At 40.5% G+C, this 144179-nt stretch overlaps 2 protein-coding genes across 2 annotated transcripts; both read left to right on the top strand.

Moving 5' to 3' along the window:
• Window positions 1-27383: 27383 nt before the first annotated feature.
• On the top strand, window positions 27384-60296 carry LOC126271906 (cytochrome P450 6k1-like). Its single transcript, XM_049974295.1, has 5 exons — window positions 27384-27411; window positions 35748-36647; window positions 38824-39060; window positions 40524-40775; window positions 59785-60296. Exons 2-5 carry the CDS (start codon window positions 35756-35758, stop codon window positions 59961-59963), a joined length of 1560 nt encoding a protein of 519 aa, XP_049830252.1. The 5' UTR covers window positions 27384-27411; window positions 35748-35755; the 3' UTR covers window positions 59964-60296.
• Window positions 60297-77630: 17334 nt separating this feature from the next.
• LOC126271905 (cytochrome P450 6k1-like) lies at window positions 77631-132863 on the top strand. The gene is made up of 5 exons (XM_049974294.1): window positions 77631-77656; window positions 87526-88425; window positions 90565-90801; window positions 92225-92476; window positions 130935-132863. Exons 2-5 carry the CDS (start codon window positions 87534-87536, stop codon window positions 131111-131113), a joined length of 1560 nt encoding a protein of 519 aa, XP_049830251.1. The 5' UTR covers window positions 77631-77656; window positions 87526-87533; the 3' UTR covers window positions 131114-132863.
• The last annotated feature ends 11316 nt before the right edge of the window (window positions 132864-144179 follow it).

Below are 144179 nucleotides of genomic sequence, written 5' to 3'. Positions count from 1 at the left end.
AGCTTTAAAAATGAAACTTTTGTTAGCAGGATTCAGGTATGGTAGATGTTATCGAAGCCCGTAATGTAGAGCTGACAAGCTTTAAAAATGAAACCTTTGTTAGTAGGATTCAGGTATGGTAAATGTTATCGAAGGTAGTTTTGAGTTTTTATAAAAGCTTAAAACATGATCCAGATCCTGCTGCAATGTTTAGCGATGTTTTCATTCAAAAGGTGGATCAGAGAGAGAATTCTGTTTCAGAATTCTATACCTCATCGTGTGTTGCAGAATAAGTGTATGATGCTACGGACACCTTTTACCTGTATCGAAGTGTTCACCTCATCGTGTGGGGTTTGCTTGTTTCCAAGAGATGACAAAATTTATCTTGTTTAACTCTGTGGCCGGAGGCCTTTCCATGGGAAAGTCGTCAGTTAGCCCTCCGAAAAACAATTTTTTTCACAAAATTGACCATTATCGTCATAGTAAGCAGCAATTACAAGACGAAAGTGCCAAAAATTAACGACTCATTTATTTGAAGGAGGTGGTTTCAGTTTGGAATACAATTTTTAAATGTTTCACAAAATTAACTTTTAGTATCACAGAAAGCAACGAATACAGGAAAAAATAGACAAAGTAGAGAATCCCTTTTTTCGAACTGTGTTTTCTCTTTGGAACCAGTGGAACATCCAGTTTTGAACCACCCATTTCACGAGATGTGTTTGAAAGCCATTCTGCATTTTTCCTAGAGACAGTCCCGTATCTCAAAAGTTCAATGAACTCAAAATGCCTAAAACACATTATAGCTCTAAATAATAAGCAAATATTTCTCTAACATTTAATACATTTACATAAAAAATACATGCGGCTCCATTGGATAAATTCGAAACCACTCACAACAACGCTATGAGAAACTCAAATTTACGTTACAATAACTTGAGGTGTACCTACTTTCAGTGTCAACGATCTGATCGCAAGAAGAAACCACACCATCCCCAACAATCACGTGGCACAATCTCGGCGTTGACTGTTGCTTTGGCTGCTACAATGCACTACATTCGTAGAAATACCCAAGTTTACCGCTAAATGTCTGTCTTGCACTAGCATGAGTGAGTTATACGAAAGTCAATGGTGCTTTTTTTAAAAAAATGAAAATAAACAAAATCTTTAAATGCGATGATGCAACAGGCAGTCAGAGCTTGGGTTTCATGGCCGCTGTATGACAGCAGCAAGTCGGCGAACGGTTTCTATAGAGGGCGCCGTACAGAGGTAGTTATGTATGTAGATAGTTCACCCATCCCGGGAATCGAGAAACACGACGATTTTTGCCTGTTGTCGATGTCGGCAAAATATACGTCTACCCATTCCTGAGAAAGAGGGGTCTTAGTAGAAGGACAGACAAACAGTACGATAATAAATGAAAAAAAATCGAGTGATATAGTTACATATTTACAGTGTTTTGATTATTCCACTTGCTGTTCTGTGAAACCTTGCTTCTTGTCAAAATTCATGATTCTAGTCCAACGGGAAGTAGCCTATAGATTTTATGAGGGGGTTTGCGAGTATCAAAATATGTGTCATAAAAGGCCGTATCTTTTGACTGCATTGACTTCGAAGCTTCAAATTTTTATACCGCTAAGCAACGATAGACTTTAGTATGTGATGTAAATCTGATCGTGATACGTCAACCCCTTCCTGATAGTCGGGGATCTTAAGAAATTAACATACAGTCACCGTCAGATAAGAGATGACAAACTTTTCTTTGTTGTGTGATAATATTACAAATTTACAGGTTTTCGATTTTTTACTTTGGTTGTATTGTGAAACCTTGCTTTTTACCGAATTCTGTGATTCTAGTTCAACGGTAGGTAACCTATAGGTTTTGATGAGTAACCTATAGGTTTTGATGAGTGAGTTTGCGAGTATCAAAATATATTATGTAAATGGCCATATCTTTTGATTGCATCAACACAGAAGCTTCAATTTTTACAGCACCAAGGGACTGTAGACCTTAATATGTGAGATAAGTTTCAATCTGACAAGTCTACCACTTCCTAACGAAAAGGTTTTTTAATAGTTCAAGAGACAGACGAACGACAGAGTAATTCAATATAGATTGAGTTTTATCGATTGTCAAACTGAACCTTAAAAATTAATGAAATGCCATTGGTACTCATAATGTTAAACTAAGGGAGAGTATTCGTATGTACCTTCTGTCTTTGAATTATGTAAATTTTGAGGTATGGGTCATACAGTGCGATCTAAAAGTCGAGCACAAGATAAAAAAAAAGTGTCTACAATTAGGAGCTGCATTGCAGTCGTTCGATGAGTCACCGCAAGATAGTACCACAGATATTACCAACAAAGCACGACTATACTAACGTAAGGGGGTAGAAGACCCATTATGTCTATAGAATTTTTAAGCAATTTGCCTGTTAATATGTCGTTTTCCCAGGAGCAGCTACACGTAGTTGCATTGATGAATAGTTATTCGTATGCGCTTGCTGTAGGGGTATTTCGTAGGTAATGTCCAGATGCCACAGTGCCCAAAAAATCAACAATATTGGGATTAATCACATTTTTCGGGAAAGCGTATCAGAAACAAGGGAACATGGAGAAAGCCTACTCTGACGGATACTAGAGAAGCTGAGGGCCGGCCGGTGTGACCGAGCGGTTCTAGCCGCTTCAATATGGAACCGCGAGACCGCTACGGTCGCAGGTTCGAATCCTGCCTCGGGCATGGATGTGTGTGACGTCCTTAAGTTAGTTAGGTTTAAGTAGTTCTAAGTTCTAGGGGACTGATGACCTGAACTGTTCAGGTGATCAGAGCGATTTGAACCTTGTATTTAGATGCTTAGGTGAGGAATGTGAGGCTGCGTTCGCCTTCAAAAAATTTGAGGTTATCTGTCCAGTCTTAGGTTTCGTATGGTAGGTTCTCAGAATCCGATAAAGATGTTAAAGTTTCGTCCATATCATGTTCACAGTGTGCACGAACTGAAGGCGCCGGATAAAGAAAAGCATCTTTTGCCATTTGCTGACAGCCATGAATTCGCAGTAGTGGGCCTTGTCTTCTTCGCTGACAAGGCCTGGTTTCACTTTAGTAGATACGTAAATAGACACCGAAAATCTACATATGTTTCACGCCGTCGCCCACGAGAGGACAGAACAACATGGTAATTAATCAAAGATTGGGGTGAGGTAAACAGAATGATCCAGTTGATATGTAAGAATGAGAAATTGCTAGACGAATGGACATATGCCCGATATACAATAAGAGAAGCAAAATGCAGTGTGGTAACTATTGAAGTATCGGCTTGTTGGATGCAATGATAAAAATATATACACAGTCTGTCCGTCGATTTTCAACGTGCATACGAAAGTAATCACAGGAGTAGCCTATACAAGGCACTGCGTGATTTCAGAATTCCTGAGAAAGTAGTGAGGATGCTACAAACTTGTATGGATGGGTCAAGGGAAGCAGTGCGTTTCAGACGGGTCACGTCAGGAACGTTCGAGACTCGTACAGATCTCACACAAGAGGACGCTCTCTGGTGTGTTCTGTTCTGTGTAAAGTTATGGAAAGTAATGAGGCAGTATAAGCAACAGGAATGGCCTGGAGTAGAGATTAATGGTAATTTCGATTGTCTCGCATAAGCAGATGATGTAGTACTGCTAAGTGAATCAGAACATGAGTTTAAAGAAACGTACCAGTAAATGGACAACTACGCACAGGAGATTGGCTAGAGATGTATCAAGACAAAATGGAGGTCATGTAACTAGGAAGAAGACAAAACTAGGAAGAATTTTTGAGATAGATGGGATGATATTTAAAAGAGTTTATGAATTCAAATACTTGGGATCTTGGTTTACCAGCAACAACAGGATAGAAAGGGACATCAAACAAAGAACAGCAGTGGAAATGAAATTCTTGTATTCCGTCCGGGAGACGCTGAGCTCAAAGTCAATATCAGCGAACACTAAAACGGTAATATATAACACAGTGATATGGCCAGCAGTCATTTACGATTCAGAAACCTTGGGCATGACCAAACAAAAAAAGGAAAAATTACTGCTGTTTCAAACAAGACTAATGAGGAAGATATAGGGACTATTATTCGAAAAAGCAGAACGGAGAAGAAAGAAAAAATGAGGAAATATTCCTTTTGATGCAACAACCAACTTACTACAGAAGCTGAAGAGCAAAAGAATCCAGTGGGCAGACTATGTAGCCCGTATGCCAGCCGAAAGATGGGTGACGAAAGCACTTGGAAAACTAAACTCTAGACGCCCCATACGACGACCAAGGCGGCGTATCCCTGACGACTGAAGACCCCAAGAAGAATCGAGCACAAGACAGAAACGATCGAAGGCAGTTAGTGAAAGCAGTACATGCTTCATGAAAACACCGTGAACTGTCAGGGGTATTGGAGTTTGGAGTTTCGCATCGCGTCGTTGAATAGCGCCGCCCCCCTCCCCCCCCCCCCTTTCCCGTCCCCTACCACCACCACCACCACACACACACACACACACACACACACACACACACACACTGAAGGAACTAAAGAGTAACATAACAAGAGAGCTTAACAATCAGTGTCAGTGTGCTACTGAAAGGTGTAATAAACATAGTAAAATAATGTTTGTGAATACGTTACTGAACAGAGAAATGATTCTGAGCATATTTTATAAACAATGTGTGTGAAGTTATGAAATCAAATACATATTTTAAGCATACATATACATTTAATTAACTGTTGATGTGCGCTGTATTTCGATCATCCTGCGGTATTTTCACTGTTTTGTGTCGTATTTTCTAAGGCAGAGACTGAGGACCGGCCCACCATTTACCAAAGCTAGCGTGAGGCTGACGTGTGAAACAGGCCAGTGATCGTAATTCTGCCGGACTTCTTGAAGCGGTATTGTTCGTACACTGCATTTAAGCGCTTCCGACTGGTAATACAAGAGATCGTTGTACGTGAAATAATTCGCTCACACAATGCTCATTTGGATTAAAGTATGCATTCGAACAGTGTTTTATGTCACTAGTCACACTTCCTTATTCCTCTCTATACCTTCTCAAGAAAATTGACTAATGACAGCGTGGCTGCTTGGACTGTAGAAAAGATAGAACCAACCAAGGATGAGTAGAGGTTGGTGGAAGGTAAATCTATGGACAAGGTTGAGCAAAGAGATTTGCAGAGTTTTCACAACGTATCGATAATTTAGAGGGAGTCAGGTAGTTCCGCATGTGGAAGACGTTGTTTCCGGGGTGCAACATTTTACGCACTGTGCAGTTGGAGCGCACAGCGTGGTATGGTAAGAGAACTACGTGAAAAATGAGCTATATTATCTTGGATCACATTAGAAACATATTAGTTAAAGTTAACATATAGAAGGAAATGTTCTAACACTTGGTGATTTGCGTGTTTTTGACAATTTAAATGATTGTAATTGTGTAGCTACGACAGAGTGTGGTGCTGTTTCTCAGCGTGGCACTTTTGTGTTTGGAAATCAGTAGTTAAAATTTCTTCAGTTAACAGAGCAGATAAAATGATTCGTTTCTGTGTGTGGCTTCATAAATTTTATTTGGATTCGATGATCTTTTGTTTGCATGATAGTGTTGAGTGCATTTCGAGATGAACGCATAAAGGAACCTTAAGCTATAAAATTTCAAAGTAAAATTTCAAAGTATTATGAGGTATTACCAACTGATAATAATTGTTAAAAATGTTAGAAGATTAATCAGAGTAGTCTGCGGAGAGCTATTTTAACATTTGTGGTTTTTCTTTGTGACTCCGAGGTGTATAACGGTTGGCACCCCTAATGGTATTTGAGACTGACTGTGAGAAATCCCTGTATTTCGGTAAGAGTATTTGCTGTAACACTTATAGGCTCTGATATAAATAGACTTCTGATAATTTTACGGTATCGTTTTGTTAATTTGGGATCTTTCTCTTTGCATTTGCTTCGCAACTACAGCTTTCGCGCAAACTTACAGAGCCACTTCTCAGCAGTCTGTAGTCATTAGTGTGTGTTCTTTATTGATGTTCAGTCAGTGACAAGGAAAATAGCAGCCAAATGTATTTTTATTGATTAATGATGATTATTTTCATCTTTTCTTTGTAATGGGTGGTGGTACCATATGGTCTGCAACGTGTGGCTATGTATGCTTTGTGCACTGTACAGAGGTTCAGGATGCAATACTATTTCAGTGGCAATCGCAATCAATAGAGATTGGCTATTCAGTCATTATTGTATGGTGAATTGTGTCAATTACATTCGGTAGGTCGTTACAGTAAATTCTGTAAGAGCATCACGCAACTTTAACCGTAATTTTGACCATTTTAGTTAGCTATATTTAGCATAAATCAGGAGTGTGATTTTATAGCCAATTCGTGTTTGAATAATTTCTCTGAAGTGATTACTAAAGTTATATTTCGTTCAGTTCCTCGCTGATGTAATCAAGAGTAATTTTCCACTGACTAACGCCTTCCTTAATCCTTCAACTAGAAAGATAGCTTTCAAGTGCAGTTACGTTGTTATGAGACCTGATAGTCAGAACCGTAGTCTGCTGATCTCCAATGCTTAGTCTTCCCACTGCCAGTGATATTCAGGTCGTAGTAGTTAATAGAGAGAGTATGTAGCACGTCAGTGAGATCTGTATGTCGTGAGACGAGATAGTTTCCATTATATGAAGCCTTCCGCTACCTAACAGTGTTACGACCTTCTAATGGCCCTAGAGACAAAGATTAATCCCAACTGAGAATTAATGCATGCAGCTTTGCTGATGTAAAAGTCTCGATCTGGATAGGAGATGAAACAATTATATGGTGGTCAATTTGAGAAATAAATTATGTACAGCAACATCCCTGTGTTGCTCTTGATATGAAGGAAGCCTTCGTACATTCCGAGTCAAAGTAAATACCCAATAACTGATTGTATCTGATTCCAGAGGGTAATTAAGCACCTGAAGGAAATTAAGTTCAGAATGCCAAAGAATCGTAAGTCGAGGGAAAACAGTTTATGGACAAAACAAATTTCTGTCCCTCTATATTGATTGTGCTGTCTTATGACAGTGTCAAGGGATGGTATCCACTGTCCATTATTTCAATTAATCTGGGTGATGAAAGTTAATTAATATTATTTAGTTAATTAATTGGGACATAGCTGAAGAGACACCCTGTTATCACTGTTCATAGCAAGCAGAGGCAGGTAGCTTGAAGCTATAACCTTCAAAACTATTAAGAAATGGGACAGCCAAGCTACCATAGTATTTAAGAATAAAGCTGACTCGATAACAACAATTGATAAAACCAAACAACTAATGGTGAGTTTGAACCCATATAGCGATTAAAACACTCTTGCTACAGGACTTCTTCGCGTCCTGATACCTCTCTGGGGACGGGACGAAATAACGCTGGTTCTGCGGACAGAATTATTTCCAAATTAATTACAGTTCATCTGAAAAGTTGAATGAAATGAATTTTTTGACACAGTGCGAGATTTCAAGCATTATCATTCCCAGCTACAACAAAGTGATAACCTCTTTGTTTTGTTGCAGGCATGCGTTTCGGGTTGGTGTAGGTGAAGACGGCAATAGTACATCTGCTGTCAAAATTTGACATTCTGCCCGTCGGAGACAAGCAGTCTAAGCTACGCATAGCTCACAACACTGTGGTGCTGACACCGATCGAAGGGACCCACCTGAGGTTGGAGCCGCGAAAAGTGCCTGCCTGCTGAAGATCTCCAGCTGCTGTGAACAGCTCTGCAGAAACCTCACAAACACTGTGTTCACATGAAAAGACTCATGGAACATGGACTCCACTACATCAATTTCACTGTGATGCTACAGACTGTGGATAGTGACAAATTTCCTACTGTTACAGTTGGTCTCACGCCAGATGTCACCCTTTTTCCTGTATTGTGCACAGTGTTCATCAAGACTGATATCGTTGTCAAGTTGGATACTTATTTGTCTATAGAAACGCTTGTATAGCAATTCCTATCGCTTCCTTACCTTGTTGTTTCTGTATGTCAGCAAGAAGAGTTCAAGTCGAAACATTTCATGTTGTGTGCTGCTGTGGACATTAATATTGCCTATGTTATAGCTCTGACCATGTTGTGCTTATACAACTGATTAAAATGAACCTCAAGAGAAAATCGAATCGACAACTTTCTGTTTTAGGCGGATGTAATAAACCAAGGCCCATTTCAATGTATACGAAGATACCTAAGGGATCCGTCGTTCAAAATAACAAGGATTTGGTTAAAATGTACTAAAAATTAAACACACAGTTTGACAGTTACATGTAATGCATTATATGAAATGCATTACATGTAACTGTCAAGCTGTCACAGCAAAATATTCACCTGCCTATCACTTCGTTAATCGTCATAGGTATTGTGATATTTACACTCAGCTGAGACACTGAGCGAAATTAGAAAAAAGTTTGTAATAAAAAATAGGGACCCTATGATTTTGAATTTGGGGCAAAGTATTGCATAACGTGTTGCTGCATATTAAATTTAGCTAACATGCAAACGGGAGAGTATGTTGCCATATGGTTACTATGCAGACTTCATTAGGTACATGTGATTCCATTACCTGGAGACTTTTTCTATGAAAGAATGTAATTTTGAAGGGTCATAGATAGCTGGTGAAAAGAGGAATGCCGTGGGTTTTTGTGCAGCATAAGTGAAGCGAATACACGTTTATTTTTGTACCGATGACGTGTTTTTCATAACCTTTCGACCTTGCTTTCCCTCTGTTCACCACTTGACAAACTTAATAAACTACGGTTTCAGAATTTTTTCTCATTTGCGCCTGCACAGCGTGTTAGTGAGGTGACATTGTGTAAGCTCTGCCGTGTTTTGGCAAAAGAAGCAAACTTCAACATACAAGAGAAAAGTAGGTTTCATTCAAAATTCACCATTCATGACAGTTGTCTGAAACTTGCAGAGGTTAAATAAGCCAAGAGAAAATAAATCAATGCTTTTTTTGTGTTTTCAGCGGAATTACTTGTAGGCAATTAACCAAGTCAGAGGTGACAGGAAAGCTTTTTGAATGGTCACGAGGGAAGTGTGGGCTGGAAGGGGCTACACTTAATATTTACGAAAACATGAGAACACAGGCTTCGCTTCAGAACGGCTCCTCTCCTCCAGCGCTCAGCATTTCCCCTACAGTGCCTCCCTGCAACGGCCACCACTGTCGCTCTCCACACTAGTAATCTGCCGATTGTGCATCTTCCAGCCACATTATTCTGGGCGCATTCTACGTGCTCGGTGTGGTGTAGAATACTACGTAGCGCTATATCAGGCTGGCCAGAAAGGACATTTCAAAGGAAGATGTTACTGCAGCGGTACCAATACGACAGAGGTAGCCGATTCTTTCAAAACCAATTATCCTTCGCAACCAAACGAAAAGAAGTGCTAGTAGCACCCTGCGTATTCCCTCCTCTGTATCACTGCAGATAACTCGCGTCTGTCAACATATTTTGTACCGGGAGTATAGACCATGCGAGGGGCCCTGGTTTTGTTCTTCTGCATCACCGCAGAACACTCAGATCCTAACGTTGTCCACGTCCTGGTGTCTTCTGCAGTTGTACCTGCACAAATGCAGCATACGTAGGCCATTTACCTGTGTTTCTTTATGTGAGGCTGAGAGAAACCTACTATCGAGTGTATTAATGCTCTCAATGCTACTAAATTAGAAGTCAGATTTAAATAAGGGTGGTAGTACCTTTCAATGAACGCACTAATCACGTAGCAGAGAAAGCCACAAACTGTTAAATGTTCTTCTACAGTGAGACACATTACACAGCTCAGATACTTAACAGTGATGACCTTTGTTCACAGAAAACTTCATACAACTAACCATAATATACGAAAGTAAACTTCTTATGTACACTCTCTGCTCGCCATAGACCACAGAGATGAGATGACTGAATTGCATAGACGGCGCAGAAAGAACACGTTAAATGTGGGGTACCGTTGTCGCACGGTGTTGTGCAACCGTTCAAACAGGACAAGCTCACTTAATTCTGCCAAAAACTCGTCTGCTACAGTCCGCCCGAAGCACTTCGCTCAGCGCGCATTGTTGGCATGTCGAAGGTGTAAGAACTGCTTCCTTCGTCTGTATTACACACATTGAAGTTAATGTAGTGATAATGAGAAGAAGAGATGGATCGAGATGCAGACAAACTTTCATTTATTAATATTTCTTTGGAAAAAGAATCACGCACCAAGAAGGAATTATATACGACCGGCCAATAAAATTGCTACACCACGAAGATGACGTGCTACAGACGCGAAATTTAACCGACAGGAAGAAGATGGTGTGATATGCAAATGATTAGCTTTTCAGAGCACTCGCACAAGGTTGGCGCCGGTGGCGACATCTACAACGTGCTGACAAGAGGAAAGTTTCCAACCGATTTCTCATACACAAACAGCAGTTGACCGGCGTCGCCTGGTGAAACGTTGTTGTGATGCCTCGTGTAAGGAGGGGAATGCGTACCATCACGTTTCCGACGTTGATAAAGGTCGGATTATAGCCTATCGCGATTGTGGTTTATCGTATCCTGTCATTGCTGCTCGCGTTGACCGAGATCCAATGACTGTTATCAGAATATGGAATCGGTGGGTTCAGGAGGGTAATACGGAACCCCGTGCTGGATCACAACGGCCTCGTATCACTAGCAGTCGAGATGACAAGCATCTTATCCGCAAGACTGTAACGGATCATGCAGCCACATCTCGATTACTGAGTCAACAGATGGGGACGTTCGCAAGACAACAACCATCTGCACGAACAGTTCGACTACGTTTGCAGCAGCATGGACTATCAGCTCGGAGACCATGGCTGCGGTTACCCTTGACGCTGCATCACAGACAGGAGTGCCTGCGATGGTGTACTCAATAACGAACCTGGGTGCACGAATGTCAAAACGTAATTTTTTCGGATGAATCCGGGTTCTTTTAACAGCATCATCATGGTCCCGTCCGTGTTTGGGGACATCTCGGTGAGCGTACATTGAAAACGTGTTTCGTCATCGCCATACTGGCCCATCACTCGGCGTGATGGTATGGGGTGCCGTTGGTTACACGTCTGGGTCTCCTCTTGCTCGCATTGACGGCACTTTGCACCGTGGACGTTACATTTCAGATTTGTTACGACCCGTGGCCCCACCTTTCATTCGATCCCTGCGAAACCCTACATTTCAGCAGGATGGTGCACGATTGCATGTTACAGGTCCTGTACGGGCCTTTCTGGATACATAAAATGTTCGACTGCTGTCCTGGCCAGCACATTCTCCACATCTCTCAGCAATTGAAAACGTTTGGTACAATGGTGGCCGAGCAACTGGCTCGTCACAATACGCCAGGCGCTTCTCTTATGAACTGTGGTATCGTGTTGAAGCTGCACAGGCAGTTATACCTGTACATGACATCCAAGCTCTGTTTGACTCAATGCCCAGGCGTATCAAGCCCGTTATTGCGGCCAGAGGTGGTTGTTTTGGGTACTGTTTTCTCAGGATCTATGCACCCGAATTTCGTAAAAATGTAATCACATGTCAGTTCTAGTATTACATATTTGTCCAATGAATACCCGTTTATCATCTGCATTTCTTCTTACCATTACGATTTCAGAAGAATTGGATGATTTGTTCAAGAGAAAGAGCTTCACTAACTGAGCAAGTCAATAACGCTTTGGTCCACCGCTTGCCTTTATGGACGCAGTTATTTAGCTTGGCGTTAATTGAAGGAGATTTTGGAAGTCCTGAGAGATATCGTGCCTAATTCTGTCCAAATTCCGAAACATATCGTCAAAATTCCGAGCTGGTTGGAGGATCCAGCCCATAATGGTCCAATGAATACCCGTTTATCATCTGCATTTCTTCTTACCATTACGATTTCAGAAAAAATGGATGATTTGTTCAAGAGAAAGAGCTTCACTAACTGAGCAAGTCAATAACGCTTTGGTCCACCTCTTGCCCTTATGCACGCAGTTATTTAGCTTGGCGTTAATTGAAGGAGATTTTGGAAGTCCTGAGAGATATCGTGCCTAATTCTGTCCAAATTCCGCATTATATCGTCAAAATTCCAAGCTGGTTGGAGGATCCAGCCCATAATGGTCGAAACGTTCTCAATTGGAAAGAGATCCGCCGACCTTTCTGACTATCAGAGTGGTTCAAATGGCTCTGAGCACTATGGGACTTAACATCTGAGGTCATCAGTCGCCTAGAACGTAGAACTACTTAAACCTAACTAACCTGAGGACATCACATACGTCCATGCCCGAGGCAGGATTCGAATCTGCGACCGTAGCAGCCGCGCGGTTACGGACTGAAGTGCCTAGAACCGCCCGGCCACAGATCCTAGGATCTGACAAGCATGAAGACAAGCAGTAGAAACTCCCGCAATGTGCGGGCGGCCATTATCTTACTGAAATGTAAATCCAGGATAGCTTCACATGAAGGGCAACAAAAAAAAATCGTCATCGTACCGCTGGTCTTTAAGGGTGTTGTGGATGACAGCCAAAAGGGTTGTACTTTGAAAATAAATGGCAAGTTAGTCCTTCACTGCCAGTTGTCAGGCAGTATGACGGCGACATACATATGAGTATCCAACCGCTGACTGGGGCGTCTCCAGACCCGTCTTAGCTGGTAATTGGCTGTTCGAATAAGAACGCATCGAATGAGATTCCAGACCGAGGACATGTCTGGAGACGCCTCGGACAGCGTTGGGATACCAACCTAACTGTCATCCTCCATACGGGCCGACAACCATGAGCGCTGATCTGAGGTGTCATTCGTTTTCATAGCTGCAACACAGCGTTATATCGATGACACTCTATGGCCTCTTTCCTAGCATTATATACAGGGTTCCCAAACTAGGTCGGGATTCTGGTGACCTAATGGGGCAGTTGGGCAGAATTTACCACAATATTCCTCAAGAGAACAGCCAAAAACTCTGTAAATCTACGCCAAGGCGAATAACTGCTTGAATAACAGATGTGGACCAACGCATTATTGACTTGTTAAATTGGTGGAAATCTTTCTCTTGACTAAATAATCCATTTTTTTTGCAAATCGCAATCATCTGCTTGTCTGTACATGTACATAACATTAAGTGATATCTGTTTCATTCGGATAATTACTTCGTGGTGCGTGGTTTTTCTTTTGTCTTAGAGTGTATGTATCAAAGAACTGTTAATAAATGAAAGTTTGTCTGCAACTCATTCCATCTCTTACGTCATATCTGAACTAACACATGTACTTTCTCAATTATTAAATAAGGCTTGAGAGTGAGTAGAATGTCTCAATGACCCAGAATTGTCGCATTATGTAAACATACTGCTTCTCATCATCAATTGCTAAATGTCTATTACAAAGGCACTCATACCATAGTTCGTAGGAAGGTAGGGGGAGCTTAGACCTGGGAGTGTGAATAGTTTCAGTTTTTAGGAAAACGAATGCCAAATTATAAGAAATCATAGAAAAGTTGTAGTACCGACCCCATCAAAAATTTTGACTTTTAAATCATTTTGTTGAAAGGAAAACACCTCACGGCTTTATTAGCCATTGATCGCTCGTAAGAGGTCACAATCATTGCAAGTAAAGGCAATGAAGTTCGAGAGTGTAATCTAATAAATAAACACATCTATAAGTTTAGATTAAAAGTAAAATTAAAAATTACTTTATTTTTTTGTTTTTGGCCTGAAAGTCATACATCCATCTCTCAGTGTTTTAGTAAGCTCTAGGAATTTACGTGGTAAGATTAAATTTGTTTAATATTTTCATAATTAATTTTAAAATTAATATATTAATTTAATGAAGGAGAGATGCTACATTATTTGGTAATGGCTGATGACACCTGATTATCTGTTTATGAAATCAATTAGCTGCTTTGCACGCCGTTTCATTTTCGAAAATTTTTTTATCGATATCTTCTAATATTACTCAGTCATATTTACAATAGGGGTTATCTTGAATGTATACTCAGTGAAGATGACTGGGAAATGATCCATGATTAAATGTCATGTGGACTTACAAATATTTTATTCGTCATAATTGTGTGGAACTAGGGCTTCAAGAGAAAGTTTGGCTGTATTTCTCCATAATATCCCCTTTATTGTGGTTTGATAATTGATATTCATCCTCAAATTGGCATCTTGTTCTTCAGTACAAGGTGTTCGGAAATTCCATTTACAAACTTCTAGGACTAGCAGAGTGGGGGGGATCAATACATAATATTTTGAATAGGAACCTATGATCGGAAATGTACTGTTTCCGTTCTACAACAGTTTAAATTCAAATGTTTACATAAACACTTCTCCTTGAGAAATTGATTTAGGCGTGACGCAACACAGTTATCAGCTAACAATTCGAAAGGAGACATAACGAAACATACATTTATCACTTAAGCGCATTTATTTGTATTAACTCTTATACCCGTTTACATTATTCCAAAACAAGGAAGTACCCAGCATACCATGCCTACAGACCAATACTGACACTGCCCGCCCCCGGTAGCTGAGTGGTTCGCCGGCTCGCTAGCTCAGCGTGCTCAGGCAGAAGGTTAGCTACCCTCTGTAATAAAAAACTGAGTGAACGGATCAACCAAAAACTTGAACGGGTGTCATCTGACGTCCGCCGCGAACAAAGCCAACGGACAATATGTGCCGGCACGGTAGCTCAGCGTGTTCGGTCAGACCGCTGCGTGCTTTCTGTAATAAAAAACGGAGTCAAGGAATCAAGGATCAACTCGAACGGACGTCTTGAGACGTCCGCGCAGACCAAACGCAACGAACTGTATCGAACAAAATGGAAAAAAAGTGGTTAGCGCGAAGGAATGTCAATTCCAACGGCCCGGGTTCCATTCGCGGCTGGGTCGGAGATTTTCTCCGTTCAGGGACTGGGTGTTGTGTTGTCCTAATCATCATCATTTTATCCCCATCGGTGCCGAAGTGTCCGAAGTGGTGTCAAATCGAAAGACTTGCACCTGGCGAACGGTCTACCCGACGGGATGCCCTAGTTACACACTTTTTTTTTTTTTATCACAACAGTGGCTCGATGTGGCGATCACTAACATTGTTACAGACAATGAACCTAAGAAGCTTGTTCTGGTGCGGATGCTCCATTCCAACTGGTATTTCTTCAGTTTCTAGAGCAGCGGCCAGAATCCGTGAAAGCAGATCTTCCTCTGTCTCTACAGGAGTCTTACAAATTAACAGAAATGTTTAAAAGATAAATGGATGTTTCGTTACGCATCCTTTCATATTGTTACCTAATTATGGTCTTGCGTCACGCCTATTTCAGTTCCTCGAGCAGAACTGAACGAGATAACATCTGAATTCGAACCGTTGTAGAACGTTGTTGTTGTTGTGGTCTTCAGTCCTGAAACTGGTTTGATGCAGCTCTCCATGCTACTCTATCCTGTGCAAGCTTCTTCATCTCTCAATACGTACTGCAGCATACATCCTACTGAATCTGTTTAGTATATTCATCTCTTGCTCTCCCTCTACGATTTTTACCCTTCACGCTGCACTCCAATACTAAATTGGTGATCCCTTGATGCCTCAGAACATGTCCTACCAACCGATCCCTTCTTCTTGTCAAGTTGTGCCACAAACTCCTCTTCTCCCCAATCCTATTCAATACCTCCTCATTATTTATGTGGTCTAACCATTCAATTTTCAGTAGCACCACATTTCAAAAGTTTCTATTGTCTTCTTGTCCAAACTATTTATCGTCCTCGTGTCACTTCCCTACATGACTGCACTCCATATAAATACTTTCAGAAACACTTAAATCTATACTCGATGCTAACAAATTACTCTTCTTCAGAAACGCTTTCCTTCCCATTGTCCGTCTACATTTTATATCCTATCTACTTCGACTATCATCAGTTATTTTGCACCCCAAATAGCAAAACTCCTTTACTACTTTAAGTGTCTCATGTCCTAACCTAATTCCCTCAGCATCACCCGACTTAATTCGACTACATTCCATTATCCTCTTTTTGTATTTATTGCTGTTCATCTTATACCCTTCCTTCAAGACACTATCTGTTCCGTTCAACCGCTCTTCCAAGTCCTTTGCTGTCTCTGACAGAATTACAATGTCATCGGCAAACGTCAAAGTTTTTATTTCTTCTACATGGATTTTAATACCTACTCCGTATTTTTCTTTTGTTTCCTTTACTGCTTGCTCAATATACAGATTGAATAACATCGGAGAGAGGCTACAACCCTGTCTCACTCCCTTCCCAACCACTGCTTCCTTTTCATACCCCTCGACTCTTATAACTGCCATCTGCTTTCTGTACAAACTGTAAATAGACTTTCGCTCCCTGTATTTTGCCCCTACCACCTTTAGAATTTGAAAGAGAGTATTCCAGTCAACATTGTCAAAAGCTTTCTCTAAGTCTACAAATGCTAGAAACGTAGGTTTGCCTTTTCTTAATCTTTCTTCTAAGATAAGTCTTTTAAGATTAGTCGTAGGGTCAGTATTGCCTCACGTGTTCCGATATTTCTACGGAATTCAAACTGATCCTCCCCAAGTTTGGCTTCTACTAGTTTTTCCATTCGTCTGTAAAGAATTCTCGTTAATATTTTGAAGCCGTGACTTATTAAACTGATAGTTCGGTAATTTTCACATCTGTCAGCACCTGCTTTATTATATTCTTCTTGAAGTCTGAGGGTGTTTCGCCTGTCTCATACATCTTGCTCACCAAATGGTAGAGTTTTGTCAAGACTGGCTCTCCCAAGGTTGTCAGTTGTTCTAATGGAATGTTGTGTACTCGCGGAGCTTTGTTTCGACTCAGGTCTTTCAGTGCTCTGTCAAACTCTGCACTTAGTATCATATCTCCCATTTCATCTTCATCTACATCCTCTTCCATTTCCATAATGTTGTCTTCAAGTACATCGCCCTTGTATAGACCCTCTATATACTCCTTCCACCTTTCTGCTTTCTCTTCTTTGCTTAGAACTGGGTTTCCTTCTGAGTTCTTGGTATTCATACAAGTGGTCCTCTTTTCTCCAAAGGTCTCTTTAATTTTCATGTAGGCAGTATCTATCTTACCCCTAGTGAGATAAGTCTCTACATCCTTACATTTGTCCTCTATCCATCCCTGCTTAGCCATTTTGCACTTCCTGTCGATTTCATTTTTGAGACGTCTGTATTCCTTTTTTGCCTGCTTCATTTACAAACGGTGCATTTCCAGTCATCGATTGCTATTCAAAATATTGTGCACTCACTCCTCTCTAGAATTCCTAGAATTTTGCAATGATAATTTCCGAACAACCTGTATAACGTCTTCAGGTCTGATAGTGGATTAAGATGTTTTTAGATTCGCTGCTGGGAGCGGCGGTGAGTGCTAAGTCATCGAACATTTCATTGTCTTTAATGTTAGTGCATGTCTTGATCCAAACAAAGTGCATCATCTTAACTAAACTTTTATTTTTAGTGGTGGCTTAAGAATATCCATTACTACCTGCTAAGTGTTCTAGAGAAAGGTTGGTGCGCACATTTGTTGGAGTAAGATTATACAGTAAACTAAAATCAAAATGTTTTGTACTTAAAAGGTTCTCTAGATAATGTAAAGCCGCATGTGTAACTGTGACACCTCCAGAAAAAGTAGTCTCTCACTGGCCCTTGTACAGTCAGAAACTCCTTCCTACTTTCTACATATTATAGACCACACCGAATGACAGGTAGTAATCATTCCAAGGCGTCACCGTCCCGGTAAATGCTCACAAAATCTAGCCAGTGATGCATTGAACATAGATGGGAAGGGAGTTCTAGAACGGCTGAACCCAAGCATTTGAGTGTAACGATTTGCTGCTGTCCTTGAAAACCCGTAGTCACTGCACAGACAAGAAACACTCGTAATTGAATTCCTCTCATTCTGCAGGGTCCAGTTTAGTATCTTTCAAGCTACCTTTAGCCCCCTTGACAGAAGGGCGACCTCTTGCACCATTAAATGTGGATTTTATGTTGTCAATAGCACCAAATTTCCTTTTTCGGGGGATGCTCTACTTCGTCTTTAAATTTCATCATATTCTCACAGACGGGTTCATTCCCCTCACTTTCAAATCTGTTGTAGTACCCCTGTTGCGCCTAAAATGTGGGAAGCGACGGCAATTCCGCTTATGAGGTCACCGATGTGGAGCAAACGTCGTCGATTTTGCATCTAGCTCCAATTCTACGTTGTATCACCTTGCAATTTTCTCTAACTGCCAACTTCACTGTAGCCTCCAGTCGCTTCTTTATCTCTTTCCACGCCTCCTAAATGTCTCTGCATCCTAGGTGAACTATTTGTGCGAGTACTGTCGAAATTCTGTTGTCGGAATCTGACATGATAGGATTCGCACCTGCTCAAGCTGTATCACGATGATATGTACATGTGCCTCTGGCTTCTCCAGATTCTTTTTCGTCACTTTGAGCTCCCGGTATAGGTTCTTCAACGACTGAATCGTTCAATTTCCATAACAATTCTTTTGGGCAAGCACTATTCTTATATCACTGTCCTGTTGTTAGTGAACAAAGCTATATCGTGCGTATCGAACTTTGTCCATGAGACGAGCAAAGTATTTTCCGTAGAGAATATTCGTTCGCCTGCAGCCCGAAGTAAATAAGACGAGTTTGATGTTGGCAAGGTAATCCACTGCGTTTCACGAGAAATACTACTTTGCTTTTGAGATTTTAGTGGCGGCTTTATAGTGAAACCATCTCAGGGCTGCAGAGTGTAGATATACATCACATATTTAAACTTTTGAAAGATTTTTTCGCATCTATCGCGTTACAGGCTATAAGATCAGCATTACAACTGAGAAATTGCCACTGCCGCAATTAGACTAAAACCTACGACCATCTCTCGTGAAATATATTTTTATTTTACTTACCTAGTGAACAGACGTCATGCTGAGCCGCTTGTTTGAAACAGAGCTGTAAGAAATTTACCGGATTTACAGTAACTTACTGACATCAACACAATACTCTACAAATAATACTCTCTGAAAGCTGCAATTAAAACCTCTAAAGAAAATAGCTGGCTGCTATTCGAATAATCAAATTGAATAGAAATACTTGAAATCACTTACACTGACGTCTGGAATGAAACTATGTTCATTTATAAATATCCTTCTCTCTTTATAAATCCCAACAGTCTATCTTGCAATTCATTTCCATTTTAACATTTAATTTTCTACGAAATTGTACTGTCTTTTAAAGTCATATGATGATCAAAAGCAATTGAAAAGTGATTTAGACAAGATATATGTATGGTATGATGCGAAAAGTGGCAACTGACTGTAAATAATAAAAACTGTGCATTTATCCAAATCAGCACTAAAAGAAATCCGGTAAATTTCCCTTACGTGAAAAGACACAAATCAGCACGATTACAAATTTCCTCCTGTGAATACGAAAATATTCTGAATGTACAAATATCTCTGTTATTCCAGAAGGGACAAGAACAACTCTTTCTCCATCATGAGAAATGGAAAATGAATAATATTCTTATTGTTTGTATAAAAAGGCAAATAATCATCGTGTATTCATAATCAGAATTCCAAAACCGAACATTAAATTACATTACAGAACGTCTCTCTCTCTCTCTCTCTCTCTCTCTCTCCGGCATGTGCTTTAAACACTTGGCTGCATGAAAAAGGAAAAAAACAAATAAATTCCTAGTACTTCCTTTTACTATGTAGTTTTAAAAATATTTTAATTACATTACATTTGGTGTGATAAATTATTTGCATTTTTCTGGAGACAAACACGCAGCATGTGAACTAATTCGTAAGAAAAGTGTATACCAGAAAGCGTTCCTTTAACACCTGGCTCCCCAAATGCAGATAGTTTCTTCAGTACTCATGGAACAAGTAGTGTATACTGCATTTATTACATTTATCATTCGTGTTAGGCACCTGCTATTTTTATCAATCCGCTAGGTAAGTTTAAATACCATTACTGTCTAAAATACGTTATTACTCCAGTAAACTAAGAAAAGGTATGTATCTTTTATAACAGTTTCAAGCCTTTAGTTGGCACTTTCATGTATTACCATTTTCGTGTTGGTCACATGTCAAAGGAAAGACTGTGAATTCTTACGTTCGTTAGTGTCCATTTCTCCATTTAATGAAATTCACATCAACAGGTAATAATTGTCAGACGAGGGTCGCATTTAGTTGAGAGGATATGATACATGACTTTCACATTCCTACTACCATTCATCTTTTGTATAGCCTTAACCACGTTTTCCTAGTAGAACAGTGTTCAACATTATCCTTCAGTCTTTCAACATCTACAACCAAAATCAAAGGGTAATGGCCTTTTATTATTTACCTGCAACTTAACCACATAAATCGCCTCCTCAAGGCTCCCCAAATAACTAATAAATCATTTTTGCCCTTCACTCTCCACAGCATAACAATCCATTCTGCCTCACATACCTAATGTATAAATGAATAACACTATTTGTCTTCTGAATAGCATTTACTCATTTCTCTTTTAACAACTCTTACAAACAACAATCACAGTTCATGGTGATCCAGGACCTTATGTAAGCCTTACTTTCGTATCAAAATACTTATGGCACTCAGTTACTTACTAATGTTGTCACACGTCAATAAAAAAATCTATTCTGCCTCCACTCTTTCTTTCATGAAATTTCTTAGAATTCAATAACCTGAATGTCACTTAAAAATCCTTCTTTTTAAAATTATCTAGTTCACTCATTTAAATACAGTTCTTCAGTATTACAATTATTTTTTATTTATTTACATTTCTTCATTTGCAATATGCCTAGCAGACAGAATTTACTCTGTGTAAATGTTCAGAATACCATTTTTACTGCTATCCAGCACACAAAAATAAGAAGCAATTCAGTATGAAAACCAAACCGTAAACTGTAAGATATTAAATTTGACACACACTTTGTGTCCACACTATACCTAATTTCCTTCTTTTACTTTACAGTTATACGTCTCTTCACATATTTCAGAAGAACTTCTCTCTCATCTCAACTTGGTAATAAGTTCTTGTTTCTTCTTCAGCAATGTATGAAACTACTAAATTTTTTACTAATCAGTCAATTCCTAATCTAATCTGCAGTCCTATGCTAGCAACCTGTTTGTAATACAAAATTCCACTAATACTTCCTTCTTTATCTTGACATTTCCAACAAAAATTTTACTCCTAATCCTGCTACTATAAACAATGTGTGCCCCAAGTTCATTCCTTCTATACAAAGTTTTACGTTAATTTTTCGCTTTACAGGCCTACTGAAAACTCAAATAACTCCAACCAAAATCACACCTTCTACAGGTAAAGTAACTGTCTTTCCCTGTTTCTTAATCACCTTCCAACATGTTTTGTTAGTTAAACATACGTCACTTTTGGTGTCGATTATTAATGTCAACTCAGTTTTATTAACACATCCACTTATCAGCTGTTTCAGTAAGTCAGACTGCTCCTTTAACTGTTCATCTAATAATAATTCTTTTACCTCTAGTCCTCCTCGACTCCTTATAAAATCTGACACATATTACTAAAACAGGTATCGGGTTGTCAACAAAGCTGGTTCCTGTATCAAGTGGACACTCACTAATTCCCACGCTTTCGGTGCCAACTGGTTCCCTCCAAGGCCTATTGGTGTCTCTTGGCACTTGGCATATTCGTTCATTCCCTGGGGTGGACTGACTGACTGGCTGTGTCATACCTCCTCCCTTTATTGCTTTTAATATGATTGTTATTACAGTTCTGGCTTTGGTATTCATCATTTCTATTATGGTAAAACCTATTGTTTCCTACTGTTGTTAGTACTTTGATGGTTGTGTACCATTCATCCACAACTGTCTTGATAGGTATGTACCTCCTAGCTACTCTCCATTTTGACCAAGTATTCATTTAATGACCACTCTCTTGTCGCTTATTATTACAACTATTTCTTGACAAATTTAAATACTCAGACAGATTAAGAAATTCTAAACATTGGTACACACTGTCCCAAGTTATTTCTATCAGTTTTTCTTTAGTGACTGTGGGTAACCTACTGATAAGTACTTCAGTCAAGAGAGGTTCAGAAATACCTTCATCTAACAGCAACTGCAGCTTTAGTCTCTTCTGACCACCCTCTCGACCAAATTGTGACTTAACTCCTTTTCAAAGCTCTCGTAAGACTGAAATGTGTCTACGTTCAACAATTCCCACCACTAAGCACTTTACTCTAAATGATTTATCACAAAACATATCCTTCTTCTGGAGTCTGAAGCTACAAATAAAGACCCATAAAACACTTTCAGTAGGGGTTGGTTCTTCCTTATAGGCCATCACTGCCCATTTCAAACCTAAATTCTTCCCAAAACTGATTCCAACACCACTGACTTCTGCCTGACAAGGAGCACTAATGCTAAAATTTACTCTTCCTGAAATTCTATCTAAGTGTCCCATATAAATTTCATAATGGTTCTACGTTGTCTAATTCTCTATTGTAGCAAGCTCTTATCTTCCCCAACAGTGTAATGAAAAGGGTGTCTTAACACGACCCTGAATTTTCTTCCTTTTGCTACTCTGCCCACAAATATCGACACTTGTCTCACATACACAACCCACAAGTCAATCACAAGTTCTAAACTTCTTTACTACCAGTTCTGCACCTGCGAAATCTCATTATTCAGTTTCTTGTCGAAGTTCAAGACTCCTTGGATACGCTATCACTCATAAGTTTTCTAGTCTTATGTTGCAATTTGTCAATATTTCCCTTCATCTTTACTTCTTCCACTATTCGTTCGGATAACAGCTCATTCAAATGCATGACTTTATTATTGATTTTATTCATTTGTCCCATAAAATTATCTTTCAAAGGTGGTTAAACTCTTTTTGAGCTTTTTGCAGTTTCATAGCTGGTTGACTGTTTACCTCTCCTACCAATTCTGTTCCTGTTTTATCCTATTGTCTCTCCTTCTGCCTCTGTTGTACATCATCCTGCTTCTCCTTCTCACTATGTTGTGCGAAATCACTCTTTTCGTCATCTAATAATATTTTATCACTTGCTAGAAAATGGGCAAAAACTCCTCTATGTCATCACCAGTGGCCATTTTGCTAAAATTGAAAAACTTGTTTCGGACAGCGAAAATAAATTAATTAAAAATTACTGTTTTGAATTCTAATTAAAGTATTATGTCACTGGTGTACTAGTTGCAAAATACAAATATTTTCTCTGTCTTAAAGTTAAAAAAGTTAAGATTTCTGAACTTTAAAATTACTATAGTCGCTACTGGAGACGTGCAGTTACATTAATAATGTTTAATCTTCACATCAACCAACAGTTACCAAGTTCAGTACATGCAGATGCAAAACAATTATTGTTCTTCAAGCAGTTTACCTTGGACGATATCTGTTCACCGTAATCTTTCTCTGCAATGGTCCTTAGTTAACCTTCAGCATACAGTCAGTTCATTTCTCCGCCGACAATGCTGTTAACTGAGTCACTCGTCAGTTTTCAGTAAAAACTGGTCACAAGACCAGATGTGTGATGGTGTGGTTCGAGGATACAGAGGCGAGTTTCAATTGATGTGCTGGTCCCTTAACTCGCCAGGTCTGAACCCAGTCGAACACATTCGGGATGTAATTGAACTTGGCGTCAGAGCTCATTGCCCTCCCCCCTGTAATTAGCGGGTATTAGTTGACTTATGTGTGTGACCCACCAAGGTCTCATTGCTTCCATGACACATCGCCGCTGTATCCGTGCCAAAGGTGGACGTACCGGCTGCTAGGTAGGTGGCCATAATTTTCCAGCTGACCAGTGTACGTCACCAATAGAAAATTTATGAGAGGTCAAGTATCCTGGATATCAGGGACCGGTTACCAGTGGCGAAGCTCTTCAGAGGCTTTTTGTTGCTCAGCGCACTCATAAATTTGAAGAAAACGTACAGTTAGATTCAGAATGCAACAATCTCTTTTGTATGTTACTACAGGTTCATTCGATCCATCGGTGAGTGGAGTCTTTGCACGCGGCAGCCGGCAAGAGGTCAGACAGTCACATGTGACATAGGAGTGTGGCAACGAGGCTGGCCTTAGCCGTGAAATAATTGTGTTTTACTGCTGTTCAGGACTGGTTTAACAAAACTTGTTTTAGTAGTATAATTCGTAAATGCAGGTAATTAACTGATTCTATTACCACTTGTGCACAAGGCACATTTGTGTCTTCATTTCGCGAATCAGATGACAAACCATTTTCACGCTGGACTTAAGAAACAAAGAGCACTTACAAAAATAAGCGAGTCACACAACAGTTAGAAATTAAAATACTTGATGGGAACAAATCAGAAAATTTTAATTTCCTTGGTATAAAATGTATCCTTTCAGGCTGATCTGTAAGAAATAAATTGTAATGTTACACGTCATTATTGTTTGGTGGGTCTGGGACTGGAAAAGAACAGACGTCAGCTTCTTTCGGCACATGTGTAACAAAAAATTTTGACAGAACGTCCGAGAAACATTAGAATTACAGGAGGCACCTTCAGATTGAAAAAGTTGTCAGTTTCTGGATCATGGACAAACTGAACACTCAATTTCCGAAGGAGTAAAACTTCTAGCCACAAAAAATGCGCTGTGAAACAAAATAGATTCTTAATCGAGAGACTTATTGATGTTCCTTTTTTTCTTGGGCACGCAAGAGGTTGCATTCAGAGGACGCACTGAATGTGAAAGTACCAATAACAAAGGATTTTACCTATCATTATCGGAACTTTTGTCTAGACAGGAGCAGTTTACTCGTGATCTCTGGCAGAGCACTTCCACGTTCAAAGCAATATCAATCACAATTTTTAAAAAAATTTTAATTAGTTGCCAGTGTCATTAATGATTGCATTAAAGAAGAGTCATGTAAGTTTGTTGCAGTACAAGCAGAAGAAGCGCTAGGTATTTCTTGTAAGTTACAAATGAGTGTTATTCTCGGGTTTTGTAAACAAGACTGTCCCATACCAAGATTTATTGGTGTTCACGATGCTCCTAATGACAAAACTGCTCACGGTTTATCAGAAACTCTACTTAGCGCACTTGACGTTTGCGGAGCTAGGGAGAACACAGGGAGTCAAATATATGATGGAGTCTCGGTAACGACAAGAAACGTGGAAGTTTCCAAACTTTTCTTAAACAAAAACAATCGAAAGCTATATTTTTGGACTGTTATGCGCAAAAAACTTAATCTACAGCTGTTACATTGTTCCAAAAATATCAAAGAAGTTCGGCCTTTTTTATGTACAGTCTTGTAGCATTCCATTCATTTTTAGCAAGACCTTAAAGAGTCTGTTAGTTAGTTGCAGTTCAGGCTCAGTCACTGACTCATTTGGGCTACGATAGTGCATAGAGACCAGATTCAGACTAGCAGAGAAACTTAAGTTTCTAATAGCAAGATTACTAACATTGTCTGCAAGAGGACTAATATGGATGAGCTTGTTCCACAACACATGGACTCTTACAGTTAAGTATCACCTATCTGTTCATGTAAATAAAGAACTGTGTTAACCCACATGTGCATTTATGTCATAGAGAGAGGATACTGGCCACCAATAACAACATCCTCTCCCTTGCCTTCTTGGTACAAGACTCTACAGTGGCGACGTGGATTCTACAAAATAAATGTTTATCTGAGTTATATTTACCTTCAAGTAGCGATTCCTTAAACGTGTGCTTATCCAGAACACTGCTGTACCCAATGCTTCACGAGTTGTGTTGGAATGGTTATGTATTCCATCTATGTACCCTGTGAGTATAGCTTTTCAAAAGGAGGGGAGATTGCACTGAGAATAGAAACCAATTTACATGGAATAAATATGGCCGAATTTAGCTTATAAGTAGTAATGCTGGTTCGTTCTTTCTTCTTAGACATATGAATTGTTATGTTGATTGTAAATGACAAAAGTCGATAATTTCAGAAGGCAGAAATTTAATTTGAATTTTGTCAGAGTTTTTGTACATTTTGTTTTCAATAAAATGTGAATAAGTAGCAAGAATGCGTTTAATTTTTTATTGTTTCACAACTTGATAAAATATACAGAATTTTCTTGTGATATTTCTAGTGTAGCTGAGATGTAATGCTTCAGAAATTTTAGATCTAGATGCGATATAAGGAAAAATGATTAATTCTCTTTTTATATTCTAAGAAAACAGTTTAAAATAAGGGAAAATACGGATACAGTGACGTGAATTAAACAGGTAAGGCACCTTCTTTTCATTTACATTGCCAGAAAAGAAACGCAGTACTCTCAAGGATAAGTTCATTTTACTGGAAATTTGTGTGACAGGTAATTCATCTGTAGGAGTATATGACTACAAATTCAGACCGAATGGAACATACTCGCCGCTTGGGATTAGCCGAGCAGTCTAGGCGCTGCAGTCATGGACTGTGCGGCTGATCCCGGAGGAGGTTGGAGTCCTCCCTCGGGCATGGGTGTGTGTGTTTGTCCTTAGGATGATTTAGATTAAGTAGTGTGTAAGCTTAGGGACTGAAGACCTTAGCAGTTAAGTCCCATAAGATTTGACAAATATTTGACCATTTTGGAACATACAAGCCAAAGTAAATGGTGTCCAAACAGTCACACCGTCGCAACAATGCACATTCCCCCACGCATTCACACATGCAAACTACTATAAATGTTCCGAATGGCATCCTGCAATAAATGTTCCAAACGTTTTACAGCCGTTGTTGTAATTCGGCAGTGGCTTCTGCAGGAACTGAAGAACGAGTAGGTTTCAGCTTCATCATATTCCAAAAGCGTTCAATTGGCGAGGTATAGTATTCTTACTGGCTAGCACAGTTGTCGTATATCACGAAGAGTTCGTTGCATCGCAGCAGTGGCAAGTGGCCGTGCACTGTCCTGCTGAAAAAAGCGCATCACCTTACTGTCAAAGAAATGGCAGCAGCACGGGGATAAGGACCTGTAAAAAGTAGCGGCAGTGTTTACTTCACCTTGCACAAACAGCAAATGTGCTCGCCAATTGTAACTGGTAGTCCCCCCCCCCCCCCCCCCCCACTTATGAAGCGTGGATGAGACCTGCACATTGTGGGTGAATGCGGTCCAGAACCATATACGTGTGCGTCCATCTTTCGCGCACAGACAGAATCCACTCTCATCAGTGAAGTATACATACAACGACGGGCTGCATTTTTTTCCGGCAGAGTATTTAAGTATTCGATGACTCATGAAAAAGAACCAGAGACTAAGCGGTTCTAATACGATCACTGGGAAGAACGGTTTTGTTTATCTCCAGTGGCGAGGCGAGAGGCACGTGTGCTGCTTCTATATCTCATTCACAGCCACGTGCGGACGGGTGAGTTGCAGAAATTCCGAACTCACGTTGCGTATTTAAGCGGCGTGCAGAACATATCACGCAGTATTCCACACACTAGCTGCGTCATCAGCAGGCAAGTACTGCGCTGTTGGTTTCATGTGGCCCGCCAGGACTTTGTGTACGGAGCTCAGCTCTGGACCTCAGAGTAGCACTTGCACTCAACTTCCTCTGCTATTTGTTGAATGTATTCCACTCTCTGTCTTCACATACATTTTTTGACACTTACGCCGCTCCAGCTATTTATATAACTCTGAACATAGTTGCAGTCATTCTGTCCTTCACGGGTGTGTTTCCCATGCATTCGATTAGTCGCCGGTTCTGCGAAGGACCTCCTCATTTCTCACCTTATCTGTTAAATTATCTTTCAACATCGTTGCGTGACACTACATCTCGAACTCTTCGGTTCTTTTCTTTTCTGGTTTTCTCGTAGTCCATGACTCTCTTCGCTACAATTCTGTGCTCCGGTCGTACAATCTCAGAAATTTCGTGCTTAAATTAAGGCCTATGTTTGATATCTCGCCGATGTAATTTATATTGACAGGATGTGTTGAGCACGACTATGAATTTAACATGTTTGAACAGGTAGACACCACTCTCAACCGTTTCCTAGGAAATCGAGTTTGAAATTTATAGGCGTGTTTGCATACCTCGTACGGTCGCTAATATCCCAGGAGATCGCTGTCGAGTGGGTAAACACGTACTTTAGTAAGTGCAAGGTACTGGGTCGAATATCACCGTAAGTAGATTTCTATTTCATTCCCTCCTAATTCTAACAAAAGATTTATTATGATGGTGGAAATTATTAATATTTGATAAAGAATCCATTATTTTCCTATGCTTTATCCTGAAAAAAGGAGAAAAGGTTTTTGTTTCTTAAGGAGACTCACAATGTGTCTACATTTTTGACAACTACAGCGTGCAACCTCAGAAGTACTGCCCGAATCAGGATCATACCGATAGTAGAAACATGCAAAACAACAATTATTGCGACAAATGTAATGATCGCCGAATTTTTTCATGTGCATGGTGCAGAATGAACGTCGTTGACATTCACAAACGGCTATAGGTCGTCAAACAGTTTAGAGACATAGCACACATTTCAAAGCATATCATCGAATACTGGTGCACATAGCTAACGAGAAAAGTAACAACGGCGGCGAGGCTCGATCCAACGACCTCGAGTTGTCAAACTAAGGGCTTACTCTATGGGCTGGGACTGTGTGCATGTTACAGACCATACATATTACATGCCGTATTTTACGGAATATAAAAGGCTCTGGACTACAAGATACACCTGATTTTTAAGTAATTTTTTAAAAGTAATATTTTTACCATTTTTTGTTAGATTGCTAAGCCGGACTAAAAACATTCTTAGTTTATAAAACCGAACTGACCTTTAAAATCCTTGAAAATAGTCATCTGAACTTTCTTCTTCTACTTCTTCTCCTTCCTCTTCATCCTCATCGTTGTCCTCTTGATTTATAAGATGGTCTCCAGTGCCATTGAGACCCTTCCTTACGCCACACTTCTTGTAAGATTTAAGAAGACTGTGTTCTCTCACTCTAGACCATGAAAGTTTTATCCACTGACACACTTGTTTGATTGTAGATGGTTTTAAAGCTCCCTTCAGGGTGAATACATGTTGAATTTCATCCATCACACATTTGTTCCATTCCTGTCACTGTACACTTCAAATGGCTTATTCGCCGAGTGTCCAGAGATTGCTAATGAAGTAAGTCCTCACGGAACAACAACAAGCTCTGTATTTTCCTGCCTCAGTTTCTCTTTCACAGAATTTTTCAAATGACGACAAAACTGGTTTAGAACAAGAACAGAACTCTTCTTCAACAAAGCATCCTACCTTCTCTCTCACACTCTGCTAATTCATAATTTCCTACCAGCCTCGTCCATTCAACTTTAGTCGTGTAATGAGCACCAACACCTGGAATTGGTTTCCACTTGAAGATCATCATTATTTTAAATTTAGTACCTTCAGTACAACATGAAACGACATAATGTAGTACATTTTTCCATGTCCACGTGTTTTTATAGTCACGGTTTTAGAAATTATCATGGCAAAATTTCTGATACTTGGCACATCAAATGTCAGAGGAGTTTAGTCCATGTTAGCTATTTGGGTTAGTTCCACTCTGGTTTTCTTTCGATGCTGAATAGTAAAACGATGGAAAGATAATATTTTATCTTTATACTCTTTTGCAGTTTTCTGAAAAACTTTGGTTTTCGTTTGCATGCGAAATCCACGACGCTTCATAAACCTGTACAACCAGCCAAGTACACCCTCAAAGTCTACGAGTTCCACTGTAGCGCTAGCTTACAGGCTGGTATTTGAATCATTTTTGTATTGCTTCCAGGGCCATTTCGATGGTGTCCTTGAATGCATTTTCAATACGCCATCTACTAGTGTTGGCCATTTTGAATTCAGTCCTCTATTTGCACATTAAGTCTTCCTCATTTTGTCATTTCTTTACTATCCCACCGACCATGAATGGATTTTTCTGTTGGAGGGCCGAAATGCCGCTCAGCTGCCCTGTTTTCACGTCCTTCTGAAGATGCTATTACTTTTAGTTTTCAGCCCACATCATATGAATGTTACCGATAACAAATATAACTTTCAGTTCAAGTTCACTGCACTATAGACTGCAAAGACGCACCGCAGGCTAGATAGTGTTCTGGGTGTGTGCTGGCGGGGCGGGGCGGGGGGGGGGGGGGGGGGTAGGGGGGAGGGGGTGCAGACAGCGTTAGAATGCTTGTGAATCCCCACGACTCATGTTCTTAGCTTCGGGGTACGCCTACTGCCAGTTGTATTCAGTGTATTCAGTAGAGAGAGGTTTACAGCAACATTGAATATCGACCATTTCTAAGACTGGCGGGAATTTTAAGTCAAACAATGGAGATTTTTTATAATAATTCGAGTATACGAAGCACCTGAACGTCGAACGAAATTTTTCGAAAAAAAAAAGTCCGACGATAAGCGCGCCTAAAATTTGTCAAACTCGATTTCTCGATAAAGAGTTACGTCTTCCGGCTTACATATATTGAAGTTCTGGTCGTGCCCTACACACCTTGTCAACGTGAATGAAATCGGTGAGGCGAAATTCGTACGGTCGCCTTATTAGCAGAGAATGTCCTCGTTTCCCGTGGTAGTATCCTTTTTACATCTTCCTTGCTTCGTTCGTCATGCGTTATTTTGTGCTCAAGGTAGGAGAATACTTTCACTAAGTTTACTACACTGTTTCCAGTGTTGATGTCCAGCTTATCGTTAATCTCATATTTGTTACTCCTTCGTACTGGTTTCCTCCCGGTCCACGTTCTACGCTGATTAGGCTATTCCGTCCATTCAACACGTCCTGTATTTTCCCCTCACTTGTGATAGCAATGTCAACAGCGAATTTCACAATTGGTATGATTATACCCAGAGATTTTGCTTCCGACGTTGCTTCCAGGACGTACGTGTTGAACAATATTGAAAAATGTCTGCACATTAGTCTTACCCCCTTTCTAATACCAACGCTTGGTTTTCCATTTTTATTCATCCCTCTTGCATCCTGTAAGTACTAGACACCATCCGTCTTTCTAAAGAGCTAATACCAGTATGACTAGGAATTTCGTATATTTTCGATCATTTTTCTTTGTCGAACACTTTTTGTAAGGCGATAAATCCTGTGAACGTGACTTCTTCATTTTTCTTAAATCTTTCTTCTATTTTCAACCGCTACGTCGAATCTGTATTCCTGAAGCCTTTTTTTCTAAAGTCATATTGATCATCATGTAAACGATCATCAAATTTATTTACCACTCCTTAGCTTGTTATTCTTCTCAGGAACTTGGATACAATTAGTTGTTAAGGTGCCTGATATAATCATCGCATTTTTCACTCTTTCACGCCGTTACGGTATGCGTACGGTCTTACAGATTCTATATTCTAATTGTAATTATCATTAGGGTGTCATTGCCTCACTGGTTTTAGAAAATTCTGTGGAATTTTATGCCTCTCGTTCGCCTAGTTTGAACTCAGACCCTCCAAATATCTTTCAGTCTACGTCCTACACACAAGAAACACAGTTTCTCTTGAAACCTACCATTTAATTTAATTTACCTATTATTTTTTACCTGTATAAATTTTTTCTCTTTAGCGCTGATGAGAATTACGCACTCTTGTACATCGTTGAGTAATTGCAAGCAACAGAATTAGTGTGCATTAGGATGCAGAGTTAGACTGAAGTCGTATCTCTCTTCTGGTTACCAGATGCAACCACAAACCGAAAAACTTCCAGACTTGTAGGAAATTTCGTGCCGTGCACTTCCGTGTTTATAATACGTAGTAAATATTATTTTCCACTAAAACTGACGTCAGGAGATAGTAATATTCGTGGTACAATGGAACTCTCTCCTCCTTCCCCTACTCTATGGGTATTCATGTGAAACCTGTTGGTACCTATGTATTTCAGGCACAATTTTGGAAATTTTGATGTAATACAAAAGCATTTTGTTACCGTGTTCGACATTAAGTTTCTTTCAGACCTCATTTTATTATTTGCCTGCTGTTCTGAATGCGCGGAAGTTTACTTTTCCTATACTGCTGAAACGCATTTCGGAAGTGATTTCTTTTTTGGCACAACTCGTACCTTTTTTCCGTGAAGGCTGTCGCTTATTTAGCGAGTGTATTTTTTTACGTACGAACGGTGACGTGTGTTAGTCGGTATGCACATTCTACTGCACAACGAAAATACGTCCTTGAGACTCATTGTACTGTCGTACATGTGCACTGGTGTGCAAAATAGAAGAAGGAAAGTAACTTTTGATTTATGTGTCACTGCCAACTGACATAGCTCAATGAAACTTGGACTGGAAATACAAAGAGCTCTTACACTAAAGTGCAGAAGGTAACAGATAAATACGCTATGAGTCGAACTTATGAGTCGAACAGATTGTTCAAATGGCTCTGAGCACTATTGGACTTAACTTCTGTGGTCATCAGTCTCCTAGAACTTAGAACTACTTAAACCTAACTAACCTAAGGGCATCACACACATCCATGCCCGAGGCAGGATTCGAACCCGCGACCGAGCGAGTCGAACAGAAAGATATTTTTATTCGAAAACAATAATTACAGCGAGGTTACCGCTATTCATGGTCCATAATATGGTGTACAATCACCATGGACGGTAGTACATGCTCCCCAACTTGCGCCCTTGCTGTCCACGAAGTTAGAGTCCTTCTTGCCGGTCGTTCCATTCTTCCAGCAGCATTGTCGACGACTGACGGGTGGCAAGCTGTGCAAGCTTCTTCATCTTTGTCCCGCAGGTCGATTATAATCGTCTGCAGCTGAATGTTATGATGTTTCACGTCTTGCGGCGTAATAGTGGTCGAACAATCATGTTCTGTCGCTGCAGTGGGGTACAATGTTTCCACGGTGACCGTGATGAAAGTAGGCTGGAGTGTTGCTCTCCATCCTGTAAATGTCAGTTTTTCTGTGAGGCGCTGGCGTCAGTAATGAACGCGCTGGCAGTGTTAAGTGTGCTGCTATGTATGACTTTGTACACAATGGTTAGGTGAAGTGAGCTACAGAGCAGTGCGGTAACTTTCGTCGTAGGAAAGCTGGACAGGAGCAGAAATTATTGGCGAACGAGTTAGCATAGTAAACAGAAGAATTATGTAACCTGTATTTCTCCAAGCAAACAAAGACTAAGTACAAGTAAAGCTGCAAGGAACAGAGTCCAGCTCTCAGAGTCAATAAGGAAGAGACTCAGTGTGTTAATCACGAATGTTAGTGTCGTAGCGAAGAGGCTCCAAGTGGGGCCTCTGACTGCGGCCAGTTTCCTATATTGCGGGTGCAGGCAACACTCATAGTCCAGAGCCACAGGAAGCGTGGCTCAAAAGGCATACACTGTATCCATTGGATTCCTTTCAACCTATGTCGACATGTGACGGGAACTTGTAATTCCGTCGGCAACTTCGCGACAACCATGTAGTGGTATCAGTTGCCAAAGTTGCACTTCATTGATGATTCTGCTTTCGCATTTGGACTTGATTAAGGTTTCGGTGCGACAACGATTGCTAGAGGTGCTAGGTTCACCATACCTCCAATTAGGCAATGTAAAGGCAGTCGCCTCCATGGAGAGGAACCGGAATACAGACATTATATCAGGACCAAGATCCGTATTGTCGGGAGATGCATGGATTCCCAGAGAAGTTGGTTGGTCCTGCATTAGTCAGCTGCTGGATATTATGACAGTAGCGGCAAGTCTGAGGAGGCTATGTTCTTTCTTCGTGGTGCATTTGGCTAGTGGCGAACACTGATGTCAAAGATCGACAAAACTCTTCTTTCACATTTCCTATTACCCCCTGACGTATAGTATCGACGTTCATGGCTGTTATCTCCTATGTACTCGGCCCCACATTTCTGTTTTCCAAATACTGTCATATATCTTCTCTTATTGTGTGGGGTATGAAAGAGAAAAACTCATAATGGTCTTCCACAACTTCCGTAGGGATCACGTTCGGACGCAAGTCATACCTCTCATGTGACACATTTCTGTCGCATTTCCACTAGATGAGTTCCTCTGTCGTGACATTATTTACCAGATGACACTAGTACAAATTTTCTGTGATTTTTTTTCATCAGATGTGAGAATTTGTCTGTTTCTGTCATATTCAGATACACGATGTAGCATAGGATCAAAACATTCTCGACTGTGTCGTCTTCCCATGATGCTGGAAACCCATTCCTCAATTGTTCTTCCATTAAGTGTACTTACTGATAGTTTTCGTAAGACGATTCCTTCAGTTCGATCTATAGTTTGTCTCAGCAACTAAACTTCTCTTCGCTGTTCTCGAATCATTGCTGGGTTGTGCCATCCGAGTAGAAGCATACTCACACATTTGGCAAACATTCATCTCACCCCACTAGTTATATTTGGAAGCTCTGGCGATCGGCAAGACTGATGGATACCTGCTGTACTGCTGACATATTGCTGTTTTGCGATTTAACTCTCTCTTAAATATAGGGATCTATGGAATTATGTACTGCTTATTCAAATGGTTCAAATGGCTCTAAGCACTATAGGACTTAGCATCTGAGGTCATCAGTCCCCTAGACTTAGAACTACTTAAACCTAACTATTCTAACGACATCACACACATCCATGCCCGAGGCAGGATTCGAACCTGCTACCATAGCAGCAGAACGGTCCCGGACTGAAGTGTCTAGAACCGCTCGGCCACAGCTTTTGGCGTACTGCTTATATTCTGGTTCCTGTCGGCATAAGCAACAGCTTTTATATTGTCTAGCTAGAACCACAGTGAGTCCGGCACATCCACACGTTACTTTCGCAACCATAATCGAGAACAAATCAGAAAGGATGGTCAGTAGTGAACTACAACACTTAGCACTGAAAGCACATTTATTACTTACAGCAATATACAATCAGAAGCCAATCAGCTTTCCAGGCAAAGGGTCTAGCCATTTATACAAACACCAGTCTTCCAGAAAAAGAAGCATAAGTTATATCAAGAACCTTCCAGAAACGATAAATAGCAAATAACAAGTAGCTGCTGGTGTTCAGGGTTAAATGGTCGGTCACCTGATGTGCGCCGCCAGCTACAGCTTAACATTTGCAAAAAGTACTGAAGTCTCTTTGGTCTTTGCAGGCGCTTGACATAGTTACATACGTAAAGGGATATTTTTGCATTATGTAAAATGTACGATTCCCCATTCTTATAGAACAAGTTGCTCTCACTTAAAAGTGTAACAGATATCAGACATCACCACGTAGTATTTATGGACGATAGTCGAAATAAATACTGCTGAAACCAAAGTAGTAGTAAATGATATGCATATCTAAAATTTATGTTGCTCGATATACAAACAACCAGTTCGAAACCCTTTTGCTGAAGAGTTGGCAGTGTTTCTAATACTGTGTTCTGGCATGTGCAAAAAAATGGTTTTCTATTATTTCCCTACCAATTTCTAGCCACAATAAAGACTGAAAACAGTACACTAGATCTGAATCCCCTACTATATCATCATATGAGTGTATATCCTCAACAATCATCATTCGACTAGTATTAGAACAGTTCATTTCATCCAAGTGGAATTAGGTGTAATAGAGGAGAGAATTTCATAGGAATCAGTTTAGTATTTCCGTTTGGATGTTTGTAACACAACATTTACAGTGGTTTCACATACTGTCTACAGTTATAAAGCAGATACGCAAGTGATGGCGGAAGCCAACACTTGTCTATCACTTGTCTATCTGTTAGTATGCTCCAATCAGCTTTACTGTTGTTACTACATTGTGGCAGTCAAGGGCTTCAACAAAGCAGCAAAGCTTGTAATTAGTTATAAGTTACCACACTAATGCTCTGTTCCTTGTTTTTCTCGCCTAGGAATCAAGATGGCCCTCTACTTCGATTCATGGGCGACTGAGATGTTGGCCATCCTGTCAACGCTTTTCATGATAATGTATGTAACATTTAAAATCAATTACACGTACTGGAAGAAGAAAGGTCTGCCATATCTGGAGCCGTCTTTCCCGCTGGGAAATGGCTGGAACGCAATACTAATGAGGAAATGCCCAGGCGAGGATATGAAAGACGTGTATTTTGAAACAGAAGGCAAAGCAGTCGTCGGTATTTACTCATTAAATAATCCTCTTCTCGTTGTGCGGGATCCAGAAATGATCAAAATGATCATGGTGAGGGATTTCAACTACTTTCCTGACCGGGGCATCTACGTAGACGAGGAGACAGATCACCTGTCGGCGCACCTCTTCTTCCTGGGAGGAACCAAGTGGAAGGGTCTGCGCCAGCAGCTGACGCCCACGTTCACGTCGGGAAAAATGCGCGCCATGTTCGGCATAGTGCGCGACTGTGCTCGTATTATGGTGGACATCATACCCTCGGGCAGAGATGTGGAAGTCCGGGAGCTGATCGCCCGCTACTCTACTGACGTCATCGCTTCCTGCGCCTTTGGCATCGACGTCGACAGTCAGCACAACCCCGAGGCGGAGTTCCGGCAGTGGGGGCGGCGCTTCTTCCAGACATCCCTGCGCTCTTACCTGACTCTGTCTCTGGGATTCTCTAATCCCAAGCTGCGCACCCTGCTGCCTTTACCCTTCACACCGAAGGATATCGCAGATTACTTCACGCGCGTTGTTGATGATACTGTCAAACACCGAGAGAAGACAGGCATCATCAGGAAGGACTTCATGCAGTTGATGATTCAGTTGAAGAACAATGGATATGTTGATGACAGCTTCTCAATCACTGGGAAGAAGGGTGCTGAACGTAAGTCATGGTTCTCAATAAATATGATTTTATAAAAAAAAATATTTAATTGTAAATTTAGAACCTTTTGTAGGCTGTAGACCTTAAATACGTCTGTAGTAAGACACCGTTCTTCTGCTCACATCCTCATCATTTACAAGAAAATTGTCATTTGATGATACGACATTTAATATTGTTGATTACTAAGATATCAACAGACACTCAATTTCTTCAGCTCTGATATTTTAGCACCCAATTCAGAAGTTGTTAGTTGACTGAATTTAACTGTGCATCACTTTCAGAAAAGTGGTAATAATTGTTGGGAGTAATAGCTTATAAGTTTTAATGATCGACCTGTTACTCAAGCGTAAGTAGAATGTCTTCATATTGTTGGTTGCATTACTATCGATATACCTTCATTCGTTTTAGTAGGAATGAATAGTGGCATGTAGAAATCCATTTCGAAACCTGCGTTATAATGTCTGTTCATTATTAATTATGGTATGCAATACTGCTATTTTTTCTCCAACATTTTATTCTACTTAGAGTGTTGCTTCCCTCATATAATTCGCGCTTTCTTAAATGATGTTCTACGTGTTGCCATAGATTCTGTCTTTATCTTTATTACCTTTCTTATCGTTTCTTATGTTTGAGCTTAAAATCAGAAATTTTAATAAGACATAATGAAAATGCAATAGTTACAAAAAATTTGTTGTTTTAAGCTAATTATGCAACCCAGTCAAACACACTGTTCAACTAATTACATGCGTATACTATGAAGTTAAGTGTAAGATGTCAACGGGCAGCAAATATATACAGACACATATCAACCACCATGACACACCAATTTTCAGTGCACCCACTTGCAACATGAAAATTCGAAATGATATTTCATTTAAGTAACGAGTTGTATCTAACTATTCATGGCATGAGAAATACATTTTTAACTTTGAAGAATATAGTAATTCCAAAGAACTTAATAGATAATGTCCATTTCCGAATCACTTTAGCATTGATATTTTCACTGTTTACTTGAACAATGCTTAACTTGGCTATTCTTCTTCCCAGAAATGTAGCGCCAGTGCCTATAACTCAGGCAGAGAGTAGTACAATGCATATCTACAAGTTCGTTTTGTGACTCTGTTACGATTAGAATGTTATGGAAGTCCCAATAGGACAATTATTCATCTTTAGCCAATAGGATGTCAGTATTGTCTGTAATCTTACTACTTTGCGAAAGACCAAGACGTTGAAAAATCCCATAGCTTCCTTGAACTTTACTCGTCAGTATGTCATCCATACCAGATAGAACTAAAGAGAAAATAGAGAAGATCCAAAGAATAACAGCACGTTTTGTTACAGGTTCATTTAGTATGTGCGATAGTGTCACGGGGATGTTCGGCGACCTCCTGAGGCAGACGGTGGAAGATAGGTGTTCTGCTCCACGCTTAAGTTCTGAGAATGTGCATTCATAGAAAAACCAACCAATATATTGCTCCCTCCCACGTGTATCTCGCGAAAAGGCCATGAAAATAAAATTAGAGTTTTGAGCCCACTCATTGGATTACCATCAATCGTTCTTCCCTTGAACCATACGCAACTGGAACAGGGAAAGGGAGTAGTGACGCTGCTACCAAGGATCCTCCGCCACACACCATGAAGTGGAGCGTAGATATACTCGCATATGTAAATGCAAACGTTTGTGTCAATACGAAATATCTTTCCTCACTATAAAAAATAGCTTCTACGTATTATTAGAATGGCCACGACAATTTAAAATTCCTACAGAGAAAATGCATGAAATACCAACAGAGAGAAGAATTGCCAAGGCATTCAAGAGAATATTACTGCAAATTATGGCTCTTGTACTTTTATCTTCATTACAATTGAACTATCAAAGTTGACATTTACTTTAGTTGTCAAATTAAAAATACACAATTGAGAGCATTATCGTGAAACTAGCACGCTGTATAAGATATTGCAGTTACAGGCACGTTTTCTATAATTATTGTGACTATTACAGCTCTTGATAATGCAACTGCCTTTTTTAAGGGTACATTTTCATAACTGAGTATAAAGTTTGTGAAATTCTTAGAAGCCATTTTCCCAAAGCTACTGTGATAGTTCGTAACATTAAGCTGATTTGTTTGATAGAGTAAGTAACAGCATGTTTACAAACATATTTTATTCCTGGCAGGTGGAAATAAGACTCTGACGACCAAGGAGATGGCAGCACAGGCGTGGGTGTTCTTTCTTGGTGGATTCGAGACCTCTTCCACCACCGTAAGTTTCTGCCTGTACGAGCTCTCCAGACATCCGGATATCCAGAAGAAACTGCAAGAAGAAGTTGATGACGTAATGAGAAAGACCAACGGTGATGTGACGTATGATGATATAATGACCAAGATGCCATACATAGAAAAGGTGGTAAACGGTACGATGGACGGTTTTGATTTTATGTTCATACATCATAATAATTGAAGTGTGGTCTTGCTCAAATTAAAAGCCATGAAAAGAACACTAATTACTAAACACTAGGTCGAACACATATTCGTTTCATCATTATGATACCATCCGTCATAAATTTGTTATTTAATGATATCTGCGTGCAGTAGTGTTTAAAAAAAATGGTTCAAATGGCTCTGAGCACTATGGGACTCAACTTCTAAGGTCATAAGTCCCCTAGAACTTAGAACTACTTAAACCTACCTAACCTAAGGACATCACACACATCCATGCCCGAAGCAGGATTCGAACCTGCGACCGCAGCAGTCGCGCGGTTCCGGACTGAGCGCCTAGAACCGCTAGACCACCGCGGCCGGCTCAGTAGTGTTTCTTCATACTTTTATGAACATATGATATTTACAATATAAACTGTCTACACCGCAGGCAAAAATCAAGGCAATTTATAGGACCCATGAAAAATTGTGGAACAGATAAAAAGATAAATATTCTGAGAAGTAAAGAATCCGAAACTACACAAATCCTATCTTGAAACAACCTCAGATGTTATATATATTCGTTCATTTATTCAAAACTGTATTGCACTCATGTTATTAGCCACTGAGGACAGCAAGGTCTGCTTTAACAGGGCCTTAAGGATTAACTACAACATTTTGGATCTCAATTGTTTGTATAACTACTGGAAAATCTGTTATGAAATTTTATACACCGCTTTTTTTATTAATTATACAAACGCAGGCAACAGTCACTATGGATGTTAAATAGCTGGGTTTATTTCGGTATACAGATTAACAATTTATGATTTAAAAACTCTTGGCATCAATACTGTATAGATGCAGTAGATGCTAACAGAACAAGGTCAAAGTGTATGTAGATATGTTATGAGGAGCACCAGTTTTAGTTTCTCTCACAAGCATAACGGATTTTACGTCCATTACAAACGCGCTGAAAGCTGGTGATGAGTAGTATTATATTCTCCCGTAGGCTTATGTTCCATTCTCTTTCATGTAATAGTGCACTAATCACTTAGGACTATCAAACTTTCATTCTGTTCATATATTTTATCGGTTCCATCGTTTCACATATATTCACCCTATTTACCCACAGGGTTGGTGGGTTTCTTTTTCAGAAAGAATAATTCGGACATTATGTAGATCATGAAATCCTACTCTGTTACCTACAATGCTGTTCATACTGATGCAAACGCCTGTACGAGCATGCTGATCGTAGACCAGGTAGCTTAGGAATTAATGAATGATATACTTCTTTTGATGCATTAGGACCATTACGTTTATACATTTTGTTTGATTTATTTTCAGATTGCAAATTAACTATGATCGATAAGGGGAGAATTAAAACTTCACACAGAGTGCCACTGTAGAATACTTATTAAAACACTTCTATTAACATCTTTCCCCCGTTTTTTTTTTCCAGAAACCCTTCGAATGTATCCACCCGTTACAGTTCTGAATCGCGAGGTGGCGCAGGATTATAAGCTGCCAGGATATGACTGTGTCTTGGAAAAAGGAACTAAGGTGATTATTCCAGTCATGGGACTGCATTATGACAGGAAGTACTTTCGAAATCCAGAGGAATTCGACCCGGAGCACTTTTCCGAGGAGCAGAAAGCATCCAGGCATCCCTACAGCTATCTGCCTTTTGGCGAAGGGCCACGCATATGCATCGGTGAGTCACTCCACCACTTACCTTTATTATCAGTTTTACACAAAAATTTATGAAAATATCTTATAAAATAAAAATAAAAATAAACAATTGATACCGATTAACTAAATGAAATTGAGTCACGTACTATGAGAAAATCAATGGTGATAAACTATGTCAAATGGAATGACGTGAAATAGCATCAGAGAAATCCATTCAGAAATTCTAAACAGCAAATGTAGACTGTGTAGTGACCAAAATTGAACCTCATTGGTATGTGTTGAAATATGTCGTTCATTTGTTCCGGATTTATGTAAAAAATAATATAGTTAATGACATTTATTCATCTGATAGTACACTACAGTTTCTTTCATTTATTTGTTAAAAAGTTTGTTTCCTGATAGAATCACGTATATTCACAAACTAGCTTCAACAACAGCAAACTATCATCAACTGATCAACAAACAACGTTGTAGTCTAATATTATCCACATCAAGGTTTGGAGGTAGCGGTTGTGAGAACAATAGTTATCGTTAGCATATAACACACTAATGTGAGGAATGTTTTCCACAGACAAGCATTTTTTGAGTCTAGGTCCCATCATCTGGCTGCTTGCGTTCAACCATATAAAGACATGCACCCAAAGCACAAACTAGTCATGGAATGCAATAAAAGAAGTCCATGTCTTACTTTGAAGTATGCAACATTTGAATCTCTGTTTTTCTTTATCATACTACCGGCCGTTCATCAAAATGCCCTTTTTCTGTAGTGGTAACACCGATCGCATCTACTAAACGTCACACCAGCTGCCTTCCCATATACTGAGCTCTTGTGTGAACAAGTAGACGGTTTCAAATGACTGCAGCAAGTCACGAACCTTTTCGTTGCTCCAAGAGACATCACAGGGGACATGGGAAAAAAGCTTGCCAATAGTTCTCTCGCCAAACTGCTCACGTATATCTGTTACTGTCAAATTAATAAAAAAATCTATGACTTTCCTTGAGGAATCCTTTATCGCTCTCTCCCGTTTGTGCATTAAGTATATTATCAAATATATCTCAGTGATTCCTTTCTTCCATTCGTGCACCACTAGCAGAGCCTTTTCAATGTCTTTTAGGTTGTTTCCTGTCTTCTATACATTTGTAGCTGCTGCAGATTTTTAAGTAAGACGAGCATTTTATGTTCAGATATCTGTATTTTACTTTATTTCTTGGCTACTTTGTGCTTTAAGTGTGTGTATTTGAAAGACTGAACGGAGCTAGCCAGATGCTGGAAGCTTGACTCCCGAAACACATAGCTGTGGGTAACATCACTCACATTTGTGTGTTGTTTGCTAAATAACAATAACGATTGTGGTCTAATAATCTCTCAGGAATGTATTGTCTCTCAGTGACAATTATTGGACATGTAAACACTGTATACTAATGCGAAAGAGATTATCCGAAACGCTTGAAGTTATTCATACAAGAACGTAAATGTTACTATGAAAACACAAGTATCAGAGATAGTTAGAAAGTGATCAGTCTGACTAAAATGTCAAAGTTTAGGAATGTCTTCATTTGTTTTATTATTTCCACAATGATCAAGTGGGATCACATTACAATTTAATAACTTTTATTTCTTCATTGAGAGTGCTCCTTAATCTTCTCCTCCAAGCCGACATTTTCATCTCTGTGTCGTCGTTGTTCTTCGCTTTTCCTTCCTTGTTAGCCTTCCAATATGCGGATCTTATTTCCAAAACAATTTTTCCTTGCTCACTCTGATACATTTATGATGTTTTTTCCATTTAGTTTCTTACTTTGTGATTCACAATATTGTTGGCTTCGCCCATGTTGACGTTTTCCTTTTCTTGCTGATGTTGTGCCTTCGTTGTTCCTCCCTTGGGAACCTAAATTGAAAATGTTTCTATCTGTTGTATGTGATACCTTAACGTTATTTCTTTCCATTTGGTTTTTTATTTATGTTATTTGTACAAGCGTTGGCTTTCTTTTCGAGAACTATAGGAATGATTGTTTTAGTAGCCTGATATCTTTCATTTCGTCGAGGTATCCCAAAATATCTATATTTTACTACCTTTTTTTAGTTAACTGTTGCAACCGCGAAACAGTGACAAATCTGTGGATAGGTTTCATCTGTCTGGTATCAAAGCCTTTAAGGATTTTTCTCTTGAATATGAACACCACGAATTGCTTCTATCTTAAGAAGGGATTATATCTATGGAATATGGTGGATAGTACATTACTTGGCAGTTCCGTCAGTTGAAAAAATTACTCATGTATGTACCAGGGCATTTCCCTGCAAACTGACGGACGGGTTCTGTTGAAATTGTCTCCGTTTCGTTCCAAAATGACCAGTGATTGTTTGGAGATAGTAAATCCAGTATTTAAGTATTCCTTATCAGTTGAAAATTAAAAGTTGCCTCTGTTAAAGTTCCAACCCTCGTATTTCAGTAGTGATAACGTACTGAGGTTTCAAGCTAAAATATCACAGGATCAAAAATATGGTAGAACATTGCAAGTGAGTTATAACTGATAACAGAAACGTGCACAGTGTTTCCACAGGTCCAACCGAAGAGATTTTGCATTTTGAGGCAGCTGAGGACCCATTAAGACATTTGTGAAGGCGAGGCTGCAGGCCACGATGCGATGCATCACACACGATTTCACAGCCTGCTCCATTGAGACCGGATCACGCATCGAGCAGGTCATTCCGGGAAATGTTTATTTATTGTACTTCTACAGTAAGTGCAAATCCCATTAACCATGCACACTACCTTGCTTGGCAGAGAAAGCCCACTTATGGTTTAGGTCGAAAGTGTCCAGTTTTTCAAAATGGCTATGAGCACTATGGGACTTAACATCTGAGGTCATCAGTCCCGTAGAACTAAGAACTACTTAAACCTAAATAACCTAAGGACATCACACACATCCATGCGCGGGGCAAGATTCGAACCTGCGACTATAGTGGTCGCGTGGTTCAAAACTGAAGTGCCTAGAAACGCTCGGCCACACCGGCCGGCTCCAGTTTTTCGATGTACACTTCCAGGTAAACGACTTTATCTTACATTTTCGACTAAGAACTATGGCTCCGTAAGTGCGAGATTGGCAGTTTTTCAAACACTTGTCTACAGCTGGTGTGAGCTCTCCATCGAATTATAAAAAACGTTTTCTTTGGATGTGGGAAAGAAGAAAGAAGGAAAATTTCAGAATAAAAACTGTTTTTTTTGCGGAATTATTTAATGCTGATGACATGATTCTTTGACATTAATAGTTTTGGAATCAGGATTGTGTTTATTCTGAAATAAATCGACACCAGCTACTGTAGCGCCCTGCCACAATGGAATGGAATAAGGAAGGTAGATTAGGATTAACGTTCCGTCGAAGATAAGGTCATCAGATGACATGGTCAGATTGGGGAAAGGAAGGAAAGGATAGGGAAATCGCCAATATTCTTTTCAATTGGACCATCTATGCATTTGCCTGATGCATTTTAGCAATACTGCGGAAACCATAAGTCTGTAGGGTCAGAGGGCGATATGGACCACTGCTATTGTGAATGCTAATCTTGTATTTTATCAGTACCTCGCTCGGTATGTATGTTTGGAGACTTGTGGAGTCTGGTACTTAAGACTGCATCTACTTTTCCCCTATTGGGGAAACTGCCCTCCGAGAAGATTTCACCAGCTCTGAATTCTTGTTTCGAGGGCCAGGATGTTGCTGAGAGCCCATAGTGTAAGACATGCATCTGTTTCAGTGGTGAGCTGGTTTACCTCATGCCGTTGCCTGATGCTAGGCTACCTTGGTGCCCTAACTGACTGAATGTGGGGCACTGATCACAAAATTGCCGAGCAAATCTGCCATATATACACGTCGCACAGACCTAGGAGGGTCTTGTCTTTGACTGCTGCCGACACCGAGATATACCTCACATCAGCTGACGGGCTGGTTTGGGCCACAAAGCGTCAGTACATGAAGTCTGTGCGTTTACTAGGTGCTGGTTTACGTACCGCTGCTAGACTCGATGATTAGGGGCTCGAGCCGGAGTCACCTCGAGAAGACCACCTTCAGACTGACTTCGTCCAGTCTCTGGGCGTCGCCAGCGGGCTTTATGGGTCTTAGGGTCGGAACGTGCGCTCCAGCGCGCCTGGCACCTGACCCACTGCCAGAGCTGCTGACTGCTGCAGATACACCTCACGCCATCCTCTGGACAGCGAGGGCGCTGACACGGAGACCTGCTCGCGGCAGCCTGGTTGGCCAGCAACCACGCGCTGGCGCAGCCAAACACGCCGCCTTTTGTTCCACTGAGGCAGACTCTACTGTCCGGGATCAGTGCACGCATTCGATTGGCTGTTTTCAGCAGCTGTTCGAGAATCTTGGTGAACAAAATGTATTTCCACCCAAGCTGTACTGATTCCTCGACATCCGAGTTAGGAAACCCATCGTCCTGCATCCTGACTTAAAATACGACCATCCTCGCAGTTAGTAGGGTTTTGCACCACCATCCCATAACAGCTCTGTAATGAGATCCATTCCTTCTTTAACAATCGTGGCTTCGTTTTTCAAACAGTTGCTTCAGAGACTTGAGTAATAGTCATCGATTGCTTTTTTATCCTCTGTAAGCTAATCAACAAGAAGCCACCATTTTCTATCCTGAAAAGTCAGTTTATCTAATAGGGGTGTTGTATGAGGGTCACTCCAAACGAAATGAACATTATTTTTTTAAAATCCATCTTTTATTCTACATGTTTGAAAGTTTTACAGTGTTTATATACATCCATTAGGAGCAATATTTTAATTTCTCCTCATAATTTCCATCCCCGTCAACTGCCATACGCCATCTTGTAACCAGCGCCTGTATGCCCGCACGGTAAAATTCTGTACTAACCTGTTGCAGCCACTGTTTGGCAGCGTACACAAGGGAGTCATCATCTTCAAACCTTGTTCCACGAAGAGAGCCTTTCAGTGTCCCAAGGAGATGATAGTCAAATGGAGCCAAATCAGGACTGTATGGCGGTTGCTTCAGTGTTGTCTATCCGAGTTTTCTGATCGCTTCCATGGTTTTCTGACTGGCATGCAGTCGTGCACTGTCGTGCAACAGCAAAATATCCTGCTTTTGTCGATGTGGTCGAACACGATTCAGTCGAGCTTGAAGTTTCTTCAGTGTCGTCACATATGCATCAGAATTTATGGTGGTTCCACTTGACATGATGTACACAAACAAGAGTTGTTCGGAATCGAAAAACACCGTAGCCACAACTTTTCCAGCAGGAGGTGTGGTTTTGAATTTTTTTTTTCTTGAGTGAATTTCCATCGATTCCCTCTTCGTCGCTGGTGAAAATTTAGGAGCCTTTTTTCATCACCTGTCAGAATTCTACCAAGAAATTCATCTCCACCATTCTAGTACTGTTCCAAAAGTTCATAGCATACATTTTTTTTTGTTTGTTTCTTTGTGAGCCACTGTCAACATCCTGGGAACCCACCTGGCATAAACCTTTTTTAACGCCAACACTTTCAGTATTCTGCAAACACTTCCTTCCCCTATCCCAACGTAGCCTGACAATTCGTTCACTGTGATGCGTCTGTCAGCAGTCACCAATTCGTTACGTTTCTGCACGTTGTCTGGAGTGTGTGCAGTACGAGGCCTGCCACTGTGAGGACAATCCTCAATATTGCCTTGCCCGCTTTCATCACGTAACCTGCTCGCCCACCGACTAACTGTACTGCGATCGACAGCAGCATCTCCATACACCTTTTTCAACCTCTTGTGGATGTTTGCCACTGTCTCGGTTTCACAGCACAGGAATTCTGTGACTTCACGTTCCCTCTGACGAACGTCAAGTGTAGCAGCCATCTTGAAGACATGTTGTGACGGCACCACTCACGCGAACAAGCTGAGCTAAGTTTGCAAACAAACGGGAAGAATGTATCTACACACTGTAAAACTTTCAAACATGCAGTATGAAAACTGCATTTTTACAAAAATATTGTGCATTTCGGACTGACCCTCGTATAACTTACGCTACACTATTTTTCTGGAAGCCGGTTGGTTTTATTTAGAATTACAATACAGCACATTACTTACCACTCTTTTAGCTCCAAACGCTATTTTTCAACATAATCTACGTTCAATACGAGGGCCTCATGCCACCTTACGAAGCCAGCTTCGAAATCAACGTCTTCCTGCATCAGTAAGCGCCCCATCATCAACATTCTGCTTCCCGCAGAGTGCATCCATGATTGGGCAGACAGATGTAAGCAACACATCACTGCCCGCCCACGGGCTTGCTTGGACCAGCCGGCAGGCTAAAGCCGTCAGCACACGGACCATTCATCCGAACGTTGAGCGTTGAGCGTGCCGAGTTTCTGACGTCATAGCATGGAATAGCACGTTCGGGAGTCTTTCCGAACGTGCATAGAAATATCTGACATGTCAAATGTTCTGAGAGTGCGTCTGAGCGTTGACCAATGAGATGACGTAACGCCACCTACGTCACACTCATGCCGTCTCCCTTCAGTACAGACTTGTGATGTGCCATAATGGCATTAATTTCAAGCTCATATGTATATATGCTGTTTCTGAGCACCAGAAAATTCAGAATCACTCGAAAACCTGTTGTTAACTGTGCGATTCGTTCCAATAAAATAACGAGAAACATCATATTCATGGCAAAAGAATTATTGTAACTTGCGTATTATGAGAGTTGGCTATTTGAAGGCAGCGACACACGGAAGTCACTAAAACGCATTGTTCTTAGTACAATTTGTTACAATTAAATTTCAATTAGTAACATATCTACCATAAGGTTTTCTGAAATGGTAACATACTTTGATTACTTACATTGTGTGTGTTGATGGTTTAGCGATGCCGGTACGGTAGCACAGAGTGTTCGGACAGAGAGCCAGCTGCCCTCTCTAATAAAAAAACTGAGTTAATGGATCAACAGTGAACTAAAACGGGTGTCTTTCGAAGTCCGCCTAGAGCAGATACCACGAACGAAAACAAACAAAATGAGATTTTTAAAAAAGCGTAATGAGAAGCATTACTGTCTTATGTTGATTTGGTAGTTTAGGGGGAGGTTCGCGTCTTGACATTACTAAACTTTATGTCCTAACATTCACGTTTTTGTTAGGTTCTGATACTATATTTGTGGTGTCACCGCCAGACACCACACTTGCTAGGTGGTAGCCTTTAAATCGGCCGCTGTCCGTTAGTATACGTCGGACCCGCGTGTCGCCACTATCAATGATTGCAGACCGAGCGCCGCTACACGGCAGGTCTAGAGAGACCTCCTGACACTCGCCCCAGTTGTACAGCCGACTTTGCCAGCGATGGTTCACTGACATCTACGCTCTCATTTGCCGAGACGATAGTTAGCATAGCCTTCAGCTACGTTATTTGCTACGACCTAGCAAGGCGCCAGTATCCGTACTATTGATATTGTGAATCATGTACCATAAAGAGCGACGTTCTCCATGAATGGATTAAAGTATTCCACCAGCTACGTCCGTTATTCTCAATTCTAATTCCCTTGTCATGCTCCAGACCTCACGCCAGCCTGCGTGAGCTAAAACGCGTGCATTTTAGTTATACGGGTTAGCTCTCCTGCCAACCACAACAATATTATTAGTTTAATATAAGTATATACTATAATATTTGATGTTGTGTAAATATAAGTTCACTTTTTTTTGAGGGGTGGCTTTGTTCGATTGGCTTAATCTACAGGACAGCTTGCGCTTCTTGTATAAAGATATTTTGCTCCTTTTTCTTTTACGCTTCGTAATTCACATTTTGCAAAGATTCTGCTACAGGGTAGGAACAGTGATTAAGTATGACTGACTTTGGGGTGTGACTAAAATGTGGGAATGATGAAATAATGTTTATCTTATGCAGATAAGTATTCCAAATTTGTACCGCACTGTTTGTAATGGAACTTTTATATGTCTCTGTCCTTATTGACTGAACATGGTACTTTCCTTTTCGTGGACGAAGGGGGAAATATGCGTTTTAATAGAGCTAACGTGGGAATTTTGCGCGCGCCCGTTGAGTAAACTGTGATTCAGGAACTAGAAACATCGCTCAACTACCGCTGGAGTGCGTTGCGATCGCGTGTACCACGTTGGGGCCCACGTACCGTATGGTCAAGTCGCATCATTCCTGAGCATTCAGCAGCAAGTTGAACGCTAACGTTCGACTGCACGGTTCGTGTGCCGACGGCTTAAGCTCCTCACGTGACGCGAGCACTGGGCCACTGAGCTCGCCGCAGCCCACAGCACTGGGTGGGCGGGGCCGCCTACAGATATACATCCCGCGCTGCCTATAACCTCTGCCACTCTAGGTGTGTTGTCAACTGCTCTCACTGAGGGATTTCCTATATACGAGGCGTGTTTCTTAAGTAAGTACCGTTTTGAATATAAAAATAGACGTGCTAAGATATCTCAATAACTTTATTTTTGCATGAAGGCCTATACCTTAATCTACGCACTGACGCCATTGCAGTCTGATTCTTCCTTCTTTACGGTTGTGTACTGAGTGTTTAAGATGCCTCCCATAGTCGTGAGCCCTGCCGACTGTGAAGTACGGGGTGTTATACGATTTCTTAGTGCTAAAGGCCCAAAAACGATCGATGTTCATCGTGAGAACTGTGCAGTTTACGGAGAAAACATTATGAGTGATGAAGTTGGGTGAGAGCATTTAAAGATGGCCGCACAAATGTGCATGATGAACAGCGTGAAACGTCCGCTTAGAAAAATTTATGAATTACTGTGCTGGTAAACCCCTTACGTTATTTGCTTTTCAAACAGCTGAGCAGAACTGAACGTACTCAGACATTTCGCTCTCTACTTATCCTGATCAACACTAAACTGACACACAATATTTTTAGCGCAACACATTCTGACTTTCAAAAACCCCTACAAAACAATGGCCCTGACTATCAATCACCTATACCTTTCATGAATCACTTTCCTCACAAAAATCTTCATTGCTCGAACTACTGCAATACAGCGAGCGCCACTGCTGCCAGATAAATAAAAGATTCTAACTACTGAAGGCACTAACTACTGAGAGGTGTACTTAGCAAATGGCCGACTGGAGTGGCCGTGCTGTTCTAGGCGCTACAGTCTGGAGCCGAGCGATAGCTCCGGTCGCGGGTTCGAATCCTGCCTCTGTGTGTGATGTGCTTAGGTTAGTTAGGTTTAATTAGTTCTAAGTTCCAGGTGACTGATGACCTCAGAAGTTAAGTCGCATAGTGCTCAGAGCCATTTGAACCTTTTGAACTTAGCAAATGAAAGATTTTTATACAGAACAATGTATTTACTTTAATAGTGTTCAAAAGTCATTATATATATATATATATATATATATATATATATATATATATATATATATATATGTCAGTTCATGACATCCAGTCTTACAAATTTACTGTCTCTGATGGACTCACGTCCAGATCATCCGCTCTCAAAGCTCCGCCATCTCTCTCCCCACATTCACCACTGCTGGCGGCTCACCTCCAACTGCGCAACGCCACGCGCTGTTCATATACAACTGCCCAACACTACAATGGCGAATATTCCAACGACGCCAACCAGCCACAGACTGCACACAACACAACCAGTGATTTTCATACAGAGCGATAGGTGACGTTACCAACATAAAAACCTTAACACCTACATACAATCGGAGTGGGCGTCCTTCAGTCATTAATGAAAGTTTGGTGCAGGAAGTGGACAATAAGGTGAGAGAAAACAGATTCTTTACGATTTTGTCCTTATGGGAATACTTTCCTAATGTTTCTCGTAGTGTCCTGTATGGCATTGTGACCGAGAACTTGAATTCCCGAAAATTGTGCGCCCGTTGGGTACCGAAAATGTTGACGGATGTGCACAAAATCAAACGTTTAGACAGTGCACTGACTTCCCTTGAGTAGTACCACAACGACGGTGATGATTTCTTAAGCCAAATTGTTACGGGCGATGAAACATGTATGGCCTACCTCACACCAGAATCAAAGCAACAGTCCATGGAAGTTGAGCAAGGACATCGTTTTGTTGCAAGACAGTGCCCGTCCGCATGTCGCGAATCAGACCAAAGATTTCATCACACCTTTTCGATGGCAAACTCTAGATCATCCTCCGTACAGCCCCGATCTTGCGCCCAGTGACTACCATCTGTTCCTGCACTTGAAGAAACACGTGCGCGGTCAACATCTTCAAGACGAAGTCGAAGTCAAAACACTGGTTATGCGGTGGTTAACAAGCCAGACGGCAGACTTCTATGAGGAGGGTACTCAAAAACTGGTACAACGTTACGACAGGTGCCTCAATATTGACGGAAATTATGTAGAAAAGTAGAATTAGGTGCAGGCTTACATGTAAAATTAAAATTGTTGAGATATCTTAGCACGTCTTTTTTTAATTTCCAAACGGTACTTACTTAAAAAACACGCCTCGTACTTTCAAAAACGTTTAGCACGGAACTGATGCACGATTCATACGTGATAAATAATCAACAACATACTCGAAGAAATTTTTTGAAATCCTATTTGCTGCTAAAACATACACACTTAGTTGCTAATACATCAGATTAGATATTCTTGTTTACACTTTGAATATCGTCATTTTAAGCAGTACGATGGACTGTATTCGTACAGATCTGTCAGCCCTTATGCATCCAAATTCTATTTCGGCACATCCAGAACCGAATTCAAAAATGGTTCAAATGGCTCTGAGCACTATGGGACTTAACATCTGAGGTCATCAGTCCCCTAGAACTTAAATGTACTTAAACCGAACTAACCTAAGGACATCACACACATACCATGCCCGAGGCAGGATTCGAACCAGCGAACGTAGCGGTCGCTCCCTTCCTGAAGCGCCTTCGGCCGGCGAACAGAATTCGAAAATCAGCTGACTAAAATAATGATACGCGCTGAAACTGGCAGTACTTGAAGCTGCTCAGAAGCAGCGTTGTTTCTTCTGTTCTGTCAAACAAATAAAGAAAAATAAGAAAAAAACCTCTGAGTGTTGATGCGACTGCACAAAGGAGGGACGGTACCGAATATCTAATTTTCCTGAGAAGCGGATTACTGTCGTATCAAACCATTTTGTTTCGTACGGAAGAAAAACGGAGTATGGCATTACGCCGGGTCCACAGCACCATTTCACGTCAACAGATTATTCAAATAAAGCGTCTTCGTGTTAAACGATTGTCATTGCACTAACTTCAAAATATGACGACTTGGGATGCGATGAAACTGCCAATATACAATAACCAACAACCTGATTAGAGAGAATGTGAAACAAAACGTGGTGTGAAAAACATATTTACTACATATTCCATTATTCATTTTCTCTGTTGTTCCTATGAAGAAAGAGAAAAACATTGACATCGACCGGGTCCAAAAGTAACCGTCGTGCACTTAGAATGAAACCTGCAGAACTCAAACTTGTCTCTGATGTACTGCTGGATGGCTGTACGGACAAATTATTTTCTGGCGATCTTCTGGAGAGTCGGAAACATTTGCCCATTTACAATTCTGGTTTAAGCACCTTTGTAATTCATCTGTGGAAGTCTGAATTATTTTCCAGCACTGCAAGGCTTCACCAAAGATGCTTTCAGATTCTACCTGGACTGTTTGACAAAAACTTTACGTATATTTGGCTACTCTTCATTTGAGAGAATATCTGAGAGGCAGAATTTAATTTTGTTTAGTAGACGGCGCTTTATGGGGAAGCATCCTTTCGTGATTGGTCACCCCAAATTATTGATGTTGTAGCTATTGAATGGTATTATTAGCCTCTCCCGTGAAGCAGGCATCATTTTCAGATGTCGAAGCCGATCGGTCTTAGGCGCTGCAGTCATGGACTGTGCGGCTGGTCCCGGCGGAGGTTCGATTCCTCCCTCGGGCATGGGTGTGTGTGTTTGTCCTTAGGATAATTTAGGTTAAGTAGTGTGTAAGCTTAGGGACTGATGACCTTAGCAGTTAAGTCCCATAAGATTCACACATATTTGAACATTTTTTCAGATGTCGTAATTGTGCCAACAGGAAATTACCTTTCGTGGTGCTGCTTCCTGTAGATAATTTTTCAGGAGGACTCACAAGATTTGTTTCAGAGGCTTCTCCATCCTGAGGTTCTTCACTTCAATGATTCAGAGGACCACTTTCAATGGCAACAGGAGATGTAGTGAGAGGATTTTCATCTTCCATTTCTTTAGATGTCTCCTTGAAGGGATGTAAGAAATATCCTTACTTTACTACTCTTGGAATAATTTACGTGCTAATCTATACCAGTTTAATAAAAAAACCCACAGCGTACATACCGTCAGAACGGAAATCAGTTTGTCCATCAAAGTGATGTCAGTTCCTTCTACTCTCCCTGTTTCTCGTTTCTCAGAGACCTTTTTACACAGTATAGAATACTGTCTTTTCACCGACTCAAGCATGGTCAATCCTGTGTTCCAGCGAGTATCGTTCGATGCTCCATTGTTCTCTCACAGGGTATGGACAAGTTTCTCCGCTGCAGTCAGAACAAAATAAAGTTGTGGGCAGTTGGATGGCATATACCGCACACTAAACGCATTTCTTAGCATTCTGTTCAGTATGTGAAAGGGAAAATTCAGTGCAGAATATCTCCGAAGAAAAGCGGTAATGTTGGCATCTTGGTCAGTTGTAAAAGATACATTTTTGAGACTATTCTCGTGAATACTAAGCGAGATAAATCGTCTCAACAATTCCTTTATAATGTCTTCAAGCGCCGTAGGCTTGTCTGGAAACCGTGTCATACGCAAGAAGTATGTTCTGAGGTCCCAATTAACAAAATAAGAAACTGTACGAGTCAGGTAATGATCTCTCCTTGTGCTACGTGTCACGTATCTCTGGTCGCCTGGAATTCTCCTCCATCCTCGTAATAAATTATTCAGGCTCAATTTTCTTTCAAAGGTTTTTCGCTTTTTTTGTGATTTGTCGTGAGACAGTTATGGGATGAGGCATAGTAGGTTTTGCGGATACTTTTCTATAAGTCGCTGCAGTATCGATCAATCTCTGAGTCAGATCTGAAACTGCTTCACCCCGAGTAGCTTCTCCTGGACACAAAGTCACGCATTTATCAGTAAATTTGTCCTAAGCAGATTTGGGAAGGCGTTTTCTGTCAATGCATGACACTTGTTTGTTAGACACACGCGAATTCCAGGTGACAGTTTAGTATGCAAGTAAAGTTCACTGTACTCGAAACACCAAAGGTAGTTAACACTGTTGCCATCACCATCTGATATAGAATTAAACACTGACCAAATTGAAGTTCTGAGAGTTGGATCAGGTTCTATGATTCTGTACTCACGAGCCGCTAGTTTTTGTTTTATGGCGTGCGCTCAGAGGCGTCCTCTCACGGTTCGCGCGGTTCCCACCGTCGGAGGTTCAAATGGTTCAAATGGCTCTGAGCACTATGGGACTTAACTTCTGAGGTCATCAATCCCCTAGAACTTAGAACTACTGAAACCCTACTAACCTAAGGACATCAGACACATCCATGCCCGAGGCAGGATTCGAACCTGCGACCGTAGCGATCGCGCGGTTCCAGACTGTAGCGCCTAGAACTTCTCGGCCACTCGGCCGGCGTCGGAGGTTCGAGTCGTCCCTCAGGCATGGGTGTTTGTGCTGTCCTTAGCGTAAGTTAGTTTAAGTTACATTAAGTAGTGCGTAAGTCTAGGGACCGGTGGCCTTATCAGTTTGGTCCCATATAAGCTCACCACATTTTTGTTTTGTTTTATTTCTAGCTTTCTTAACATATTTACCGTCCTCTTTCAACCACTTGGTATTTCCGGACTCATCATCTGTACAGCAATAAAAACATAAAAGATTGTTATACCATCACTTTTATTTACAAAAAAAGGAGAAAATATTTTAGGAAAACGATTTCCTAGAATTTGTTAACGATTCGCGGGATATTTATTTGCCTCTATCGCAATACGATTGCTACTAATTGTGTTGTAACAGCTGAGTCCACAGACGCCACAGCGCTGTACAACTGCCACCATACTGGTTAGAATATTAAAAAATGTTTAAACGGTTTGTATAAAAACGGCCGAGGTGGTTAGTGTCATTACGGAAAGTAGCCGATGTTAGGAAAGACGGTAACGAACAAGGAAGCATTATGTTGCAAATTAAAGAATGGTAGTGTTTTACATAAAAAAGTTGTATGTTTCTTCGTATTAAACTCCAAGAACACAAAGATCGCCATACGTAGGAAAAGGAAGGTAGTCTCTCTCTAGTAACGATCTAGATTGAATACATTACTGGCCATTAAAATTGCTACACAAAGAAGAAATGCAGATGATAAACGTGTATTCATTGGACAAATATTTTATACTAGAACTGACATGTGATTACATTTTCACGCAAGTTGGGTCCATAGGTCTTGAGAAATCAGTACCTAGAACAACCACCTCTGGCCGTAATAACAGCCTCGATACGCCTGGCCATTCAGTCAGACAGAGCTTGGATGGCGTGTACAGGTACAGCTGACCATGCAGCTTCAACATGATACCACAGTTCATCAAGAGCAGTGACTGGCGTATTGTGAAGCAAGTTGCTCGCCGACCATTGACCAGACGTTTTCATTCGCTGAAGGATCTGGAGAATGTGCTGCCCAGGGCAGCAGTCGAACATTTTCTGTATCCAGAAAGGCCTACAACATGCAGTCGTGCATTATGCTGCTGAAATGTAGGCTTTCGCAGGGATCGAATGAAGGGTAGAGCCACGGGTCGTAACACATCTGAAATGTAAGGTCCACTGTTCAAAGTACCGTCAGTGTGAACAAGAGGTGGCCGAGACGTGTAACCAATGGCACCCCATATCATCACGCCGGGTGATACGCCAGTATGGCGATGACGAAACACGTTTTCAATACACGTTCACCGCGATGTCGCCAAACACAGTTGCGACCATCATGATGCTGTTAAAAGAACCCGGATTCATCCGAAAAAATTACGTTTGGCCATTCGTGCACCCAGGTTCGTCGTTGAGTTCACCATCGCAGGCGCTCCTGTCTGTGATGCAGCGTCAAGGGTAACCGCAGTCTTGGTCTCCGAGCTGATAGTCCATAATGCTGCTAATGTCGTCGAACTGTTCGTGCAGATGGTTGTTGCCTTGCAAACGTCCCCATCTGTCGACTCAGGGATCGAGACGTGGCTGCACGATCCGTCATCTCGACTGCTAGTGATACGAGGCCGTTAGGATCCCACCAATTCCATATTCTGCTAACAGTCACTGGATCTCGACCAACGCGAGAAGCAATGTCGCGATACGATAAACCGCAATCGCGATAGGCTACAATCCGACCTTTATCAAAGTCGGAAACGTGATGGTACGTATTTCTCCTCCTTACATGAGGCATCACAACAACGTTTCACCAGGCAACGCCGACCAATTGCTGTTTGTGTATGAGAAATCGGTTGGAAACTTTCCTCATGTCAGCACGTTGTAGGTGTCGCCACCGGCGCCAGCCTTGTGTGAACGCTCTGGAAAGCTAATCATTTGCATATCACAGCATCCTGTCGGTTAAATTTCGCGTCTATAGCACGTCATCTTAGTGGTGTAGCAGTTTTAATGGCCCGTAGTGTATAAATATACAGGGTGAGTCACTAACTATTGCCTCCTAGAATAACTCCGAAAGAATGATAGTAGCTGAAAAGTTTGTGTGACAAACGTTGCATGGGACAACGGGGGCCATAATCTGTCGTTGGTTTTTTTGCTGCTAGGTGGGGTCGCGTCATAGATATGAAGGTCAACTTTGTTTTTTTCAGATGGGATGCTGTAGTTCGGTACTTATTTTCTGATAGCGGCTACAGAGACGAATCCAGTGATGTGTAACAGTAAGGTCTTTGAAGAGCAATGAAGGTCACAAAGGTGGCATGAACGTCCATTTACATAAGGTGTTCGAAGTGATGACCATTGGTATCAATGCAGTGCTGCAATCTTATTAGTTAAGAGATGACAAACTTTTCTTTTTCGTGTGATAATATTACAGGTTTAGAGGTTTCGGATTTTTCAATTTGGCTGTACTGTGAAACCATGCTTCTTACAGAATTCTGTGATTCTAGTTTAACGGGAGATGATCTATAGGTTCTGACGAGTAACCTTTAGGTTTTGATGAGCGAGTTTATCAAAATATGTGTTGTAAATGGCCGCATCTTTTGATTGCATCAACACAGAAGCTTCAATTTTCACAGCGCCGAGGGACCTTAGACCTTAATATGTGAGAAGTTTCAATTTGACACGTTTACCACTTCCTAACGAAAAGACTTTCTAACAGTCCGAGAGACAGACGAACGACGGAGTAATCCAATAAGGATTGAGTTCTATCGTTTGTCATACGGAACCCTAAAAATTAATGAAATGCCATTGGTACTCATAAGGTTAAACTATGGAAAGGTATTCGTATGTACCTTCTGTATTTGAATGATGTAAATTTTGAGCTGTGGGTCATACAGTGCGATCTAAAAGTCGAGCACAAGATAACAAATGTGTCTGTAAATAGGAGCTGCATTGCAGTCGTTCGATGAGTAACCGCAAGATAACACGACAGATATTACCGGCAAAACACGACTATACTAACGTAACGGGGTAGAAGACCCATTATGTCTATAGTATTTTTAAGCAATTTGCTTGTTAAAATGTAGTTTCCCAGGAGCAGCTACACGTAGTTGCATTGTTGAATAGTTATTCGTATTCGTAGGTAATGTCAAGATGCCACAGTGCCCAAAAAATCCCGTTTATCAGCAACAACAGTATAGAAAGGGACATCAAACAAAGAACAGCAGTGGAAATGAGACGCTCAGCTCAAAATCAATATCAGCAAACACGAAGATGGGAATATATAACTCAGAGATATGGCCAGCAGTCATTTAAGATTCAGAAACCTTGGGCATTACCAAACAAAAAAAAGAAAAAATGACTGCTGTTTCAAACAAGAGTAATGAGGAAGATATAGCGACCATTATTCGAAAAAGCAGAACGGAGAAGAAAGAAGAATGAGGGAATATTCCTTTTGATGCAACAACCAACGTACTACAGAAGCTGAAGAGCAAAAGAATCCAGTGGTCAGACTATGTAGCCCGTATGCCAGCCGAAAGATGGGTGACGAAAGCACTTGTGGGAAAACTAAACTCTAGACGCCCCATACGACGACCAAGGCGGCGTATCACTGACTACTGAAGACCCCAAGAATAATCGAGCACAACACAGAAACGAGCGGAGGCAGTTAGTGAAAGCAGTACATGGTCTGAAGGGCCTGTGACCACTGGATATGTATGTATGTATGCTTCATGAAAACATCGTGAACTGTCAGGGGTATTGCAGTTTGGTGTTTCGTATCGAGTCGTCGAATAACGGTCCCTCTTTTCTTTGGAACATAAACAGTGATGCGTACTAAGACATCATTACAAAGCCTGCTCCCCCCCCCCCCCCCCCCCCCCCCACACACACACACAACCTGAAGGAACTAAAGATTAACGTAACAACGGAGCTTAACAATCAGTGTCAGTGTGCTCCTGAAAGTTGTAATAAACATAGTAAAAGAATATTTGTGAATTCGTTACTGAACAGAGAAACGATTCTGAGCATACTTTATAAACAATGTGTGTGAAGTTATGAAATAAAATACATATTTTAAGCGCACATATACACTTAATTAACTGTTGATGTGAGTTGCAATTTATAATCCTTGTGTCAACTACATTCGGTAGGTCGCTACAGTAAACTTTAAGAGCATCACGCAAATTGAACGTCATTTCGACCATTTCAGTTAGCTATATTTAGCATAAATTACGAGTTCGATCTTATAACCAGTTTGTGTTTGAGTAATTTCTCTGAAGTGATTACTAAGGTTATGTTTCGTTTAATTCCTTGCTGATGTAATCAAGAGTACTTTTCCACTGACTGACGCCTTCCTTAATACTTCAATTACAAAGATAGCTTTCAAGTGCAATTATGTTGTTATGAACCCTGATACTCAGAACCGTAGTTTGTTGGTCCCCGATGTTTAGTCTTCCCACTGCCAGTGATATTCAGGTCGTAGTAGTCAAGAAAGAGAGTATGTAGCACGCCAGTGAGAACTGTATGTCGTCAGACGAGACAGTTTCCATTATACGAAGCCTTCCGCTACTTAACAGTGTTACGACCTTACAATGGCCCTAGAGACCAAGATTAAACCCAACTGGGAATTGTTGCTTGCGGTCTTGCTGATGTAGAAGTCCCGATCTGAATAGGAGATGAAACTATTAAGTGATGGTCAATTTGAGAAATAAATTCTGGACAGCAAAATCCTTGCGTTGCTCTTGATGAGAAAGAAACCTTCGTTCATTCACAGTCAAAGTAAATTCCCAAGAATTGATTGTATCTGATTTAAGAGGGTAATTAAAAACCTGAAGGAAATTAAGTTCAGAATGTTAAACGATCATAAGTCGAGCGAAAACAGTTTATGGACAAAAACAAATCTCTACCTACCCCTCTATATTGATTGCACTGGCTTATCACAGTGTCAAGCTGTGTTATCCACTGTGCATTCTTTCCGTTAATCTGGCTGATGAAACTTAATTAATATAATTTATTTAATTAATTGGGACATAGCTGGAGAGACACCCTGTTGTCACTGTTCATAGCAAGCAGAGACAGGTAGCTTTAAGATGTAACCTTCAAAACTATTAAGAAATGGGGCAGCCAAGCTCCCATAGTAGGTACGAATAAAGCTGACTCGATAACAGCAAATGATAAAATCAAACAAGTAGTGGTGAGTTTGCACCCGTATAGCGATTAAAACTCTTTTGTTACAGGACGTCTTCGTGTTTATAGTCCTGATACCTCTCTGGGGATGGGGCGAAATAACACTGGTTCTGTGGAGAGAATTATTTCGAAATTTATTATAATTTATGTGAGAAGTTGAACGAAATGAATTTTGTGACACAGTGCCAGATTTGAAGCATGTAGCATTATCGTTCCCAGGTACAAGAAAGTGATAACTTGTTTGTTTTGTTGCAGGCATGCGTTTCGGGTTGATGCAGGTGAAGACGGCAATAGTACATCTGCTGTCAAAATTTGACATTCTGCCCGTCGGAGACAAGCAGTCTAAGCTACGCATGGCTCCCAACACTGTGGTGCTGACACCGATCGGAGGAATCCACCTGAGGTTGGAGCGGCGAAAAGTGACTGCGTGCTGAAGATCTCCAGCGGCTGTGAACAGCTCTGCAGAAACCTCACAAACACTGTGTTCACATGAAAAGACTCATGGAACATGGACTTCACTACATCAATTACACTGTGATGCTTCAGATTGTTGATAGTGACAAATTTCCTACTGATACAGTTGGTCTATCAACAGATGTCACCGTTTCTGTACTGTGCATATTGTTCATCAACACTGATATCACTGTCAAGTTGGATAAGTATCTATTTATAGAAACACTTGTATAGCAATGCCTATCGCTTCTTTACCTTGTTGTTTCTGTATGTCAGGAAGAAGAGTTCAAGTCGAAATGTAGTTTATTTACATACCTTCTCTCTCTTCATTCTACTGTTTGGAACTAAACACGTTTGGTACGTTTCCTGTTGTGTACTGCTGTGTTATAGATCTGACCATGTTGAGCTTCTACAACTGATTAAAATGAACGTCAAGAGAAAATCGACAAATTTCTATTTTAGGTGGATGTAATAAACCAAGGCCCATGTTAGTGTATACGAACATACCTTTGGGATCTGCAGTTCAACAAGACAAGGATTTGGTTAAAACTAAAAATAAAACACACACACACACACAATATATATATATATATATATATATATATATATATATATATATATATATATATATATATATATAGTTTGATAACATGTAACTGTTAACCAACTGTCACAGCAAAATATTTACCTGCCTGTCATGTCGTTAATCGCCATAGATATTGTGATATTTGCATTCTGCTGAGACACTGGGCGAAATTCGAAAAAGTTTTTTCATAAAAATTTTGAATTTGATGCATAGTATTGGATAATGTGTTACTGCGTATTAAATTTAGCTAACATATTGAACTGTTGTCTACACTTGGCCAAGAAAACCGATCTGATGTAGCACACTTATTTGCGATCGCACGCGCTGACAATAAAGTCAAATGAAATATCGACAACATTCCTGATATTTCATAAGTGGTTAGAGATATTTAAATTGGATCTGGGCAAATGAAAAACAGGAGAGTATATTGCCATACGGTTACTATGCAAACTTTATTATCGGCATGTTATAACACTAACTACAGACTTTTTCGATGAAAGTATGTAATTTTCAAAGGTCATGGATAGCTGGTAAAACGAGGAATGCTGTGGGTTTTTGTGGTCCATAAGTGAAGCCATTACACGTTTATTTTTGTACCGAAGATGTGTTTTTCATAATCTGTCGACATTGCTTTTCCTCTGTTCCCCACTTGCCAAAATTAATAAACTACGGTTTCAGAATTCTCTCTCAATAGCATCTGCACAGCTTGTTAGTAAGGTGACATTGTGTAAGCTCTGCCGTGTTTTGGCAAAAGAAGCAAACTTCAACATAGTAGCAAGAGAAAAAAAGATTTCATTCAAAATTCATCATTCGTGGCACATGTCTGAAACTTGCAATTGTTTAATAAGCCATGAGAAAATAAATCGATGCCTTTTTTTTGCATTGTCAGCGGAATACTTCCAGGTAACTAACCAAGCCAGAGATGACAGTAGACCTTTTTGAATGGTCACGAGGAAAGTGTGGGCCCGAAGGGGCTACACTTAATATTTACGAAAGCATGAGAGCATAGAAGCAAGAGGCTTCGGTTTGGAACGGCTCCTCCCCTCCAGTGCTCAGCATTTCCCCTACAATGCCTGCCTGGAACGGCCACCACTATCGCTGTCCCCACGAGTGCTCTGCCTATTGCGCACCCTCCAGCCACATTATTGTGAGCGCTGGGTGCGGTGTAGAACACTACGCAGCGCTATATCAGGCTGGCCAGAAAGGACCTTTCAAAGGAAAATGTTACTGCAGCGGTACCAATACGACAGATATAGCCGATTCTTTCAAAACCAATTAACCTTCGCAACCAAATGAAAAGAAGTGCAATTAGCACCCTGTGTATTCCCTCCTCCGTATCACTGCAGATAACTCGCATCTTTCAGCTTCCAAGATGGCCGCCGAATAAGTGACGCCAGAAATTGTTTCCAGAAAGATAAGTGATTTAGACAGGGGTATAATTTAGTTTAACACCGAGAACAAATTAAATACGTACATTAGTGTATCGTTTAGTCTTGCCGTTAAAGGATTCACTTTTCTTTGCGTATTTTTTCAGAAAACACGAAAAGATCGTAACTTCGCGAAGTCAGGTTTAGGCTTAAATTTTGTAAACGAGTTTGTTTCTTGTTTCACGGTAATTTGACTAGTTTCTAGGTAACAAATAAGTAAACTACCGTAAATAGTGTATAACTTCATTGTTTTAATACATATTTCAGAAAAACAACGTAACTTTGTATCAGAAACTTGCTTATATACATTTGTTTATAGGCCTAATTCTCGTAACGTTTTAGGAGAATCAGACATAAAGCATCACGTTTAGTTGCCCTTTTTTCATTCCATCGAGTGAAATATATAATAAATAGCGTATAGCTTCATTGTTTTAATACAGATCTCAGAAAAACAGCGGAATTTTAAATCAGAAACTTGCTTATATGCATTTGTGAATAGGCTTAATTCTTGTAACGTCTTTTTTGAATTTCGGTAATTTAATTGATTTATTCTAGCTCAAGTATTATTTTTGCCATGAGTGAGAAGTGCCTGACTTGCCGTAGAATTGTTAGTTCTGGGGTTTGTTGTGATGGATGCAGCAGTTTTTTTCATTGGGGGGACTGCAGAGGCCTGGATGGCGGGAAAGTTTATCAGGCTCATCAGTGGTTATGTAGGATTTGCAGGAGAGATAGGGAAATAGTGGAACAGGAGGGGGAAATTGCTGCTCTTCAGGCTCAGCTAGATCAGGTTAGGGAAGATATGGACAGGTTAAGGAGAGAGAAGGGCAAAGAGAGGTTGGAAGCGGCAATAGGTAACAGAAGGAACAGGCCTAGAACTAAGTCTGACAGTTTTGTGGTGAATGTCAAAAATAAGTTTGACCTGTTGCTTCAGTTAGAAACTGATGACCCTCAAGGAGGGGTAGGTGTAGACAGGACGCAACAAATTTTCAATAGGAAATTGAAAAATAATGTAGGAAAGTCATCGAAAAGGAAGAAAGTTTTGTTGTTAGGCAGTTCTCATGCCAGAGGCGTAGGCCAACTTCTGCTGGAGGAATTAGGACCAGAATACCAGGTCACAAATTTTTTCAAACCAAGTGCTAGTCTGGATCAGGTGATAGAGAATTTAGGTTCACTCTGTAAGGGATTTACCAGGGAAGACACTATGGTTATTGTGGGAGGGCCAGGGAACAGTATCGACAGAGATCCTGGGTACAGTATAGAGTGACCTGGTAAAGATTGCGTCGGCATCGAGACACACCAATGTTGAATTTGTATCTGTCCTGAGACGCCATGACCGGCCTCGTTTGAACTCTTCTGTTGGGAGAGCTAATTTGGAGTTGGAACGGCTGCTTGGGTCGGGTGTGGGGGCTCATATTGGTGTGGTTCCTTTTGACTCTCTCAGTAGGTGGGACTATACCAGGTACGGCCTACATCTCAACAGGAAAGGGAAGGGTAAACTGGCTGGAGTAATAGCAGGAAATTTAAGGGGGGGGGGGGAGGCACTGCCATGAATGGTAAAATACCAGTGGTTACAGGTGTTGGAGCAGCACCTTTTTTAGGATATGTAAGACAGAAAGATGCCAAGTTCTACGAGAGGTCAGGATTGAAATAAATCTTCACTTTAGGAAAGAAATTAAACAGCACAATTCTAGCACATTGGATCACACCTGTCAAGTATAAATTTTCACCAATCACCAGAAATTTTATCTCCACCAAGTTGTAACTCAGTTCTAGGTAATTGCATTAATAAATTAAAGTCACCCAACCCTGATGACATAATCTGCCTCTCTAAATACCATGTGACCACTGGTATAGGAACTAGGCGTAAGCACAATGAGAAACTCAGACAGGAGAGTACTGCAAATGTTAGAATACGGAAAGGTTCTCATAAAAGTGTAATTAAAAATAATGTAAGAATATTTCATCAAAATATTGGGAGTTTATAGAATAAAATAGATGAGCTTCTGGTTTGTTTAGAAGATTTAGAAGCTGAGGATGAAATAGATATACTATGCCTGTCTGAGCATCACATTGTTACTGATATGGTAAGGTAAATAAAAGTGGATATAAGCTCTCTGCACATGTAATTAGAGAAAATATGGAGAAAGGAGGAGTTGCCATATATGTCAAAAGTTATCATTCTGCAAAAAGTATAGAAACAAAAAAGTTTTGTGTAGAGAAACATATAGAAGCATGTGCCTGTGAGCTTAAATTAAATAAAGGTACATTTTTAATTGTAACTATATATAGGTCCCCATCAGGAAAATTTCATCCATTTCTGAAAAATTTGGACTCCTTGTTGTGCTGTCTGTCAGACAAGGGGAAGCAAATTATTATTTGTGGGAACTTCAATGTAGATTCTCCAAAAGAGGGTAATAGGAAAAATGCCTTGAAGTATTACTAGGTTCTTTCAATTTGACACCCATTGTTGATTTTCCTACTCGGGTGGTAAAGGATAGCAGCTCACTGATAGATAACTTCTTTATAGACCAAGATAAGTTTAACCACATAAATGTTCAGCCTGTTGAGAATGGTCTTTCTGATCATGATGCACAGCTAGTTACAATATATGACATAGCTCCATTCAGCACTACTAAACAGGCCTCCAAAGTAGTATGTTCAGTCAGCGATTTAACAATTGCAAATTTCAGGGAAAGCCTACAGCAGTTAGACTGGGATGAGGTGTAGCGTGAACCTGATCCCAATTTAAAATATAATTTATTTCATGACACTTTTGTAAATGCATTTGAAAACTGCTTCCCCAAGAAAATAGTTAAATATACTCGTAAGAAACCATGTAACAAACCATGGCTTACTAAGGGTATAAAAATATCTTGCAACTGGGAAAGGGAAATGTAACTGACAGCAAGAAAGAGTAGTGACCCAGAAACTGTCAAACATCATAAAAACTACTGTGCTATATTAGAAAAGTTATTAAAAAATCCAGAAGTATGTGTATCATGTCTGAAATCATCAACTGTGATAATAAAATTAAAACAATTTGGAATATTATTAAAAGAGAAACAGATCAACCAGGAGCACAGGAAGACAGTATTACCATCAAATTGAATGAAAACTTTATGAACAAAAAGAAGTTGAAAATATTTTTTATAATCATTTTCTAAATGTTGTGGATATAGTAGGATCCAGGTGTTCATTAGAAGATGCTAGGGTGTTAATGGAAGAGGCCATACCTATGCAATTTGATACAATTGAAATCTCACCCACTTCTCCCTCTGAAATTAGGAAAATAATAAACTTGCTTAAAAGCAAAAACTCACATGGAATTGATGGCATTTCCAGCAATATACTAAAAGCTTGTTCTCAACAGATAAGTAAGATTCTCAGCCACCTGTGTAATAGCTCTCTGGAACATAGCATTTTCCCTTATAGACTGAAATATGCTATTGTTATACCTTTGCATAAAAAAGGGGATAGATTTGAAGTCAACAATTACCGTCCAATCTTCCTTCTAACAGCTTTATCCAAAATTGTTGAGAAAGTATTGTATTCAAGAGTCTCTTCAGGAATCTGTAAAAATGAAGTACTAAGAAAATGTCAGTCTGGTTCCCAGAAAGGTTTTTCAGCAGAAAATGCCATATATGCTTTCACCAATCAAATTTTGAATGATCTGAATAACCAAACACTACCCATTGGGATTTTTTGTGATCTCTCAAAGGCTTTTGATTGTGTAAATCATGAAATTCTTCTAGACAAGCTCAAGTATTGTGGCATGAGTGGGACGGTGCACAAATGGTTTAATTTGTATCTAACTAGAAGAGTACAGAAAGTTGAAATAAGCAGTTCTAATAATATGCAAAGATCAGCACATTCCTCAAACTGGGGAACTATCAAGAATGGGGTTCCGCAAGGGTCGGTCTTGGGTCCTTTGTTCTTCTTAATACATATTAATGACTTGCCATTCTATATTCATAAAGAGGCAAAGTTAGTTATCTTTGCCGATGATACAAGTATAGTAATCTCACCTGATAAACAAGAATTAACTGATGAAATTGTCAGTAATGTTTTTCAGAAAATTACTAAGTGGTCCCTTGAAAATGGACTCTCACTGAATTTTAATAAGACATGCAGTTCCATACAGTAAATGGTATGACACCATTAATAAATATAGACCTTAATCAGAAGCATATAGCTAAGGCAAAATTTTCAAAATTTTTAGGTGTGTCCATTGATGAGAGATTAAATTAGAAGAAACACATTGATGATCTGCTAAAACGTTTGAGTTCAGCTACTTATGCAATAAGGGTCATTGCAAATTTTGGTGATATACATCTTAGTAAATTATCTTACTCCGCCTATTTTCACTCATTGCTTGCATATGGCATCATATTTAGGGGAATTCATCACTGAGGAATAAAGAATTTATTGCACAAAAGCGTGTAATCGGAATAATAGCTGGAGTCCACCCAAGATCATCCTGCAGACATTTATTTAAGGATCTAGGGATATTCACAGTAGCTTCTCAGTATATATACTCTCTTATGAAATTTGTTATTAACAACCAAACCTAATTCAAAAGTAATAGCAGTGTGCATAACTACAATAGTAGGAGAAAGGATGATCTTCACTATTCAAGATTAAATCTAACTTTGGCACAGAAAGGGGTGAATTATACTGCCACTAAAGTCTTTGGTCACTTACCAAATAGTATGAAAAGTCTGACAGATAACCAACAAGTATTTAAGAAGAAATTAAAAGAATTTCTGAATGACAACTCCTTCTACTCCATAGAGGAATTTTTAGACAGAAATTAAGAAAAACGAAAAAAAGACAAAAAAGAAAAAGTTGTTATATTAACTTAATTATGTTGTTAAATTAACTTAATTACGTCAAGTTTTGGAAAATTTGACTCGTTCCACATCATTACGAAATACCATATTCATTATCCATGGAACTAGTATTAATCTAATCTAATCTAATCTAATCTGTCAACATATTTCGTACTGGGAGTATAGACCATGCTAGGGGCCCTGGTTTTGTTCTTCTGCATCATCACAGAACACACAGATTCTAACGTTGTCCACACCCTGGTGTCTTCTGCTGTTGTACCTACACAAATGCAGCATACGTAGGCCACTGACCTGTGTTTCTTTATGCGAGGCTGAGAGAAACATACTATCGAGTGTATTAATGCTCTCAATGCTACTAAATGAGAAGTCAGATTTAAATGAGGGTGGTAGTACCTTTCAATGAACGCACTAATCACGTAGCAGAGAAAGCCACAAACTGTTAAATGTTCTTCTACAGTGAGACACATTACACAGCTCAGATACTTAACAGTGATCACCTTTGTTCACAGGAAACTTTATACAGCTAACCATAATATACGAAAGTAAACTTCTTATGTACACTCTCTGCTCGCCATAGATCACAGAGATGAGATGACTGAATGGCATAGACGGCGCAGAAAGAACACGTTAAATGTGGGGTACCGTTGTCGCACGGTGTCGTGCAACCGTTCAAACAGGACAAGCTCTCTTAATTCTGCCCAAAACTCGTCTGCTACAGTCCGCCCGAAACACTTCGCTCAGCGCGCATTGTTGGCATGTCGAAGGTGTAAGAACTGCTTCCTTCGTCTGTTACACACGTTGAAGTTAATGTAGTGATAATGAGAAGAAGAGATGGAGTGAGATGCAGACAAACTTTCATTTATTAATATTTCTTTGGAAAAAAAATCACGCACCACGAAGGAATTATATACTACTGGCCAATAAAATTGCTACACCACGAAGATGACGTGCTACAGACGCGAAATTTAACCGACAGGAAGAAGATGGCGTGATATGCAAATGATTAGCTTTTCAGAGCACTCGCACAAGGTTGGCGCCGGTGGCGACACCTACAACGTGCTGACATGAGGAAAGTTTCCAACCTATTTCTCACACACAAACAGCAGTTGGCCGGCGTCGCCTGGTGAAACGTTGTTGTGATGCCTCGTGTAAGGAGGGGGAATGCGTACCATCACGTTTCCGAGTTTGATGAAGGTCGGATTGTAGCCTATCGCGGTTGCGGTTTATCGTATCCCGACGCTGCTGCTCGCGTTGGCCGAGATTCAATGAATGTTAGCAGAATATGGACTCGATGGGTTCAGGAGGGTAATACGGAACGCCGTGCTGGATCCCAACGGCCTCGTATCAGTAGCAGTCGAGATGACAGGCATCTTATCCGCATGACTGTAACGGATCGTGCAGCCACGTCTCGATTACTGAGTTATCAAATGGGGACGTACGCAAGACAACAACCATCTGCACGAACAGTTCGACGGCGTTTGCAGCAGCATCGACTATCAGCTCGAAGACCATGGTTGCGGTTACACTTGACGCAACATCACAGACAGGAGCGCCTGCGATGGTGTACTCAACGACAAACCTGGGTGCACGAATGGCAAAACGTCATTTTTTCCGATGAATCCAGGTTCTGTTTACAGCATCATGATGGTTGCATCCGTGTTTAGCGACATCGCAGTGAACGCACATTAAAAGGGTGTATTCGTCATCGCCATACTGTACGCCTTCGGTAGCTGAGTAGTCAGCGCGACTGACTGTCAATCCGGGTTCGAATCCCAGCTGGGTCGGTTATTTTCTGCGCTCAGGGACTAGGTGTTGTGTTGTCCTAATCATCATCATGTCATCCCCATCGACGAGCAAGTCGCCGAAGTGGCGTCAACTCGAAAGACTTGCTACCCGCCGGGAGGCCCTCGTCACACGCCACAAAAATCGCCATACTGGCGTATCACCCGGCGTGATGGCATGGGGTGCAATTGGTTACACATCTCGGTCACCTATTGTTCACATTGACGGCACTTAGAACAGTGGACGTTGCATATCAGATGTGTTACGACCCGTGGCTATACCCTTCATTCGATCCCTACGAAACCCTACATTTCAGCAGGATAATGAACGACTGCATGTTGCTGATCCTGTACGGGCCTTTCTGGATACAGAAAATTTTCGACTGCTGTCCTGGCCAACACATTCTTCTGATCTCTCACCAATTGAAAATGTCTGTTCAATGGCGGCCGAGCAACTGGCTCGTCACAATACGCCAGTCACTACTCTTGATGAGCTGTGGTGTCGGGTTGAAGCTGCACTGTCTGCCGTACCTGTACACGCCATCCAAGCTCCGTTTGACTCAATGCCCAGGCGTATCAAGGCTGTTATTACTGCCAGATGTGGTTGTTCGGGGTACTGATTTCTCAGGATCTATGCACCCAGCGTGAAAATATGATCACATGTCAGTTCTAGTATAATATATCTGTCCACTGTATACCCGTTTATCATCTGCATTTCTTCTTGGTGCAGCATTTTTAATGGCCAGTAGTGTATGAATGGGACAGAAATTCGTAGATCTGATGTACGAAAAACAAACGATTTTGAGTTTAGAAAAATTGGATGATTTGTTCAAGCGAAAGAGCCTCACAGATTGAGCAAGTTAATAACGCTCTGGTCCACCTCTTGCCTTTATACACGAAGTTATTTGGCTTGGTGTTCGTTGATGGAGGTTTTGGAAGTCCTAAGAGATATCGTGCCAAATTCTGTCCAACTGTCGCTGTATATCGTCAAAATTTCGAACTGGTTGGAGGTTCCAGCCCATAATGGTCGAAACGTTCTCAATTGGAAAGAGATCCGACGACCTTACTGGCCATCCTAGGATTTTACAAGCATGAAGACAAGCAGTAGAAACTCCCACCGTGTGTGGGTGGCCATTATCTTACTGAAATGTAAATCGACGATAGCTTCCGATGAAGGACAACAAAACAAGACGTGCCGTGGATGACAAACAAAAGGGCTATACTTTGAAAAGAAATGGCAAATTATACCTTCACTGACTGCCAGTTGTCAGGCAGTATAGCGGGCAACATATTGGTGTTAAACCACTGTCTGGGGCGTCTTCAGACTCGTCTTCGCTGGTCATTGGGGCTGTGCGAATAAGAACTCATCACTGAAGACTACTCGAATGAGACGCCAGGCCGAAGACATGTCTGGAGACGCTTCGGACAGCGGTGGGATACCATCCTGACTGTCATTCTCCATACAATCCGACAACCACGGACGCTGATCTAGAGTGTCACTTGTTTCCATAGCATTACTCCTTTGGATGTCACCTGCGGCATGCTTGCAACACAGCGTTTTATGGGCGATACTCTACGGCCTCTTTACTAGCATTATAGACACGCCTCTCAAATTAGGTCGGGATTCCGGTGACCTAATGGGGCAGTTGGGCAGAATTTACTACAATATTCCTCAAGAGTACAGCCAAAACAAAGAAGTACCCATCTTACCATACATACAGAACAATACTGACACATCACATCGTTGGCTCGACGTGCCGACCACTAACGTTGTTACATACAATGGACCTACGAAGCATGTTCTGGTGCGCACAATCCATTCCATTTGGTATTTCTTCAGTTTCTAGAGCAGCCGCCAAAATTCCTCTGTCTGTACAGGAGTCTCATAAATTAACAGAAATGTTTAAAAGATAAATGGATGCTTCGTTACGCATCCTTTCGTATTGTTACCTGATTATGGTCTTTCGTCCCGTCTATTTCAGTTCCTCAAGCAGAATTGAACGAGATAACATGTGAATTAGAACCGTTGTAGAACGTAAACGGTGCATTTCCAGTCATGGGTTCCTATTGGAAATATTATGTACACATTCCTCTCTACAATCCCTAGAATTTTGCAATGAGAATTTTCGAACAACCTGTATAACGTCTTCAGGTCTGATAGTGGAATAAGATGTTTTTAGATTTACTGTTGGCAGCGGCGGTGAAGGCTAAGTCATCGAACATTTCATTGTCGTAATGTTAGTGCATCTCTTGATCCAAACAAAGTTTATCATCTTAACTAAACTTTTATTTTTCGTGGTGGCTTAAGAATATCCATTACCACCTGATAAGTGTTCTTGAGAAGGGCTGGTGTTCACATTTGTTGGAGTAGGATTATACAATCCACTAAAATCAAAATGTTTTATACTATGAGGTTCTCTAGATAATGTAAAGCCGCAAGCGCAGCGGTGACGTCTCCAGAAAAACTAGAAGCTCTATACAGTCTGGCCGTTGTACAGTCAGAAACTCCTTCCTAGTTTCTGCATATAATAGACCACACCGAGTTGCAGGTAGTAATCATTCCAAGGCGTCACTGTTCCGGTAACGACTCACAAAATCTAGCCAGTGATGAACTGACCATAGCGGGAAGGGAGTTCTCCAACTGCTGAACCAAAGCCTTTGGGTGTAAGGATTTGCTGCTGCTCTTGAAGACTCGGAGTCGCTGCACAGACAAGAAAAACACGTAATTGAATTCCTCTCATACTGCAGGGTCCAGTTTAGTATCTGTTAAGCTACCTTTAGCCCCTTGACAGAAGGACGACCTCTTGAATCATTAAATGTGGATTATATGTTGTCAATAGCACCAAATTTCCTCTTTTGGGGGATGCTCTACATCTGTTTTACATTTATCATGTTCTCACAGAAGGGATCATTACTCTCGCTTTCAGATCTGTTCCAGTAGCCCTGTTGCGCCTAAAATGTGAGAAGCGACTGCAATTCCGCTTATGAGGGCACCGATGTGAAGAAAACGTCGTTCGCTTTTGCATCTAGCTCCCAAATCTAGGTAGTATAATCTTGCAATTCTCTCTGCCTGACTGCTTCCCTGTAGCCCCCAATCGCTTCTTTATCTCTTTACCCACCTCCTCAATGTCTCTGCATCCTAGGTGTACTATTTGTGCGAGTACTGTCGACATTCTGCTGTCGCAATCTGACATGATAGGATTCGCACCGGCTCAAGCTGTGTCACAATGATATGTACATGTGCCACTGGCTTCACCAGATTCTCTTTCGTCACTTCTCCAACGATTCAATCATTCCATTTCTATAACAATTCTTTTGGGCAAGCACTATTCTTACATCACTGCCCTGTTGTTAGTGAACAAAAATATCGAAGTTTGTCCATGAGACGAGCAAAGTATTTTCCGTAGAGAATATTGGTTCCCCTGGATCATAGGCCAAGACATGCAGCCCGAAGTAAATAAGTCGAGTTTGATGTTGGTAAGGTGGCCATGCGTTACTTTGCTTTTGAAATTTTAGTGGCGGCTTCATTGCGCAACCATCTTAGGGCTGGAGAGTGTAGATATGCATCACATATTTAACTTTTTAAAGATTTTTTTCGCATCTATCACGTTACAGGCTATAAGATCAGCATTGAAAATGAGAAATTGCCACTGCCACAATTCAGCTCAAACCTACGACCATCTCTCGTGAAATGTATTTTTATTTTACTTACCTAGTGAGCAAACGTCAAGCTACGCTGCTTGTTTAAAACAGAGCTGTAACCAATTCCCACGAACGTGGAAATGTGGTCTGATTTACGGTAACTTACTGACACCAACACAATACTCTACAAATATTACTCTCTGAAAGCTGCAATTAAAACCTCCAAAGAAAAATAGCTAGCAGCAATTCGAATAATCAAAATGAATAGAAGTACTTGAAATAACTTACACTTCACTGACGTCTGGAATGAAACTATGTTCATTTATAAATATCCTTCTCTCTTTATAAATCCCAACAGTCTGTCTTGCAATTCATTTCCATTTTAACATTTAATTTTCCAAGGAATTTTATTGTCTTTTAAAGTCATATGATGATCAAAAGCAATTGAAAAGTTATTTAGACAAGATATATGTATGGTATGATGCAAAAAGTGGCAACTGACTGTAAATAATGAAAACTGTGCATTTATCCACATCAGCACTAAAAGAAATCCGGTAAATTTCCCTTACATGAAAAGACACAAATCAGCACGATCACAAATTTCCTCCTGCGAATACGGAAATATTCTCAATGTACAGTGTTCCAGAGGGGTACAGAACAACTCTTTCTCTATCATGAAAAATGGAAAATGAATAATAATCATAGTGTTTGTATAAAAAGGCAAAGAATCACCGTGTATGCATAATCAGAAGTCCAAAAATGAACATTAAATCACATTACAGAGCGTTTCTCTCTCTCTCTCTCTCTCTCTCTCTCTCTCTCTCTCTCTCACCAGCGTGTACTTTAAACACTTGGTTGTAGTATGAAAAAGGAAAAAAACAAATAAATTCCTACTACCTCCTTTTTCTATATAGTTTTAAAAACATTTTAATTACATTGCATTTGGTGTGATAAATTATTTGCATTTCTCTGAAGACAAACACGCAGTGTGCGAACTAATTCGTAAGAAAAGTGTATACCAGAAAGTGTTCCTTTAACACTTGTCTCCCCAAATGCAGATAGTTTCTTCAGTACACATGGAACAAGTAATGCATGCAGCATTTATTACATTTATCATTCGTGTTGGGCACCTGCTATTTTTATCAATCCGCTAGGTAAGTTTAAACACCATTTCTGCCTAAAATACGTTATTACTCCAGTAAACTAAGAAAAGGTATGTATCATTTTATAACAGTTTCAACACTTTAGTTGGCACTTTCATGCATTACCATTTTCGTGTTGGTCACATGTCAAAGGAAAGACTGTGAATTCTTACGTTCGTTAGTGTCCATTTCTCCGCTTAATGAAATTCACATCAACAGGTAACAATTGTCAGACGAGAGACTCATTTAATTGAGAAGATATGATACACGACTTTCACATTCCTACTACCATTCATCTTTTGTATAGCCTCAACCACGTTTTCCTTGTAGAATAGTGTTCAACATTATCCTTCAGTCTTTCAACATCTATAACCAAAATCAAACGGTAATGGAATTTTATTATTTACCTACAACTTAACCACATAAATCGCCTCCTCAAGGCTCCCAAAATAACTAATAAATCATTTTTGCCCTTTCCTCTCCACGGCATAACAATCGATTCTGCCTCACATACCTAATATATAGATGAATAACACTATTTATCTTCTGAATAGCATTTACTCATTTCTCTTTTAACAACTCGTATAAACAACAATCACAGCTCATGGTGATCCAGGCCCTTATGTAAGCAGTACTTTCGTACTAAAATACTTATGGCCCTCACTTACTTATTAATGTTGTCACACGTCAATAAAATATATTTTCTTCCTCCTCTCTTCCTTTCTTGAAATTCCTTAGCTTTCAATAACCTGAATGTCACTTAAAAATCCTTCTCCATAAAATTCTCTGGTTTACTCATTTAAATACATTTCTTTAGTAACACAATTACTCTTTATTTATTTACATTCCTTCATTTGCAATATGCCTGGCTGATAGAATTTACTCTATGTAAATGTTCAGAATACATTCTTTACTGCTGTCCAGTACACAAAAATTAGAAGCAATTCAGTATGAAAACTAAACAGTACACTGTAAGATACTAAATTTGACACTTACTTTGTGCCCACACTATACGTAATTTCCTTCTTTTACTTTATAGTTATATATCTCTTCATATATTTCAGAAGAACTACTCTCTCATCTCTGTCTGGTAATAAGTTCTTGTTTCTTCTTCAGCAATGTATAAAACTACTCAATTTTTTACTAATCAGTCCATTCCTAATATAATCTGCAGTCCTATGTTAGCAACAGCCAACACAGATTTAATAAAGCACGTATTTTTAATACACAATTCCACTATTACTTCCTTCTTTATCTTGACAATTCCAACAAAATTTTCACTCCTAATCCTGCTACTATAAAGAATGTGTGCTCCAACTTCATTCCTTCTATACAAAGTTTTACGTTAAATTATCGCTTTACACGCCTACTGAAAACTCCAATCACTCCAACGAAAATCACACCTTCTACAGATAAAGTAACTGTCTTTCCGAGTTTCTGAATCACCTCGCAACATGTTCTGTTAATTAAACATAGGTCACTTTTGGTGTCGATTATTAATGTCAACTGTGTTTTAATAACACGTCCACTTATCAACGGTTTCAGCAAGTCAGACTGCTCCTTTAACTGTTCCTCTAATAATAATTCTTTTACCTCTAGTCCTTCTCGACACCTTATAAAATCTGACATATACTACTGAAACAGGTATTGGGTTGTCAACAGAGCTGGTTCCTGCATCAAGTGGACACTCACTTCGGTGGCAGCTGGTTCCCTCCAAGGCCTATTAGTGTCTCTTGGCACTTGGTATATTCGTTCTTTCCCTGGGGTGGACTGACTGACTGGTTCTGCCATACCTCCTCTCTTTATTGCTATTACTATGATTGTCATTGCAGTTCTGGCTTTGGTATTCATCATTTCTATTATAGTAAAACCTATTGTTTCCTACTGTTGTTAGTACTTTGCTGGTTGTGTACCACCCATCCACAACTGTCTTGATAGGTATATACCTCCTAGCTACTCCCCATTTTGAACAGATATTAATTTTATGACCACTCTCTTGTCGCTTATTATTACAACTATTTCTTGGCAAATTTAAGTACTCAGATAGATCAAGAAATTCTTTAGTGACTGTTAATAACCTACAGATAAGTACTTCAATTAAGAGTGGTTCATAAATACCTTAATCTAACAGCAACTGCAGCTTTAGTCTCTTCTGTGCACTCTCTGAACAAAATTGTGACTTAACTCCTCTCCAAAGCTCTTGTAAGACTCATATGTGTCTACGTTCAACAATTCCCACCACAAAGCACTTTACTCTAAATTATTTATCAAAAAATGTATCCTTCTTCTGGAGTCCCAAACTACAGGTAAAGTCCCATGAAATACTTTCAGTAAAATAACTGGTTAGGTTTTCGCTTCTGGGTCAAAGGTCAGAAACTTTTCTGTTACATCACTGCCCATTTCAGACCTAAATTCTTCCCAAAACTGATTCCAACACCACTGACTTCTGCCTGTGAGGAGCATTACTGCTAAAATTTACTCTTCCTTGAGTTCTCTCTAAATGTCCCATATAAATTTCATAATGGTTCTAAGTTGTCTAATCCTCTCTTGTAACAAGTTCTCCCAACTGTGTAACGAAAAGGGTGTCTCAACGCTACCCTGTGTAGTCATTGCCACAGATACTGCTACAACGCCGCGCCGAAACAAGGTTGGCAGCCCATCGTCTGCCGAGCACAGCGCTCAGACAAATATTTACCTGATTTATTTTTCCCTTGAGTAGCGATTCCTTAAACGTGTGGTTATCCAGACCACTGCTGTACCCAATGCTTCACGAGTTTTTCTGGAAGGGTTATGTATTCCAGCTATGTTCCCTGTGAGTATAGCTTTTAAAAAGGAGGGGAGATATGCACTGAGAATAGAAACTGATTCACATGGAATAAAAATGGCCGAATTTAGCTTACAAGTAGTAATGCTGATTCGTTCTTTCTTCTTAGACATATACATTGTTATGTTGATTGTAAATGACAACAGTAGATAATTTCAGAAGGCAGAAATTTAATTTGAGTTTTGTCAGAGTTTTTGTATATTTTGTTTTCAATCAAAAGTGAGTAAGTGGCAAAAATGAATTTAATTTTTATCGTTTCACAACTTGATACAATATTCAGAATTTTTTATGATATTTCTACTGTAGCTGAAATGTAAGGCTTCATAAATTTTAGATCTAGATGGGATATAAGGGAAAATTATTAATCCTCTTTCTATATTCTAAGAAAAAAGTTTAAAATAAGGTGAAAATACGGATACAGTGGCGTGAATTAGACAGGTACCGTTCTTTCCGTTACATTGCCGGAAAAGAAACGCAGTACTCTCAAGGTTAAGTTCATTTTATTGGAATGTGGAATGCCAGGTAATTCATCTGTAGGAGTATATGGCAAGAAATTCAGACCGAATGGAACATACAAACCACATTAAATGGTGTCCAACAGTCACACCGTCACAAAAATGGACAGTCTCCCCCCCCCACACACACACACAGCATTCTCACGTGCAAACTACCATAAAAGTTCCGAATGGCATCCTGCAATAAATTCGGCAGTGGTTTTTGCAAAGATGTGAAGGAGTAAGTTCCAGCTTCATCATATTCCAAAATCGTTCATTTGACGAGATATCGTATTCTTACTGGCTAGCACAATTGTATATCACGAAGAACACGTTGCATCCCAGCAGTGGCAAGTGGCCGTGCACTGTCCTGCTGCAAAAAGCGCATCACCTTACTGTCAAAGAAATGGCAGCAGCACGGGGATAATGACCTGTAAAAAGTAGAGGCAGTGTTTACTTTACCCTGCACAAACACCAAATGTGCTCGCCAGTTGTAACTGATTGTCCCCCACACCATGAAGCGTGGGTTGAGACCTGCACGCCGTGGGTGAATGCGGTCCAGAATAGGACGCTCACCCAGCCTACACCGTATACGTGTGCGTCCATCGCTCGCGTACAGACAGAACCCACTCTCATCAGTGAAGTACGCACCTACCGACGGGCTGCATTTTTTTTCCGGCAGAATATTTAAGTATTCGATGACCCATGAAAAAGAGCCAGTTACTAAGCGGTTCTAATGCGATCCCTGGGAAGAACGGTTTTGTTTATCTCCAGTGGCGAGGCGCGAGGCGCGTGTGCTGCTTCTATATATCATTCGCAGCCACGTGCGGACGGGTGAGTTGCAGAAATTCCGAACTCACGTTGCGTATTTAAGCGGCGTGTAAAACATATCGCGCAGTATTCCACATACCAGCTGCATCATCAGCAGGCAAGTACTGCGCTGTCCGGTCTTCACAGCACACATTTTTCATTCTGTAGCGACTCCCCTCTAAACCTGCCAGTTTTCTGTGTCTTGTAGCGAACATACATGTACACATGCCACATAAAGATCTGTACATCAAAGGAGAATCAGAGCATAGTTGAAAACATTATTTGATATTACCATCCAAAGAGTAGAACTGCAAATTATGGCGTGGGGTGTTGTAACAGCCTTATGATCTTTTTTTTTAAAATTGGTTTTTGTCTGATTTTATGTGGCCCGCCAAGACTTTGTGTACGGAGCTCACCTCTTGACCTCAAAGTAGCACTTGCATTCAACTTGATCGACTATTTGTTGGATGTATTCCACTCTCTGTCTTCACATACATTTTTTGACACTTACGCCTCTCCAGCTATTTATATAAATCTGAACATAGGTGCAGTCATTCTGTCCTTCACGGGTGTGTTTCCCATGCATTCGATTAGTCGCCGGTTCTGGGAAGGACCTCCTCATATCTTACCTTATCTGTTAAATTATCTTTCAACGTCGTTCCGTGACACTACATCTCGAACGCTTCGATTCTTTTCTTTTCTCGTTTTCTCGTAGTCCATGATTCTCTTCGCTACAATTCCGTGCTCCGGTTGTACAATCTAAGAAATTTCCTGCTTAAATTAAGGCCTATATTTGATACCTCATCGATGTAATTTGTATTGACAGGATGTGTTGAGCACGACTAGGAATTTAACATGTTTGAACAGGAAGACCTACTCTCAACCGTTTCCTAGGAAATCGAGTTTGAAAATTATAGGCGTGTTTGCATAGCTCGTAGTTTCGCTAATATCCCAGGAGATCGCTGTCGAGTGGGTAAACACGTACTTTAGTAAGGGCAAGGTACTGGGTCGAATATCGCCGTAAGTAGATTTCTATTTCATTCCCACCTAATTCTAGCAAAAGATTTATTATGACGGTGGAAATTATTAATATTTGATAAAGAATCCATTATTTTCCTAAGCTTTATCCTGAAAAAAGGAGAAACGATTTTTGTTTCTTAAGGAGACTCAAAATGTGTCTACATTTTTGACAACTACAGCGTGCAACCTCAGAAGTACTGCCCGAATCAGGATGATACCGATAGTAGAAACATGCAAAACAACAATTATTGCGACAAATGTAATGACCGCCGAATTTTTTCATGTGCATGGTGTTTTTTCAACATCACTATTGCAGAATGAACTTCGTTGAAATTAACAAACGGCTATAGGTCGTCAAACAGTTTAGAGACGTAGCACATATTTCAAAGCATATCATCGAATACTGGTGCATATAGCTCACGAAAAAAGTAACAACGGCGGCGAGGCTCGATCCAACGACCTCGAGTTGTCAAACTAAGGGCTTACTCTATGGGCTGGGACTGTGTGCATGTTACAGACCATACATATTACATACCGTATTTTACGGAATATAAAACGCTCTGGACTACAAGATACACCTGATTTTTAAGTAATTTTTTAAAGTAATATTTTTACCATTTTTTGTTAGATTGTTAAGCCGGACTAAAAACATTCTTAGTTTATAAAACCGAACTGACCTTTAAAATCCTTGAGAATAGTCATCTGAACTTTCTTCTTCTACTTCTTCTCCTTTCTCTTCATCCTCATCGTTGTCCTCTTGATATATAAGATGGTTTCCAGTGCCACTGAGACCCTTCCTTACGCCACACTTCTTGTAAGATTTAAGAAGACTGTGTTCTCTCACTCTAGACCATGAAAGTTTTATCCACTGACACACTTGTTTGATTGTAGATGGTTTTAAAGCTCCCTTCAGGGTGAATACATGTTGAATTTCATCCATCGCACATTTGTTCCATTCCTCTCACTGTACACTTAAAATGGCTTATTCGCCGAGCGTCCAGAGATTGCTAATGAAGTAAGTCCTCACGGAACAACAACAAGCTCTGTATTTTCCTGTCTCAGTTTCTCTTTCATAGAATTTTTCAAATGACGACAAAACTGGTTTAGGACAAGAAAAGAACTTTTCTTCAACAAAGCATCTTACCTTCTCTCTCACACTCTGCTAATTCATAATTTCCTACCAGCCTCGTCCATTCAACTTTTGTCGTGTAATGAACACCAGCACCTGGCATTGGTTTTCACTTGAAGATCATCATTATTTTAAATTTAGTACCTTCAGTACAACATGAAACGACAATAATGTAGTACATTTTTCCATGTCCACGTGTTTTTATAGTCACGGTTTTAGAAATTATCATGGCAAAAGTTCTGATACTTGGCACATCAAATGTCAGAGGAGTTTAGTCCATGTTAGCTATTTGGGTTAGTTCCACTCTGGTTTCCTTTCGATGCTGAATAGTAAAACGATGGAAAGATAATATTTTATCTTTATACTCTTCTGAAGTTTTCTGAAAAACTGTACAACCAGCCAAGTACACCCTTAAAGTCTACTAAGTTGCACTGTACCTCTAGCTTACGGGCAGGTATTTGAATCTTTTTTGTATTGACTCAGGGTGCCATTTCGATGGTGTCGTTGAATCCATTTTCAATACGCCATCTACTAGTGTTGGCCATTTTGAATTCAGTCCTCTGTTTGCACAATTAGTCTTTCTCATTTTTGTCATTTCTTTACGATCCCTCCGACCATGAATGGATTTTTCTGTTGGTGGAGGGCCCTGTTTTCACGTTCTTCTGAAGGTGCTATTACTTTCAGTTTACTGCGCACATCACATAAATAACTGTTACCGATAGCACAAATCACTTTCAGTTCAAGTTCACTGTCACTGTAGATTGCAATGACGCACCGCAGGCTAGATAGTGTTCTGGGTGTGTGATAGCGTGGCGTGAGGGGGGGGGGGGAGGGAGGGGGGGGGGGGATAGACAGCGTCAGCATGCTTGTGAATCCCCACAACTCATGTTGTTAGCATCGATGTACGCCTGCTGCCACTTGTATTCAGTGTTGCCAGGTAGAGAGAGGTTTACATCAACATTGAATATCGAACATTTTTAAGACTGGCGGGAATTTTAAGTCAAACACTGGAGATTTTTATGTTAGTTTCGAGTATACGAAGCACCCCAATATTGAAGGAAAATTTTATAAGGAAATTTTTCGAAGAAAAAAGTGCGACTTCTAGCTCCTAAAATACGGTAAGCGCGCCTAAAATTTATCAAACTCGATTTATCGATAAAGTTTGAGAGTTACGTCTTCCTGCTCACATGTATTGAAGTCCTAATCCTGCCTTACACACCTTGTCAAAGTGAACGAAATCGGTGAGGGGAAATTGGTACGGTCAGCTTATTAGCAAGGAATGTTCTCGTTTCCCGCGGTAGTATCCTTTTTACATCTTCCTTGCTTCGTTCGTCATGCGTTATTTTGTGTTCAAGGTAGCAGAATACCTTCACTAAGTTTACTACACTGTTTCCAGTGTTGATGTCCAGCTTATCGTTAATCTCATATTTGTTACTCCTTCGTCTTGGTTTACTCTCGGTACACGTTCTACGCTGATTAGACTATTCCATCCATTCAACACGTCCTGTATTTTCCCCCCACTTGTGATCGCAATGACAACAGCGAATTTCACAATTGGTGTAATTATACCCAGAAATTTTGTTTCCGACGTTGCTTCCAGGACGTACATGTAATAGTGAAGAAAGTCTGCACATCAGTCTTACCCCCTTTCTAATACGAACGCTTCCCTCTTGGTTTTCCATTTTCATTCATCCCTCTTGCATCCTGTAAGTACCAGACACCATCCGTCTTTCCAAAGAGCTAATACCAGTTTGACTAAGAATTTCATATATTTTGGATCATTTTTCGTAGTCGAACACTTTTTGTAAGGCGATAAAACCTGAGAACGTGCCTTCTTCATTTTTCTTAAATCTTGCTTTATTACCAACCGCTACGTCGAATCTGTATCCCTGAAGCCTTTTTTTCTAAAGTCATATTGATCATCATGTAAAAGATCATCAAATTTATTTACCACTCCTGTGTTTGGTATTCTTCTCAGGAACTTGGATACAATTAGTTATTAAGACGCCTAATATAATCCTCGCATTTTTCACTCTTTCACGCCGTTACGGTATGCGAATGTTCTTACAGATTCTATATTCTTATTGGAATTATCATCGGGGTGTCATTGCCTCACTGGTTTTAGAAAATTCTGTGGAATTTTATGCCTCTCGTTCGCCTAGTTTGAATTCAGATCCTCCAAATATCTTTAAGTCTCTACGTCCAACACACAAAAAACACAATTTCTCTTGCAACCTACCATTTAATTTAATTTACCTATTATTTTTCACCGGTTCAAATTTTTTCTCTTTAGCGCTGATGAGAATTACGCACTCTTGCACATCGTTGAGTCATTGCAAGTAACAGAGTTAGTGTGTATTAGCCTGTAGAGTTAGACTGAAGTCCTATCTCTCTTCTGGTTACTAGATGCAACCACAAACCGAAAAACTTCCAGACTTGTAGGAAATTTCGTGCCGTGCACTTCTTTATTTACAATACGTAATAAATATTATTTTCCACTAAAACTGAAGTCAGAAGATAGTAATATTCGTGGTACAATGGAAATCTCTCCTCCTTCCCTACTCTGTGGGTTACCATGTGAAACCTGTTGGTACTTGTGCATCTCAGGCACAACTTTGGAAATTTTGATGTAAAACAAAAGCATTTTGTTACCGTGTTCGACATTAAGTTTCTTTCAGACCTCATTTTATTATTTGCCTGGTGTTCTGAATGCGCGGAAGTTTACTTTTCCTATACTGCTGAAACGCATTTCGGAAGTGATTTCTTTTTTGGCACAACTCGTACCTTTTTTCCGTGAAGGCTGTCGCTTATTTAGAGAGTGTATTTTTTTACGTACGAACGGTGACGTGTGTTAGTCGGTATTCACATTCTACTGCTCAACGAAAATACGTCCTTGAGACTCATTGTACTGTCGTACATGTGCACTGGTGTGCAAAATAGAAGAAGGAAAGTAACTTTTGATTTATGTGTCACTGCCAACTGACATAGCTCAATGAAACTTGGACTGGAAATACAAAGAGCTCTTACACTAAAGTGCAGAAGGTAACAGATAAATACGCTATGAGTCGAACTTATGAGTCGAACAGATTGTTCAAATGGCTCTGAGCACTATTGGACTTAACTTCTGTGGTCATCAGTCTCCTAGAACTTAGAACTACTTAAACCTAACTAACCTAAGGGCATCACACACATCCATGCCCGAGGCAGGATTCGAACCCGCGACCGAGCGAGTCGAACAGAAAGATATTTTTATTCGAAAACAATAATTACAGCGAGGTTACCGCTATTCATGGTCCATAATATGGTGTACAATCACCATGGACGGTAGTACATGCTCCCCAACTTGCGCCCTTGCTGTCCACGAAGTTAGAGTCCTTCTTGCCGGTCGTTCCATTCTTCCAGCAGCATTGTCGACGACTGACGGGTGGCCGTTGCTGTATGTGGACGAGCTGCAACACGTTTTCCCAACGCATTCCACATGTGCTCGAAGGAATTTAAGTCTGGGGAACGGGCAGGTCAGTAGTTTCGCGGAGCACCCTCTCGTTCCAACAACTCCTCTACCTAAGTTGTTCGATGTGGTCGTGCGTTCTCAACCTTGATTTTCCAGTAGCCTGGCTGCATGTCCATGGTCGAGAAATATTTTGCTCCTTTCAGGCAATACGCTTGCCGCAAGTGGTGATCGAAGAGACCGCTGTGTCAAAAATCTAAGGATATCAGCCGTTAAATGCTTGCCCGTGTTTCTACAGACACCAGTCATTCAATGCTGGCCCCTATTTTGACTGGACCAGAAGTGGGCATCTTCCTTCACGTCCGTCAGGAGCTTTGAAGATGGCGCAATATATCACCGAAACTTAATAAAATAACAATCTGAAATACAGATGTTGTTGTTGTGGACTTCAGTCCTGAGACCGGTTTTCATGCAGCTCTCCATGCAACACCATCCTATGCAAGCTTCTTCATCTCCCAGTACATACTGCAACCTACATCCTTCTGAATCTGCTGGGTGTATTCATCTCTTGGTCTCCCTCCACGATTTTTAACCTCCACGCTGCCCTCCAATGCCAAAGTTGTGATCCCCTGATGCCTCAGGACATGTCCTACCAACCGGTCCCTTCTTCTTGTCAAGTTATGCCACAAACTGCGCTTCTTCCCAATTCTATTCAATATCTCGTAATTAGTTATGTGATCTAACCATCTAATCTTCAGCATTCTTCTGTAGCATCACTGCTGATAGGTGTTTTGATTCGACAATCTCGATGCATTTAACGTTTGCCACGAGCAGTACAGTCGCTTTCGTATCAGAGAACATAATCTTCTTTGGTTTATGAGTACAATAATTCGCCATTAGAGAGAAGGAAGCTCCTGAGTCGACTAGAGCCTGGAAAGGCTAATTGTCGATGACGACTTCACTAAGATTTCCTGACTTATTCATGACTGTCGTCTATCTGCGGCGACCTCGCCGACATATATCATTGCCCCCCTTACTTTTCCTGAATTCGATGGTTAGGTGAGCGGCTGGTACCTCTGTACGGCGATGGGGTAGAGATGTGGCCAGTTAGAGAGCGACCTCGTCCAGGGTACGGCGTTGACTTTGTCCCGCAGGTCGATTATAATCGTCTGCAGCTGAATGTTATGATGTTTCACGTCTTGCGGCGTAATAGTGGTCGAACAATCATGTTCTGTCGCTGCAGTGGGGTACAATGTTTCCACGGTGACCGTGATGAAAGTTGACTGGAGTGTTGTTCTTCATCCTGAAAATGTCAGTTTTTCTGTGAGGTGCTGGCGTCAGTAATGAACAGTTCTAAGTGTGTTGTTGTGTATGACTTTGTACATAATGGTTAGGTGAGGTGAGATACAAAACAGTGCGGTAACTTTCGTCGTAGGAAAGCGGCACAGGAGCAGCAATTATTAGCGAACAAACTAGCACAGTAAACAGAAGAATTATGTAACCTGTATTTCTCCAAGCATGCAAAGACTCAGTACATGTAATGCCGCAAGGAACAGAGTACTGCTTTCAGAGTCAGTAAGGAAGAGGATCAGTGTGCTAATCACAAATGTTAATGACATAGCGAAGAGGCTCCAAGTCGGGCGTCTGACTGCGGCCAGTTTCCTATATTGCGGCTGCAGACAGCACTCATAGTCCAGAGCCACAGGAAGCGTGGCTCAAAAGGCATTAACTGTATCCATTGGATTCCTTTCAACCAATGTCGGCATGTGACAGGAACTTGCAATTCCGTCGCCAACTTCGTGACACCCTTGTAATGGTATCAGTATGTGGTGCCAAAGTTGCACTTCATTGCTGATTCTGCTTTCGCATTTGGACTTGATTGTGATTTCGACGTGGCAACGTTTGCTAGAGGTGCTAGGTTCACCATAGCTCCAATTAGGCAATGTAAAAGCAGTCGCCTCCATGGAGAGGAACCGGAATACAGACATTATATCAGGACCAAGATCCGTATTGTCGGGAGATGCATGGATTGCCAGAGAAGTTGGTTGGTCCTGCATTAGTCAGCTGCTGGATTGTATGACAGTAGCGGCAAGTCTGAGGAGGCTATGTTCTTTCTTCGTGGTGCATTTGGCTAGTGGCGAACACTGATGTCAAAGATCGACAAAATTCTTATTTCACATTTCGTATTACCCCCTGACGTATGCGATCGACGTTCATGGCTTTTATCTCCTATGTAATCGGCCCAACATTTCTGTTTGCCAAATACTGTTATATCTCTTCTCTTATTGTGTGGGGTACGAAAGAGAAAAACTAATAATCGTCTTCACAACTTCCGTAGGGATCACGTTCGGACGCCAGTCATACCTCTCATGTGACACATTTCTGTCGCATTTCCACTAGATGAGTTCCTCTGTCGTGACATTATTTACCAGATGAGACAAGTACATATTTTCTGTGAATTTTTTCATCAAGTGTGACAATTTGTCGGTTTCTGTCATATACAGATACACGATGTAGCATAGGATCAAAACATTCTCTACTGTGTCGTCTCCCCAAAATGTTGGAAACCCATTCCTCAATTGTTCTTCCACTAAGTGTACTTACTGATAGTTGTCGTAAGGCGATTCCTTCAGTTCGATCTATAGTTTGTCTCAGCAAACTGAACTTCTCTTCGCTGTTCTCGAATCATTGCTGGGTTGTGCCATCCGAGTAGAAGCACACTCACACATTTGGCAAACATTCATCTCACCCCACCAGTTATATTTGGAAGCTCAGTCGAATCCTTTCACCATTTTGGCAGTCCCTGGCGACCGGCAAGACTGATGGATACCTGCTGTGCAGCTGACATATTGCTGTTTTGGGATTTTTCTCTCTCTTAAATATACGGAACTTAGGAATTACGTACTGCTTATTCAACTGGTTCAAACGGCTCTAAGCACTATGGGACTTAGCATCTGAGATCATCAGTCCACTAGACTTAGAACTACTTAAACCTAACTAATCTAACGACATCACACACATCCATGCCTGAGGCAGGATTCGAACCTGCGAACATAGCAGCAGCACGGTTACGGACTGAAGCGCCTAGAACCGCTCGGCCACAGCAGCCGGCATACTGCTTATATTCTGGTTACAGTCGGCATAGGCAACAGCTTTTATATTGTCTAGCTGGAACCACAGTGACTCCGGCACATCCACCAACGTTACTTTGGCAACCACAATCAAGTCCAAATGAGAAAGGACGGTGGGTAGTGAACTACAACACTTAGCACTGAAAGCACTACTTAGAGCAATTTACAGTCGGAAAGAATCTGATTTCCAGGCAAGGGGTGTAGCCATTTATACAAACACCGCCCCGCGGATTAGCCGAGCGGTCTATGACGCTGCAGTCATGGACTGTGCGGCTGGTCCCGGCGGAGGTTCGAGTCCTCCCTCGGGCATGGGTGTGTGTGTTTGTCCTTAGGATAATTTAGGTTAAGTCGTGTGTAAGCTTAGGGACTGATGACCTTAGCAGTTAAGTCCCATAAGATTTCACACACATTTGAACATTTTTTTTACAGTCACCAGTATTCCAGAAACAGAAGCATAAGATATTTCAAGAACCTTCCAGAAACGATAAATAGCAAGTGACAACTAGCTGCTGGTGTTCAAGGTTAAATTGGTCACCTGCCGCAGTCTTTGCAAGCTCTTGAGATAGTTATATAAGTAAACGGATTTTTTCCCATTATTTAAAATGTTCTATTCCCCTTTCTTGATGGAACAAGTTGCTACCACTTTAAGGTGTAACAGATATCAGACATCACCACATAATATTTAGGGACGATAGTCGAAATAAACACTGCTGAAACATAAATAGCAGTAAATAATGTGAATATCTGAAATTTATGTTCAGCGATGTACAAACAACCAATTCGAAGCAGTTTTGCTGAAGAATTGGCACTGTTTCTAATACTGTGTTCTGTCTCATGTGGCATGTGCACCTGTGTAACATTTTCTGTTATTTCCCTAGAGATTTCTTTTCTCAATAAAGACCGTAAATAGCACCCTGGATCTGCATCACCTACTGTATCATCATATGAGTGTATCTCCTCAACAAATTGTCTTGAGCACCTATCATTTGACTAGTATTAGAACAGTGCATTTTATCCAAGTGGAATTAGGTGCAATAGAAGAGACAATCAGTTAAGTATTTCTGTTTGGATGTTTGTAACATAACATTTACAGTGGATTCACATATCTTCTACAATTCTAAAACATGTAGACAAGTGATGGCGGAAGCTTTACTTTTGTTCCTACATTGTGGCGGTCAAGGGCTTCAACAAAGCAGCAAAGCTTGTAATTAGTTATAAGTTACCACACTAATGCTCTGTTCCTTGTTTTTCTCGCCTAGGAATCAAGATGGCCCTCTACTTCGATTCATGGGCGACTGAGATGTTGGCCGTCCTGTCAACGCTTTTCATGATAATATATGTAACATTTAAAATCAATTACACGTACTGGAAGAAGAAAGGTCTGCCATATTTGGAGCCGTTTTTCCCGCTGGGAAATGGCTGGAACGCAATACTAATGAGGAAATGCCCAGGCGAGGATATGAAAGACGTGTATTTTGAAACAGAAGGCAAAGCAGTCGTCGGTATTTACTCATTAAATAATCCTCTTCTCGTTGTGCGGGATCCAGAACTGATCAAAATGATCATGGTGAGGGATTTCAACTACTTTCCTGACCGGGGCATCTACGTAGACGAGGAGACAGATCACCTGTCGGCGCACCTCTTCTTCCTGGGAGGAACCAAGTGGAAGGGTCTGCGCCAGCAGCTGACGCCCACGTTCACGTCGGGAAAAATGCGCGCCATGTTCGGCATAGTGCGCGACTGTGCTCGTATTATGGTGGACGTCATACCCTCGGGCAGAGATGTGGAAGTCCGGGAGCTGATCGCCCGCTACTCTACTGACGTCATCGCTTCCTGCGCCTTTGGCATCGACGTCGACAGTCAGCACAACCCCGAGGCGGAGTTCCGGCAGTGGGGGCGGCGCTTCTTCCAGACATCCCTGCGCTCTTACCTGACTCTGTCTCTGGGATTCTCTAATCCCAAGCTGCGCACCCTGCTGCCTTTACCCTTCACACCGAAGGATATCGCAGATTACTTCACGCGCGTTGTTGATGATACTGTCAAACACCGAGAGAAGACAGGCATCATCAGGAAGGACTTCATGCAGTTGATGATTCAGTTGAAGAACAATGGATATGTTGATGACAGCTTCTCAATCACTGGGAAGAAGGGTGCTGAACGTAAGTCATGGTTCTCAATAAATACGATTTTATAAAAAAAATATTTAATTGTAAATTTAGAACCTTTTGTAGCCTGTAAACCTTAAATACGTTTGTAGCAAGACACGTTATTCTGCTCACATCCTCATCATTTACAAGACAATTCTCAATTGATGATATGTCAATTAATATTGTTGATTGCCAAGATACCAGTAGACACCACATTTCTTCAGCTGTGAATATTTTCGCACCCAGTTCATAAGTTGTCAGTTGAATGAATTTAACTGTATATCACTTTAAGAAAAGTGACACTAATTTTGGGGAGTAATAGCTTATGACTTTTAATGATCGACCTGTAACTCAAGCGTAAGTAGAATGTCTTCATATTGTTGGTTGCATTATTATCGATATACCTTCGTTCGTTTTAGTAGGAATGAATAGTTGGATGCAGAAATCCATCTCGAAAGCTCCGTTATAATATCTCTTCATTATTAATTATGGTATGCGAGATCTTTCAGTAGGCGATATTGCTATTTTTCCCCAACATTTTATTCTACTTAGAGTGTTGCTTCCTTCATATACTTCTCTGCTTTTTTAAATGCAGATGTTCTACATGTTGCCATAGATTCTGTCTTTATCTTTATTACCTTTGGTATCGTTTCTTATGTTTGAGCTTAAATCAGATCTTTTAACATGACATAATGTAAATGCAGTAGTTATGAAAAATTTGTTGCTTTAAGCTAATTATGCAACCCAATCAAACACACAGTTCAACCAATTACATGCTTATACTATGAAATTAAGGATAAAATGTCAATGGGCTCAAATGTATATAGACACATGTCAACCACCATGACACACCAATTTTCAGTGTACCCACTTGCATCATGCAAATTCAAAATGATGTTTATTTAAGTAACGAGTTGTATCTAACTATTCATGGAATGAGAAATACATTTGTAGCTGCGAAGAATATCGTAATTCCAAGGAACGTAATAGGTAATGTCCATTTCCGAATCACTTTAGCATTGATATTTTCTCTGTTTATTTGAACAATGCTTCAATTTGCTATTCTTCTACTAAAAATGTAGCGCCAGTACCTGTAATTCAGGCAGAAGTAGTACAACGCATCTTTACAAGTCCCAGTAGGACAATTATTCAGTTTTAGCCAATAGGATATGAGTATTGTCTTTAATGTTACTACTTTACGAAAGACCAAGACGTTGAAAAAACCCACAGCTTCCTTGAATTTTGCTCGTCAGTATGTCATCCATACCAGATAGAACTATAGAGAAAATAGAGAAGATCCAAAGAAGAACAGGACTTTTGTTACAGGTTCATTTAGTAAGTGCAGAAGTGTCACGGGTTTGTTCTGCCACCTCCAGAGGCAGACGCAGGAAGAGACGTGCTCTGCACCGATCTAAAGTTCTGAGAATGTACATTCCTAGAAGAAGCAACCAATAATTTGCTTCCGCCCAAGTATATCTCGCTAAAAGGCCATAAAGATAAAATTAGAGTTTCGATCCCACTAAGTGGGTTACCATCAATCGTTCTTCCCTTGAACCATCCGCAACTAGAACAGAGAATGGGAGCAATGACGCAGCTACAGCAAGTATCCTCCGCCACACACCATGAGGTTTCGGCGTAGATATACTCGCATATGTAGATGCAAGTATTTGTGTCAGTACGAAATATCTTTCCTCACTATAAAAATTAGCTTCTATGTATTATTAGAAATCCTACAGAGAACACACATGAAATAGCAACAGAGAGGAGAATTACTTTTGGCAAGGCATTCAAGAGAATATTACTGCAAATTATGACTCTTGTAGTTTTATCTTCACTACAATTGAACTGTCAAAGTTGACATTTACTTTAATTGTCAAATTAAAACTACACAATTGAGAGCATTATCGTGAAACTAGCACGCTGTATAAGATATTGCAGTTACAGGCACGTTTTCTATAATTATTGTGACTATTACAGCTCTTGATATTGCAACTGCGTATTTTAAGGGCACATTTTCCCAATTGAGTATAAAGTTTGGGGAATTCTTAGAAGCCATTTCCAAACAGCTACTGTGACAGTTAGTAACATTAAGCTGATTTGCTTGATAGAGTAAGTAACAACATGTTTACAAACATATTTTATCCCTGGCAGATGGAAATAAGACTCTGACGACCAAGGAGATGGCAGCACAGGCGTGGGTGTTCTTCCTCGCTGGGTTCGAGACCTCTTCGACCACCGTAAGCTTCTGCCTGTACGAGCTCTCTAGACATCCGGATATCCAGAAGAAACTGCAAGAAGAAGTTGATGACGTAATGAGAAAGACCAACGGTGATGTGACGTATGATGATATAATGACCAAGATGCCATACATGGAAAAGGTGGTAAACGGTACGATGGACTGTCTTGATTTTTTTGTTCATACATATTAACAATTAAAGTGTTGTCTTGCACAAATTAAAAGCCATGAAGAGAACACTAATTACTAAACACTAGGTCAAACACATATTCGTTTCATCATTATGACACCATCTGTCATAAATTTGTTATTTAATGATATCTGCGTACAATAGTGTTCCTCCATACTTTTATGAACATATAACATTTACAATATAAACTGTCTACACCGCAGGCAAAAAACAAGGCAATTTATAGGACCTATGAAAAATTTTGGAACAGATAAAAACATAAATATTCTGAGAAGTAAAGAATCCGAAACTACACAAATCCTATCTTGAAAGAACGTCCTGTGGCACCCTTAGAAACAATGCCTCTGTCGTTATAGAACCAATTAGACTCCTGATACATACCTAATTACTATTACCAGATTATGTAATACCGCAAGTTACACTCACACACACACACACGCATACACACACACACACACACACAAATGGTTCAAATGGCTCTAAGCACTATGGGACTTAACATCTGAGGTCATCAGTCCCCTAAACTATATATATAATTTATTCGTTCATTTATTCAAATCTGTATTGCACTCATGTTATCAGCCACTGAGACAGCAAGGTCTGCTTTAACAGCGCCTTAAGAATTAACCTCAACATTTTGTATCTCAATTATTTGTTATAATTACTGGAAAATCTGTCATGATATTTTATACAAGGCCTTTTTATTAATTATGCAAACGCAGGCAACAGTCGCTATGTACCTTAGAAGTAGCTGAGTTTATTTTTGTATACAGATAAACAATTTCTCATTTAAAAACTCTTGCCATCGATACTGTATAGATGCAGTAGATGCTAACAGAACAAGGTCATAGTCTGTGTAGATATGGTATGAGGAGCACCAGTTTTAGTTCCTCTCAGAAGCATAACGGATTTCACGTCCATTACAAACGCGCTGAAAGCTGGTGATGAGTAGTATTATATTCTCCCGTAGTCTTACGTTCCATTCTCTTTCATGTAATAGTGCACTAATCACTTAGGACTATCAAACTTTCATCCTGTTCATGTATTTTTCGGTTCCATTGTTTCACATATATTCGCCATATTTACCAACGCGGTTTTTTTTTCAGAAAGAATAATTCGGACATTGAGTCGATCAGAAAATCCTACTCTGTTACCTACAATGCTGTTCATACTGATGCAAACGCCTGTACGAGCATGCTGATCATAGACCAGCTAGCTTAGGAATTAGTGAATGACATATCTTCTTTTGCTGTATTAGGACCATTACGTTCATACATTTTCTTTTACTTATTTTCAGATTACAAATTAACTATGATCGATAAGGGGAGAATTAAAACTTCACACTTATTAAAACACTTCCGTTAACATCTGCCCTTTTTTTTCAGAAACTCTTCGTATGTATCCACCCGCTACAGTTCTGAATCGCGAGGTGGCGCAAGATTATAAGCTGCCAGGATATGACTGTGTCTTGGAAAAAGGAACTAAGGTGATTATTCCAGTCATGGGACTGCATTATGACAGGAAGTACTTTCGAAACCCCGAGGAATTCGACCCGGAGCACTTTTCCGAGGAGCAGAAGGCATCCAGGCATCCCTACAGCTATCTGCCTTTTGGCGAAGGGCCACGCATATGCATCGGTGAGTCATTCCTCCACTTACCTTCATTATCAGTTTTACACAAAAAAATTATGAAAATATCTTATAAAATAAAAATAAAAATAAACAATTCATACTGATTAACTAAATGAAATTGAGCCACATACTATGAGATAATCAATGGTGATAAACTGTATCAAATGGAATGACGTGAAATAGTATCAGAGAAATCCATTCAGAAATTCTAAATCGGAAATGTAGACTGTGTAGTGACCGAAATTGAACAACATCGGTATGTGTTGAAATACGTTATTCATTTGTTCTGGATTTCTGTAAAAAATAATATAGTTAATGACATTTATTCATCTGATAGTACACTACAGTTTCTTTCATTTCTTTGTTAAAAAGTTTGTTTCATGATAGAATCACGTATATTCACAAACTAGCTTCAACAACATCAAACTGTCATCAACTGATCAACAAACAACGTTGTAGTCTAATATTATCCACATCAAGGTTTGGAGGTAGCGGTTGTGAGTACAATAGTTATCGTTAGCATATAACACACTAATGTGAGGAATGTTTTCCACAGACAAGCATTTTTTGAGTCTAGGTCCCATCATCTGGCTGCTTGCGTTCAACCCTGTAAAGACATGCACCCAAAGCACAAACTAGTCATGGAATACAATAAAAGAAGTCCATGTCTTACTTTGAAGTAGGCAACATTTGAATCTCTGTTTTTCTTTATCATACTACCGGCCGTTCATCAAAATGCCCTTTTTCTGTAGTGGTAACACCGATCGCATCTACTAAACGTCACACCAGCTGCCTTCCCATATACTGTGCTCTTGTGTGAACAAGTAGACGGTTTCAAATGACTGCAGCGAGTCACGAACCTTTTCATTGCTCCAAGAGACATCATAGGGGACATGGGAAGAAATGCTTGCCAATAGTTCTCTCGGCAAACTGCTCATGTATATCTGTTGCTGTCAAATTAAAAAAAAAAAATCTATGACTTCGTTGAGGAATCCTTTATCGCTCTCACCCGTTTGTGCATTAAGTATATTATCAAATATATCTCAGTGATTCCTTTCTTCCATTCGTGCACCACTAGCAGAGCCTCTTCAATGTCTTTTAGGTTGTTTCCTGTCTTCTATACATTTGTAGCTGCTGCAGATTTTTAAGTAAGACGAGCATTTTATGTTCAGATATCTGTATTTTACTTTATTTCTCGGCTACTTTGTGCTTTAAGTGTGTGTATTTGAAAGACTGAACGGAGCTAGCCAGATGCTGGAAGCTTGACTCCCGAAACACATAGCTGTGGGTAACATCACTCACATTTGTGTGTTGTTTGCTAAATAACAATAACGATTGTGGTCTAATAATCTCTCAGGAATGTATTGTCTCTCAGTGACAATTATTGGACATGTAAACACTGTATACTAATGCGAAAGAGATTATCCGAAACGCTTGAAGTTATTCATACAAGAACGTAAATGTTACTATGAAAACACAAGTATCAGAGATAGTTAGAAAGTGATCAGTCTGACTAAAATGTCAAAGTGTAGGAATGTCTTCATTTGTTTTATTATTTCCACAATGATCAAGTGGGATCACATTACAACTTAATAACTTTTATTTCTTCATTGAGAGTGCTCCTTAATCTTCTCCTCCAAGCCGACATTTTCATCTCTGTGTCGTCGTTGTTCTTCGCTTTTCCTTCCTTGTTAGCCTTCCAATATGCGGATCTTATTTCCAAAACAATTTTTCCTTGCTCACTCTGATACATTTATGATGTTTTTTCCATTTAGTTTCTTACTTTGTGATTCATAGTATTGTTGGCTTCGCCCATGTTGACGTTTTCCTTTTTTTGCTGATGTTGTGCCTTCGTTGTTCCTCCCTTGGGAACCTAAATTGAAAATGTTTCTATCTGTTGTATGTGATACCTTAACGTTATTTCTTTCCATTTGGTTTTTTATTTATGTTATTTGTACAATCTAGCATTTGTAGACTTAGAGAAAGCTTTTGACAATGTTGACTGGAAAACTCTCTTCCAAATTCTAAAGGTGGCAGGGGTAAAATACAGGGAGCGAAAGGCTATTTATAATTTGTACAGAAACCAGATGGCAGTAATAAGAGTCGAGGGGCATGAAAGGGAAGCAGTGGTTGGGAAAGGAGTGAGACAGGGTTGTAGCCTCTCCCCGATGTTATTCAATCTGTATATTGAGCAAGCAGTAAAGGAAACAAAAGAAAAATTTGGAGTAGGTATTAAAATTCATGGAGACGAAGTAAAAACTTTGAGGTTCGCCGATGACATTGTAATTCTGTCAGAGACGGCAAAGGACTTGGAAGTGCAGTTGAACGGAATGGACAGTGTCTTGAAAGGAGGATATAAGATGAACATTAACAAAAGCAAAACGAGGATAATGGAATGTAGTCAAATTAAATCGGGTGATGCTGAGGGAATTAGATTAGGAAATGAGACACTTAAAGTAGTAAAGGAGTTTTGCTATTTAGGAAGTAAAATAACTGATGATGGTCGAAGTAGAGAGGATGTAAAATGTAGACTGGCAATGGCAAGGAAAGCGTTTCTGAAGAAGAGAAATTTGTTAACATCGAATATAGATCTATGTATCAGGAAGTCGTTTCTGAAAGTATTTGTTTGGAGTGTAGCCATGTATGGAAGTGAAACATGGACGATAACTAGTTTGGACAAGAAGAGAATAGAAGCTTTCGAAATGTGGTGCTACAGAGGAATACTGAAGATAAGGTGGATAGATCACGTAACTAATGAGGAGGTATTGAATAGGATTGGGGAGAAGAGAAGTTTGTGGCACAACTTGACTAGAAGAAGGGATCGGTTGGTAGGACATGTTTTGAGGCATCAAGGGATCACAAATTTAGCATTGGAGGGCAGCGTGGAGGGTAAAAATCGTAGAGGGAGACCGAGAGATGAGTACACTAAGCAGATTCAGAAGGATGTAGGTTGCAGTAGGTACTGGGAGATGAAGCAGCTTGCACAGGATAGAGTAGCATGGAGAGCTGCATCAAACCAGTCTCAGGACTGAAGACAACAACAACAACAACATTTGTACAATCGTTGGCTTTCTTTTCGAGAACTATAGGAATGATTGTTTTAGTAGCCTGATATCTTTCATTTCGTCGAGGTATCCCAAAATATCTATATTTACTACCTTTTTTTAGTTAACTGTTGCAACCGCGAAATAGTGACAAATCTGTGGATAGGTTTGATCTGTCTGGTATCAAAGCCTTTAAGGATTTTTCTCTTGAATATGAACACCACGAATTGCTCCTATCTTAAGAAGGGATTATATCTATGGAATATGGTGGATAGTACATTACTTGGCAGTTCCGTCAGTTGAAAAAATTACTCATGTATGTACCAGGGCATTTCCCTGCAAACTGACGGACGGGTTCTGTTGAAATTGTCTCCGTTTCGTTCCAAAATGACCAGTGATTGTTTAGAGATGTTAAATCCAGTATTTAAGTATTCCTTATCAGTTGAAAATTAAAAGTTGCCTCTGTTAAAGTTCCAATTCTCGTAGTTCAGTAGATAAAACGCAATGAGGTATCATGCTGAAATATCGCAGGATCCAAAACATGGTAATACATTGAAAGTGAGTTATAACTGATAACATAAACGTGCACAGGGTTGGGCCACAGGTCCAACCGAAGACAGTTTGCATTTTGGGGCAGCTGAGGACCCATTAGGACATTTGTGAAGGCGAGGCTGCAGGCCACGATGCGATGCATCATACACGATTTCGCAGCCAGCTCCATTGAGACCGGATCACGCATCGAGCAGGTCATTCCGGGAAATGTTTATTTATTGTACTTCTACAGTAAGTGCAAATCGCATTAACCGTGCACACTACCTTGCTTGGCAGAGAAAGCCCACTTATGTTTTAGGTCGAAAGTGTCCAGTTTTTCAAAATGGCTATGAGCACTATGGGACTTAACATCTGAGGTCATCAGTCCCGTAGAACTTAGAACTACTTAAACCTAAATCACCTAAGGACATCACACACATCCATGCGCGGGGCAGGATTCGAACCTGCGACTATAGCGGTCGCGTGGTTCAAAACTGAAGTGCCTAGAAACGCCGTGCCATATCGGCCGGCTCCAGTTTGTCGATTTACACTTCCAGGTAAACGACTTTATCTTACATTTTCGACTAAGGAACTATGGCTCCGTAAGTGCGACATTGGCAGTTTTTCAAACACTTGTCTACAGCTGGTGTGAGCTCTCCATCGAATTATAAAAAAACGGTTTCTTTGGATGTGGCAAAGAATAAAGAAGGAAAATTTCAGAATAAAAACTTTTTTTTTTGGGGATTATTTAATGTTAATGACAGGATCTTTGACATTAAATAGTTTTGGAATCAGGATTGTGTTTATTCTGAAATAAATCGACACCAGCTACTGTAGCACGCTGCCACAATGGAATGGAATAACGAAGGTAGATTAGGATTTAACGTTCCGTCGAAGATAAGGTTGTAATGTTGTTGCTTTAATTTGTTATGTGAAAGCGGTGCTGATAGACAATAAAAGAGGGTTAAAAGCTGTGAGCTATCTGAGGAAGTTAACGTTGCATTACTGAGCAACTGTTTCACCAGGTATCCAATCTAGCTTACCAAATTTCCAACCAGACTAACACTAATTATAATCTTTTAGTAGTCATACGAAAACCGGTGATACATATATAAAAAAGAGAATTTAAATAAAAATAAATAAATCAGTTTATATTTGGAAATTTATTTTAACATTGATCATTGAAATTTCAGCATATTAAACTTGAGTCATAACTAAGCTGGTGCCTTATTTTGGATTGTGAAAATGTGAGTTTGTAATCTTACGGAACACATCAAATAGGGAGCCAAGATTGGGAGACTGCATACAACACTACATTCATAAAATAACACACGAAGAACATTGAAACATATGTAAGAGGAAATTAACCACAACCAACCAATTTTCACCCAAAGAAGTAACGTTCGTAGTGCAATCCTGTCCGTCATGTAATTACCACACACTGGTATCCTAAATTCATACTAACTCTCTGTGAAATCTTCCCGAAAAGAAAAGCTGAGAGCTACTTTGATGATTGCACCACATGCTTCACGTGGTTAACTTGGTTTACACAAGGAGTGTCACTCCACAATAATTTTGATAGTTAAAATAAATTAGATCGAAAAGCAATTTACAAAAGAAAAACCTCGAACTGGTTACTATCGTCTTACTATTAACCTGATGGGTCAAACAATTGTATAAGCACGTGGTACTGGTCTCACGAACTACACCCCACGTGGGTTGAACATAAAGAAAAGTTGCTATATTGAAAAATATTGTTAAGGCGAGACGTTATAATCTCACGCACATTCGCATTTAAGATTGATGATCTTAGTTAGAGTTATTGATCAACACGTGGTTCCACTTTACTCACAAAGTAGTGACAAAGCAACTACTGGAAAATATTCTGAAGTTCACACTGGAAATACCCTACATTGCAATTTAAGATAACATTAGATATTTTAGAGCTAAACCTGAAATAAAGTTGATTAAATTTTCAGTTAGGCTGAACTTAAGAAATCCATTGTCCTGCGGACTTAGCAGACGCGCGCTTAGCCGGAGATCTTACCACTTCAGATGCTCGCGGCGGACAGACTGACCTGCGCTCCTACCGAGCGTGCTTCCCGATACAAAACGGAAGTGACCAGAGGGGCTGCTTCCTATACCAACATGACAAGGGACGGACAGAACCATACTAAGGATAGAAACCTCTTTGCTTTTAGAAAGCATAGCTACCTGTTGCGACGTTGGTCCTACTGTTCTCTAGCAGACAGGCTTGTCTGCTACCCTCAAGCATGCAACTAGAAATACATTTGCTCATTCATCCTCTCACACAGAAGGGAAGGGGGATGACAGTATTTTATCATATACAGTACATAAAAGAAAGCGGATGTAGGTTCCGTATGAGACTGTGTGACATGAATTGCATATAAACTGTGTTTTAAAGTGTAGTAGTGTGACAGATCGTTCTTGTTTATGTGGAAAAGTAACACTGCTCAGTCTCCTCCCAGATAGTCAGAAACACCACAGTGGATTTAGAAGAGGAATTTGTGCCGTAAATGGCAACAGATTTAAGAAATTAACATGAAAGGAATCCAACAGAGACCTTTCATAACCCCAACGCTCCGGGAAAAGACTGTGCAGGGAATTTTCTGGCCATGCTAGGACATTCCCAAGCAGGCTTCTCACACCCAACTTAAACCAAAAATGTAAAGAAAAGGCAAAAGGTCACCAGCTACTTGCTAAAACACAACAATTTCAACACATCTTTAGAATCTACTAATTTCAAAGAGAAAAATAAACAATCAGTGACACCTATTTAAAAGATCGTGTGGACCTAATTCGGTCAGCAAGTAAAAGCAATGGTTCCTGTGTCATTAATATGAAAACAATTTCTGGTTGTTATCCTTATTGAGTTCACCAGTATTTGCTCATTGCAAGAGCCAACTGATCACAGGAAATTTTATGACTTTATTAACAAGTAAAATTTATGAAAATGGCAAAGGTGCCACAGCAATTAAAAAAAACATGAAAATAACATCAGTATTATAAAGCAGAACATTACCATGCACAATCCGCAAAAGCAAAATAAAAGATAAGAGAAAAAACATGTTTTACAAAGTGGTTATCGCAAAAAATTCTATATCTCATAAAACTAATAATTTGTAGAATTAAAATAACTTTGTGGCACTAATTTAATCACTCTACTATATTTCAGTTAGTTATCAAACAGTGATCACTATGTCATTATACTGAAACTACAATTAATTATGTGAGTGTTACCCTTAAGTGGTTCCTCACTATAAATATGCCCCATGCAAAGGCAAATCGATCACAGTCCAATGAGAATGAATAGCTATCTGACTGATAAACGAACCAATGCCACAGGAATGAATTTACGAAACAAAATATCACAAATCTAATACACCACACAAAAACAAACATCGAGAAATAAAACAGCTCTGAAAGTACAGTAGTCAACTTCTAAAAAAAACACCAATAAATAAAACACCTGCAAAATACAAGAGTCAAAGTCTAAAAAAAAATAGCACACCTGCAAAATACAAGAGTCAATATAATAAACACCAATAAATCGAACCCCTGCAAAACACACGAGTCAAAGTTTCTCTGACAGAACACACGTATATGCATTGGACTAAGAACCGTATAATCACTGTTCACTGACACACTCAGTAGTTCCACTGTTCCGAGGCACAATATAAGGGGGGGGGGGGGGGGGGGGGTTCGTCGCCGCAGCTGTCAGTAGAGATTTTTGTCCATCTGTTGCGTGCAATCCCGCAGTCTCTGCCCTCTCATGAAGTTTCTCTTGGTGGCCCGTGTCACCTACATCCCGATTTGGTTCCGTGTTTGTGTTGTCAAATTCGTGCGGTATCCTCGTTTGACACGCCAGGTTGATATTCCTGGGCAAGGATGACACTTAATGGCTCTTCTTTGTGCCACCCTTAGCGACCAGAGAACATCGAACCATGATTAACTGTCGCTTGACAGTGGGCTTCCGCCAGGTAATGTTGATAGGAGTCGTTGACGTCTGCAAGTTTCTCTGGACAGTACCTGTCAAAAGGCTCCACGCCCCTTTATCCCCTGTCTTCTGTCGTTTCACCGCGCCCGTCTCGCCACGGTCGCGTGCGTGTGGTGCGTTGCCAGCAGATGGATTTCCGCGCGGTGGACCGCTCGGCCATCTCAGGTCATCGCCTCCACGAAGGGTCGCACTGGTGCGGCCGTCCATTAGCTCCAGGTGCAAGGGAAAGTGTTTGCCGCGCACCCTTCTTTTGTTGTCGATCGCGCTCTCGAAGTGGCCCGGTTGACAGTGTGTCCTGCTGGGAAACCCACCGGTTTACGACTAGTCGTCCTTCTCGCTGCTCCCGCTGTCTCGTAAGAGTTTAGCCGGTTCGCTTTCAGGTTCTCAACTGCATTCACAGAAATTGTTCATCATAGTTATGTGACTACAAAATGTCATACATAATACCACTTAGTATTGTCTTTCACTTTTTTTTTAGAACAAAAGTGAGACTTTTTTAAATTAAAATAAGTTACATGACTCGACAATAAAAAAAAAGTTAAATGACTTGATAATATAAAAAAATAGAAGTGAAATGACTTGCAGAATAAAAATAAAAATTAAATGAACTGACAATATAATATCTAAATCCACATCACTAATGTGGTTCACTTACGTTTTAATAAATCAAATGCTACTTATTAATTCACTAAAATGAATAGGATTATGCCTTCTGCAAGTATAGGTCAGGACAGCATAGGGTTCACATGTTATTTACACACACACACATGCACACTTGTTGTCTATTCTACAAACTAACTACCCATAAACATGCATTACTCAAAATTTTACTTCAATCCACTACTAGTTAATCCAACAAGCTACTTCAATGCTACTTCAACACAGTGTTTATACCACTACAACATTGTTCTAATTCGTCCTCTTCCTGACGCTCGCAGCATATGTCTTGTCACATGATAAAATGGAGAAACTTTCCTTAAACATACACAGTAAAAAAAACAATGGTTATTTACACGCCCAAACATTTATACCAGCTGACACACCTGATAAGAGACTCGCAATTATACATTTATCATACTCATATATTCACAAATAAACACTAAGAAAATTTCATCTAAAATTACGTAATCACAAGAATTAATCACACAGATGACTCTGAAAAGGGTAAAGAAGTTTTAATTATACAGGTTATACTACATTTTCTTACCCATATTGCTCCCATTTCGTTCATTCTTTAAGTTAACTTTCGCTTTGAAATCAGTTATTTCGCCTGTGGTGGTTATTCTGGATTCATTTCTCATGAATGGCAAAATTGTGGTCACCTCTATTCTGTAAAACAGTTACATCTTAACATATTGAACTTACAACAGACACAAAAGATCCGAATCCTCCTGTAGTTTAAATGACAAATGTTTTGCTTCCTCCTTATTACATTAAACCAAGCTTTCCTTCGGTCCCATAATCAAAATTATTTAATCTTCCTCTACCTTCAAGAGGGAAATTTCCTCAGTACAAATCATATAGGCTACAGTGCATCCCGCACCAGCGAAAACAGTCAACATCAATCAAGACTACAAAAAGGATCCATATTTCTGTCCCATTCTCCATTTGCTGGGAAACTGCTCGTCATTTGACTGCCATAACACTATTTCATGGCCACGTAAATTACACAAACCACAACTCTTCTTTCACCTTGAAAGGAATCAATCTACTTACGAAATCCACAGTCAGCACTTTATGTACTCAGGTATAAAGAACAAAAAAAAAAGACATATGTCATCAATATTAACATATCATCGATTATTGGGAAGCCAATGGTTCATCAATTGGCTTATTGCGTCCTGCTTTCAAGATTCTAAACTTACTCATTCCTTTCTCAGAGTTCTCCTATCTTAAAGTATTCATACAGCACGCATACTACAGTAAGAGATCCTCATTTATACTAACAGATATAGAATAGTAATAGATAGATAGTAGCACTGAAAGCAGAAAATCGGAAACAAGGCTACTAACAGCTGGGGACCTGGGTTTGCCAGACCCATAATACCCACAGATCAGATATTCCCCTGAGTTTTGCATTAATTTAACACAGATCTTGCTTCTCTCAGAAGCGACTCTTTTCAATTTACACCAAAAAACCATAAACAGCATTTCACCCGTTCACAAAGAAACCTTTCATCTTCACCTTTGGACCAACCTAAATCCTAATTGCACAAGGAAAGAAAAAAACTAAAAACATCACTGCAATCAATCACATAGAAACATGTTTATCATTATTTTTACCAACATATTATTCAAAATGCATTTATCACAAATGTAAACTAATCAATTGTTTCTCTTCACCGTCCTCTCTACTCCTCACTGTCCTTTCTACTCAATGTATGGTTTTACGTTTGACACATGGTGTAGCCCTTTTGATTTCTTCGATCGAAGAGTTTCAACTTCTATGGCGTTTTCATGGGGAATCTTCCTTATCCGATACGGGCCGTTAAAGAGATCAAAAAATTTCTTGCAGACACCTGACCGTTTGTTAGACAGCTTGTGTGATCTGATAAGAACTTTTTGTCCTACATGAAACACTGTTTTCTCACGTTTTTCTTATACGCCTTGACTCTGGCTTCTGCTGCACGCTTGATGTTGCGTAAAGCTAAGTCAGCAATTGCGTTCCGGCGTAGTCTCGGCTCTAGTGGCTACATTCTGTAAGTATAGGATACTAAAATTGTTTTCACCGAGATCCCCTTCTTCTGTGTGAACCAAACCTATAGGAATGCGCGATAAAGCGGCAGCAATTTCATTTTTCTGTCCCGGAATGTATTCTACAGTGAAATTATATTCCTGTAGGTATAGTGCCCAGCGTCCTAGTCTCCCATGCGTGATTTTTGTGCTCATAAGAAATTGGAGTGCACGATGGTCAGTATATACCCTGGTGGTCCTCCCAAATAAGAAATACCTAAATTTTGAGAATGCCCAAACTATCGCGAGTGCTTCGAGTTCTGTCACTGAATAATTTTTTTCACATCGAGAGAGCACCTTGCTCCCAAACGAGATTGTTTTCCAAGTTGTAATATCATCATTTCCTTCCGTTTGAAACAGTACCGCACCTAATCCTGACAAGGAACTGTCCGTCATTAAACAGAATTCTTGTGTCAGGTCGGGATGCACGAGGATGGGAGCCTCTACCAAAGCCTTTTTCAGTTTATAAAATTCATCCTGTGCCTCTTGATCCCAGACCCACAAAGCGTTCTTCCCTGTTAGTCCACATAGACGGGGTGTACCAAGTACACTAAAATTTATAAATCGCTTATAAAAATTGCACAGGCCTAAGAATGCTCGCAACTGTTTTTTATTTGTCGGCATTGCACACTCCGCTATCGCCGCAATTTTCTCCGGGTCAGGTTGTATTCCATTTGCTGAGACAATATGGCCTAAGAATTTTATGTTCTCTCGTCCGAACTGTGATTTATCTAAGTTGACTGTTACACCTGCCTTCTCAAAAACATCCAGTAGTCTGTTCAGAACGTCATTATGATCCTCCCACGACTTTTCCGCAATTAATATGTCATCCACGTAAATTGTCACTCGCTGTTTCAAATCATCAGGCAAAATGCTATTTAATCCCCTTATAAAAGCAGCTGACGAGACGTTTAGTCCGAACGGGAGACGCCGGAATTGGAAACAATTTCCATAACACAGGAACGCTGTATATAATCTGCAAGATGGGTGTAGCACGATTTACCAAAAACTCGAACGGAGGTCGACAGATGATAGTACCTTTACACCGTGGAAACGTTGTAAGAGTTCCTCAAGGCTCTCAGGCCTGTCCGTTTCCGACATAATAATTGTGTTTATCTGTCTCGAGTCTAGTACCAAACGAACCGAGTTGTCGCGTTTTGGTACGACAAGCAAGGGTAAGTTGTACGAGCTTATTGCCCGCTCAATTATTCCTTGTTCTAACATCTTGTTTATTTCCATCTGCACCTGGGCTTTATACGCCACAGGAATAGGGTATGGTCTAACAGAAAACTTCTGATGGTCACGTACTCTGAATTGGTAAGTAAAACCCTTAATCGCCCCCGGAGTCTCAGAAAATACTCGTCCATGATTCCTAAGTAGGCAATACAACTTCTCCTTTTCCCTGTCCGTGGTTCTGACACCCGCGATGCTCTTTCTTAGTGCATCAGCAAAAACATCTTTCCCCTGCTCACCAGATGTAGAGCACGACTCACTTACATAGTTCACGAGTAGCTCCAGTCTCGGTTGGGATTCGGTTTGAGCTTGAAATTTTAGGCAACTAATTTCTGACTCGGCACGTAATATGCATTCATCAAATACTAAATTAATTGGCTGATCTCCAACTAGAACTGTCATTACTCCTCCTCCCATGTCTATTACTGCATGGTGAGCATTCATGAAGTCATTTCCTAAAATCATTGCCACATTCAGCATTGGGAGCACAAAGAAGTTGTACTCAAACTCTCTACCCTGGCAGGTAAAATTAAGCCGAGTCTGCCTTCGGATTTCTACGCTCTTACCGTAGATTGCACCCTTCACCTTTATCCCTCGGACTTGAAAAACGGGCCAAGTCCCAGTCCCTTCGCATTTTTGAAATGCTGCCTCGCTCACTATGGAGAAAGGGCTTCCAGTGTCAATGACACACTTAAAACATATTTTGTTTACTGCAACTGTCACGACTGGATTTATTCCCGAAATATTAGCACTCGTAGTTTCTTGCAACAAATCCTCTCTAATATCTTCCCAGCATTTGCCATGTCGCTAATTTGTTCCGATTGGGCGCCTTCTGCGCTGATCGTTTGTCATTGCCGGTTTTGTTCATTACCATTTGCTGGATTACGTCTAGGGTTAGCCGGCCGAATTTCAACATCATGAGGTGCTCCGCCTATAGTCCTATTCCCACCGTGTTCACCGTAGTATCTATTCTGGTTGCCGTAACTGTTGCGTCCACGATCCTATCCACGTCTTCGATCATTTCCGTTGTTCCACCCGTGTTCGCGACTGTTACCCCTGTTTCTATACGGCCGGTCCCGATTATTGTTCCGTTCGTGTCGCGACGACCAGTCACGCCGTTGATTAGTACTACGGCCAAGACTGCGGTCGCGCTGCTGTGCCCCGTAATAACTTTGTGCCTGATTAGGCGGGAATTCTCCTGTATTATATTCCAACTCTTGGAGAAGGGTCTTAAACGTTTCCACGTCCTCTTTGCATCGTCCCGCAAGAATGACGTGGCGCAAGTGCATCGGCAATTTGGTGATGCATATCCTAATTAGTTCCGCAGGCCCGTATGGGTCGTATAGAAATTGATTTGCCTGCAGCATGTGGTCGAATAGGCCTGGTTCAAATTTGGCAGCATAATTATGCCATGCTTGACCCTATCTTGTGCCGCTTCCGACCAATAGGCGGACAGAAAGGCTTGTCGAAACTCCCGAGTGGAGCTGCAGTGACGCGCTGCCGACCTCATGCGAATCGCCGGTTCGCCTTCCAAATAGCCACACATATATTCTATCTTATGATAACTTGCCCAGTTGGGGGGAAGACAGAATTCAAATTGCTCGAGCCATGCTCGTGGATGTATTCCTTTTTGAGAATTTCGAAATATCTCAAACTTTCTCACCGTAAGGAAATGTTTGAAATCAAATCCCCGCATTTCCTCCCGGCGAGACCCTTGAATGTTTCTATTTTGGTCATGTCTGTCCCTCAACATACATTCTTCCCTGTCGTCAAGATCTCCCTCGTCGCCGGAGTCCCTCTCTGCACTGTTCGTACGGCTATTTTTGATGCTATTGGCGAGTTCGGACTCACACCCAATGCGGCTTTCCAGATGCGCCACGCGTTCTTGTAATTCACCTGTTACAGCTTTGTGCCGCCTGTTCATTTCGAACTGTCCCTTCTGAAATCTAAGAAGCGAACGCACTTCTTCAGTATCTGCGACCGCTACCGGTGCACTGTTGTTATCGCTCTCCGTCACCTTCATCATGCCTACGATGTCCGCTAATGCCGCAATCTTATTGTGTATTTGTCTGTTGTCCTCCGCCCCTGTCTGCTTCAATTGTTCTACTTGCTGTTCGAGTGCGTGAATCGCAAGACTGTTGCGGGACAATGCGTTTCCGCCTCCTGGACACTCGAGAGTACCTGCTCGTGTTCTCTTTGGTATTGTTCTCTCAGCGCTTGGAAATTCCTAAGTAGCTGTTCTCCGCTCTCTTTCGATTCCGCATCGCGACTCCGCTTGCCCTGTTCTAAGGCTTGCAGACGGTCATCGATTTGTTCAAATGTACGGCCTAATTCTTTCATGATACCACTTTTTATTTCACTTGCCAGATTGTTTATTTTTTGTGAGATATCCTCGGACACTTTCTGCATCGACTTGTCAACTTTATTTGTTTGCTGGATTAGTTTTTCGTCTATTTGCTCGCCTAGCTCCCGGATCGATTTTTCAGATTTTTGAGTCATTTGTTCGCCTAGCTCACGGATCGATTTTTCAGATTTCTCTGTTATTTGTTCGCCTAGCTCACGGATCGATTTTCAGATTTCTCTGTCATTTGTTCGCCTAGCTCACGGATCGATTTTTCAGATGATTCTTTCTGTTCTCGAAACGAGTTTTCAGATTTCTCTGCGTTTTCTTTATTTTGTTGCAATAAGGCTTTCATGAGTTCTGCCAAATCAATTTGGTTAGTTGGAGGCAAATTAATTTCTGGCTCTGATGTGAGCCCGTTCGTCCTGTTTTGCATTTCCTCTGAAGTATTTCCCATTGCATTTTCGGAACCGTCCGATGCGTTAATATTCGAAATCAGATTATCCCCTTGGTCCATGTTGCTTAAGTTGTTGGACTGCCTACTTTCAGCTTGGCTACGTGTCAGCATTAATTCAATTTATTATACCCGGTACGCAACACACTAATCAGAATAAATGTATCCCCCAAAAATCACGAAAGTCACAAGAAAGGTACCCAACCTAGTACGCACTTTTTCACACTCAAAACAAATTTGTATCTTTGATCGAAACAGAACAATTTACAAGACAGAAAAAAAACACACATATATATAAAACACACAAATATAGAAAACAAAACAAGACAAACAACACAACGCCGCAACACAACGCCGTGAATCTATTGAAAGTATGCTCAAAAACAAAGCAGAAGTTGTTTGAGCGCGGCAGGGAAAAAAAAAATTAAGATTATACAACGCTCGCAATCTAACGTTTCAGAGATTCCAGAGTCTAGCGGAATCACAGAACAGGGTCGCCATGTGTAATGTTGTTGCTTTAATTTGTTATGTGAAAGCGGTGCTGATAGACAATAAAAGAGGGTTAAAAGCTGTGAGCTATCTGAGGAAGTTAACGTTGCATTACTGAGCAACTGTTTCACCAGGTATCCAATCTAGCTTACCAAATTTCCAACCAGAATAACATTAATTATAATCTTTTAATAGTCATACGAAAACCGGTGATACATATATAAAAAAGAGAATTTAAATAAAAATAAATAAATCAGTTTATATTTGGAAATTTATTTTAACATTGATCATTGAAATTTCAGCACATTAAACTTGAGTCATAACTAAGCTGGTGCCTTATTTTGGATTGTGAAAATGTGAGTTTGTAATCTTACGGAACACATCAAATAGGGAGCCAAGATTGGGAGACTGCATACAACACTACATTCATAAAATAACACACGAAGAACATTGAAACATATGTAAGAGGAAATTAACCACAACCAACCAATTTTCACCCAAAGAAGTAACGTTCGTAGTGCAATCCTGTCCGTCATGTAATTACCACACACTGGTATCCTAAATTCATACTAACTCTCTGTGAAATCTTCCCGAAAAGAAAAGCTGAGAGCTACTTTGATGATTACACCACATGCTTCACGTGGTTAACTTGGTTTACACAAGGAGTGTCACTCCACAATAATTTTGATAGTTAAAATAAATTAGATCGAAAAGCAATTTACAAAAGAAAAACCTCGAACTGGTTACTATCGTCTTACTATTAACCTGATGGGTCAAACAATTGTATAAGCACGTGGTACTGGTCTCACGAACTACACCCCACGTGGGTTGAACATAAAGAAAAGTTGCTATATTGAAAAATATTGTTAAGGCGAGACGTTATAATCTCACGCACATTCGCATTTAAGATTGATGATCTTAGTTAGAGTTATTGATCAACACGTGGTTCCACTTTACTCACAAAGTAGTGACAAAGCAACTACTGGAAAATATTCTGAAGTTCACACTGGAAATACCCTACATTGCAATTTAAGATAACATTAGATATTTTAGAGCTAAACCTGAAATAAAGTTGATTAAATTTTCAGTTAGGCTGGACTTGAGAAATCCATTGTCCTGCGGACTTAGCAGTCGCGCGCTTAGCCGGAGATCTTACCACTTCAGACGCTCGCGGCGGACAGACTGACCTGCGCTCCTACCGAGCGTGCTTCCCGATACAAAACGGAAGTGACCAGAGGGGCAGCTTCCTATACCATCATGACAAGGGACGGACAGAACCATACTAAGGATAGAAACCTCTTTGCTTTTAGAAAGCATAGCTACCTGTTGCGACGTTGGTCCTACTGTTCTCTAGCAGACAGGCTTGTCTGCTACCCTCAAGCATGCAACTAGAAATACATTTGCTCATTCATCCTCTCACACAGAAGGGAAGGGGGATGACAGTATCTTATCATATACAGTACATGAAAGAAAGCGGATGTAGGTTCCGTATGAGACTGTGTGACATGAATTGCATATAAACTGTGTTTTAAAGTGTAGTAGTGTGACAGATCGTTCTTGTTTATGTGGAAAAGTAACACTGCTCAGTCTCCTCCCAGATAGTCAGAAACACCACAGTGAATTTAGAAGAGGAATTTGTGCCGTAAATGGCAACAGATTTAAGAAATTAACATGAAAGGAATCCAACAGACCTTTCAAGGTCATCAGATGGAATCATCAGATTGGGGAAAGGATAGGGAAATCGCCAATATTCTTTTCAATTGGACCATCAATGCATTTGCCTTATGCATTTTAGCAATACTGCGGAAACCATAAGTCTGTATGGTTAGAGGGCGATATGGACCACTGCTTTTGTGAATGCTAATATAGTATTTTATCAGTACCTCGCTTGGTATGTATGTTTGGAGACTTGTGGAGTCTGGTACTTAAGACTGCATATACTTTTCATAATGAAATATCCCAGTTTTGCCACCCCTATTGGGGAAACTGCCCTCCGAGAAGATTTCACCAGCTCTGAATTCTTGTTTCGAGGGCCAGGATGTTGCTGAGACCCCATAGTGTAAAACATGCATCTGTTTCAGTGGTGAGCTGGTTTACCTAATGCCGTTGCCTGATGCTAGGCTACCTTGGTGCCCTAACTGACTGAATGTGGGGCACTGGTCACAAAATTGCCGAGCAAATCTGCCATATATACACGTCGCACAGACCTAGGAGGGTCTTGTCATTGACTGCTGCCGACACCGAGATATACCTTACGTGAGCTGACGGGCTGGTTTGGGCCACAAAGCGTCAGTACATGAAGTCTGTGCGTTTACTAGGTGCTGGTTTACGTACCGGTGCTAGACTCGATGATTAGGGGCTCGAGCCGGAGTCACCTCGAGAAGAGCACCTTCAGACTGACTTCGTCCAGTCTCTGGGCGTCGCCAGCGGGCTTTATGGGTCTTACGGTCGGAACGTGCGCTCATGCGCGTCTCGTGCCTGGCCCACAGCCAGAGCCGCTGACTGCTGGAGATACACCTCACGCCATCCTCTGGGCAGCGAGGGCGCTGACACGGAGACCTGCTCGCGGCAGCCTGGTTGGCCGGCAACCACGCGCTGACGCAGCCAAACACGCCGCCTTTTGTTCCACTGAGGCAGACTCTACTGTCCGGGATCAGTGTACGCATTTGATTGAACACTTTCAACAACAGTCCGAGAATCTTGGTGAAAAAAATGTATTTCCACCCGAGCTGTACCGATTCCTCGACACTGCCCGCATCTCGTGGTCGTGCGGTAGCGTTCTCGCTTCCCAAGCCCGGGTTCCCGGGTTCGATGCCCGGCGGGGTCAGGGATTTTCTCTGTCTCGTGACGGCAGGGTGTTGTGTGATGTCCTTAGGTTAGTTAGGTTTAAGTAATTCTAAGTTCTAGGGGACTGATGACCATAGATGTTAAGTCCCATAGTGCTCAGAGCCATTTGAACCATTTTTTTTTTTTTTTATTCCTCGACAGCTGAGTTAGGCATCCTGATTTAAAATACGACCATCTTCGCAGTTAACAGGGATTTGTACCACCATCCCATTACAGGTCTGTAATGATATGCATTCCTTCTTTAACAATCCTGGCTTCTATTCTTTTTTCAAACAGTTGCTTCAGAGACTTGGGTAATAGTCCTCGATTGCTTTTTTATGCTTTGTTAGCTAATCAACAAGAAGCCACCATTTTCTATCCTGAAAAATGAGTTAATCTAATAGGGGTGTTGTACGAGGGTCACTCCAAACGAAATGGACACTGTTTTTTAACAATCTATCTTTTATTCTACATGTTTGAAAGTTTTACAGTGTGTTGATACATCCTTTAGGAACAATATTTTCATTTCTCCACATAATTTCCATCCCCCTTAACTGCCTTACGCCGTCTTGGAACCAGTGCATGAATACCCGCACGGTAACATTCTGGACTATCCTGTTGCAGCCACTATTTGGCAGCGTGCACAAGGGAGTCATTATCTTCAAATCTTGTTCCAGGAAGAGAGTCTTTCAGCTTCCCAAAGACATGAGAGTCAGATGAAGCCAGATCAGGAATGTAAGGTGGGTGTTTCAGTGTTGTACATCCGAGTTTTTTGTTCGCTTCCGTGGTTTTTTGACTGATATGTGTTGTGCAACAACAAAACAGCCTGCTTTGGCCATACGGTCGAACACGACTCAGACGAGCTTGAAGTTTCTTCAGTGTCGTCACATATGCATCAGAATTTACGGTGGTTCCACGTGGCACGAGTGCACAAGCAAGAGTCCTTCGGAATCGAAAAACACCATAGCCATAACTTTTCCAGCAGAAGGTATGGTTTTGAACTATTTTTACTGCAATGTTCGCCTCTTCGTCTCTGGTGAAAACTGATGAAGGGATGTTTCATCACCTGTCACAATTCTTCCAAGAAATTCATCCCTCAGATTCTATCTGGACAGTCTGACAAATACTTTACGTATATTTGGCTACTCTTCACGTAAGAGAATACCTGAGATGACCGTATTTAATTTCGTTTAGTAGACGGCCCTTCACGAGGCAGCATCCTTTCGTGATTAGTCACCCCAAATTATTGATGTTGTAGCTAGTGAATGGTATTCTTTTAACTCCCCCAAGACTTCACGCCTCTGAGATTCAGACATAATTTCCGGATGTCGAAATTGCGCCGACAGTAAATTACATATTCGTGGTACCGCTTCCTCTAGACAATTTTTCAGGAGGACTCGCAAGATTTATTTCAGAGGCTTCTCCATCCTGAGGTTCTTCACTTTAGTGTTTCGGAGGACCACTTTCAATGGCAACAGGAGATGCAGTGAGGGGATTTTTCCGTTTCCATTTCTTTTGATGTCTCCTTGAAGGGAAGTAAGAAAAATCTTTACTTTACCACTCTTGGAATAATTTACGTGCTAATCTGTACTAGTTTAATAAAAAACCCACAGCGTACATACCGTCAGAACGGAAATCAGTTTGTCCATCAACGTGATGTCAGTTCCTTCTATTCTCTCTGTTTCTCGTTTGACCTTTTTACACGGCATAGAATACTGTCTTTTCACCGATTCAAGCATGGTCAATCCTGTGTTCAAGCGAGCATCGTTCGACTGCTCCATTGTTCTCTCCAGGCTATGAACAGCACCACTTTGATTACCAAATGTCACAAGTTCCTCCACTGCAGTCAGAACAAAATTAATTTGTGATAAGTTGGATGGCACATACCGCGCACTAAACGCATTTCTTAGCATTCTGTTCAGCATGTGACAGGGAAAATTCAGTGCAGGATATCTCCGAAGAAAAGCGGTAATGTTGGCATCTTGATCAGTTGTAAAAGATACATTTTTGAGACTATTCTCGTGAATACTAAGCGAGATAAATCGTCTCAACAATTCCTTTCTAATGTCTTCAAGCGCCGTAGGCTCGTCTGGAAACCGTGTCATACGCGAGAAGTATGTTCTGAGGTCCCAATTAACAAAATAAGAATCTGTACGAGTCAGGTAATGATCTCTCTTTGTGCTAAGTGTCACGTATCTCTGGTCGCCTGGAATTCTCCTCTATCCTCGTAATAAGTTATTCAGGCTCAATTTCCTTTCAAAGATTTTTCGCTTTTTGTGTGATTTGTCGTGAGACAGTTATGGGATGAGGCATAGTAGGTTTTGCGGATACTTTTCTATAAGTCGCTGCAGTATCGATCAATCTCTGAGTCAGATCTGAAACTGCTTCACCCCGAGTAACTTCTCCTGGACACAAAGTCACAAATTTCTCAGTAAATTTGTCCTAAGCAGATTTAGGAAGGCGTTTTCTGTCAATGCATGACACTTGTTTGTTAGACACACGCGAATTCCACGTGACAGTTTAGTATGCAAGTAAAGTTCACTGTACTCGACACACCAAAGGTAGTTAACTCTGTTGCCATCACCATCTAATACAGAATTAAACACTGGCCACATTGCAGTTCTGAGAGTTGGATCAGGTTCTATGATTCTGTACTCACGAGCCGTTAGTTTTTGTTTTATGCCGTGCGGTCAGAGGCGTCCTCTTACGGTTCGCGCGGTTCCCACGGTTGGAGGTTTAAATGGTTCAAATATATCTGAGCACTATGGGACTTAACTTCTGAGGTCATCAGTCCCCTAGAACTTAGAACTACTGAAATCCAACTAACCTAAGGACATCACACACATCCATGCCCGAGGCAGGATTCGAACCTGCGACCGTAGCGATCGCGCGGTTCCAGACTGTAGCGCCTAGAACTTCTCGGCCACTCGGCCGGCGTCGGAGGTTCGAGTCGTCCCTCAGGCATGGGTGTTTGGGCTGTCCTTAGCGTAAGTTAGTTTAAGTTACATTAAGCAGTGCGTAAGTCTAGGGACCGGTGGCCTTATCAGTTTGGTCCCATACAAGCTCACCACATTTTTTTTTTGTTTTATTTCTAGCTTTCTTAGCATACTTACCGTCCTCTTTCAACCACTTGGTATTTCCGGACTCATCTTCTCTATAGCAAGAAAAACATAAAAGACTGTTAAACCATCATTTCTATTTACAAACAAAAGGAGAAAGTATCTTAGCATAACGATTTCCTAGAATTTATTAACGATTCGCGCGACATTTATTTGCCTCCATCGCAATACGATTGCTACAAATTGTGTTGTAACAGCTGAGTCCACAGACGCCACAGCGCTGTACAACTGCCACCATACTGGTTAGAATATTAAAAAAAAGTTTAAACGGTTTGTATAAAAACGGCCGAGGTGGTTAGTGTCATTACGGAAAGTAGCCGATGTGAGGAAAGACGGTAACGAACAAGGAAGCATTATGTTGAAAATTACAGAATGGTAGTTTTTTACATAAAAAAGTCGTATGCTTCTTCGTATTAAACTCCAGGAACACAAAGATCGCCATACGTAGGAAAAGGAAGGTAGTCTCTCTCTGGTAACGATCTACATTGCAAGTGACATAATATAAATATACAGGGTGAGCACTAACTCCGGGAGGACGACGGTTCATCCCGTCTCCGGCCATCCTGATTTAGGTTTTCCGTGATTTCCCTAAATCGCTTCAGGCAAATGCCGGGATGGTTCCTTTGAAAGGGCACGGCCGATTTCCTTCCCCATCCTTCCCTCACCCGAGCTCGCGCTCCGTCTCTAATGACCTCGTTGTCGACGGGACGTTAGACACTAATCTCCTCCTCCTCCTCCTCCTCCTTACTAACTCCGAAAGAATGATAGTAGCTGAAAAGTTTGTGTGACAAATATTGCATGGGACAACAGGGCCATAATCTGACCGTTGGTTTTTTGTTGCTAGGTTGGGTCGCGTCAGAGATATGAAGGTCAATTTTGTTTTTCCAAGTGGGATGCTGTAGTTCGGTACTTATAGCGGCTATAGAGACGAATCCAGTTCAAAGTAAGGTCGTTGAAGGTCAACGAAGGTCACAAAGTTGGCATGGATGTCCATTTACAGAAGGTGTTCGAAGTGATGACCACTGGTACCCATGCAGTGCTGCAATCTTCTTATCATGGATTAAGTCGTGTTCCTTATCACTTCGGCACTTATCGAAACACATGCACGACAGCCGGTGTGGCTGAGCGGTTCTAGGCGCTTCAGTCTGGAACCGCGCGACCGCTACGTTCGCAGGTTCGAATCCTGCCTCAGGCATGGGTTTGTGTGATGTCCTTAGGTTAGTTAGGTTTAAGTAGTTCAAAGTTATAGGGGACTGATGACCTCAGCTGTTAAGTCCCATAGTGCTCAGAGCCATTTGAACCATTTGAAACACATGCTCTGACAATTCGCTCTCGTATATCGTGCAAATGGTAAATATCTAACCTGCCATCGACATGTAAATGGCATTCGACTGTTTCGCAATACAACCCTGATAGGAACAGTAAGACTAGTACCATCGAGTCAAGCGAATGTGAATGACGTATTCCTTCGAAGAATAACTCGATATGGTTCTCATTTACGGTGAATACCATCGAAATTCAGTGAGAGCTAGAGAATTATACGCTGAAAGATATCCTCAACGTTCTCACCCTACACGTCGTACATTTAAATATGTGTATGATAAATTGAGAACAACTGGATCTTTAACGCATCGGAAACATATCCGGCAGAGGAAAGATACTAAAAAGGAAACGGAAATTGGTACTCCTTCCACTGTGGTTCGAGATCCTTGTGTTAGTTCGCGTCAAAACGCAAGGGAACCTGGCATGAGCCAGATTAGTGTTGTTCGTGTTCTGAATCGTCATAAATATCATCCTCACCATATTAATCTCCACCAAGAATTAACTGGCACGGATTGTATGCGTCATATTGAATTCTGCCCATGGGCTCAGCTTCATATTCAGAGGGATGACACGTTTATTAATTTGTTTTATTTACTGACGAGGCTACATTCACGAAACATGCAAATGTTAATTTGCATAACATGCATTATTGGGCAACTGAAAATCTATGTTGGCACGCCAAAAGCCAATGTATGGTGTGGTATTCTGGAGGACAGAATTGACCCGCATTTCATTGAAGGAAACCTTAATGGTAGGAAGTACACCACTTTCCTGCAAGAAACCTTTGGTCTGTTATTGGAAGAAATACCTTTAGGTACAAGCAACAGAATGTTCTATCAAGAGATGGGTATCTCCCACATTTTTCGCTGATGACTAGAAATGAGTTACAGAGTCAATGCCCAAATCGTTGGATTGGACGTGGAGGAGATGTGTCGCGGCCGGCTCGTTCGCCAGACTTGACACCTCTGGATTTTTTCTTGTGGGGATTCGTAGAAGACATCGTTTATAAATACGTTCCAGCTACACCTTAAGAAATGTGATATCAGAGCATGTACTTCGATAAGCGCCCACATGATATGGAATAGCACTCAATACATGATAAGAGTGCAGCACTGCATTGATAGCAATGGTCATCACTTCGAACACCTGTAAATGGACGTTCATACCACATTTGTGACCTTCGTTGACCTTCAAAGAGCTTACTGCTACAAATCACTGAATTTGTCTCGATAGTAAATTTCAGAAGATAATTAACAAACTATGGCATGCCATTAAAAAAAAAACAGTTGTCCTTCATATTTATGAAGCGACCCCACCTAGCAACAAAAACCAACGTCATGTTATGACCTCCGGTGTCCCTATCTTGTCTCGCAAACTTTTCAACTCCTATCATACTTTCGGAGTAATTCTTGGTGGCAGTAGTTAGTCACTCAACTTGTATATGGGAGAAACATATCCTTAGAAGAAGACAATTAAAATCGAGAAAAGAGAGGGAAATTATTACTATATGACTGTGTAAATCGAAGTAATGCAGATACATATAATGAAAGTAATAATAGTTCTTTGGTGTAGTAGGAAAATAAGTGAACACGCATAAGGATATTTTTATATATGTTTTGAGGCAGAGTAATTAATAAAGATAGTTTGCTTTGGCAAATACTGACACAGATCTTATACAGACTCTCTCAATTCACAAATAAAGTCAAAATAATATCTTTGACTCTCCGTCTCCAGTAATGAATTCGACGCCGTTATTTTCGTAACAGAACGTATTTGCCTCTATTTTCTTAAACAAAGGAGATTTGCTATTTGGGGAGCAAAATAACTGATGATGGTCGCAGTAGAGAGGATATCAAATGTAGACTGGCAATGGCAAGGAAAGCATTTCTAAAGAAGAGACATTTGTTAACATCGAGTATGGATTTAAGTGTCAGGAAGTCTTTTCTATAAGTATTTGTATGGAGTGTAGCCATGTATGGAAGTGAAACATGGACGATAAATAGTTTAGACAAGAAGAGCATAGAAGCTTTCGAAATGTGGTGCTAAAGAAGAATGCTGAAGATTGGATGGGTAGATCACATAACTAATGAGGAAGTATTGAATAGGATTGGAGAGAAGTTTGTGGCACAACTTGACTAGAAGAAGGGATCGGTTGGTAGGACATGTTCTGAGGCATCAAGGAATCACCAATTTAGTATTGGAGGGCAGCGTGGAGGGTAAAAATCGTAGAGGGAGACCAAGAGATGAATACACTAAGCAGATTCAGAAGGATGTAGGTTGCAGTAGGTACTGGGAGATGAAGAAGCTTGCACAGGATAGAGTAGCATGGAGAGCTGCATCAAACCAGTCTCGGGACTGAAGACCACAACAACAACAACAACAACAACAACAACAAGGATTTTTCAACGTGTGAAGACTCGTCCTCCTTTAACAGAAAGAATGGCTAACTTTTACTATCGAATTGTCCTCAAATAATCTTTGTCTCACATTCCATGCGATACTTCGTACGTTCCATGTTTGATTGCGTATTAATACTCCTTATGTGCTGAATTCTACAATTTTCTTTTCTTTTGCCGTAAAGTATACAGCATTGGAGAAATGATCGTTACTAATGTCTTATGTACCTATCGAACCAAACCTACAAATTTCGCCAACGCAAGAAAATATTTTCGAGTGTACAATGACGAACTCGAACGACAGGGAAGTAGAATACTAGCTTTTTCTCTCAGATGTATATATGAGGTTGCATTGCGATTTTTTATAACCGGCTTCGTCATATCCCAGCTTCAGACATTACAGAAGTATGTCTGGAGCAGCCTGGCCCGCGCAGTGACGTCACAGTCTACGCTTCGTCCGACAGCCTATGGCCCAGTGCGGAGCAGTGCGGTGTCAGCCCGTGGGCCGGGCCGATTTTAAGAGCTGAGGGGGCAACGCGGGCCCGCCGCACTCCGGTGACAAAATGGTGGCCTAGCCCGGCACGTTTGTGACGTTACGGACTGGTTTCGTCCGAGACTGCTTAAGCCAGGGCCGGCCAAACGCTCACAGTCGTTTAAAAATGACTGGGAACTGCAATTCTTTTTTGTAGCCGTTGGTGAAAACTCACAATGTTTGCTGTGCCGCCGAATAATAGGCGGTCAGCGTAAGTTTTCAATTGAAAGACACTACAATACCTATCACAAAGACGAGTGTAGTGTACTCAACAGTGAAGAACGGCAAGCAAAATTAAATGTCCTTAAGAAAATAGATGAGACACATCAACACGATTATCATTTGTCATGACCATTGATAAACGTGTTTGGATATATTCCTTTCGTAATTAAAAATTATTGTTTACTAACTGTGCATTATTGCTCATTCTGCTCCACGTTACATTATTATCAGGAAAGTTGGTCATTAAATCGATTGTTCCAATGTATACTTACATTTAGGTTTTATTCTTTAATGTGTGAAGGGCTACGCTGAGCTGAAGTCGGTAAAGCGTAACATTCACCTAATTGTCGGTTATTATGCAGATTTCAAAAGTAACTGTTGAAAGATATAGCAATAATGGTATTCAAATAACAGATGATCATCGAGAGGTCTGCGGTTATCATTCTGTTCAGAGGTCAGTGAGACAGAAATTGTGTGGGTGTAACTGAGGGCACCAAGAATTAGTTACAGGAAACCTTGCATTAGTTTAATGTTATTTGAAATCATGAATAAGGAAGTCGCTAAGTGCTCTCTTTCTTAATAAATACTAGATCAAAAACATTACGCGTATTTACGTGCCGTCGGTCAAGCTGCCTTAATAAAAACATACGATTGTTAAGTGTATTATTTGTCTTACTGGGTTAAACTGTTAGCATAAAAGAAGACGTCTCAATGAGTAGACAGTGACAGTATTTTAAATGTTTAATACGCGAAATACCTTCCCATGGTTGGCTTGCAAGCTGTGGAAAGAGCGCTAGAATGCGCCGGTACAGAGTATCCCAGCAAGTGGATAAAGCGACATCTGTGCGTAGAAACATGCACTTCATGAACGCTGACGGCCGCGGCGTGCACGCTGTGACCCGGAAGTTGCACACGTGCAGGAGCACCGTACGCGTGCAGAATTTCTGGCTTAAGCCCAGCTGCGGAGCTGTGCAGCGCTCGCCCGTGAGACGCACCGCTTTGCAAGACTCTTCTGAAGGGTGCGTGAGGAAGAACGGTTAAATGAAGTTTTGTGAGCGCCTCTCTGGTGCGCAGCCTTGTGTGAGGCCTTGCTTTGTCATGGAGAAGGAGAAGTTAGTTGCGTTTTTGTCGCAACGAACACATTGAAGACGTTTCTACAATTTTTCTGGGGGTAGCACAGGTGTGTGCGGCCGGCACGAGAGAGATCGGACAGGCGCCATTTTGAATGTTACGTATAGCGCCGACACCTATTGGTACTTGATGAAACTCTAGGGGCTGAAGCGGGAATATTCGACGAAATCCCACAACAAAGTTAGCATTTTTTCAACCAAACTTGACAGAGAAAACTAATGTGTTGCATTACTTATTGAACGCCCACCGTGTTCTTGGTACAGAGTCTAGTCACTGCCTTGATTGCTGTTTCGCTTCTGCCGTAAAGACATCGATCGTTTCATCCGCTGTAACGAATCAGCGCTCTCAGTTAGTACTGTTCTGCTTAAAATGTTGCAACTGAGCATTCGTATTCCCGTTTTCCTGTGGGCAGTATTAATAAATAAGACATTCAAGTTGAGCAAAGCGTCCTCATAATTAATTCTTCAAGTAAAATTAATTGCATTTTTCACTGTCCTATCAATCTGTATATTGAGCAAGCAGTGAAGGAAACAAAAGAAAAATTCGGAGTAGGTATTAAAATCCACGGAGAAGAAATAAAAACTTTGAGGTTCGCCGATGACTTTGTAATTCTGTCAGATCCAGCAAAGGACTTGGAAGAGCAGTTGAGCGCATGGGCTGTGTCATGAAAGGCGGGTATAAGATGAACATCAACAAAAAGCAAAACTAGGATAATGGAATGTTGTCGAATTAAGTCGGGTGATGCTGAGGTAATTAGATTAGGAAATGAGACACTTAAAGTGGTGAAGGAGTTTTGTTATTTTGGGGAGCAAAATAACTGATGATGGTCGAAATAGAGAGGATATCAAATGTAGACTGGCAATGGCAAGGAAAGCGTTTCTGAAGAAGAGACATTTGTTAACATCGAGTATTAAGTGTCAGGAAATCGTTTCTGAAATTATTTGTATGGAGCGTAGCCATGTATGGAAGTGAAACATGGACGATAAATAGTTTGGACAAGAAGAGAATAGAAGCTTTCGAAATGTGGTGCTACAGAAGAATGCTGAAGATTAGATGGGTAGATCATATAACTAATGAGGAGGTATTGAATAGGATTGGGGAGAAGAGAAGTTTGTGGCACAACTTGACCAGAAGAAGGGATCGGTTGGTAGGACATGTTTTGAGGCATCAAGGGATCACCAATTTAGTATTGGAGGGCAGCGTGGAGGGTAAAAATCGTAGAGGGAGACCAAGAGATGAATACATTAAACAAATTCAGAAGGATGTAGGTTGCAGTGGTTACTGGGAGATGAAGAAGCTTGCACAGGATAGAGTAGCATGGAAAGCTGCATCAAACCAGTCTCAGAACTGAAGACCACAACAACAACATCGTCGTAGAAGTTTTGTGTACTTTCCTGGACGTCCTTCACATGGATCCACCATCAAGTGATATAAATTAAATTTAAAATTCCGCCATTCATCCCTTAACTCTTCAAATTGATGAAACGGTCTCGTTATAAATCTTCATTAATTTTATGTATAGCTTCGCTGTAAATACACAGTTCTAAAATAATGTAGGCACGATGCAATACGCCAATTAGTTTTGTTTGATTTAAACACAGCAGGAATACTTTAAAGTAGTTGTAAGCAGTTTGGCACTTGACTTACGTTAATGTTCTAGACGTGCCAACATGAATCAAAATTTCTCTGATATCGGTGCCATATCTGTGGCGAACCAAGCACTTTTCACTTGGCTCTTGTAATACAGGAAATATTACTTCATCTGGTGAAATACACAGCAATGGTGAAGACAGATGGTAAAGCAGAATATGAAAGACGTAACAAATAAGACGATTTTTTTTCATAATTAAGATTCTTTATGATCATGCCGTTCTCAGTGACGTAAAATGCATTAGTGTGATCTAGATATCCTGTACCTGCCATTAAATGTAGAGGATACAGTAATTCCTTATATATTTTGCTTGCTTTAACACATTATTTTGCACAAGTTCATTTTCCCGAATCACGTTAATGAGAACTGTTGATTTGTTAACATACAGAAGGATCTGAAAATTCATTATTTTAAGTTTCTTAGGCCGTTTGTAAATGCTCGATAAGAGTCCGATAGTGTATTTCGGCCTATGTCTCATATTGTAACAGTACAATTCTACGCTCTGTCATACATGCAACTCAGCGAAATCCCTTAGGCTCTTGCCGTTAATAAATAGCAAATATGTTTTTCTGATTTATTCAAAATGTACTGCCTTGCATATTACATGCTTCCTTTCTGCTTATTAGCAACATAAATATATACGGAATTTAATGCCCAACTGCCGTGTGATGAAGTAACAAATTATTCATCACTAAAAATCAAATTACTGAAACTGTTTCTAGATGAATGAAAATACTTGAATTAACTTCCAAGTAATGAGATGTACTTCGTTTCATGGCTATAACTGAATCGAACTTACATTGCATCTAATCTTTAAATTTTGCAGAGAAGGAGTGATTTATAGAATCAAAATTTTAATGCAAAAATCAACTTCTTTATAGCACGAAATCAAGTGGCGAAGGAAGACATTAAAAATACGTTTGGTAGAACTGACGGGGTTAAAAAGTGAAACCTTTGTTAGTAGAATCCACATCGATACCATGCAGGTACGACAAAAGTTATCGAAGATGGTTTTGAGTTGTTATAAAAGCTTAAAACACGCTCCCAATCCTGCTGCAATGTTCAGCGGCACACTTTATGAGCTGTTTTCATTCAAAAGGTGGATTAGATAGAGAATTTTTTTTCAGAATTCAATATCTCACTGTGTGTTGCAGAAAAGGGTGCGATTTTATGGACACATTTTACCTGTATCGTAGTGTTTATCTCGTCGTGAGGATTTTGCTGTTTCCAAGAGTTCTCGTGTTTCCCTTGTTTAACTTGTGGCTTTAACTTCATGGCCTGAGGCCTTTCCTATCACCTCAGTCGTTAGTTAAAACTTTCAGTCACAAAACCATAATTTTTTTCACAAAATAGATCATCATCATCATAGTAATCAGCGATTAGAAGACGAAAGTGGCGAAAGATAACGATTAAATTATTTTAAGGAGGCGGTTTGACTTTGGAATGTAATTTTAAAATGTTTCACATAATTAATCCTTGTTATCACAGAAAGCAACGAATACAGGAAAAATATGTCAATAGTAAACAATCCTTTGTTTTCAAGGTATGGTTTTACTTTGGAACCGGTGGAACACACAATTTTCAACCACCCATCATTTCGTGAAAGCAATTTCGCATTTTCCTAGACACAGTCTCGTATCACGAAACTTCCATGAACTTGAAATGCCTAAAACACATTATAGCCTTACAACAACAATTTAATAATGTTTTGATCTTTTTCCACTTATTTGTACTGTAAAACCACATTTCTTTCGAAATTTCGTGAGTCTAGTTGCTGATGGATGAGTTTGCGATTATCAAAATGTACGAGGTAAATTGCCACATCTTTTCATTGGATTGAATTAAAATTTTTTACGATTTTTTACAGGGTCAAGGGACCCTACACCTTAATATATGAGATAAGTTTCAACTTGATACGTCTGCCACTTCCTAACAAAAAGGGTTCCTAACAGTCTGACAGACAGACGAACGACGAAGTAATCCAATAAGGATTCAGTTTTACCGGTTGACGCAAGGAACCCTTAAACGTAATGAAATGATGGTTTCAGACCAAAGCCATTGGTACTCAGAGAGTTAAACTAAGGGAAGGGATTCGTATTTACCACCTCTCTTTGAAAGATGTAAATTCTGAGCTGTGTGTTATATAGTGAGACCTAAAAGTCGCGCACAAGATAACAAATGTGTCTGCAGATAGGAGCTGCATTACAGTCGTTCCATGAGCCACCGCAAGATAGCACCACAGGTATTACCGACAACACTCTACGATGATAACAGCGGGTTCAAGTCACATTGTATCTGTAGCATTTTTCATTAAATCGCTTGTTAAAATATCGTTTTCCCAGCAGCAGCTAGTTGTAGTTTTCATTGTTGAATAGTCATTCGTATGCCCGTGCTGTAGAGTATCCAGATACAGCAGTGAAAAAGTCAACAATAACGAGATCAATTTCATTTTTCCTGCAAAGCAGATTAGAAACAAGAGAATCTGGAGGAAGTCCATTTCGACGGATGCTAGAGAGGCCTAGGTGATGACGTGAGGCTACGGTCGCGTTCAAAAAGATTGAAATTATCTTTCAAATCTTAGATTTCGTGTGGTAGCGCTCAGAAGCCAATACAGACGTTAAATTTTCGTGCATATCTTGTTGATAGTGGCTAGGAATTGAAGGCATTGGATTGAGAAAGATATATTTTCTGATTTGTTGGCATCCACGGAGTCGCAGTACGGACATCATTTTCTACGCTGATGAGGTCCGATTTCATCGTAGTGGATACGTGAACAGTCAACATACCAAAGAAGGTGCTCTAAATTGTAATAAAAATCACATTATAATCTTAAATTTTTAAAACTAATGTGAATAAATAAACAAACTCACCAGTCAGCAAAGTTTTGCGTCTGGCTTTGACAGCAGAAAACTTCTTTGATCATACCTTCATAGTTCAGTCGGGTATCAGTTAGGAGGTCGGCTTCGATGTAAAGAATGGACAAGGCGTTCAATCTACTCAGACAACGTAGAACGTAGGCACTATTTCAGTCTTCTAAGAGCCGAAAACGAGCCTTCTGCTGAACGATTTGTAAGAGCCACACATAGAAATATTCTAAGAGCAATATCAACATTCGGAAACACGGACTGTAACCACTCTTTTCGTGAAAGTCCTTCCAAACTCTCTTAATCAATACTGTTTCTAGTCTACTGAGTTGATTCAATTAAGCTGAAGCCTCATTTAGCAGAAGTGGTTTTTCAAAGGTATTATTGGCAATATGTGCGAGGGTGTTGATAACGCCCTCCCAGTTTTCATACAGACTTACACACGCTTCATCTCTTGCTGACCAGCGCGTTTTTGATAAACTTTTTACTGTTTTGCTCCCTGGTTTCATGAAAGATAGAAGTTTATCCCAGCGCTGGGTAGATGCAGAGAAAAAATTATAAAAGTTTTGCACTATAATGAAAAATGAATATGCTTCCCGACAACAGCTTGCAGCACTGGTGCCGACTAAACTGAAAGAATGTAGTGCACAAGGCACATAATGCGCTTTCGGATTTCGTTCTTTAATGCGTGCCTGCAAAGCAGCGTAGGTTTCTGACATATTGCTTGCGTTATCATATAACTGGCCTCCATAGTCAGTAATATCAATGAAATTTGTCGACAGGGCTTTTCGTACGGCTTCAGCGAAGTTTTCGGACTTGTGTCCCGGGTTTGGTAAAAACAGAAGTAAACGCTCAACAGGTTCACTGCTCTCGTTCACATATCTCAATATGAAAGATAATTGATCAGTATGTGAAATGTCTGCACTAGAATCTACTATTATAGAGAAATATTTGGCCTGTTTTATTTCACTTTTTATTCCTTCAGAAAGAAGCTCTATTATTTCATAACAGATTGCTAAAGAAAGATAATTTGTATGCCGCTGCCCTGGATTTCCATATCGTTCAATGTGCTCTGCGAGGAAAGGATCAAACTCGGCTGTAAGAACAAGAGACATCATACATTGTCCATTATGTAATGAATGGGATCTTTCAACTTGTCCACGTAGGGTAAGTCCACGACTTGTTAGCTTCTTCACTACTGCAAACATCCTTTTCAGCACGCTGCGCCTGAACATCTACATGGTTATTCTGCAATTCACACTTAAGTGCCTGGCAGAGGGTTCATCGAACCATTTTCATACTACTTCTCTACCATTCCACTCTCGAATGGTACCTGGGAAAAAGGAACACCTCAATATTTCCGTTCGAGCTCTGATTTCTCTTATTTTAATATGATGATCATTTCTCTCTACGTAGGTGGGAGTCAACAAAATATTTTCGCATTAGGAAGTTGATGATTGCAATTTCGTGAATAGATCTCTCAACAAAGAAGACCGCCTTTGTTTCAGTGACTGCCACCCCAACTCGAGTATAATATTAGTGACACTCTCACCCCTATTTCATTTCTTCTGTCTCAACCTATGACTCGAAATTGTTATCTATTGTTCGAAGAGACTTTTTTCTTGTTAAGATTGATAACTCAGAATTTTTGTGTTCAAGTGAATTCTCACGATGAGAGAAAATATTAGAAATATTTTTCCAATGTGCAATACCATTAGGAGCAGTCACGGCCTTACCTCCAAACAATTTACATGGTGCACAAAAAGAAGAACCTGTGCTACAGGAGTATACTCGAAAATAATCTACAGTTGATTCACCATTTAAAAGTTTATGTTAAAATACTTTTTTGTTCAAATATCTAGTTTTATCGCCTATTTGTCTTCATTAATTAGAAAAATCACCGTTACAATTTTGGTTAATGCCATATTGTAAGAGAATGTCGAATGTTGATTCATTGACACTACATTCTGCAGGATCATCACTAACGAGGTTCTAATGTCTGACTCGACACTTAGTTTTACGTGAAACTCGAAATCAGGAGTAATTTGCTTTTCTTCATTTTTAACTTTTGTTTCGTCTGCATTTACTTCTCTTACAACAGCTGCATTGACATAAATATCATTCGTACTACCTCAACTCGAAGTCGAACCTGCTATGAAAGAACGACAATGCAAAGTAATTTAATTTCATTGTAGGCTGTTTATCTGTTGTCAGTGAAGAGTAGAAACATACCTGCCGGCCAGTTGGAATTCGTCTCGTAAAGAAAACGGTACAGTCCCTTTTTGGCTTCTGTTTCCCGCGTCGCCGGAATTTTAGCTGTTGTGAATATGTTCTATATATCCTTAACACTCTTTCTCATTTAAAAAGAAAATAATTTTTGCAATTTCTTGCAGTGAGGTGTGCTGGATCGGCTCTTATCCCACTTACTCTTATAACATTTTAGCGGCTTCTGTGTCCAGTGAAGACAGACTACAAAGTTTAAGTTGGCAGTTGATGTGGTGTGTTGTGGTTTGTGTGAACACTGCTGTTATGTCTACACGCAAATGCACCTTTTGTTGCAACATAAAATAAAATAATCTTTCCTCGAAAAAAAAAGGTTAGTTAAGAAGTTAAATATAAAATTTGCAATGCCACGTACTATTTGATTGCACTGAGTCGGAACTCTGATATCGTGCAGGCCACAACACGATAAATGAGACACACGGAAGTTGGTTTCTTCTTCTTTTTTCGCCAAAAAAGTAACTAAATAAATAAATAAATAAAATTTTTAAACTGTTGTGAACTTTATTTCACACATTATTAGATATTCTCCTCATGTTATTTTCGTGTAAACATGTGTTTACAAATGTAAAACATTCCCATCATCAACATGTTTTGTTAAATGGGTGTCATTAAATTAAAGATCAAATATTTATGACCACAGAGTTTTCACATTAATTACAGTAATGGAGGGTTGACTTCCCCGTAATTTCTACAAGAAATTTATGTAGAGCCGGGTTTCACATACTGGGGCCAACACTTGTTACAGTATTTAAGAAGCTGTTGAATAGTTTATCACAGCTTTTCAGGGGTCCATGTATTTTCACGGGGAGAATACGGTAGGATTAAGTAGAAACCGACAACATTCTCGGAATAATAATGTTCAAACATTGTGTAGTACATTGCCATCTGACAGCTTACTTCAAAATATTTTGAACAGTCAGGAACATGATACTAAACAGAAACCCAATGTTAAATTTTCATTCAGTCACCAAGTAAACTATGTATATTTCCAAGCTTGTATTGACGAATTTCGTACCTAAGGCTTATTTAAACTAGCAATTTGTTTAACAGTATTAAAAAATTTTATCGTTTGTAAGCGCAGTTTTTTTAAAACATCCTGGGAACTACACTCAGGCTGGCGTCTATACCAAACCAGTGATCGTAATTCTACCGGACATCTTGCAGCGGTATTGTTCGTACACTGCATTTAAGCCCTCTGGGCTGGAAATACAAGAATTCATTACACGGACTATAGGAGTTTGTGCTAGCATAAGGAGAAGGTACGTGAAATAATTCGCGCACTCGATACCCATTTGGATCTGAGAATGCATGTGAACAGTGTTTTATTTTACTAGTCACACTTCGTTAGTCCTCTCTTTACTTTCCGCTGAAAACTGATGAATGACAGAGTGATTGTTTTGGTTGCAGAAAAGATAGAACTAACCAGAGATGAGTAGAGGGTGGTGGAAGAGAAATCTGTGGACAAGATTGAGCAAAGAGGTTCGCAGAGGGTTTCAGAATGTATCGACTGTTTAGAGGGCTTCAGGAAGCTCCGCCAGTAGGAGACTTCTTCCCCCCCCCCCCCCCCCCCTGTGGTGGAACTTGGAAGACGTTGGTCCCGGAGTGCAACATTTTACGCACTGTAGAGTTGTAGGGCACAATGTGCAGATGTTTCCACATCGGGTGTACCGGTATGGTAGGAGACTTAGATAAAAATGAGCTATATTATCTTTGATCACGCTCGAAACGTGTTAGTTAAAGTCAACGTAGAGAGAGAGAGAAATGCTTGTGTTTTTTAATTTTTTTTCATTTAGATGATTGTACGAGGTGCATTCAAGTTCTAAGGCTTCCGATTTTTTTCTAATAAAAACTCACCCGAAATCAATGAAACTGGCGTTACTTCTCGGCGTAATCGCCCTTCAGACGTACACATTTTTCACAACGCTGACGCCTTGATTCCATGGCAGCGGTGAAGGCTTCTTTAGGAGTCTGTTTTGACCACTGGAAAATCGCTGAGGCAACAGCAGCACGGCTGGTGAATGTGCGGCCACGGAGAGTGTCTTTCATTGTTGGAAAAAGACAAAAGTCACTAGGAGCCAGGTCAGGTGAGTAGGGAGCAATGAGGAATCACTTCAAAGTTGTTATCACGAAAAAAAAAAAACTTGCGTAACGTTAGCTCGATGTGCGGGTGCATTGTCTTGGTGAAACAGCACACGTGCAGCCCTTCTCGGACGTTTTTGTTGGATTGCAGGAAGGAATTTGTTCTTCAAAATATTTTCGTAGGATGCACCTGTTACTGTGGTATCCTTTGGAACGCAATGAGTAAGGATTACGCCCTCGCTCTCTCAGAACATGGACACAATCATTTTTTCAGTACTGGCGGTTACTCTAAATTTTTTTGGTGGCGTTGAATCTGTGTGGTTCCACTGAGCTGACTGGCGCTTTGTTTCTGGATTGAAAAATGGCATCCTCGTCTCATCCATTGTCACAAAGGACGAAAAGAAAATCCCATTCATGCTGTCATTGCGCGTCAACATTGCTTGGCAACATGTCACACGGGCAGCCATGTGGTCGTCCGTCAGCATTCGTGGCACCCACCTGGATGACACTTTCAGCATTTTCGGGTCGTCATGCAGAATTGTGTGCACAGAACCCACAGAAATGCCAAACCTGGAGGCGATCTGTTCAACAGTCATTCGGCGATCCCCCAAATCAATTCTCTCCACTTTCTCGATCATGTCGTCAGACCGGCTTGTGTGAGCCCGAGGTTGTTTCGGTTTGTTGTCACACGATGTTCTGCCTTCATTAAACTGTCGCACCCACGAACGCACTTTCGACACATCCATAACTCCATCACTACATGTCTCCTTCAACTGTCGATGAATTTCAATTGGTTTCACACCACGCAAAATCAGAAAACGAATGATTTCACGCTGTTCAAGTAAGGAAAACGTCGCCATTTTAAGTATTTAAAACAGTTCTCATTCTCGCCGCTGGTGGTAATATTCCATCTGACGTACGGTGCTGCCATCTCTGGGACGTATTGACAATGAACGCGGCCTCATTTTAAAACAATGCGCATATTTCTATCTCTTTCCAGTCCGGAGAAAAAAAATCGGAGGCCTTAGAACTTGAAGGCACCTCGTAATAGTGTAGCCACGACAGTTAGTGTGATGCTGGCTCCCAGCGAGGCAACGCTTATGTTTGGAAACCAGTAATTAAACGTCTTCCTCACGCGGGATTAGCCGAGGGCTGCAGTCATAGACTGTGCAGCTGGTCCCGGCGGAGGTTCGAGTCCTCACTCGGGCATGGCTGTGTGTGTTTGTCCTTAGGATAGTTTAGGTTAAGTAGTGTGTAAGCCTAGGGACTGATGACCTTAGCAGTTAAGTCCCATAATATTTTACACACATTTGAACTTTTCTTTTGAACATTTATTGAACAAACGTCTTCAGTGAAGCGAGCGGATAAAATTATTCAGTTCTATGTACCGCTTCATAAATTTTGTTTGGTTTTAATGATCCTTCCTTTGTGTGACAGTGATGATTGCACTTCGAGCTTAATATATAAAAGAGCCTTAGGCTACAAAATTTAAAAGTTTTATGGGCTGTCACCAACCGCTAATAATTGTTTCGTATATGTTTGAAGATTAATCAGATTAGTTTAAAGGGATCAGTTTCACCATTTCTTGGGTTTTGTTTGTGACTCCGATATGAATAACCGTTTGGAACCCTGTTGGTAATGGAGACTGACCTCGAGAAATCGCCTTATCTGTGAAAGAGTATTTGTTGGAATTGGAACTCTTATGGGATCGGCGGTAGACTCTGTAATTTTCTTATTTTTTTTGGACTTGCTTTGGAATCACGGCTTTCACACAAACTTTGGAAGCCAGTTCTCACTGAGCCATAGTCACGAGTGTGTGTTGTTTATTAATGTTCAGTCACTCCTAACAAAAACAGCAGCCAAGTGAGTGTATTTTTATTGATTAATGATGATTAGTTACCTTGTTTCCTTTGCGGGTGGCGGTACCAAATGGTCTGCCAAGTGTGGGTACGTATACTTTGTGCACTGTACAGGGATTCAGCGAATATCAGAATCATTACAGCTTGACTATGCATCATTACTATGTGGTGAATTGTTCAAGACTGTGATGGTACCTCATTTCAGTTAGCTATATGTAGCATAAATTATGAGTGTGATCGTAGAGCCAGTTCGTGTTTGAATAATTTCTATAAAGTGATTACTAAGCTTATATTTCATTCAGTTCCTTGTTAATGTAATCAAGAATAGTTTTCTATAGACTGATGCCTTCCTTAACCCCTCAAGAAGAACGATAGCTCTCGAGTGCCGTATTTTGTTATGAGATCTCATAGTCAAAACCGTACTCTACTGATCGATGCTTAGTCTTTCAACTGCAGCGATATTCAGCTTGCAGTGGTTAACATAGAGAGTGTGTAGCAAGCCAGTGAGAACTGTGTGTTGCGAGATGAGAAAGTTTGCGTTACATGAAACCCTCCTGTTATATTAGCCGTAGGAGACCAATACCAATCCCAGATGATAATTATTACATCTGTCCTTGCAGATATAACTATCCCAATGAGAAGGGGAGATGAAATTATAATATGACTGTCAACTTGATACATGTATTCTGTACAGCAGCATCCCCATGTTGCTCTTGATATGAAGGAAACCTTCATTTCTTCCCAAACAAAGTAAATTCCCAATAGCAGATTTATCTGATTCAAGTGAGTAATTAAACACCTGAGGGAAATTAATTTCAGAATGATAAAGAATCATAAGTTGAGGAAAAAATGTTTATGGGCAAAAGCAAATCTCTACCCCTCCCCCAACTGAATGTGATTTCAATTAATCCGAGTGAGGAAAGTTAATTAATATTAAGTATTTAATTAATGGGGCATAACTTAAAAGATAACCCATATTCGCTAGCCTCAGCAGGCAGTAAGAGGTAGCTTCAAGCTATACCATCAAAACTATTAATAAATAAGACAGCCAAGCACCAATAGCAGGTGCGAATAACTCTCAGACTCGATAATAGCAAATGATAACATCAGACAAGTAGTAGTGAATTTGCAACTATATATGGATTAAAACACTTTTACTACAGGATTTCTTCGTTTTTGTTCTCCTGATACCTCTCTAGGGCCGGGGTGAATGTGGAAGTTCGTTATAGTTTATGATGGAAGTCGAATGAAATGAATTTTTTTGTCACAATGCGAAATTTGAAGAATGTTACATTCACGGCTACAACAAAGTGATATCTTGTTTGTTTTGTTGCAGGCATGCGTTTCGGGTTGATGCAGGTGAAGACGGCGATAGCACATCTGCTGTCAAAATTTGATATTCTGCCCGTCGGAGACAAGCAGTCGAAGCTACGCATGGCTCCAAACACCGTAGTGCTGACACCAATTGGCGGAATCCACCTGAGGTTGGAGCGGCGGCAAGTCCCTGCGTGCTGAAGATCTCCAGCTGCTGTGAGCAGCACTGTGGGAACAACTCCACACCCATTGTTTACATGAAAAACGGATCCAATATTAGCTCTTCCCTGTAATGGAATATAAACGCCATTTTATTAATTAGTCTGTGATGTTTGAGATAGTGGACACGTTTCCTACTGATACTGCTGGTCTCACAACAGATGTCATCGCTTGTCCTGTATTGTGCAGAGTGTTTATTAACACTGATATCACTCTAAAGTTTGATATTTATTTCTCTATATAAAGTTTGTCTAGCAATGTCTATAGGTTACTTACCGTGTTCCTTCTGCACGTCAGGGAGAAGCGTTCAAGTTCTTTCCGCACTTGAAACCTACTGTATTTTCATACCTGATGTCTCTTCAGTCTGCTGTTTGGAACACATACATGGTTGGTTTTTTTCCTGTTGTGTACCGCTGTAAACATTGACACTGCCTGTGTTTGTAGCCTTGACCACGTTATGCGTCTACAGCTGATTGATATGAATGTCAAGAAAATCGCTACAACTGTTATTATAGGTGCATTTAATAAACCACGGGTGGTTTCAGTCTGTACGAACATGCCTAACGAACCTCCCGTTCAACAAGATACAGATCTGGTTGAAATATACTAAAACATGCACAGAATGCATGACATGTAACTATCACAGCAAAATATTTACCAATAGTCTTCATAAATGGTACTCAGAAAGTGACAGAAATATGCAAGTGTCATGGTTTAAATAGCTTTATCGCCAAGTAAAACTTCATGAAAGGCACACAGAGGAAGACAAGTACAGCATTTCACTTCGTTAACTGTTCTTGGTACAAGAACAGCCAGCAGCAGAGTCCATGCAGGATATGGTGGTCAATGCGCAATGAGCAATTTTCATCCAAGGCGATGGGCAATTTCATTCATTTGTTCCGAACGAGAGGCCGACACTGCCTGCTTTCGGCCGGACTGCTACACGCCGCGATTACAGAGTCGAGGCTCACGACGACATGCCCATCATTTCGTTAATGGCCATAGTCATTGTGATATTTGCATTTAAGTCAGACACTGAGTGAAATTCGGAGGAGTCTGCAATGAAAAATAGAAGTCAGTATGATTCTGCGTTTGGTGCATAGTATTACACAAAATGGTGCTGCGTGCTTCCTTGAGCAGGCATATTGAATTTTTCAATAGACTTGGGTGGAGATCTCTTTCTGTCACCAACCTCAAAAATAAAAAATAAAAAAAAATTGCCAATGATAAAGTCAGAAAGAAATATCCAGAACAATCCAAATACTTCATAAACTATTTGAGATACGGAAGTGAGGTTTGGGCAAATGATTGCATGCAGACAAGAGAGTTTGTTGGGGTTGTTTGGGTAGGAGACCAAACAGCGAGGTTATCGGTCTCATTGGATTAGGGAAGGAAGTCGGCCGTGCCCTTTCAAAGCAACCATCCCGGCATTTGCCTGGAGCGATTTAGGGAAATCATGGAAAGCCTAAATCAGGATGGCTGGACACTGGATTTAATCGTCGTCCTCCCGAATTTGAGTCCAGTGTGTAACCACTGCGCCACCTAGCTCGGTGAAAAAAGAGTATTTTGCCATATGGTTACTATTCAAAATTTGATTATTTACCATGTTATTCCAGACTTTTTCTATAAAAGAATGTAATTTTGAAGGGTGATCGACAGCTTGTGGAACGAAAAATGCTGTGGGTTTTGGAGCTGTATAAGTGAAGACATTAAACGTTTATTTTTGACCTGAGGATGTGCTTTCTCATAACCTATTGACCTCAGTTTTCCTCCATCCCCCCATCGCAAGTTCGACTCCTCCCTGATATGTGTGTGATATTTGTCCATAAAACACTTTACAAAACTTAGTTACATATGAAAATAAACCTTCCTAGGTACACTCTTTACTTTGCATTGATGGCACATGTACGATGACTTAATCCCATAGACGGCGCGCAAAGAAGACTAAATATGTGGCCTACCGCCGACGCACCGTATTGTGCAGCCGTTGTAACTGGGGACGGCAATCTGACTTTGCCCAAAACTCGACTGTTATTGTCCGCCCTAGATATTTCGCTCGGCGCGTGTTGTTGGCACGCTGATGGTGCACGAACTGCTTCGCTTGCATTACATAACATTAAAGTTATTGATGAATGTACTGGTAATTAAAAGAGGAGATGGAATGAGGTAGAGACAAACTTTCATTTATTAACATTTGTTTGAAAAAAAAAGATAGAGAAAGAGGGAAGGACACACCACGAAGCAATTATATGAATGGGGCAGAAATCGGTAGGTGTGATATACACGTAGAGAGAAACAATCGAACCCGGTCCCTTAAGATTGACAGTTTGTCATGCTGACCAATCAGCTACCAGGGGCGGGCAGCTATGAAGTGTAATAAAGATTTTATTTCCAAACGTTTCTCAGATGCCTGATTTTTCTTACACAACCAAGGCGGCTGGGGGAAGCGGTTCACTGGCATATTTGCACTATTGACGAAAACGAAAACAGATGAATTTTTAGTATGCATGGCTCTGCACACAATGCCCAGCTTATGACTCCACTGTGCAGACACATTGCTTCAGACTGTCGCCCTAGCACAGGATTCTGCTGGTGCCATGGCAGGTAGTGTGGCATTGTTCTGCTGGAGTCCTGTCTTGATGACAGGCTGCCCTGTCTACCCTGTGTGGCTCCGGTCCTGTCTGGCAAGATTTACAAAGGGATGGGCTCGCCACCTTTCAACACCTATGAGCTAGGAATCATAAAAACACCTCAAGCTTTTTGCGCCCTACCAGGCTCCATCGAGTTTTGCTTCAGCTGTTAACTTTCTGGAGTCTCGCCCAAGGTGCGTCAGGTTGTAATGTAATCTTTAATAATTTTCCTTGTGTGAAAAAACAGGTGAGAGAGTAACTTGTTCTCTCTCACTGCCTCCTACCTGTTGTTGATTTCTGCATGGGTAATGTCTAACTTCAATATTGCTTATTGTCACACAAACTAGAGGATATCACTGAAAATAGTGCTTCACTGCGACTCAGGTACCTCGAAAATTCCCAAGGAGCCGGCCGCGGTGGCGCTGCAGTCCGGAACCGCGGGGCTGCTACGGTCGCAGGTTCGAATCCTGCCTCGGGCATGGGTGTATGTGATGTCCTTAGGTTAGTTAGGTTTAAGTAGTTCTAAGTTCTAGGGGACTTATGACCTAAGATGTTGAGTCCCATAGTGCTCAGAGCCATTTGAACCATTCCCAAGGAGGCGACATTAACGAACAGCGTAAAAGCATGAAACAAAGTGTTTATTTCAAAAGCAAAAGTGTGTCCAAAACAGAACAATGATTTCCTGCAAAAAGTCAAATATACGACCACATTTACATAAGACGTAGTAAACTGCGAAAAGCTCTCAGCTATATTCTCTGCTGTTATACGAGGAAGCTGGGAGTGAATGCAGAAATTGGACTAAGACTGTATCATACCTTAGAACGTCAACACATGGATTATGTTGATCTTTTTTTTTCTTTGGAGTAACTTCCAAAGACGATTCTACAAGGAACAAGAGGTATGCCTGTGGGCGCTCTTTTAGACGAAGCAAATTAGTTTCCCATGAGAATGAAGGTTTTACTAAAATGGTCGGAGTACGCGTTGCATAAATTCATACCAATTCATTTATCAAAAGAAGCTTGTCTGCACAAATGTTACTCCACATTACCATTATATTGCACCTGGACTTCGGTTGTGGTTATTTAGACAGGAGGAGTGCTTCTGAAGGAGCTCTCTTCCAACATAGAAGCAAGGTTCATCTGCAGTGGCGCTTCCAAGAATGAAGATGGATGTGGATGTGGATGTGTTTACTGGGACAGCAGCGGTCATAATGGAATAAGAATAAAACTATCTAAGGAACTAACCACTATGACAGTCAAGCATTTCGCTTCAGTACGAACTATTTATCGTTACCCTTTTTTAAATCCATACCACAGCTAGAACTACGAAGATACCAGAGCAGCCGAGTGACCTAACCATCCAAAAACATATGACAATGAATGTGATTTTAAAAATAATAATTTGGAATCAGGAATTTCCCACATGCTGGGTAGAAGTACAATGTGGCATTCCTGGCAAAGAAACGGTAGACAATCTAGCGAAAACAGCACCAGTACTGCCAGCTGAATAAAAGATTCTAACTACTGAAGGCTATAGCTATTGATAGGGACGTGGTTAGCAAAAGAAAGATTTTACCATAATGAAGTGACAACCATTTCAACAAAAATTATGTAATCATCAGTAGTAAATCTCAATGACGGATATGCATTCAGGCCGTCCGCTCGCGCTATTACTACAAGCATCCAACAGTGCTAATTATTAACCTCTAACCTTCATCACTACTGACAACTTACATCCAACTTCAATCACCGCCGGCTGTTCACATCCGACTGCTAATCCGACCAGCCACAGAGTCTCTTACAGAGGACGCACAGCGCTGCCAGAGTTATTAATGCAAAGTGCTACATAGTGCTGCCAACATACAAACACATAAACAGCCGACTTACAACTTTGAGGAGCCACATCTTCAGCTACGGTTGTTACAGGAAACATCTGTACAGTTCTCGTCTAGTCACGTTCCCTTTGTGCGGATGCGATAAAGAAAGATGGTTCAAATGGCTCTGAGCACTATGGACTTAACTGCTGTGGTCATCAGTCCCCTAGAACTTAGAACTACTTAAACCTAACTAACCTAAGGACATCACACACATCCATGCTCGAGGCAGGATTCGAGCCTGCGACCGTTGCTGCCACGCGGTTCCAAACTGTAGCGCCTAGAACCGATCGGCCACTTCGCCGGGCCGATAAAGAAGAACCTGCTTGATAGGATACGGTGCTATACAACCCACCTACTACAAAGACTGGTCACCAAAGGTTTCTGTTTGCCGAGATGTGTCACCAAACCGCTGCGCTTGAAAGACCTGGTCTTGTTGTTGTTGTTGTTGTTGTGGTCTTCAGTCCAGAGACTGGTTTGATGCAGCTCTCGATTCTACTCTATCCTGTACAAGCTTCTTCATCTCCAAGTACCTACTGCAACATCCTTTTGAAAATGTTTAAGGTATTCATCTCTTGTTCTCCCTCTACCACTTTTGCCCTCAACGCTGCCCTAGAATGTTAAGTTGGTGATCCCTTGATGCCTCAGGAGATGTCCTACCAACCGATCCCTTCTTCTAATCAAGTTGTGCAACAAATTCCTTTTCTCCCCATTTCTATTCAATACCTCCTCATTAGTTACGTGGTTTACCCATCTAATCTTCAGCATTCTTCTGTACCACCACATTTCGAAAGCTTCTATTCTCTTCTTCTCTAAACTGTTTATCGTCCATGTTTCACTTCCATACACTCCATACAAATACTTTCATAAACGACTTCCTGACACCTAAATCTATATTCGATATTAACAAACTTCTCTTCTTCAGGCACGCTTTCCTTGCTATTGCCACTATACATTTTATGTCCTCTCTACTTCGGCCATCATCAGTTATTTTGCTGCCCCAAATAGCAAACCTCCTTTACTACTTTATTAACTATTTATTAACCTAAATCCCTCACCATCAGACGATTTAAATCGACAACATTCCAATATCCTCGTTTTGCTTTTATTGATGTTCATCTTATATTCTCCTTTTAAGACATTGTCCATTCCGTTCAGCTGCTCTTCCAGGTCCTTTTCTGTCTCTGACAGAATTGCAATATCATCGGCAAACCTCGAAGTTTTTACTTCTTCTCCATGGATTTTAATTCCTACTCCAAATGTTTCTTTTGTTTCCTTTACTGCTTGATCAATATACAGATTGAATAATATCGAGGAGAGGCTACAACCCTGTCTCACTCCTTTCCTAACCACTGCTTCCCTTTCGTGCCCCTCGACGCTTATAACTGTCATCTGGTTTCTGTACAAATTGTAAATAGCCTTTCGCTCCCTGTATTTACCTCTGCCACCTTTAGAATTTGAAAGAGAACATTCCAGTCGACATTGACAAAAGCTTTCTCTAAGTTTCCAAATGCTAGAAACGTAGGTTTGCCTTTCCTTGGACTTCTATGAGAAGTCGAAGGGTCAGTACTGCCTCTCGTGTTCCTACATTCCTCCGGAATTCAAACTAATCTGTCCCGAGGTTGACTTCTATCAGTTTTTCCATTCGTCTGTAAAGAATTAGTGTTAGTATTTTGCAGCCGAGACTTATTAAACGGATTGTCCGTAATTTTCACACCTGTCAACACCTGCTTTCTTTAGGATTCGATTTATTATATTCTTCTTGAATTCGGAAGGTATTTCGCCTGTCTCATACATCTTTCTCACCAGATGGCAGTTTAATCATGGCTGACTCTCACAAGGATATCAGTAGTTCTAAAGGAATGTTGTCTACTCCCGCTTTCTTGCTTCGACTTAGGTCTGTCATAGCGCTGTCAAGCTCTTCAAACAGTGTCATACCTCCCATTTCATCTTTATCTACGTCCTCTTCCATTTCCACTATTTACGTCAAGTACATCGCCCTTGTATAGACCCTCTATATACTCCTTCCACCTTTCTGCTTTCCCTTCTTTGCTTAGAACTGGGTTTCCATCTGAGTTCTTGATATTCATATAGGTAGTTCTCTTTTCTCCAAAGGTCTCTTTAATTTTCATGTAGGCAGTATCTATCTTGCCCCTAGTGATATATACCTCTACATCCTTACATTTATCCTCTAGCCGTGCCTGCTTAGCCATTTTGCACTTCCTGTCGATCTCATTTTTGGGAGGTTTGTATTATTCCATTTTGCCTGCTTCCTTTACTGAATTTTTGTATTTTCTGCTTTGATCAATTAAAATTAATATTTCTTCTGTTACCCAAGAATTTCTACTAGCACTCGTCTTTTTATCTACTTGATCCCCTGCTGCCTTCACTATTTCATCTCACAGAGCTATCCATTCTTCTTCTACTGTATTGCTTTCCCTCGTTCTTGTCAATCGTTCCCTAATGCTCCCCCTGGAACTCTCTATAACCTCTGGTTGTTTCAGTTTATCCAGGTCCCGTCATCTTAAATTCCCGCCTTTTTGCAGTTTCTTCAGTTTTAACCGCAGTTCATAACCAATAAATTATGGTCAGAGTCCACATGTGCCCCTGGAAATGTCTTACAATTTAAAACCTGGTTCCTAAATCTCTGTTTTACCATTATATAATCTATCTGAAACCTACCATTGTCTCCAGGTCTCTTCCACATATACAACCTTCTTTCATGATAATTACACCAATAGTTATCTATGATTAAGTTATGCTCTGTGCAAAATTGTACCAGGCGGCTTGTTCTTTCATTTCTTACCCCCATTCCATATTCACATAGTACTTTTCGTTTTCTTCCTTTTCCTACAATCGGATTCCAGTCCTCCATGACTATTAAATTTTCGTCTCACTTCAGTATCTGCATAATTTCTTTTATCTCATCATTCATTTCTTCAATCTCTTCGTCATCTGCTGAGATAGATGGCATGTATACCTGGAAAAATAGTGCCTTTAATACTGCTCTTTGTGAGAATAGCAGAAAGCTGATTTGATTCTACAGTAATTTAGTGTTGATGCTGCTGTATATGGTATTTACTTCTATGTTTCTGTCACTCTATGACGTATTAAAGGTTATATCTATGATGACAACTGTATGAGTCTTGCTCTTGCTGGGATGGAAATAAAATCTGCTGTTAATGTCTTCTCTAAACATTACCGTGTAAAGTAAGTAACTGAGAATTACTGCTCACAAGTTCTTCAAGAATATGCTCATAAACCGACTAAGAGACCATGGAAAGAGCGTTAACCGGAATATTTAACGAACATACTAGTATGTTGTATATTTTCTACAACATTTCGTAGGGATGAAATTGAGGTACATTTCCTTTACTCATTCTATTTGCCTTCCACTGTGAGAATTTACAGCCGGCAGGTGTGGCCGAGCGGTTCTAGGCGCGTCAGTGTGGAACTGCGTGACCGCTACGGCCGAAGGTTCGAATCCTGCCTCGGGCATGGTTGTGTGTGCTGTCCTTAGGTTAGTTAGGTTTAAGTGGTTCTAAGTTCTAGGGGACTGATGACCTCAGATTGAAAGTCCCATAGTGCTCAGAGCCTTTGAGCCATTTGAGAATTCACAACAACGGCACAGGAGAGGATAGTCGAAAATTGATGATAACTTTTATGTCTCATTGTTTGATAGGTACGCTGTAGGTGGTAGTAACAGATTATCGAAATGTGAAGCAACAGTATTAAAATGAATTATATAAAAATATAAATCAAGAAGATTTCAATATACGAGAAATTTAGAGACACCTTCCTTTTTTAACGTCTCGTTCCAATAAGACACGCAAAATACAATGACAATGAGGTCAGACAAAAAGTTTGATCTCAAAAGGCATTGGCATATCGTTTAGAATATAGTGGAAGATGTAGCTAAGATTGCTGTACATTCGAATACATCTGTAGGATTTTTCGTAGAAATAATTAATGCTATTAAGCAGGTTAAGATCTCAGGCTACGTCAATTCGATACGTAATGGTCGCAATAAACTCAAAGTAAAGTGGGATATCGTCAGGTCTGAACGACGATGAAGGGTCCCGATATCAGATGATAGCAATGGATAAAAACGTCAGGGGAACTACAAATAAATACAAAATCAAAACCTTTGTGTTATCAGCTGGGGGTAATCTACCTCATGATTCCTCTCACATTATGTCATATATCATATGTCATATGTCATTAACACGGAATAAATGTTGAAAATAACGACAAAAGATTTTTCTTGTCTGAATTTCCATCACAGCTGAAGTGAATACAAATGAGCTATGGAACGTTTATCAGACTAGACCGATTGTACCGTTAAGAACGCCCCAATTTAATTTAGGCCAGTCCGCAGCTCGTGGTCGTGCGGTAGTGTTCTCGCTTCCCGCGCATGGGTTCCCGGGTTCGATTCCCGGCGGGGTAAGGGATTTTCTCTGCCTCGTGATGACTGGGTGTTGTGTGATGTCCTTAAATTATTTAGGTTTAAGTAGTTCTAAGTTCTAGGGGACGGATGACCATAGATGTTAAGTCCCATAGTGCTCAGAGCCATTTGAACCATTTTTTGAAGTTCAGGCCACTGCTGCCGAAGTACACGGTAAATACGTATTACACGGTAGACTCTTCTTACGGTGACGTGCGCAGGCGTCTTTGCGGTGCGAACGAAGACACAAAAACACTGAAACCAGATTGTCATGCTTCAGATATCCACTTATCAGACCTTATCAGCAGCTAAAGATAACTCGCTGACAGTACGGTTTTACAACCGTGAGCACCAGTGAAGCCACGAAATTCCTGTCACAACAATGAGACGCGGATACCGCAGACAGAACTCAATCTGTTTAATTTTCCTCTCGAATCACCCTGACTGCACATTTTAGCCTCAGCACAGGTTAAATCTTCTACTCGAATCACCGTGACAGGACATTTTGGCCTTATCTCCTGTTTCCTTTGATCGGTTTCCAATTGAGTGATTTATAAGACGATATTTGCGTGTAGCTGATTAAAATTAAAATAATTTTAAATGTAACACATATGAACTTGCCCCATGTTTTCTTTGTTTTACTATCAACTAAAAATTTTAGAATGATGTGATCTATAAACTATCTATAAGAGTATGCATCTGGAAAATATAATCTATGGATTATTTGCAAATGAATATCAACATTTCTGAGCATATATTAATACTCTGAATTGATTTCGTTTTAAGAGAAGCCTGTCCGCTATGACGTGGGCCACTCTCTTAAGGGGGGAAACCATATGAGGATCAAAAAATCCGATTTCTTTTATTGCTTAAATCGTTAGCTTACCCAAGAACACGCTGTCAAACTCTCAACACGAAATTCGCATTCGTTTAGATTTTATTAGCATAGAAACGAGTGCGCATCAAGTACAGGCTGGATTATGGCGATGTACTATCATATGATTTCCACGGACGACACGACACGAGTATAGTCCAGTGGGAGAAGACAACTGGTGCGAATGTCAGAAACGAATGGAACATGAACCACGCCCTACTTCATTGCACCTCGACGTACAGCAGGAAATTCTTGAGTTGACTTCTTATTTTGTAGCGTGCTTATTCAATGAACTTAATTCATCCCTTCTGACTGTCATGAACGAGGCAGGAATTATAGTAAGCACGCAAAGCTTCAATGATGCCGAACAAATGCATAACCAGAGCGTGCGCCGGCAGAATCGGCATAGTTCATTGGAATCGAAGGAAGGTCGGAAAGCTCGGAAAGCACTGCTGCAAGCGCAGAACGAAGCCTATGAGGAAGAAGAAGGATTACTGTATATCACTGGAATCCCAGATTAAGCGGTAAGCATTTTACATTATTCTTAACTTCCTTGAATTTCTACGTAGTTTCCGAGAATTTATTTTCAAATGCGTTTACCTCGAAATTTGCGTGCAGTGTAACTCAAAAAATACATATTCGATCGTTATGAAAATTGATAGTGTGATTTTTCATAAAATTATGAATTATATGAACCAAATTGTGAGATGATATCATGATTTTAAGGGTATTTTTCTTTGCATAATTAGAGAAAAAACGTGAAAATTGAAGTAAATTGTTCCAACGGCTTCAAAATTTTTAATTTTCATTATTTCCATCCGTATTGAGGTTCATATTCTTAGAAAAGATGTGATTAATGTAAAATCAAAACCTTTTTGATTACAGATGAAAATCGGAATGGCTACACTGCACGCAATTGGAGAACTATAGTCACAACCTTCAGCGGACATCACAGCGTAACTTTGTTATTTTTGGCAGAAATTATTCAAAAAAATTCACAAAACTGTTCAAAATATGAATGAAATGATGTGAAAATTTGACTAAATTCTAATTAATTCTTCCCACCCCAAACAAATTCCAAATATTCAGCGTCAAATAGCCTCCTAATATGTTTTCACCACTTAAACTCTTAAAATTTTATTGCTACAGTGCCTCTTCCAGCGTTAAAAGGCGTGAAAGTCACTGATAGGGAGCTATTACGAACTGAATGAGTGCTGAAGACTGAAACACAAGTGGAATTTTTGTATACTCGACAGTACCAACAACTAAACGGGGAGCATGTGACGCACGGTTTCAAGCAACAAAAGAAAATTAACAACTAAGCTCGCAAACCACGTTACCTACTGTCGATTTCAAGAAAGGAACGAATGTAGAATAAGGTTTAATGCCGAGGACATCATCATCATACATGGAGCTGAAGCTCGTTTTGAGGAACAAAACCGGTAGCGTCATTTTTAATGCAGCCATCCTTTCGTTTTAATTAAGCGATTTCAGGGAGCTACAGAAAACCTACCTCTTAAGACTGAACAGGGATCTAAACTGACGTCCCTACAGAATGCGAGCTCAGTTTGCAAATCACTGATTCACTTGATCCTATTGGTGAATCTGAAAGGAGTGAGGCTTTTCAGTAGGTCTCTAGTGTCGCTATCGGCGACGCAGTGTTTCAAACTTGCACTCCCTTTTACGAAAGAATTAGCTTAAGTTTCCATACTAATATTTCCGTACGAAATTTCTTGCGCTTACCAGCTGTGAAGGAGTTTCTCACTCGCTCTGTGTTCCATACTTCCAACATTTCAGGTTTCATCTTGATTCAGATCATGCAAACAATACTTTACTTTCAGCCTGAAAACAGCGGAAGAAGTTCTCCGTAAGCATCAACGCGCCGACACTTCAACTCAGAAGCCAGTTGACGTCGAATCAACCTTGCAGACACTTCATGGAATGCCAGAACTTTATGTGGAATGTGGTACAATGAACCGACGGTGATATCCATATGCATACCTTATGCATACATTGGAGGTTAACAGTCTCGGGAGATATGTTTGTTACTCTGGGATTTATTCAATTTGTCTACCAAGGTGACTAAACCAAGTGTTGTGGTATGACTGAAAAGAATTTTGGTTATTGTTGCTATGTATCGGTGCCAGTGGTTAGCCACTTAATAGCAGAGGTGCCAAACAAACTATATTAATTAGGGCGTGCAGAAGTATAATGGCCACACAAAGTTTTCTGAGTGTACGAGCACCATAAAGCACGACCGTCATGCTTCACGAAGATTATGTTGCCCTCAAAGATCGTCCTGGTATTCCGCTCATTGTACTCTCTTGTGGGAGAGACAAATAAATAAAGTAGTTTTGGAAATGAAAAGGTTCGTTGTAAATAAGAAAACGGCTCTACCATGAAGACAGGAAATGTAACTGAGAGGCGCATTGTCCTTTAAGAAAGCACATGCTACATCTGCAAGGGATCGCTGTTATAATAGTACTTGGCACATATTGTTGAATCCGAGAGCACACGAATGACGTAGTATCAGGCTAACGTCTCCCCTTCCGCGCCAAATGCTAACATATCCACCATTCCTGTTCATATTATTCTTCACTATGAATCAGTTCCTACAGCTTCGATAAATTTGATATACGTTAGTTACTTGTAGAACAGTATGTCTATATCGGAAGCATATGGAGCATGGATTCTGGTTTCACTCAGAGTAATCATAAATGTAATTTTTTACTGCAATAAGAGTTTTTTAATAGTGAATCTACAATTTGACTCGCTTGCCCACATATTCAGACAGGAAAAAATCAATTACACGCACTCGACCAGTCGGCTGTCTTATATACTCTACTTTTGAAGAAATACCAGAAATTCACCCCACCGCAGAGCCATGCACGAAATGTCTTAGACATGACACTAGACAGCACCTTGATTACGGTACGTGGTTTTATCGTTGATCTAAAGTTTCTCACAGTGCAATGAAACTTCGTACCAAACAATTAAAATCCCTTCCTCGCATACACGTTTACTGGTGATTATTAATAGCAGGATAACCTGTCGCTACTCAACTGCTGTTACAGAAACTAGGAGCAGTTCTTGACAGCTTCTGTACTTTGAAAGTACCTGATGACCGCATAAACTAGACATTTGGAGGGGGCGGAGGGGGGGGGGGAGGGGGACGGTCAGATACGGGTCTGGCCCCTGTCAACTCTAAGTGATACAGAGGCTTCTAT

This window comes from Schistocerca gregaria, chromosome 5 (genome assembly GCF_023897955.1).
Source record: "Schistocerca gregaria isolate iqSchGreg1 chromosome 5, iqSchGreg1.2, whole genome shotgun sequence".
NCBI classification, from domain to species: domain Eukaryota; kingdom Metazoa; phylum Arthropoda; class Insecta; order Orthoptera; family Acrididae; genus Schistocerca; species Schistocerca gregaria.
The sequence above is the reverse complement of the archived record's forward strand: the minus strand, read 5'-3'. Positions and strand labels throughout refer to the sequence as shown.

Excerpts from the sequence above, each read along its gene's own strand:
- LOC126271905 (XM_049974294.1), top strand. The coding sequence starts at position 87,534 with ATGGCCCTCTACTTCGATTCATGGGCGACTGAGATGTTGGCCGTCCTG. Across the intron at positions 88,426-90,564 it reads TGGGAAGAAGGGTGCTGAAC|ATGGAAATAAGACTCTGACG; the intron begins GTAAGTCATGGT and ends TATCCCTGGCAG. Across the intron at positions 92,477-130,934 it reads AGGGCCACGCATATGCATCG|GCATGCGTTTCGGGTTGATG; the intron begins GTGAGTCATTCC and ends GTTTTGTTGCAG.
- LOC126271906 (XM_049974295.1), top strand. The coding sequence starts at position 35,756 with ATGGCCCTCTACTTCGATTCATGGGCGACTGAGATGTTGGCCATCCTG. Across the intron at positions 36,648-38,823 it reads TGGGAAGAAGGGTGCTGAAC|GTGGAAATAAGACTCTGACG; the intron begins GTAAGTCATGGT and ends TATTCCTGGCAG. Across the intron at positions 40,776-59,784 it reads AGGGCCACGCATATGCATCG|GCATGCGTTTCGGGTTGATG; the intron begins GTGAGTCACTCC and ends GTTTTGTTGCAG.